At 36.4% G+C, this 144,179-nt stretch overlaps 8 protein-coding genes and 2 long non-coding RNA genes across 17 annotated transcripts; 3 read left to right on the top strand and 7 right to left on the bottom strand.

Moving 5' to 3' along the window:
• Positions 1 to 31,911: 31,911 nt before the first annotated feature.
• On the bottom strand, positions 31,912 to 33,024 carry LOC110731898. Its single transcript, XM_021911816.1, has one exon. The coding sequence runs from the start codon at positions 33,022 to 33,024 to the stop codon at positions 31,912 to 31,914; it is 1,113 nt and encodes a 370-aa protein (XP_021767508.1).
• Positions 33,025 to 36,414: 3,390 nt separating this feature from the next.
• On the top strand, positions 36,415 to 37,158 carry LOC110731896. Its single transcript, XM_021911815.1, has one exon. The coding sequence runs from the start codon at positions 36,415 to 36,417 to the stop codon at positions 37,156 to 37,158; it is 744 nt and encodes a 247-aa protein (XP_021767507.1).
• Positions 37,159 to 38,683: 1,525 nt separating this feature from the next.
• Positions 38,684 to 59,327, top strand: LOC110731813. Its single transcript, XM_021911699.1, has 12 exons — positions 38,684 to 38,957; positions 39,667 to 39,847; positions 39,933 to 40,048; positions 41,117 to 41,182; positions 41,294 to 41,433; positions 44,419 to 44,545; positions 46,374 to 46,525; positions 47,611 to 47,746; positions 48,419 to 48,503; positions 48,844 to 49,115; positions 49,236 to 49,388; positions 58,969 to 59,327. Exons 1-11 carry the CDS (start codon positions 38,757 to 38,759, stop codon positions 49,386 to 49,388), a joined length of 1,629 nt encoding a protein of 542 aa, XP_021767391.1. The 5' UTR covers positions 38,684 to 38,756; the 3' UTR covers positions 58,969 to 59,327.
• On the bottom strand, positions 41,435 to 52,054 carry LOC110731815. The gene is made up of 3 exons (XR_002513365.1): positions 51,860 to 52,054; positions 43,560 to 43,886; positions 41,435 to 41,591 (listed from the first exon to the last, which is right to left on the bottom strand). It is a non-coding gene; the product is annotated as an uncharacterized LOC110731815 (long non-coding RNA).
• On the bottom strand, positions 59,294 to 60,586 carry LOC110731814. The gene is made up of 3 exons (XM_021911700.1): positions 60,328 to 60,586; positions 60,136 to 60,197; positions 59,294 to 59,668 (listed from the first exon to the last, which is right to left on the bottom strand). The coding sequence occupies exons 1-3, from the start codon at positions 60,584 to 60,586 to the stop codon at positions 59,561 to 59,563; spliced, it is 429 nt and encodes a 142-aa protein (XP_021767392.1). The 3' UTR covers positions 59,294 to 59,560.
• A 780-nt stretch (positions 60,587 to 61,366) lies between these two features.
• On the bottom strand, positions 61,367 to 63,588 carry LOC110731812 (GDSL esterase/lipase At5g22810-like). Its single transcript, XM_021911698.1, has 5 exons — positions 63,135 to 63,588; positions 62,676 to 62,806; positions 62,319 to 62,552; positions 61,937 to 62,192; positions 61,367 to 61,720 (listed from the first exon to the last, which is right to left on the bottom strand). The coding sequence occupies exons 1-5, from the start codon at positions 63,376 to 63,378 to the stop codon at positions 61,527 to 61,529; spliced, it is 1,059 nt and encodes a 352-aa protein (XP_021767390.1). The 5' UTR covers positions 63,379 to 63,588; the 3' UTR covers positions 61,367 to 61,526.
• A 616-nt stretch (positions 63,589 to 64,204) lies between these two features.
• LOC110731811 lies at positions 64,205 to 70,567 on the top strand. Of its 4 annotated transcripts, none has more exons than XM_021911696.1 (9): positions 64,205 to 64,476; positions 66,213 to 66,345; positions 66,608 to 66,959; positions 67,078 to 68,703; positions 68,801 to 68,981; positions 69,210 to 69,332; positions 69,426 to 69,563; positions 69,652 to 69,855; positions 69,970 to 70,564. In XM_021911696.1, the coding sequence occupies exons 2-9, from the start codon at positions 66,258 to 66,260 to the stop codon at positions 70,156 to 70,158; spliced, it is 2,901 nt and encodes a 966-aa protein (XP_021767388.1). In that variant the 5' UTR covers positions 64,205 to 64,476; positions 66,213 to 66,257; the 3' UTR covers positions 70,159 to 70,564. The 4 variants fall into 4 exon arrangements, with proteins under 4 accessions (XP_021767388.1, XP_021767386.1, XP_021767389.1 ...); XM_021911694.1 differs by lacking the exon at positions 64,205 to 64,476 and having other exon boundaries at positions 65,790 to 66,345; positions 67,078 to 68,077; positions 68,210 to 68,703; positions 69,970 to 70,567; XM_021911697.1 differs by lacking the exon at positions 64,205 to 64,476 and having other exon boundaries at positions 65,790 to 66,345; positions 67,078 to 67,201; positions 67,409 to 68,703.
• Positions 70,568 to 70,700: 133 nt separating this feature from the next.
• On the bottom strand, positions 70,701 to 72,017 carry LOC110731810. The gene is made up of 2 exons (XM_021911692.1): positions 71,549 to 72,017; positions 70,701 to 71,457 (listed from the first exon to the last, which is right to left on the bottom strand). The coding sequence occupies exons 1-2, from the start codon at positions 71,993 to 71,995 to the stop codon at positions 71,440 to 71,442; spliced, it is 465 nt and encodes a 154-aa protein (XP_021767384.1). The 5' UTR covers positions 71,996 to 72,017; the 3' UTR covers positions 70,701 to 71,439.
• A 21-nt stretch (positions 72,018 to 72,038) lies between these two features.
• Positions 72,039 to 73,858, bottom strand: LOC110731895 (protein FAR1-RELATED SEQUENCE 5-like). Its single transcript, XM_021911814.1, has 2 exons — positions 72,105 to 73,858; positions 72,039 to 72,054 (listed from the first exon to the last, which is right to left on the bottom strand). The coding sequence occupies exons 1-2, from the start codon at positions 73,856 to 73,858 to the stop codon at positions 72,039 to 72,041; spliced, it is 1,770 nt and encodes a 589-aa protein (XP_021767506.1).
• A 3,189-nt stretch (positions 73,859 to 77,047) lies between these two features.
• On the bottom strand, positions 77,048 to 80,801 carry LOC110731809. Of its 5 annotated transcripts, XR_002513364.1 has the most exons (8): positions 80,565 to 80,801; positions 79,909 to 79,993; positions 79,537 to 79,617; positions 79,156 to 79,259; positions 78,234 to 78,465; positions 77,689 to 77,731; positions 77,580 to 77,626; positions 77,048 to 77,288 (listed from the first exon to the last, which is right to left on the bottom strand). It is a non-coding gene; the product is annotated as an uncharacterized LOC110731809 (long non-coding RNA). The 5 variants fall into 5 exon arrangements; XR_002513363.1 differs by having other exon boundaries at positions 77,689 to 78,465; XR_002513362.1 differs by lacking the exon at positions 77,580 to 77,626 and having other exon boundaries at positions 77,925 to 78,465.
• Between the last annotated feature and the right edge of the window lie 63,378 nt (positions 80,802 to 144,179).

Raw genomic sequence — 144,179 nt, 5'->3', positions numbered from 1 at the left:
TTTTTTTTTTTTAATATTTTGGAAGATGAACTGGGAAGTTGAGGGTTCAAGTTGAGAGCATTACTGAGAGGAAAATCGAGAAGAATATAAGAAAATTGGTAGTAGTATAAATTCAAGTATGTAGTGTGTGTAACACGCGTTGACTAAATGATACTCCGATCAAATTATTGGCTTAATTGTCGTCGGGGTGCTTTTTATTTACCAAATTGTCGCCTGATGTTTTTTTTTTACCAATTTGTCGCATAAGATGTTTTTTTTTACCAAATTGGTCAATTGGCCACCTACTGCTACTGCTGCTGCTACTACTACTGCTGCTGCTGCTACCTACTGCTACTGCTGCTGCTGCTGCTACTACTACTGCTACTGCTGCTACCTACTGCTACTGCAGCAACTACTGCTACTGCTACTGCTACTGCAGCAACTGCTACTACTACTACTACTGCTACTGCTACTGCAGCAACTGCTACTACTACTGCTACTGCAGCAACTGCTACTGCTACTGCTACTGCTACTGCTACTGCTACTGCTACTGCTACTGCTACTGCTACTGCTACTGCTACTGCTACTGCTACTGCTACTCTGCTACTACAGTTGGTATCAGAGCCGAGTGTCACGGTCCGGGAGTTTGGACCCCAAAACGTGCGGCGCGCTATAGCATTTTGGCGGCAAGAACGCTAGCCTTGAGCGGAAGAGGGGCTTGTGAGCACAAAGCAACACAAGCGGGCAATAGAATCTCAGGAGCACTCACGTCTATTTGGGCGACGGAGTGCGGGTGGTTGATGAGTGACATTTATGTTACCCTTAGGGGTAGTGTATTGGTCTCTTTTCTCCTGTTTTTCTTAGGTTTTCTACCTCTTTTCTCCTCTTATGGCTTCCTTTTCTTTTATGGATGAAAAGTATGCTTATTTGCGCTTGTTTTGATAATCTTTATGCATAATTTTATCATCCCCATGCTCTCGTGATCTTTGCTATCTTTTGCAGGTTCCATGACGGTCCTAAGCACGGTAGGAGGCCCCTTGGCCAAGTATGGAGGCATGGACAAAGACTAGAGGAGCAAAAGGGAAGAAGAGGAAGCAAGAAGAGGAAGTTCAAGAGGAGGTGTGGCCGAACCTTTAAGAGGTTCGGTCGAACCTAGGTGTGGTCAAACTTTTGAAAAGTTCGACCGAACCTCCAAGGCAGTTTCAACCAAGTTTTCAGCATGTTTACAGGAGGGGTCGAACCAGGAAAGTTCGACCAAACAAGGATCAGGGAGGTTCGACCGAACCTACCCTGAGTTCGGCCGAACCTACCCTGAGTCCGACCGAACCTACACAGAGTTCGGTCAGACCTTTTCCCGTTTCAGCTGACTTTTTGCGGAGCTTCCTAAGCAATTTTGTAAGGGGTATAAATAGATTTTTTTTGCTCATTAAAAAAAAAAAGATTTTTTTCAGTTTTTAGAATAGTTTTTAGGTTAGTTTTAGGTTTTAGAGAGAGAAAGTGAGGAGCACAATGGTTTTCATGGATTTTGGATAATCAAATGAGGAATTTGAAGATCTCCACCTTATATCAATGAGCATTTCTTACTTTCTCTTCTCTTATTGCTTTATTTAGTTGCTTTCATTATGCTTGAGTAGTTTCCCTTCTACTAGGTGTTGAGTGAGACTTTGTAATGATTGTTTGAGTTATTTGAGATAAATTTGATGATAATTGTGTGATTAAATTGATTGAATTGATGTTGGCATGTTGTTTGTTTTAGATTGGATTGATCTCCCATGATAGCACACTTAATTGCATATTGGTTTTAGTTTGACAAGGGATTGTGAATTAGAATTGATATATTTTATTGCATTTTGGGTAATTTTCTTCTATGCACCTAGTCAATGAGGGATCTAGGCTAGGAATTTGAGAGATTACTTTTGAGTGTAGTTAATTCTCATTATAATTCTTTCTTTGCATGATTGATTATCAAATGGATTCTCATTAGCTTATTAATTGTTCTAAGTGGATCTTTTCCCCTAGTAGACTTTATCATACCTTGTTCTTTATATGTGTTTTAGTGTAGTTGTAGTGTCCACTATCCATAAACCGATTTCGGCGTAGCTTAAGCATTAGATCGAGAACAATCCAACATTACCGTTCCTTGTGGTTCGACTCCGAACTTACCACTAGACTTGTTTAGGGGTTAGTTTTAGGATTTATAAATTTATTTGATTGAGTGTGGAATGTGCGACCGTTCTAACGCCCATCAAAATGGCGTCGTTGCCGGGGAACGGTGTCAATGCTTGATTGTTTTTTATTGCTTGAGTCTAGGTCTTTGTGTATACTTTTCTTTTTATTTTATTATTCTTTTTTTTAATTTTTGCTTGTTTTTGTAAAAAAAATGGCAAGTAACTCGTTTCCTCAATATGACAATGAGCCTTTTTGTGAATATTTCAATAGACTTGTGGGATATTTGGATTTTGATTGTTGTAGTCTTTGGGAGGCTTGTGAGATTTGTTATTTTGGTTTGAATGAGCAAACTAGGGATGAAGTTGAATGCATGCATAATGGTGAATTTAGAGCATTATCAATTGATGATGCTTGGGATTTTTATGTTTGGTTTGCTTGGGATGTCTATAATAAGGGTAATCATGATTCTATTATTGATATGCAATGTGTTGATACTTCTAATATTAGCATGAATTCCCATGATTTGTTACATGATCCATTAAGTGAACCTAAAACACATGATTTCAACTCTATTTTCTCTTTTGTTCATGATGATGAGGTACATGCTCAAGTTGATGCTAATGGTGTGTTTCAATATTCTTCATTATTTACCATGCCTTCTTGTGATGTGCTTCGTTCCCTTAATGATGAATCTCATTTGTTTGATTGTGCCCCCACTCCCCAATGTGATGTATATGCTCATGATCTTAATGTTGATTTTTCCAATCTTGGTTGTACTTCTTCTTCTCTTGTTGAGCCTCAACCTTCAACACCTTTTGAATCCCTTATTGCTACTTTTGAATCTCAAATTAGGTGCATTGAGCTTGATAATGAGCTTGGGCCTAGTAAGGAAATGATTCTTAATTCTATGAGAGGTCAATTAGAGATGATGAAAAAGAATGAGGAGCGTCTTGAGGAGGGAAGGAGAAGAAAAGAAGAGTTAGAAAGCCAATTGTCACCCTTGATGCTTGTTTGTGAAAAAACCCAATTTAATGTGTGTGTTGAGGATGATGATGATGATTTTGAGCAACCAAGAGAGTGTGAGGATCCCATTGGTGAGCATATGAGTGATGGTGAAGGAGTTGAGAATGAAGAGAGTGTTGATTTTGAAAATCCTAACCCTTTTTCCCATCTTGATGAGTCTCAAGTGCATGATTGTGATCCTTTTATCCATGAGTATTTGGATTCATTTAAGGTTATGTCTAATGTGTTTATTGAGTGTCAAATGAAAACCCATAGCCTTTTGAGTGAGTTCATTAAGAATGCTTCATGGGAGAAAGACCATTTTGAAATGAATTTGCATCCATTCATGCATGGCTTTGAGATTTTAGGCTTTAAGGAAGTTGAGGGAGTTGTTGTTCATGATTGTAGTGAAGGGGATTATGTAGTTCCTCTTGGAAGTTGGATGTTTGAGGGAGATCATGATCATGAGTGTTCTTCTTTTGAGGATTCTATGATTGATTTTCATGCTCAAATTGGTGATTTGAGGAATGGTGGTGAAGAAGAGACCATTTGTAAGACCATTGCTCCTATCCCCTTCTCTCATGTCCCTTTTTCAAGGAATTTCAACCATATCCCCTACACTCCTATATCCCTTCCTTCCTTTGTTAATGAGCTTATTGGGGACCCCCTTGCCTATGAAGATTTTTATGTCCCTCATTCGTCTTCAATTGAGGAAAAGGGTGATTTTGCCACCCAAAAAGATTTTTGTGAAGAAAGTTTGCAATTTTATTCTTCTTCTTATTTTCTTGAATTTTCTTTTGATTCTTCTTCTTCTTGGAAACTCCCTCTTCACCTTCTTTTGCGTGCACTAATCTTGGTGCATGCCCTTCTTATATCATTTGCTTACTTGTTATCTTATGAGATGTGTAGTAGTGCATTTGACAAGCTCTTGCGATCGTTGCAATATTATTTACTAGAGCGGTCAAGCTTGGACCTTAAGCAAGCCTTTCTCGGGAAGTAACCCGTGTTTTATTGCTTTCATTTTCTTTTCTTTTTAGAATAGTTTTTGGCCTCATGGAAATGTTTGTGTGCTTGGTGCTAGGTACATAAATTAATATACTCTTATGCATTGGTTTGGATCAAGAATCAAGGAAGTTTGACTCCACTTTTGCTAGCACATGGAAAACAAGATTCAATTTTAGAGGTAGTCGGCTTCAAGAAGGTTTAATTGGGTCATTTGCGAGTACTATACCCACCTAATATCCGGTAATATCCTTCCTTGCTCTTCCTCTAATGATTTGTGACTTGTTGGACATATGTTGGTTGGTTGGATGACTTTCTTTCTTTTCTCCTCCCATGGATTCTTTGGTTTAAAGTTTGAGCATGTTGCCTCATTCAAGCTTGGGGGAGGGTATTCTATCATGTTTGGTGGAATTTTGATTCATATATGCCATGCACATTTGTATATGCTTTTCCATTTTCTATGTCTTGAAAATCACAAAAAGATTTTTGTTTCTATCAAGGCAAATTTGCAATGTATTTTCTTTTGTTCTTGCTTTGGACATAATACTTTTGGACTTGTATTCTTGAATGCCTTTCTTCCTAAATTTTAGAGGTGTGCACGGTTTGAGAATGTGTTAGGTTGACTCTAGGATATGGTATGCTAAGGTAGTTGGCTAAGAACTTTGGGACCATGAAGCTCTAGTTCACTTGCTTGTGGTAAGATGGAGTTGCTCTCTATAGTGGATATGAAATCAAGAGTTAGTTATTTCTATCCCTAGTGATGTATAATTGTTCTAGCCTTCATCATACTTTGTTGAGCGGCATATTTGGATCCTTGGCTATTGCATTCTCATATCTAGAACTTGACTTTTAGCTCCCAAGATCGCGACCGTGCCACTTTAGGGGATGACAAAGGAATTTCTCTTTTTATAGGATAGATTTTCTATTTTTGAGTTTAGTTTATATTTGCCCCTCTTGCTAGCCCTTTTGATCCATATACCTTCTTTTCTCTAGCCACAATACAAGCCTTGAAGCCTTGGTTTCACTTTAAATCCTACCTTTAGTTTGTGAAGCAATTTTGTTTTGGAGCTTGTTTTATTGTTTATGGTGCAAGTTTAGTATTATAAGTTCATTTGCAAAGCAAGTATGTGTTGTATATAATTTTTTGCATAAAACCAAATACATTTTGAGAAAAAAGCCGTCCAAAGTTAAAAGAGGCAAGGACATTTACAAAAAAAAAAAAAAAAAAAAAAAAAAAGCTTGGAAAAAGGAATTATTGAAAAAAAAAGGGTAAAGAAGAATGTAAAGCACAAAAAAAAAAAAAAAAGGGGGGGGTTTTGTTATTGTTGTTCTCCCTGTTTTTGTTATTTTGTGTTAAATAAGCTTGGGGGAAAGTTATTTAATAAGCATACTTGGCACTTTTGTTTTGGAATCGTTTGGATCTTGTGGAAGAAGTTCCACCCGTGCTTCACATAGGTTTACCACCAATTTCAAGAGTTCTCCACACCTTTACTCTCCTAGCTTATATGTTAATACCTTGAAAGTCCTTTTGATCCTAGAGGGTTAAGTCATTCAATGATGGCGGGAAATAAGAATCAAGCCTATAGAGCGAGTTTGCATAGCCAAGATGTCGGGTAACCTTCTCAATGTTTTTAATTTCTTATTTATTTTCCGGTTTCTTCGTGGAATCATGAGAAGCTAACTTGAAAGTGGATTTGAAACTAGTAGAGAGAACGTGGTTTGATTGGTTGAAACAAAAGGTGGAATGTGTTTCCTTTAGTTCTCTATGCTTAGCATATGTTATGTTTCAATCAACCTTGGAGATCTTAGAACGTGCATACCTTTATTATTTTAGAAAGATTGACATTCATTAGTGTTTGTTCCATCATAAAAGTCCACTCTAGAACGCTTGTAACTTTTCTCTTACTTTGATTTATTTTATTTTATTTATTTATTGCCTTGCCTTGATTTTTGTCAAGAGTTATGGGTTAAACTCTTAGGACACCCTTACGAGAGCTTACTCGTCCTCTAGAGCGATCTATGGGGTTTAAAGTGCTTGATGCATGCGCTAAATGCATTCGTGATTCCTACGAAAGTGATTTAGTGTATATTCTTTCTCTTCTAGTTTTATTTTATTTTATTGTTTTTTTTTAAAAAAAAAAAATATACATCGTTTTCCGTTGTGTTTGTTTTGTTTTGCTCGAGGATGAGCAAAAGTTAAGCTTGGGGGTGTTTGATGAGTGACATTTATGTTACCCTTAGGGGTAGTGTATTGGTCTCTTTTCTCCTGTTTTTCTTAGGTTTTCTACCTCTTTTCTCCTCTTATGGCTTCCTTTTCTTTTATGGATGAAAAGTATGCTTATTTGCGCTTGTTTTGATAATCTTTATGCATAATTTTATCATCCCCATGCTCTCGTGATCTTTGCTATCTTTTGCAGGTTCCATGACGGTCCTAAGCACGGTAGGAGGCCCCTTGGCCAAGTATGGAGGCATGGACAAAGACTAGAGGAGCAAAAGGGAAGAAGAGGAAGCAAGAAGAGGAAGTTCAAGAGGAGGTGTGGCCGAACCTTTAAGAGGTTCGGTGGAACCTAGGTGTGGTCAAACTTTTGAAAAGTTCGACCGAACCTCCAAGGCAGTTTCAACCAAGTTTTCAGCATGTTTACAGGAGGGGTCGAACCAGGAAAGTTCGACCAAACAAGGATCAGGGAGGTTCGACCGAACCTACCCTGAGTTCGGCCGAACCTACCCTGAGTCCGACCGAACCTACACAGAGTTCGGTCAGACCTTTTCCCGTTTCAGCTGACTTTTTGCGGAGCTTCCTAAGCAATTTTGTAAGGGGTATAAATAGATTTTTTTTGCTCATTAAAAAAAAAAAGATTTTTTCAGTTTTTAGAATAGTTTTTAGGTTAGTTTTAGGTTTTAAAGAGAGAAAGTGAGGAGCACAATGGTTTTCATGGATTTTGGATAATCAAATGAGGAATTTGAAGATCTCCACCTTATATCAATGAGCATTTCTTACTTTCTCTTCTCTTATTGCTTTATTTAGTTGCTTTCATTATGCTTGAGTAGTTTCCCTTCTACTAGGTGTTGAGTGAGACTTTGTAATGATTGTTTGAGTTATTTGAGATAAATTTTATGATAATGGTGTGATTAAATTGATTGAATTGATGTTGGCATGTTGTTTGTTTTAGATTGGATTGATCTCCCATGATAGCACACTTAATTGCATATTGGTTTTAGTTTGACAAGGGATTGTGAATTAGAATTGATATATTTTATTGCATTTTGGGTAATTTTCTTCTATGCACCTAGTCAATGAGGGATCTAGGCTAGGTATTTGAGAGATTACTTTTGAGTGTAGTTAATTCTCATTATAATTCTTTCTTTGCATGATTGATTATCAAATGGATTCTCATTAGCTTATTAATTGTTCTAAGTGGATCTTTTCCCCTAGTAGACTTTATCATACCTTGTTCTTTATATGTGTTTTAGTGTAGTTGTAGTGTCCACTATCCATAAACCGATTTCGGCGTAGCTTAAGCATTAGATCGAGAACAATCCAACATTACCGTTCCTTGTGGTTCGACTCCGAACTTACCACTAGACTTGTTTAGGGGTTAGTTTTAGGATTTATAAATTTATTTGATTGAGTGTGGAATGTGCGACCGTTCTAACGCCCATCAGTGGTCGGGGCTTGTGACGGCCGATACTTCAAAGCGGGCACAAGCGGGTCCGAACCACGAGTCCTTAGCGCATCAAGTTGGGTTGGAGGGGAGCTAATATGCAAGTAAGACACAATATCTATAAAGGTCTAACAACAAACAAGCATAAAAGCAAGGCAACACTTGGTAGAAGGCTTTAAGATTTCATTAATCATTCTCCCTCTAAAGAGCTTTAAATGACATACAAGGAGAATCCCTAGTGAACACTGATCTGACAGTAACACAATAATGGGACCTCAAGCTAAGAAAACATAACCTAAACTCTAGGAAAGCACTTAAATGGAATCTAATACATCAAAAGGAGTTGGATTCTAACATCCTCCCCCACTTAAGCTGTTGACGACCTCGTCGACTTACAAAAGTTACAATCAAAATTAGAAAACCCTAAACTATCTCAAGTTTCGGATGCGCCGTTGGTGCGGCTATCTTCTGGAATCTTATATGACTCTTGAGCTGGATCTTCTTTGTTGACGAGGAGCTTGTCTCTGGAGTCGCTCGGCTCGAACATCTTGTTGAGAGCTTCATCTCTAAATTTCCTCCAGGGAGTGGAATTTGTTGAATTAAGGGGGACAGCTGCTTCCACCATCATCTGTTGGGGAGCTGCTTCCTTGAGACTGTGGTGGAGAGCTTCAAGTTGTGGCTGGTGCCTCTTGGTTGACCATTTTCTTTGTAATCCCTTGCACGCGCCCTGCGTTGTTTGCTCAACCACTGTTTTTCCTCCCTCTTGGGAGGTTCTTCTTTGGTGTCTCTTTGGTGGCTCAAACCTCGTCGCAAGCAACCCGTGTAGGCACCAAGGAGGGCTACACGAAGATGGAATTCGTAGAAGAAAGGCTCGCTTGGCTCGAGGAGAAGGCGGACAAATGGGCCGAGCTCCAAGTCATTGTACACGAGCAAGCCGAGCAAATTGTGAAATTGATGGCTGACAGAGATGCCCTCCGCGAACAATTGCAATTTGTTCAAGGAATAGCCGACGAAGCACTTGAGAATTGTGCTACCTTAACGCGCGTTGTGGGCAGAGACGCACTGGGTGTTGGTGCGGCAAAGATAAAGCCGCCCAAACCTCGCGACTACAGTGGCGCTAGAGATGCGAAAGAAGTTGATAACTTCCTCTTCGACATGGAGCAGTACATCCGAATATGTCAACTAAGTGACGATCAGAAGGTGGATACTGCCATCATGTACTTGTCCGAAGATGCTAAGCTGTGGTGGCGCACCAAGCACGCAGACATCGAAGCAGGAAGGATCAAGATTGATACATGGGCGGAGTTCAAAGAGGAACTCAAAGAACAATTTTACCCCGTCAACACAGCGTTTGTTGCACGGATGAAGTTGCAAGAGTGCCGCCAGAAGGGTTCTCTTCGCAACTATGTTAAGGAATACTCGGCGATAATGTTAGACATCACAAACATGAATGAGAAAGATTGTGTGTTCAACTTTGTCAACGGGCTAAAGGAATGGGCACAGCGAGAGATTTTGAGGCAGAATATTGATACCCTCGCTGCTGCTATGTGTGCTGCTGAGAGATTGATGGACTACTCAGTTGGGAAGGGTCGTCAATCCGAGAAGGATTCAAGTGGGACGTCAACACGCTCTAAGAGTCCGTCTCCAAGCTCTCCAAAGGGTACAGAGAACGGCTCACGAGTACTGCTATTGCTGCTGCTGCTGCTGCTGCTGCTACTGCTACTGCAGCAACTACTACTACTACTACTACTACTACTACTACTACTACTACTACTACTACTACTACTACTACTACTACTACTACTACTACTACTACTACTACTACTACTACTACTAATGTTCTGTTATAATAATTAATATTGTATTGATGATAATAGTTTATTAATTTAAATAATTATTAATATTAAAAATAATTATAATAATTATTAATATTAATAATAATTAATATTTATTATTCATAATAATAATTAATCATAATAATTATTAATAATAATAATTAATAATTCAAAATATTAAGAAATAATATTTAATAATTTCTAATAATTTTAACAATTCTATCAATAATAATAATAATAATAATAATAATAAAAAGTTCTATGTTTTTTTTTGAATTAAAAATAATATCAATATCTAATATTACCGAGAATAACAATAACAAACAGTTAATTTTTTTTAAGGAATAGTAATACTTAATTTTTTTTTTTTTGAAAAGCAATACTTAATATTTTATAATAATACTAAATACATAGTTTTATTTAGTAATAATGACTAAGGATTTAAAAAAATGCAAAAAATTGTGTGCTTTAAAATATGTGATAACAACGAAGACCAAGCACAATGAAGATGATAACAACAAAGATCAAAGGGACAATGAAGATGATGAAAATGACGATAATATGGAAGTAGATGGTTAATTCACCACGATGTTAAACTCTTATCTAATTATGTTCCTATTTTGATATGCGGTTGTAATAATTTGAAGATGTTAAACTCTTATCCAATGATATTCAAATCATCAACATACACCGCAATTATAACAAATTAAATCCTGGTCCAAATTTCTTTATAAAAATACATGGGCTAATAGGATTATTTTGATAACTTTCTTTTATCAAATATTCGCTTAGACGGTTATACCACATACGCCCAGATTGTTTCAATCCATAAAGAGATTTGTTCAATTTAATACAAAAATGTTCTCGAGAACTAGATTTTTGTAATACCCCGTATTTTAATATGTATTTTATAATTAATTAATTAACAATTATTTTATAAAAAGGGTATTTTAGTAAATTCATTATTTGGGGCCAAAATAATATTTGAATTTTGGCGCCAAATATAAGTATATAATCATTTGAATAATTAATTATTTTCGGATTTCTAAATTAATAATATAGGTTTAATTATCTTTTTAAGGTTGGTCCATATTTACTAACTATTTCAAGAGAAATATTTAATATACATTATGATATTATCTAAAATATTTATTTATTCAATTATTTTATTATTATTGATTGTTATCACTTTAGTTTGTTAATTATTATATTTTAAATTAACCTATAATTTTCTTCTTCATTATATCATTTTGTTCCTATCTTTCTTCTCCCAACCATATGTATATCTATTTAAATTTTCTTATCGTTTAACCCAACTATTAATCTAGACTTAATTTGATTCAAGTACCTTAACAACCCCAAAAACTTATCACATTTTCTAGTAATCATATCACACCTTAATATCTATCCTTTCTACACCCTCAACACTATAAATAGACCCTTAATTCTTTCCACTTATTCACACCAATTCTCTACTTTTCTTCTCCTCTTTTTACACAAATCATCTCGTTCATCTTTTAAGCCAATTTTCGGGAACTTCTGGTCAGTTTTGGGGTATTGACGTTTCACAAAACATTGTTCCTCGCGAAAAATCCTTGAGGTTAGGCTCAAGAATTACCCAATTCGGATTTATATTGATGGAGTTATAGCCTCTGCAAGTTCTGCCTATTCTTTCCAACGCAAATCCAATTATTCTCTTTTCCTTGGTTTCTTATATTTTCTTATTCTCTTCTCTTATTCAACTATTATTATTATTATGGGGGATTTATAAATAATTATTATGATTAGTTTTAATTATATAAAATCAAATTTTTAATAATATTTATGTTGAAAGGTTCATGTACATATAGTTGGGAGGTTTTAATTTAATTATTTGTGAACCTTATATTGATTAAGGTTATATTTATTTGTAGGGTGTGTTCAATCAAGGTTCTTGAGGTTCTTTTTGTGTGGTTTTTCTAGCAAGGATCAAGGTACGTTTAGGTGGCTAGATACCTTTGAAAGTAATTGGTTTGAGTAACATGTTTTACATGATTTGATTGGTGATTGAATTAAATTGATTTTGAAATAAATTATGTTTGAAGGTATTTATTTTAATAAAAGTATTTGAATGATTGATTTTTAAATCATGTTTTGAATGGTTTGGATTACTTATCGTGTTTAAATAATATTGGGAACTATTGGATATTAAAAGGATTTATTGAACCATTGAATTATTATTATTGTAAATGCTTTATAAGCATGTTAGTAATCCCACTATGCGGATTTGGTTTATTGATAAGGCCTTGGACTTTGTATGACCGGGTCTTTCCTCAAGAATAGCCTTGTAATATAAGGAGACTAGCTTGGGGGGTGTGCACACTTAGGTGAGGAATTGGATTAAAAGGAATTGGTTCTTGATAAAGGAATTGGTTTTATTAACTATTATTTTTAATATTGAATGATTGGAATCGGTTTTGGAATAATGAGTTTTGAATTTATTGGATTAATTATTGGAATTGGTTTTAAAAGCATGTTTGCAAATAAATTGAGTTTACACTATCTTGCACTTATCGTACTTAGCATAATTTGCTAATTCGTATTTCTTATTTGTTTTGGTTCGCCCTGTTTACCGTAATGGTAAGCAGTGTTGACTATTTTCAGGTGGAGTTATGAATGAGCATATGGGAGTCCCGGGATTTGCTTCACCTAGTTTAGGGATGTTGGTCTTGTCTTTATTTTTGAGCACTCGTAACAATGTTACTATTTTTATAAGTATTAATAAAAGAAAGTTGAGTTTCTGCTGCAAGTTTTGTTGTTGAGTTAAGTATTTTGAGTAGCCTTGCGTAATCACGCGGCGGTAATACGCCCAAGTCTATCTCTATGGTATAATTATACGTATTATACTAGTATTTCCGTAGAGGGAGATTTGGGGTGTTACAATTTTGCTGCTCCTGGCAGCTTGAATCCTTATGAGAGCTTCATGTAAATGTCATTATCCAGTGGGCCACATAAATAAGTTGTGACTTACATCCATCAAACGTAAGTCAAGTCCTTCTCTTATTATATTGCCAGACTAATTAGAATTCTAAAAGTAGTTGCATCCACCACAGGAGAGTATGTCTCCTCATAATCAATACCGGGTCTGAGTGAGAATCCTTGTGCTACATCTTACAAATTCACCCTTTTCATTTTTCTTTCGCACAAAGACCCATTTATATCTCACTGGCTTTGCACCTTCAGGTGTACGGACTACAGGTCCGAATACTTCTCTTTTTTCAAGAGATTTTAATTCTGCTTCAATTGCTTCTTTCCATTTTGGAGAATCATTTCTTTGTCTATATTCTTCAATGGATTTTGGTTCATGATCCTCATTATCATCCATAACATCTAATGCTACATTGCATGCAAAAACATCATCGACGTCGATTTAATTTCGGTTCCATGTAATTCCAGACATGATATAATTTGTTGAAATTTCTTCATTATCAGGTACCTGAATTTCTTCTTGTATCATGTCTAAATTCTCTTCTAGAGATCCTTCGGAAATTGTTTCTTTAATTTGACCATCATCAATCAATGCTCCTTTTCTTTTCCGAGGATTTTTATCTTTGGAACATATTGGTCTTTGTAACACCCCAATAATTCTCCCTTTTCCAAACCACTTACTTAATATAAAAATAGAGGAGAACCATTGGCATGTTACCGCCACGTGTTAAAACGTTAAGGCTCTATCAAAGTATTGCAGCGGAAATCCAACTTAAATCTTAAAATAATATAATTTAGAAAACCAATAAGTCAAAGCTTACAAATTAGAACCATAAAGGCCCTTATTTAAAACCAAACCAATAATCAAAGTCCCAAAACATAATTAAAATAGTAAAACATAAATAAGTTCAACACAAAGAACGAATACTCTCAAACACACCAATCCCTTGACAATGCGTATGTCAAATCCCCGAACTTCATATCATCAAGATAACCTGTGCAATACTGCTCCCCAATAATACAAGTGTAATAATTGGATCATCACAGGGTCATTGAAAGGCGAAGGCCATGACCAAAAGAAAACACACAAAAGCACGCAATCAGCAAAGCTGACCACATACAAGCTACAACGCACAAAACCTAGCATGCTCAACTAGTTAAAGTAAATAAATATGCAACTCGAATTCATTAATCAAGACTCCACACTTAAACAATTCAATCGACTCAACATATTTGCTAATCAATTCCAAACACTTGACTCTTTATATTTAATTTAATTAATTTAGTTTGGAGTAAGCAATAGACGAGGTTGTCCAATCCATCAAATCATTTTGGTCCCAAATGACCATTTAAAATAAAAGTTTAGCGCGATGCAAGAATGGGCGCGACTCCATTCTCACAAAGTTAGTCTAGGATCCCATCTAACTTTCATTATAAAATAAAAATATAAATACCAAAAGAAAAGAGGACATGTTGATCAAACAAGCCCCGGAAAGCCACAAGCTACCACCATGTACCCCAACCCATAATTGTCAATACTCTAGAAGTGCACGCTTTCTAGAGTTTTATTGCTCATCCATGTTTCACTTTACGTGATTACAATTTTAATTAATAGCCGACTCATTCACTACTACAAAAAAGGCCGAAGAGACTTGTTAAAATAGGCCGAAGAGACCTGTTAAGAGGAGGTCTGTAGCTCACAGGTCTCTTTGGTAAAGAGACTTGTTCAGTATAACAGGTCTCTTTGTGATTAATATAAGAGACCTAATAAATGAGACAACAGGTCTCCTTGAGCGTTATTATATTACTAATTTAAGAAGGGAAACAGACCAGCTATGTAACATAACAGGTCTCTTTGGAAGGTATCAAAGAGATCTGTTTTGTTACACAACGGGTCTCTTCCATATATTTTTTTTTAAAAAAAAAATAAAAATTCCCGTGACAAATTTATTAGGGGTTTTTAATTTTGAAATTTTAATTTCATTACTCTACTCTACTTGCAAAAAAAATTAAATTAAAGAAGGAATTCATTAAAGAAACTTACATGAACTTATTATTGAAAATTACAAGTATAAGATTAGTACATTAACATTTACAACTTAACAAGTACAAAAACTTGTTAAAATAATTAATAACTAATGATTTAAAGATTTTACAAGCATGTACTTTTAATACATTAATAGAATAACTTGTAGCTTCAATCACCTGTTCAATAATATAAATTATGCAAAAAGTTAGTCAATTAAATTCTAATAAACAAGTTAGGATCTGGATCTAGAAAAAAGAAGAATACAAAATAGCATTCAAAATCAATAAATTTACCAGGAAATTTATCCCAATTCATCATTAGATTTCAAGTTATGAACTGATTAATAATTTCTCAGCATATATAGTTCTTTATATCACAGATCTAAATCCATGCATTGGGGTCGAAGTCACCTGAAATCCGCAAATACAAAAAAAAAAAAAAAAAAAAAAAAAAAAAAAAAAAAAAAAACCCCGAGAATTATGATGCAAAGTCTACACCATGAACTAAAAGATGAGATAAAAAAGATGAAAACCAACATTCAATTGTAGATGATTTAGTACTAGTATTACCTCTGAATTAATTGCAGAAATTAGGATCACTTATAACTTATAACTGATGAAATTAGGGGATCGGAGAAAACTAATTTCAACCGAATAGAGCATCGTTATGGTGGCTGGCGCGATTTGTTAACGACGAATTCAAATTGCTTATGGGAATGAATTTCTAAGGGTGGTGACGACGACGGAGTTCTAGAAGAGAGAGAAAGCGACCTTTTAAAGTGCTATTGAATTCCTGATCTGATGAGCAACGATTATAGGTTGGAAATGGTGGGGCTTTTTTACTCCGCCTATGGTTGCAGCAGACTTTCATGGTGCTTAATTGCACAGAGAAAGGGGAAGGGGAAGGGGAAGAGAGAGAAAGAGGGGATAACGAAGAAAGGGGAAATAGGGTTGTTTAATTTTTATTGAGAAGAGGAGAGAGAAACAAGAGGTGAAAAAGGGACGGAGGAAAGGCGAGAGTCGGTTTAAGAGGGGTGGGCCCTTACAAACATATTAGAGACCTGTTATCAGTAATATTAGGTCTCTTATATTAAAGAGACCTGTTGTATCAACCAACAGGTCTGTAATTTTATGAGGCCTAATCTTACTATTTACCCTACACCACTCTCTCTCCTATAAATACCCCATACTTCCCTAAATTTTTCCCACACTAAAGGTTAGTCTTATTTTCTCTCCTCTTTATTTTATTTTCTTATTTTCCTTTTATTTTTATTTTTCTTTTTCCTTTTATTTTCTTTTCTTTTCCCTTTTTCTTTTCTTTTTCTTTCTTTCTTTTTTTCCTCCTCTTTACGTGAGTTTTGACTGACCACCAACTGCCACCTGCTGCCGCCTGCTGCCCGCCACCGCCCACCACCGTCGGCGACCCACCAGCGACCCAGCCGTGGCCCACCATGGCTGCCCCTCTCTCTCTCTCTCCTTTGTTTTATTTCATTTATGCTTAATGTTTGATTAATTAGTTTTGGGTTTTGATTTTATAGTATAAAGTTTATATTTTTAGTATCAAAATCATGTTTTTGATGTTTTAAACTAATAATTTCAAATTATAATTGTTGTTATAATTTTCAGATTTTATAATTTTAAAACCTAGGGTTTCAATTTATTTAAATTGGGATTTTAGGGTTTTTATGACTAATTAAATTGGGGCTTTTGTTCCTATTGGATTTCTATTGATTAATTAAGCATAAAAACATGTTTTTAACGAAGTTTAAGGAGTTTTAATCTAAATTATATTGCTGGAAATTTGGTGAAGTATTAATTTATTGTTGTTACTTGTTTTCTAGGAAGTGATTATTTCTTAGGAGACTTTTAATTGATTAAAAGTGGCACAAAGGATTGTTTATACGAGGTACGTACATGTCTACTTCGTTGTAAGTAGTATCATGTTTAGGTACCAAAGAAAAGAACTTAGTTTCATGATTAGAGAACACTTGGATGGAAATTGTTTGGTTATATATTTAATTAATTCATGTATTTATGTTTATGAGGCATGTTTTGGTGAATTAATTATTCTTGTATGGAATTATGGATGCAAGTATGTTGAATTATATTGGATTAATTGTTTGTATGGAATGTTGATACAAACATATTTTATTGGATTGGTTTGTTAACCACATTTGGATTATTAAAGGATTGGAATTAAATGGTTTAAGTGGAATGAATTTATTAATTATTCCACAAGGTTGTTATTTATTTTATTTATTACTCAATCATGACTTATTAGTATATTGAGTAAAGGTGGATTAAGCCGAAATGGCTAGGTGGGTTGACTATGTTCAACAATTTTGAATAATTTGGAAGTTTAATGAAATTAAAGGTCAACTCGTGATGTGATCACTGTTTCGGGGTTTTCTGATGTCCTGCGGGAGAGTTACAATTCCGAGACTGGAACCGGACGCCTGTACCTGCAAAACAAACGGATGCTCCGGATGATTGGAGATCCGCCTCCGACGGTCAAGTTAGTACTTGATTAAGGAGTAATTAATGCGAAAATTAAAGTGATTGGGTCTCTCTAGGTGAGAGAGTTTAATGTGTGTAATCTGCGTAATCTCCCTTAATGAGGATTAAGGGAGTTATTTATAACCTCGGGAAACGTGCCAATCTAGGTTTAGGTTAACCTTGGGCTGATTGGGCTTCCCACGGAAGTTGGGCCTAGGTGACCGGTTATCCCAGGTGTCATGGGAAGGACACGTGTCGTGTCGTAATTGGTCCATAGTGGACGGATCATTGCTTGACACGTGGCAGGCTCCTATTGGCCCATGTGACGGACACATGGCGGAACCTGATTGGTCCACTTGTCAGATGGTGATTGGTGGGGAAAAATCCCCTAATCATTTGCCCCTCACAGGTGGCACGTGACTGGTCACGTGTTACCTGTGACAGGTATCGCCCTGTAACAGGCGACGACCTGCTACAGGTGTCACTCGGCGAGAGGCCGAGAGATTCTCCCGCCAAAATTTTGAATTCTGGAAGTGACCCTTCGCCTTCTCACTTTGCCTATATAAAGGAGTGTTGACTTCGGTCATTTTCACACTTGAAAACTTCGTGAGAGAACATTCGGACCCCTGAACTTGCTCTGACATTTTGGACCCTTTCTGCCTACCGCCTGCTCTGACAAGCCGACTGCAAAGGATTTTCAGAACTTCATCAATCGTCACTCGTTCAGGTAACCGTCGGTTCTCTTACTCTTAATTTTCTCTTTACTTTATTCTTTTTTGAAATGGCACCACGGAAGCACACGACACGACCTAGGTTAGTAATCAGCCGGTCGACGGGGACGGCTGAATCTAGGACTAGGAGTGCCGCCTGCCCTTTTCCGGACCCATCTTTGCCCTTTATACAAAGTCCGACTGTATCTGTGTCTATGCAGAGCATGATGGCCAGAACAAAAAAGACTGCCAGGATCTCAAACTCAGACGGCTCCTCCCACAGGGTGCCGATTAGTGAAACATCTGACCAGGCGCCAGATGTGGAAGTGAAACAAAGCGGCTTGAAAGCCGGCAGTTCTGAGGGAGGAGTCAAAGTGACCCCTTCCCATTTTACAGTTGACAATTCTACATTCTCTCCTGCTCTTTTTAAAGGAGAGGAGGCGGGCCCCTCCGGGAGAGGGGAGGATTCGTCCTCTTCGGACTCGTCAGAGGACGATTCCGAGTCTAGCTCTTCTGGCCATGCTTCTCTGGACACAGAAGAGAAAAACAGTCGCCTGCAAGAGGCGAGGCTTTCTCACGCAGTTGAGAAGGGGGACGATTGGGCGGAGCCATCCGCCTCTCACCGAGAGCAAAATACCCCCTACTACTGCACGGTACCTCGGGGCCGGATCACAGCCATGCAAGAGAAAGTGGAGAGCTTTATCGCAAACCACACAATGGGCCCCGGCTTTTTAGTGTTCGTGCCGGATCCAGAAGACACAGTCGTCTGGCCGGCTGGTACCAGTTATGATGGCGCCTGCTTTGGCTGCTACGAGGCGGCCATCAAGGCTGGGCTGCGCTTCCCACTACATCCGGCTGTTCAGCGGATCTTGGATGGGTATGAGTTGGGGTTATGGCAGTTAGCTCCGAACTCCTGGGTCAACGTACTCGGCTATGTGGCCGGGTGCGAACTGCATGGGGTGGAGCCGAACTTCGAGGCTTTCGCCCACATGAACTACCTCAGCCGGACCCCTAAGGCAGGCGGTACCGGCTGGTATCAATTAACGAGCCACAGGGGCTACCTCATGACGAGAGGTAAAGCAAACAAATGGAAGGACTGGCGGAGCACCTTCCTTATCATTGAGAGTTCAGACACAGAGCTGAACAAGCGCTTCAACAGGTGGAACAGGAATCCACCCCTTCTTGCAGGCGGTCGCAGCATGCCGCCTGTTCCCCCCAAGGCTAAGAAAGAGATCCTAGATAAAGGACTCTTCAAAGTAGAGTCGAAGGTGAAATCTACTTCAGGGGTACGAGAGCAAGTACCCCTGCACTGCGTCCCGAGCTTCAAATGGCTCTACGACGAGTACTTTTTGGCCGCCTCTAGCCTCAGCAGTCGGTGCTCAAGAGGTAGCCGGCCTGTCGAATACTCTGTTGTTCCATGCATTTCTTGTTATGACTTTTATTAACTTTGCTATTTGTTTTTGTAGCGGACGCCATGAGAAAAATTACCGCCTCCAAGACTGCGGCGGCCATGTTGCGGGCCTCCATCATGCAACAGTCTTCAACCGACTCCCCCAACAAGGGGGCACCCTTGGTGGGCTTCGAACCTTTCACCCTCTTTTTGGAGTTGTGTTTATGCATATACTGACTCTTTTCTTCTTTTTTAGACGGGCGCTCCAAGAGCTTCTTCTTCCCAACAGCCGGACCCTAAGGCCCGGAGGACGACTGTTGCGAGCTCTCCTGGTTCTGCCAGGAAACATGTGGCGGCTGAGAAACAGCCGACCACTTCTTCTAAAACTCCAGCTGGGCCACCTAGAAGTATGAAATTATCCTTGTAAATTTTAGACTTGATCCCTTTTTTACTAGGTCTAATCCGTTTGTTTATGCTTGATGCAGCCGGCCCTCAGGAGCCTGACTTGGTCGAGGTGGCCAAGTCTATGATCAAGGCCGTTCCTCCAGCTGAAAGGGAGGCGGTCAGGGTTGTCGGCACCCTTGACCTAGAAGGGATTGCAGGGGTCCTTGCTGAGGTATACTTAGCATATTTTTGAGTATTTGAATTCCAGGACGCCTGTTTTCTTTTTTGTTTGGAAACTGACGTCTGTTCCCCTTTTTACTTAGGCCCTGCTCCGAGTGAACGGCCTTCGCAAGCCGCTTGACCGGAAGAACAAAGAGGTAAAGGCTGCAAAAGCTATGGCCGCCTCTGACTGTGATAAGGCAATGTTTCAAATTGCACAAAATGAAGTTCTGACCATTGATATTCTTTATTATCAGGCGCAAGCTACCGCCGCTATCCGGGCTCAGTTAGAGGCGGCCCAGAAGAGGAATAGCGAGCTGGAGGCGACCATCAACAACCTCAAGGCCGAGCTGAGACCTCTTCGCCAAAAGATGTTCTCATACGAAACCTTGGAGAAATCCTTGGCGAGCGTAAAGGTACGCCTGGTGACCTAGGAGAAGAGTCTTACTCAGGAGCTCTCGGAAAAGGCCGAGCAAGAAAAGAAAGAGCTGGTCCGGGAGATGATGGAAGACTCTGCTCAAATCCAGCGCATGACTTGGGGCCGCCTCTTCCCCAATGCCGACTTTGCCTCATGGGAAAAAACGTACCGCCAGTGTTCTGATAGATATAATCAAGAGATCCTGGCGGCTGCTGAGGAAGTGGCGTTGGAGGAGGAGAAGCAGCCGGTAGTGGCGCTTGTGCCGCTTGGGGGTAATGCATCAAAGAAGGATGCAGCTGAAGCCGAGTCCAGCAAGAAGAGTGCTGACCATGCGGCAGCTGCTAATATTGAAGATCTGCCCCCTTCTTAAGCTTTATGTCTTCTTTCCACGGCCTGCGTGCCGTTTGTTTGTATTTACCCGGCCAGGGGGCCGGGGCTCTGAATATTTTGCCGGTCTTTGATGACCGGCTTCTTTTTAATGAATTTTTTTTGTTTTGCTTCAAATTTGTTTAAGTATTGAATATTCTGATATCCAATTGTACACTATACCGACTGTTTTACATGGCCGATAGTTGCAAACAGGTACGGATAGTTAGTCACGCCGCCTATGCCCCTGGACGACTGGTTGTCTGTTTCCAGGCTAGACGATCAGTCGGCCATTTATCCAATCGGTATTCGAACCATTTTAAAGACTGGATCCCCTTTAGGCAGGCGGTCCTGTCATTTGTAAAATTTAACCAAGTAGGAAAGTTGTTTCCTACTTGTCATGCTTTTAGGCTAGAGACTTTAGGCCGTCTAGGCCGACTGTTTCCCGCCATATTAAATCTAGTGTGAACAGGTGCTGTATGAACACCTTTTTAGTTTCATACTAAAATTTTTAAGGAGTGACCAAGTAAACATGATTGTTACCTAGTCGCCAAGTAACTGAGTAGTAGAGGTATCAAGCGGTGGGTACCGGTTGTTCCCCTTTATTCGCCAATGTTTGTTGGCTTTTAACTCATAGGTTGTTAACCTAGCAGGAGTAGTGGTTGAGAGCCCCTGTTTGCTAAAAACAGGCGAACGACTCATACCTTTTAGGCTCCATACTAAGTTTGAGAGAGTGACTATGAGTTAACTTTGGTGTTACTCAGTCGCCGTCACTCCTGCTTGAGTAGTAAAGGTACCAGGCGGCGGAGGCCGGCTGAACCTTTTGATTCGCCAATGTTTGTTGGCTATTAACTCAAGAGGTACCCCCTGCATTTATCCCAAGTAATACAGGCGGTCATCTGACTCAGATGCCAACTGCTACCACTGGTTTGGTTAGTGATAGAGTTATCCTTGTCTCAAAAACGGCTACATGGTTGCCCTTGGGGACAGTCGTATAGGTGCCGTGTAATTAGTTTATAGAGCAATGTTCCACCCAAAAGGGAGTTGCTCTCTGCGACGAATTTCATCCGGAGGGATGCCGCCGGACGCCTGCTGTGATGTTGGGACAGGTCGTATTAGTTTAAAGATTGGATCAGTTGGCTTGGCGCCTGGACTGATCATTCGGCTTGTGGAATTGGTTAGTTCTTGGTGAACGTAGGTGCTAAGTAAGAGGAGGGTAGCCGATAAGAATAAAAATTAAACATGGAGAGTGGCCGACTGTTTGTCAGTAGGCATGCCCCTCTTAGGTAAAAATGAAAACTGAGTATGGAGAGTAGCCGACTGTTTGTTAGTAGGCGTGCCCCTCTTAGTACAAAATTGAATATTAAGTATGCAAACTTTTATTAAGTAGCCCATGACTATTTATATCATTCAAAAGAAATATTTCTTAAGATTATCTGCATTCCAAGTTCGAGGCAACGGTTGGTCGTCTGGTGTTTCCAGACGGTAGGTACCGTCCCTGACCTCTTCACAGATTCGGTAGGGTCCTTCCCAGTTGGGAGTTAGTTTGCCAGACTCATTAGCCCTTCCAACTGCTTCCATTTTTCTAAGTACAAAGTCCCCCACTTTGAGTGGACGCCTGTGTACTTTTTTGTTGTATGATCTAGTCATTCTCAGACGGTAAATTTCATGGCGCAAGACAGCATTGCCCCTCCTTTCAGGAAGTGAGTCTTATGCCAGGCGCATGACTTCCCAGTTTGCCTCTTCGTCATATAGCATTACTCGAAGAGTCGGCTCGTAGTGTTCTATTGGAAGAACAGCTTCCGCACCATAAGTTAGGAGGAATGGAGTTTCTCCAGTTGCCCCTTTTTCAGTCGTCCTAATGGCCTAGAGAACATGTGGTAATTCATCCGCCCATAGGCCGCCTGCTCGTTCAATCTTTTTCTTGAGACCGTCTGAGATGATTTTATTAAAGGCTTCTACCTGGCCGTTTGCTTGTGGACGGCCGACAGATGCAAAGTAGTGTGCAATTCCTTGGTCACCCAACCAGCTTTTGAGAACAGGCGTCTCAAATTGGGAACCATTATCAAAAACCATAGACATGGGAACCCCGAACCGAGTGATGACATTTTTCCAAATGAATGAAATTACATCCTTCGTCTTGATTCCCTTTACAGCCTCCGCCTCTACCCATTTAATGAAGTAGTCTACGGCAACAAGTATGTACCTCCTTCCGCCTGTAGCAGGCGTATATGGACCCAGAATATCCATGCCCCACTTAGCAAACGGTAGTGGGCTATGAATGGTAGTGAGGTCAGTAGCCGGACGGTGAATTAGCTTGCCAAACCTTTGGCACTTGTCACATTTTTTCACCATCTCCATTGCATCTGCTTCTAAAGTAGGCCAAAAGTAGCCCTGCCGCCTTGCCCGTTGAGCAAGCGTCCTACCGCCTATATGGGAAGCACAGTAACCAGAGTGAAGATCGTCTAGTATCTCTCGTCCCTTTTATGAAGTAACACACTTTAAGAAGGGTTGAAGGTACCCCCTTTTGTGAAGTTCTCCCTTTATTATTTCAAAACTGGTTGCTCGTTTTTTCAGGGCTGTCGCCTGTTGATGATCATCCGGCAGGGTACCCTTTGTCAGATATGCCCTGATTGGATCCATCCAGGTTGAGCTTCTGTCTAAGATTCCAATAGGTTCTTCCTCAATGCTTCTCCTCTCCATTACTTCCCAAAAAACAGTTCGAGGAGTATCACAGGAGGCGGATGATGCTAATTTTGAAAGTGCATCCGCCTGGTTGTTTTCTGATCTCGGCACTTGGGTCAGATGGAAATCCTCAAGGGAGCCGACTGCTTGTCGGACCGCCTGTAAATACTTGATCATGGCCGGATGGGTTTCTTCGTATTCGCCATTGTACTGACTCACTATCAATTGTGAATCGGAACAGGCGTCTATTTTTCTTGCTCCTGCCGCCTTGCACATGCGGATTCCGGCTAGTAAAGCTTCATATTCTGCCTCATTGTTTGAGGCCTGAAAAATGAAGCGTAAAGCATACTCGTACCTGTCGCCCTCTGGCGACTGACATATGACTCCTGCTCCACAACCATTTGAAGTAGAGCTTCCATCCACATATACCTTCCAGACTTGGTCTGTAACTTGAGAGTCAGGAGGACGAGTCATCTCAACAATAAAGTCAGCAAAGGCTTGCCCCTTCACTGCTTTTCTAGGCTCGAAAGTAACTTCGAGGCTCTGTATTTCTATGGCCCATTTGATCATTCGGCCTGACGACTCCATGATGGTCAGTGGCCGCTTGATAGGTTGGTCTGTATACACGACGACTGCATGTGCCAAAAAGTAGGGCTTCAATTTTTTAACAGCCATGAAGAGTGCAAGACCAAATTTCTCCACTAAGGGATACCTCAACTCGACATTTTTCAGTACATGACTGACAAAGTAGATCGGGAGCTGACAACCGTCTCTTTCAGCAAGGAGAACAGCGCTTAACGCATGATCAGAGACGGCCAGGTACATGTAGAGTACTTCTTTGGGCAAAGGGCTGACCAGCCTCGGCAAGGAATGCAAGTGAACTTTCAATTTCTGGAAGGCCGCCTCAGCATCCGGCCCCCATTCAAACCTTGCCTTTTTCTTAATTGCCTGGAAAAAGTATAGGCATTTGTCGCCTGATCGGCTTAGAAATCTTCCCAAGGCCGCCAGACAACCTGTTAACTTCTGAACCTCTCGGATGGTACGAGGCGACTGCATGTCGATGACCGCCTGCACCTTCTCAAGGTTCGCCTCTATTCCTCTCTGATTGATAAGGAATCCGAGAAATTTCCCAGACTCAACTCCAAAGACACATTTCTTGGGATTGAGCATGACATGGTGCCGCCTAAGTGTGGCGAAAGTTTCTCGGAGGTCCGACAGATGATCTTTCTGAAGTTTAGACTTGACAATCATATCATCAATATATGCCTCGACATTTCTCCCAATCTGATCAAAGAACACAGTGTTTATCATTCGCTGGAAAGTGGCCGGGGCATTCTTAAGACCAAACAGCATGACCGTGTAACAGTATAACCCCTGATCAGTGACGAAGGTCGTCTTCTCCTGATCTTTCTCCCATAAAGGAATTTGATGGAAACCAGAGTAGGCGTCCATAAAGCTCATCAAAGCATGGCCGGCTGTTGAGTCGACCAGGTTATCAATTTTAGGCAGAGGGTAACTGTCTTTGGGGCACGCCTTGTTTAAGTCTGTGTAGTCTACACACATTTGCCAGGTGCCATTCGGCTTTTTAACAAGCACCACATTTGCAACCCAGTCTGGGAAGTAACATTGCCGAATGAACCCTGCATCAAGTAATTTTTTAACTTCGGCGGCTGCCGCCTGACTTCTTTCTTCGCCATGGTTCCGCTTCTTCTGCCGTACCGGCTTCTTTTTCGGATCCACGGCCAGTTTATGTACCGCCAGATCAGGACTAATGCCTGGCATTTCATGGACTTCGAATGCAAAGATGTCCTTGTATTCTTTCAATAGTTTGTGCAAGTCGTCACCCAGGTCCCTTAGAGCAGTCGTCCCAACCTTGATTGTTCTGTCAGGACGCGAGTCATCTAAGATCAGGTCCGTATGCTCACCAGCTGGCTGAGGGCGGAATTCATCCGACCGCTCCTCTGCCAATGATTGCTATTTTCTGTCTTTTCTTGCGGCCCCTGTCTGGGATGCCTTTCTCTTCTTGCCGCCTGCTTCTTGAACAGGCGCACTCTCCTTGACATTGTCAAGGTCTATTTTTCCACCGCTCGACCCAGTGGCCATAACAGTGGGCTTGACATCCGAGAGATAGCACTCACGGGCCATCCTCTGATCTCCCCTTAGGGACCCGACTGTTCCATTATCCCTCTCAAACTTGAGCAACATAAGAGATGGGATTATAACAGCCTTGGAATTATTCAGGGTTGGTCGTCCCAGAATCATGTTGTAGGCCGAGAGTTCTTCTACTACAAAGAACCGGACTACCATGTGTCGTCCTTCCCCTTTTTCGCCCAGGCGGATGGGTAAATCCACTCGTCCCACTGGGTGGACGACTCCTCCTCCAAACCCTACTAAAGGGTGGGATGCCGGATGTATGCAATCAGTCTGATATTTTAGTTTCGACAGACATTTGCTACTGATGAGATCTGAGGAGCTTCCGGTATCTATGAGGATTCGGCCAACTCTCTGGTTGGCCACTTTACATTCAATAACGATAGGGTCGTCATGCGGCCCTCTTACCCCTCCTAGATCTTCTTCAGTGATGACAATATCAGGAAATGAATATTTGGAGGGTCGTTCTTGGTGAACGGAATTTACATCTAACCGTCTGATATTGTCTTTGTTGCCCCTAATAGTGGGGCCGCCTCCTGAGAAGCCGCCTGCAATGGTGTAGACGACTGCATCATCTGTATCGGAACTGTCGACCTGTTGATTCTTTTTGGCCGACTGCTTTTTCGAGGAAGTGTTCCCCGTAGATTTCTTGACATAAGTGTCAAGATCACCTTGCTCAGCCAGGCGGTCCAGATACCGCATGAGACTGATGCATTCATTGGTGTGATGACCAACATCTTCATGATAATCACAGAATTTTTCTTGGTTCTGGTTGTTTGCAGAACCCTTCATGGGGACCGGCTTCTCAATTGAGATCCGTCCCTTGATTTCCTTTAGGATAAATTGGCTATCCTTGTTAAACGCATACTTTGGGGAGTATGGTTTGAATTCTTTTTTCTTTTTCTGGGCCGGCTGTTTAGAGGAATCAGCCGCCCAGACCTCTTTTCTCTTCTCGTCTTTGTTTGACGACTGTTTCTGTCGTCCTTCTCTTTTGTTGGACCTTCTCCCGTCTGACTGTTTTACCGTACTACAAAGATCAGTCGCCTGTATAGAAGCTTCCGCTTCAATCAAGGCCTCTTGAAGAGTCGCCACCCTCTTTCGGACCAAATCAAATTTGAAGGTCGACCCGTCTTTGAGACCTCTGAAAAAGTCAGTATAGGCTACTTCATCCGGTAACCCTTGAATCTGTATTCTCATCAGGTTAAACCGCCTGATGTAAGAACGAAGCCCCTCCTTCTCGCCCTGCTGAATTGTTCCTAAATCAAGGGTCGTTTTCTTCGCAGGGATGTTCATGGCGAAGTTGGAGGTGAATAAGTAAGCAAGCGTCCTGAAGCTATTTACACAACCAGTCGGCAGGTTGCCGAACCATTGTTGTGCGATTCCTTTGAGAGTCGCTGGGAAACACTTGCACCAAGTGGGATCATCCAACCCTTGAAGGTACATCAGGTTGGTGAATGCCATCACATGGTCTTCTGGGTTAGTAGTGCCGTCATAGGCGCCTACTAGTACATTTTTCACTTTGGCCGGCTGAGCGGCTTCAGTAATTTCCTTGGAGAAGGCCGACGGCTGTTCACCAAGTCTAAGCAACCGTAGCTGCCAGTCCATAGGTTGGACGTTTTTGCTGCAGGTCCACCAAACGGAGGTGGCTGCAAAAAATACTGTTGTTGCGGCACAAATGGTAAGTTTGGTACCGCCTGGTCGCTATGAAAGCCGGACTGACGGGAGGTGCCGCCTGACTGACTCTCATGATACGACTGAGTATGCCTCATCGAGGCATTTCGCAGACTGTCTTGAAAGTTTGAAGTAGAGGCCGACTCTGACAATCGGTCACTCTTCTTCTGCTCTAGCAGTAGCCGAGCGTCTGTGTATGTTTTCCTCGACCCGTCCGCCTGAATATGACGAACAGGTTTCCTATTTCCTGGAGTAGGAAAACGGTATTTTGTGAAATCAAGGGCAGGTGGCTCCCACTTCCTAGATTTAGGATGAGGGGTCGCCTCTCGCCCTTGAACTGGCTTCCTCTTCCGTGAAGTGGAGGGTTTCTTAGCCGACTGCTCCTTGTCCAGAGCAGGCGATTTCTTGTTGATCAACTCTTGAATTTCTCCCTTGAAGTCCCTCATGAAGGTCTTGAGTTCGTTCCTTGTGATGGGAGCAGACCCATCAGTCGGCTGCTGCCGAACAGGCGGTGCGCCTGCTGGCTCGCTTCCAGTTTGAAGATGTTCCCGTTCCCTCCTTTCGGTATGATGGGTACGTCGGGCCCTTAGGGTCCCGTCTGAAGCTGTGTGAGCTTCAACTTCAAATTCATTCTCAGTATCGTGGTCCGACTGAACTAGAGGGTCGTCCAGGGGACGTCTCTCTTAAGGAGCCGGTACAAACGTGGATGCCATCTCAGAAGTACTCTCCCCACAGAAGGCGCCAAGATGTTTCGGGGTTTTCTGATGTCCTGCGGGAGAGTTACAATTCCGAGACTGGAACCAGAAGCCTGTACCTGCAAAACAAACGGATGCTCCTGATGATTGGAGATCCGCCTCCGACGGTCAAGTTAGTACTTGATTAAGGAGTAATTAATGCGGAAATTAAAGTGATTGGGTCTCTCTAGGTGAGAGAGTTTAATGTGTGTAATCTGCGTAATCTCCCTTAATGAGGATTAAGGGAGGTATTTATAACCTCGGGAAACGTGCCAATCTAGGTTTAGGTTAACCTTGGGCTGATTGGGCTTCCCACGGAAGTTGGGCCTAGGTGACCGGTTATCCCAGGTGTCATGGGAAGGACACGTGTCGTGTCGTAATTGGTCCATAGTGGACGGATCATTGCTTGACACGTGACAGGCTCCTATTGGCCCATGTGACGGACACATGGCGGAACCTGATTGGTCCACTTGTCAGATGGTGATTGGTGGGGAAAAATCCCCTAATCAATCACCATTGTCTTAAATAAGATTAAAAGTGAATTGATGTATGATTGTTATGTATGGTCTTCTTGAATCACTACTACAAAAATAGTTCGAAATGGAAGTGAGAAAGGAGAGACGGAGTGAGAGTGGGAAAGACCGGTTCAAAGGAGAGAGAAAGCAAATGGAAGAAATGAATGGTAGAGCATGAAAAGGGGAAAAAGCAAGAATGAGGGATTCAGGGTTAAAGACTGAAGTCAATCAACAAGGAAAATAAGGAAAAAAAAACAAGGGCATAACCGTCACTACACTGTAGATTTGAAATAGTAACCCATGTTCTGGGTCTTAAAAGGGAAAGGATCTATAATAATAGTAATAGTAATAATTTTGAAACACTTCCAAAGTAACTACAACATACACTAATACTATGTTTACTAAATTGAACTAGGTGATCACCGCCCATCGTTTCCAATGCAGCATATAGTTCACATTGTCCGATTGTCATTACCTATCTACTTATCAAAATGATAAGTATGGCCAAGCAAAAACAAAACAAATACGTATTAGCCAAAATGTTAAGTACATACAAATGCTACACATGTAAATCAATTTAATTCATTAAACACGCTTTCGAAGAGATTTAACTTTAATAAATCATAATTTATCCAAAACATTCATAAATAGAAATTCATGTATAAAAGCTTGTCAAAAGAACCAAATTCTAAAATAGCCAAATTTCCAAAGATAATTCCGAATAGGGTGGATCAATCCATATTTTCATAAATCGTTTTCCCATCTAAGTGTGCACACCCACCAAGCTAGTAACTCCTTTACATAGTGCTATCAAGGGGAAAGACTAGGTCATACAAAGTCCATAGTCTTCAACTTACTCCGCATAGTGGGAGTTAAAATCCAAAGATCCAAGGAATAAATCGTGTTAAGTAAACTTTCCAATATCCCATACTCGGGTTAATTTAAACAATAAAACTTTCTTTTTAAACATCTTTAATATTAGTACAAGTTGGTAATCAACCATATAAAATATTTCAACATTTGAGATCAAACACTTAAAACATGTTTCACCGAAATATATTTCGCAATCATTTAAATATGATTCGAAATCACTTAACATGTAAACAACGTTGCATATAAAAGTCACTTTATAAAAGATCTAGCCACGTGTACGTACCTTGACCTTTGCAAAACAAACACAGGGTTCCTGGTTACGAACCGGAAATTCCTCCTACAACAAACCAATAATCCTAATCAAATACTTTTTAACTCATAGACCCAATGACTTAGACTATTTACTTTACTAGTTATGCATGAACAGCTTATTATTATAACCCTTTTATAAAATTAACACTTGTATTTATGAAATAATAATAATAATAATAATAATAATAATAATAATAATAATAATAATAATAATAATAATAATAATAAGGTAGTAGTAATACTTCCTAAGTAGTAGTATATGTGAGTAGTAGTAGTCTAGCATAAAGTAGTTTAGTAGGTAGTGTAATAAGGAGTAGTAGTCTTACTACTACTACTACTACTACTACTACTACTACTACTACTACTACTACTACTACTACTACTACTACTAATAATAATAATAATAATAATAATAATAATATAGGAAGTAGTAGTAGTACAATAATAATAATATAGGAAGTAGTAGTAGTACTACTAGTACTTAATAGTAGTAGTGGTAGTAGTAGTAGTAGAAGAAGAAGTAGTATTACTAACTAGTATTAGTAGTAGTACTAGAATGAGAAATATGTGGCTTACGGTGAGCAACTCAAGGAAGGAGGGGGCTGCACTTTTGGTGGTCGGTGGCCGTCGACGGTAGGCGGCGGCAATGGCGGTAGCGTTGTGGTGGTTGAGCAGCGGTAAAGTGAAACTCCGGCCAACTCACGATCAAGAAAAAAAATGAAAGAAAGAAGCAAAATGAAAGAAAGAAAATGAAGAGGAAAGAAGGAGGAGATAGTTTGGAGGAAGAAGATGGATTCATGGCTATTTATATCCTTGAAAAATCATGTTTTGCTAATTATTTTATAAACAGAATAATCAAACCTTACAATTTAGAAATCATGTCCACGAAATGTCAAACCTTGCCCTAAAAGAAATCTCAAGAAAGTTAAAGTTGCCTTCAAACGATTAAAATATTGTGTTTTAGCCACATCACTTGCCTTTTCTAACACATTCACACTTGATTTCCTTTTCCCATCTCTTAAATTCACATACTTCTCATAAGAAACATTATGAGCACTATTATTACCCCCAAAATGCTTCTCAAATCTTTCCGGTTTATTCCATGCCTAAACCCACCATGTAGAAATGCATCACCCTCTCGCAATTGATTCAATTTCACCTTTGAACAAGTAGCATACAAAGCAAAAGGCGACATATTTCTCAATAGTCAATACTATATTCAAGCCAATCACATTTTTAAAACCAATTAACACTAAAACGACGCATTCCGGACACTTGTCTTTTAGGAAAATCATGGGTTTTTGGTTGACAAGGTTGTTTGAGAATGTAACCTCTTCTAAATGCATTTCTTTGATTAGGGGGATAATCCATAATGTTCATTTTTTTCCTGGGATCATGAGGAAGAAGTTCCACATCATATACCAATTCTCATCCTCTGGCTCTACATTACTAGCATTTGAACCACCAATTTCCATATCATCTTCTTGAGTTTGGGGAGTACTAAATGAAGGGGGTATATCTTGGAATTTCATTCTTTTAGACATAAATTGTCGAAGATTGAGTTGTGACATCCTATAAATTAGAAAAAAAGAAACTAATTACCTATATAAATTTATCAATTACCATAACTATATAAAGACAATTATTCAACCAAATAGTCAATTTTCTAACACACCAAATTTCTAACCCATACAACAATTAAACAACACAAAATTAGGGACAAAACAAAAAAAACACTATTAACTTAAAATTTCTAAAAAATCTCACATAAAAACTCAAGTATAGAGTACTCATTCAACAAATTATAAGCAACAATCAACATTCAAGAAATCAACAATAGTTTAATGGAACAAGAAAATTAAATAGACAATAACATAAACAATTAAACAACAAAAAAAATACAAAAATCTGATTTTAATAAAATTAGGGATTTTTTTTTTGACAAAGGATACAAAAAATTACATATTAATACTAAAGCAAATAGAGTGAATTGCCGCTTCTCCTGCAATCTGATGATCTTTGTGGACGCGGTGACGAGGAACCTTATGAATATTACATACCCGGAAGGACGATCCAAGTTGTAAAATTCTCCGAATAAGCCATATATAAGCAACATTAACTTGCCCCTCCTCACGAAGCAGGGAGACAAGATTATATGAATCAGTTAACAACTTGAGAAATAGAAACCCTCGGTCAAAAGCCCATTGAAGCCCATACAAGCATGCCAATGCTTCAGTATGTAAAGCTGAGGAACAAACCCCGTAGTTACTTCCACCACTGATCCGATCATCCAGGGGGCCATCATTATCCAAGCACCATCCCATTCCAGCAAGTTGAGAATCCTTAAACCATGAGCCATCTACTTGAAGAGAAAGCAAAGGGCTCCCCTGGGGGTCGGCCAAGCTGAGCCATGTAAAACCCAGGCGGAGAAGAGTCACCAGCCACTACACCCGCCTCATTAGGAGAACTAGCAGGGGCTTCCGAATTGACGAAGATTGAGTGGTTATCCATGACCTCTGCTAATAAAGAATCAAAAGGTCGAGACGCCGAAGAATCCCTAAAGATTCTAGAATTACGACTTAACCACAAGGTCCAAAGCGTACCAACAAAGGCACCCAGGCGAGTACTAGAAGGACCATCCAGACTGATAAAAAGTCGGATATAATATTGGATCCAATCTGAAAGAGAAAGGTCTCCATTAAATTCTGAGTGAATGCCAAGACATCCACCCCTCCAAACCGATCGAGCAGTAACGCACATTCTAAATAAGTGTTGTAAATCCTCTGGTTCCGAACGACAGAGGTCACAAAAAACGTCTTGAATCGGAACTCCTCTGCGATAGAGCTCCACCTTGATCGCAAGAGCACGGTGTAGCAGTTTCCATAAGAACAACTTCCATTTTGGTTGTAACGGGAGAGACCAAAGAATCTTCCAGAAAGAGTCAGTAGCAGAATGTGTGGAAGTAGAATAAAGTTGTTGTTGAAGCATAGCATAACCAGTTTTAACCGAGTACTTCCCAGAAGAAGTACCCGCCCAATAACAAAAATCCTCCTGAGCTGTATTAGGGGCCTCCAGTACCAGGATAGAGGAAGCATCCGCAGGAACAAAGGAGGCGACAACTTTAGCAGTATCCCACCCCATCGTCTGATGATTGATGAAAAAAATGACATTATGAGGAGCCAAATTTGGCAAAGAAATACCAGGTTTGAACTCCGGAATGCACCCATTGACCCACCGAGCAGAGCCAGCTGGAGTAGACAAACCATTGCCAATTTTCCAGCTGCAACCTTGTTTCAAAAGAGCGTTCGCCTTTAGTAACCCCCGAAGGCCATAAGAATAACGACCAGAATATAGGGTCCGAGTGCTGGGGTTGTTGGAAAGAAAGGACGCTCGAGCACGAAAAACTTTGGAGACTAGCAGCTGCGGGTTGGAAAAGGGTCTCCAGACCTGCTTCATTAATAACGCCTTATTTAAGGAAGACATGCAGCGAATTCCTAAGCCCCCCAGTCCGCGAGGGAGATGCATAGTATCCTTGTTAACCCAATGCATGCCTTTTTGATCGGAATGCGGGGTTATAACTGACTTTGAAATTAAATTGGGGACGTTGGGAAAGTGAAGGAACAATACGCAACAGAAGTTCGATGCTATGGTTGTCGACTCATCGGTGGTCTAGTCGCCACCCCGGTGGTCCGGTACTCCGGTTTGTTGGTCACGAACTCACGAAGGTCGATTTGCTTTTTCCCTAATTTTGGTTTTAGAACTTTTTGTTTTAGAATTTAGACTTTAGTGAATATAGTGGGGGACAAATACTCTGACAATGTTTTGTCACTTTTGTGGGTTTTTGTTTTATTTACTGACTTTACTCAAGCTTCCAAAGTCACGGTTTTCCTTTTAACGTTCAAATTTTTAATTTTTTTTATAAAAAAAAGCTGATTTTTTTTTAAAAAAAAAAAAAAATGGGGGGATAGATGTCCCCCCATGTTCCTATAGTGGCTCCGCCACTGTGTTGTAATTTGGCAGTTTGACACTAACGAATAAAAGGACCAATTATTATTATTATTATTATTATTATTATTATTATTATTTAAATGATTCTAAGAGCATGAATATTGGAGAGGATATATGTCCTCTTGAAGGTGGTTTTTGCTTACGTGGACATATCCTTTCTGATGCTAGGAATTATTGAGGATCCTAAAGGGGAGGAGGATGCTCATGAATCCTCGCTCTTCTGTTGAAGGAAATTGCACCTCGTCTATCGCGCCAAGAGGATGAATAAATGCAGCGTTTCAAGCAAACAACAAAACAAACGACGACATTTTGTTAAATAAAAAAAAGGAAACAATAAATCATCTGATACAAACATCAGAACTACAAAATGGCGAAGACCATGCAACGACAATATTTTTAAACCAACCTTCCATTGCTTGACAAGTGGCATCTTTTAATTTGTTACATTTGTTACATGATTTTACTAGCACAAAAATCTTATAACAGTAATTAATAACAAACAGTAACTTATTTTAAAAAAACTGATTTCACCAACAGCTTTATTTTTTTTTCTCTATAAAATGAACCTAATTTTAGCCATTTTTTATGCACTTCAAATTTTCATATTTTTCCTCTCTTTCCTCTATTTTTAAAATTTTCTTTTGTTATGGATCCAAATAATTCTAATTATGGAAGAAATATGAATTTCCTAACTGAATACAATGCAAATACTCCCCCTTTTGATCCAAATATATTCAATAATCCACAATTTCAAGCTGCTTTGCAATGGTTTGGTAGCCACTAAAGACTTGTAAACCCGAATTATACATCCCAAATTCCTCATCAATTTCATGGGAGTTCATCTTCACAAAATGTCCCATTATTTCCCATGTCCCAACATTTTACCCAACCCATAGATCAATCTCCAGGAGTAAATGTTAGTAGCACTGCTCTCCAATAGAAGATGTACGGGAAGCTCAACATCTAGAAGATTTCGATGATGATGTTGTTGACATTACTAGAGATGACTCCAATGATAATAAAAGCTAGTGCATGGAGTATAGCTGAAGATAAGGCGCTTGTTGCGGGCTACATCAATGCCGGTGGGAATGTTACCATAAATAAAAAATGAACTAAAGCCGGTTTATGGGCTGCAATTGGGAAGTTATACGAAGAGGCACGGGGAGAGAACCTTGAAGAGATAAGAGAACGGACCATTAAGTCCATGCAACAACGTTGAAATTTTATCAACAAATGGGTTTCAAAATGGGTTATGGCGTACGGTTATATCCTACGACACCCGAAAAGTGGAAACTCAGGCGTGGACGCTGTCCAACGTGCCCATGAGTATTATGAAAAACTTAATCATGGAAAACACTTTACTTTGATGCATTGTTTTGAAACAATGCAAAATTTTCCTAAATGGGACCCACAAATGGTCCAAGAGCTTCCTTTGGAGAGCGAGGGAAGTGGGAAACGATCTGAACCAGAATCATCAAGTGAGGGTGCTGGAAGAAAGCGGCCTCCGGGTATAAAAAAAAATCAAAGATTTTAGCTGTAGAAGGTAGTAATTCTTCTACATCGATAAACGTTGAAGCTTTCAACACAACTTTTGACGAAACTAGTGATAAGCGGCTTGATCAAGGAGAACGAATGATCGACTAGATAACTAAAAGGAGCGAAGATAGGAAAAAGCAAAAGGAGGAGGAGATGAAATTCAGCATGTTACGTTCATTGATGACAAAACCCATCCTCGATGAATTTGAAGTCGAAATGTTCAAGAAGCTTAGAGAGGAGTTTAGTAACAGGTTTTTTTAAATATATAAGTTAAGTACTTGTTATTTTTATGTATTAACTATTTCATTTTTGTATCAAGTTAAGTTCTTGTTATTGTTATGTACGTATTAACATTATGTTTAAGACTTGTTGTAGTACTTAAGATGTAATCGCACGTAGTATGTAGTAGTAATTTAAATCGTATGTATTTTTAAATGATATTAGATGTTGTAATCTTATGTGTTGGAGTAATAATATTATGTTTTTACAAAAAAAAATATAACTTTCTATTAAGTAGAGCTTGTATAAGTTTTGTCACATGAAAAATATTTTATGTTAATTACTCTTATCTATAACAAAATCTTACCTTATCTACCAAAAATCTTATCCCTCTAGTAAAAAACTTATCTTCTGTTAAAAAATCTCATTTTATCTGCCAAAAAATCTTATCTTATCTGCCATAAAATCTGATCTTATCTAACGAAATCTTGTCCACTATTAACAAAATCTTATCTTCTGTTAGAAAATTTTATCTTATGGTAATAAAATCTTATCTTACCATATTGCAAATCATATTTTGTATCTTTAATTTTATCTCAATTGTCTATAAATTGACCTATTTCACTTACAACATTTCATTATCACAACTACAACTACATATTACTAATTTTAAAATGAGTAGCAATCCAAATTCTTCCACTTCTAGTGATGAAATCTATGACTACATATTGCTTGATTTTATTGAGGATAATCGGGAACAACAAATCATAGAAGATGCATTGAAATATGTGGTTAACACCACCATGCAACAACAACAAAAAGATGTTCCACGTCAGAGAAAACAAAGGGAAGTTATACCATGTAATCGCGAAGCAACACACGATCAGTTGGTTGCTGACTATTTCAGCGAACAATCATTGTATGGTGATGATAAGTTTCGACGTAGGTTTCACATGCGAAAACCTCTATTTATGAAGATAGTGTACCAACTAAGTGAAAACTGATCGATTCTTCCAGCAACATCCAGATGCTAGTATGCGTTTGGGTGCTTCTCCAATACAAAAGTGCACAGCGGCCATAAGGATGTTAGCATATGGCTGCGTAGCTGATCAAGTTGACGAATACCTCAAGCTCGGGGCAACAACGACTAGGCATTGTATCACGCACTTCGTTGACGGAGTGATTCGTGAATTCTCAGCAGAATACTCGAGGAAACCAACCCCTGAATATATGAATCATCTTCTAAGAGAAGGAGAGGAAAGAGGTTTTCCTGAGTTGGTATGTTGGGAAGTATCGACTGCATGCATGCATTGGGAGTGGAAAAATTGTCCAACGGGGTGGAAAGGGATGTATCAAGGGCTGTCGAAAACGACGATGGTTATCTTAGAAGTTGTTGCATCTTGTGATTTGTGGATATGTCATGCCTTTTTTGGAACACCTGGATCCTGCAACGATATAAATGTCCTTCAACGTTCACCCGTTTTTGACGACATTTTAAATGGTCGTGCTCCACAAATTCAGTTCACCGTGAAAGAAAATACTTATAATCAGGGGTATTATCTCACTAATGGGATCTACCCGAAATGGGCAACATTTATAGATGCAATAACTGCACCGCAAACCCCTAAACAACGATTGTTTACCAAACAAGAGAGTATTGGAAAAGATGTAGAACGTACATTTGGAGTGTTGCAAGCTCGATTTGCCATTATAAGACATCTTGCTTTGGCATGGAGTGTCGATATGTCGTGGAAAATTGTTATGGCGCGTATTATCATGCACAATATGATCGTGAAAGATGAGCGCGAAAGTTATCTTAACTATTGAGATCCTAATGAGTTTGCTACTAAACAACCCGAGTATTTAGCAGGAACTTCAAACCGAAGAGCAACGACTTTCACCGTAACCCCGCACTACCAAAATCCTAATCTAACCACATTAATGGAAACACGGGAAAATCTCCACGATAAACAAACTCATATGTCACTTAAACAAAATTTGGTAGCTTAGAACATTTGTGGGCAAGATTTGGGCATACTAGTAATCGGTAAGGAAAAAGGAGGATATTTAATTATTTGTCTTTAATTTCTTGTATTTGTTGTACTTAAGTGTATATCAATTGGTGTTTTTACTCCTAAGTCCATGTGTTATTGTATCAAAATGTTGGTAAAGTATGGTAATTTTTATTATGCTAATTATCGAATACTAATTATTGTTATTATTATTAGATCTTATCATTAAAGAAATCAATAATAAATAATCAATAATAATATGGTGGGGCCATATTTATAGTATAAAATATATATATCAATAGGATACCCTTCGATGTGGGAAAAATAAATTAAAGAGGATGAAAGAGAGAAAAGAGATAGTGGAAAATGAGGTGGATGAAAAAGAGTATGAGGTGTCAAAATAGGGTAAGGACTAAGGAGAGAGAATGAGTGAGAGGGTAAAGCCATACTCTCCAATATTCAGGCTCTAATCAAAACAAAGTGGAGGTAATTACTCATTTACACTTACCTCAACGGGACAAAAACTATTGTATACGTGCAACAAACTAGCTAGCAATAATGTTTCCTCCGATTCCCGATAACTAAAGCGATGATGCTGATAACGTATTATAAAATAGTGTTGTCTATATTCATTCATTTTATGAGCCATCTTATATATATATACATGATGTGAATAGCGTAACCTATATGGACAATGAAGAGTCCATTCATAAAGGGGTTACAATGTGAATTAAAGACATATTGAAGGTTACAAAGGATGTTACAACCATACTAAAAATAGTCCTAAAAGAGAGAGTTACAAACTATAATGATCATCCACAATAAACATACTTTATAACATAATACTATTAATAACAATGTCGAAATCTGCTTTGCTCTGCTATCCTGATAGAAAAACTTTTGTATGCACCCGATTTATACTAATATTAGTGTACATCAAGCATTATAAAGATAACTTTTAGCTCATTTTAGGGCAACTTTTTACCCTTTTTTGGGTAACTTTAAATATAACACATTTTTTTATGTGAATAGACAACAAGAAAAGTTTTATAAACGTTACGTTCAATCACTAATAATTGATTTTTAGATATTTAAAATGTGATTCTTTACCAATAAAGCGTAGATAATTTTTATTTGTATTGAGTTACTTTAATGTATATTGAGGTAACTTTTATTCATTTCAAGGATAACTTTTGCTCATTTTAGAGTATCTTTATAACGAATGTATAATATTTTATTATAAATCCGATTTTTTTAAAAAGTTTGTCATCTTGATATCTGTTTTAATCCGCTGAAATTTAATATGTTCTGCTATGTTAACCCACTCTTTTGTCCAAAAGGTCAAAAGAAGAGGGCCTAACAATTCAAAGCAACCAAAGTAAAAAGCTTACAACAAAATTTCCACCTCTGGGAATGGCAGAAGACAGAGAAATGGCGCCGGAATCACTCTTGGAAGCATCTCATACACCAAACTCTCTTCAATGGCAGCAACACCGCCATGAAAATGGAGTTGAAGTTGACGAAGCAGAAGAAGAACATGTAGACGAAGGCCTTCAACTTCAACCTGATGATGATAATGGTCCTACTCATCATCCTTATGCTCCTCCCGACGAGGTTCTCTTCCCTATTTTCTCTCTCTTATCTCACAATATTTTCAGTTAGGGTTTTAGCTATTCCTAATTTGATTTCTACTGCTTCATAATTGAATTTTGCAGATTGGATTATTGTTTGGATTCATTCAATTTATTGCTTAATTTTGTAATTTCATGCATTTTATACTTGAAATAATTTGAAACTGAACATGTCAACATTGTGGAACTTTTGTCACGATTGCAATTTTACACAGTTATTAACAGTTGGAGATTGGAATACTTCATGATCTTGTTTGTTATTACTAAAAAATTGGTTGTTTGGGCTATGTGATTGCTATACTTCGGAGTAATCTGATAATAGTATGAGAAAGCTCCTGCCAAAAAAAATAGTTAAATACTTTAAGATATGGAGATGAACGTTATGATATTAATCTGAGTTTTAATTATGCTCTTGATTAGTGTAGTCTAGAAAGCAACGCGTTCCCCTAAGAAAAATAAAGAAAGCATCGCGTTTCATACTTTCATGCCTTGATTTTCATGTTATGTATCGTTTTCCCTAGTGTAGTAATTACTTTTGTTATAGAGTCTGAAAGTTGTATTATCAATGCTTTTTCATTGTTTCCATTTGCAGCTTCATATGAGTAGTTTAGTAATAGTTACTGTACTCCTTAGGTTTCCTTGTTAACTTGTAGAGGTTCTTGTTACCCTAATACTTGTGTGATTTTGACCAGATTTTTGACATCACAACGACCATTGATCCTAGATATATAATTTCCTTGATACGCAAGCTTTTGCCTGTTGATGAAAGACAAGGTGATGACCTTCAAGGACTTGCTGAATGGAGTAGTTCCAATCAAAGACCAGATAATGATCAAAGGGCAAATGGTGCATCCTCTCCAAAGATAGATAGTGGTCAGAACAACTTAAATGGTAATTTAGCGAGTATAGACTGTAAATTCTGAACCTGTTGATCTTGAACAACCTTCAAAACCAGCAGGGACTGATGATAATGACACCGAGCCTCGTGAAAAGACAGCTAGAGAAAAGGCTTGGGAAGAAAGTGGTTGTGTTTTGTGGGACCTCGCTGCTAGTAAGGAACATGCAGAGTTTATGGTACTCGATTGTATTCTTTTACTATGTTTGCGTGCTGCAGGTTATAGTTTATGTTTCTTTTTTCTTACAAATCTGTCAAAAGTGGATCATGTATGGAAATAACAGGTAGTGGAGCTTATAAGATGGAGAAGTGTTGAGGCCTCAAGGGGTTTGAAATTAGAGTGTTTTTCTGATACATACTCCCTCCATTCCGTTTTGCTTGCCTTATTGAGGAGAAGTCTCTTTTATAATTTTGGGGGTTGAGCGGTAGTGGTGGGACCAAATGAAGTTGGTATGAGAGTAAAGATGTGATCCCCATTGACCATTGTAGTATGGGGAAAACTTTAAGGGATGAACCAAAAAAGAAAAATGGGACAAACATCAAGGAACAAACGTAATATTTAGTAAAACATCTATAGATGTGTATGGGGGAGTCTGGTTAAAAGTATTCTTTAATGGACGAGGGATAGTGCTTGGCTCACTGTGAAAAATGTGAAGATTCTAGGGAAAGCTAATGTCCTATGTAACTATGTATGATTGGCAATAATTTCCTAGCATTAGCGGGTATAGAGCCCACTAGTTTTACAACCTATCTTAGGTACATGTTTCAATGGGTAAGAGCATCCTTATTCATTCATGAACAAAAAAAAAATTGTTCAAGTTACTATTCATTAAAAAAAATATTTTCTCACTCATATACATAAGCTAATCAAATAATTTCCAAAATCCTCCTCTTAACCATGAATTTAAAAAAAAGTGTTCATGTTAGTATTTACTTACCCCACCTCTATTTATCTTTTATTAAGAATTAAAATACATACATACATAATAATATTATAATCTCATGGATGCACAAACAATTTCCATGAATGGTTTGAAATCCAAACCATTCATACTTGTTCTTCCCACTATTTACCATCGCCTAATTTTTTTACATTATTTTATTCAAATAGTAACCCAAACAATTTTATTTATTCATGGTTAAGGTTGCTCTAAATGAAAAGCAAGTAGCAATCATATGCCACCTAGAAGTTATGTCTTCATGTTGATGATACAAAGAAGAAAAAGCTGACTACAAGTTTTCTTCAGGTTCAGAACTTTGTGCTGGAAGTCCTTTTGGCCAATCTTGTGACTTCTGACTCTGTCCGTATTACTGTAAGTGTTCCTTATGCTGGCTTTTGTAATTAATCTTGGATTTACAATTGTGATGTACAGCAAATGTTTGTCACAACAAACAAATTCAGGTGGCTACAATTTATTCTGCAGGAGATTGACCTTGGAATTATAGGCAACCTTGCCTGCCATGAAGCACTTATGGACCAGATAACCTCCAATAATAAATTGTTGGAGACAATTGTAGACCAAGTGTTCTCAGATGATGCTCCTTGCCTGTGTGAAGTCTGTCGGTAATGTCAAAATCAAAGCATATTTCTACCTTGCATCATTCCCTGCACTCTCCCAATCAATATAAGGAAATATAACTTTAAACAATCATTCTTGCTGCTCTTGGGAGAAACTTGGGCTATTGAGTTTGTTGCCTCGTATGTGACTCTCAGCGTACAAACTGTAAATTATATTTTGAAATTTTAAATTTATGTAAAATTGCAATTAAAATATGCAAATCACTTTTTGGAATTTAACTTTCAAATCTGCTTTAATAATTCACCTGTTGGGCACATGCATAACAAATTATCCTAAAGGATTTGTGTGCAAAAAGAGCTGTAATGAATCAACATAAGGTGAGGGGCATTATAGGTAGCACTTAATAAGCTTGTTAAGATTAGCTTGGAGTGGAAGCTAGCAGTGAGTTTGCTATATGAATAAGGGATAGGAGTTTATGCTGAATATTGTGAAGAGTGGAGACATTTTGGAGAGCTCCAACCTCTCGAATGTTGGTTAGGGAGAGAACAAGCCTCTCGAAAGCTTGTACTATCAAGAGATTCAAAGGGAGAGAACAAGCCTCTCTTAATCTTCAAAGAGAGAGAACAAGCCTCTCGAAAGCCTATCTTAATCTTCTTCCTTTGAAAATCAAAGACAGAAATCCAAAGGGAGAGAACAAGCCTCTCGAAAGCCTCTCTTGATAGCCTGAGGCTATTACTCTCTTAAACTTTAGGTACTACTCTCTCAACATAGTTCCTCACAATTCACATAATGCTCCTACTTCCCATACATTCTTTATATATACAACCTAAGACTGTAAAAAGGACTAAAGTCATTAATTAATATTGTCTCTTTCTACCTTGCCTTGCCTTCACCTTGTTTCCTAGTGCTAGCTGGTTTCCCTTCCTTTTGATGTGGTTGCTGGTCCCTTTTGTATGCTTCCCTTTTCGCTCCTTTGGCGTTGGAACCGGATTGGTGGCTTGCGAGGCCCAATACACAAGTCCCTTACAGAATAAGTAAATACAAGACTTTGACATACTATATGGAAAAGTAACTATAGTGACTGGGGACCTCTATGCTGTATCGATTAGGTGATTTGTGGGCGGGGACTGGAATTATTCATCTAGACTTTACCACTTTCTTTTCACTACTAGAGTGGGATAGCAAGTATCTTCTGGACGGTGCCTTGGAATTGCTTTTTGGACCTTGTTCTGATTACTTTCTTATTTTGTCCGATAAAATCCTAATCTAGCAATCTGTTTCCCTTAAGAATTTATGGCTTTCCCATCTCAATATTTACAGTATGGTTTAGTGAGTTGTGGAGAAAGGGTGGTGTGCAGAGTTCCATGTGGAAATTTTCTTTAGTTTTTTGTGTTAAAACTGAACTTTAGTGAAAGAAATTGAAAGTCTAGAACAGGATAGCTGCGTACTAGGAAAAGTGAGGTTTGAAATGACCTTCTTGTGACTGATTCCAGTACAAATTCAAAGTTTTATTTACCCTTATCCCATAGGACCGTTGTACTATGTTAAAGTTACTGATCTTTATGAGATTTGACTTAAGTTTTCTCTGAGAGGGATCAACAGGTCTGATAATAAACTATTGCTCCTTTTTGTAGCACCTATTATGGAGGGTAGACAACATTTGATTGCTGCTCTGAATCTACCATTGTAATTGGAATGGTTGAAAAGACAAAGTTGTAAATGTGTGCTTCTAGGTTAATTTCGAGAAGGCTTATGTTAAGTTTCTTTTATATGTTTTCTAAGAGCAAGGGCTTTGACTTGATGGAGGCATATTTAAAGTTAGTTTTTAAGAGCTGATTTATCTATCCTTGCTAGTGGAGCTTCTGGAAAGTTGTTCACTATCTTCTTTATTGATTTCATTGTGGTGGCTGAGACAAGGGTTGATGGTGGAGAAATTGATATTCTCATTCTCTTCTCCTTTGAGAGATGGTGTAATAAAAGTGCTACTAAAATTTGAGGCTGTGGGCTGAACTGCTGAAACTCTGAAAGTGAATATTTTGAAATGCAGCCTAGCTGGTATAACTGACCTTGCAACAGTAATGTGTTAGTGAATAATGATTTTAAGACTTCAGAGCGTAAGAATTGGTAACAACTTTTAGATGAGTGGTGATGTAATGTTATAGTCTTTTACCATGATCAGTCCCTTCCTGATCGAGATAATATCAGCTGCAGCAAGGCTTATAATGGTAGAGAGTTTCCAATTTGCCAAACAACATTCTCATTGGGTAGCACACCACATCCTCCAGCATTATCTGAAGCCAATCGTGATCCATCTGAATTTACTTTCATATATCTCTTTTAGGGAGGATCCCAAGATCTGGTTTTAGTTAAGAGAATGTTGCTGGCATGCTGCTTCCTTGTTGATCTGCTAAGAGCTGTCAGTAGCTATAAATTCTTCTTGGAAATATTGAGTAGAGGTTGAAATGGATCATTTGTCTCTCAAAAAATGGCTTTGTTCCTGGATGACCAAAAAATAGAGGTGTCATATTTCAACAGAGCAGTTGAAGCCAATATTGTGTTTGTTGTATATTAAAAGCAATCCATGTAGATGAGAAAATTAAAATCAGTAGGAGAAAATATTTGAAATAGCATATTTCAAAAACTCCGGTGCATTTCTGAAAGGTGAAAATGGTTTCTATGATTCGTATGACATTTGACACATATTGGGTTGAATTAGGGATTTTTAGAGCAAAGCCTACTTTTGATGAACTAAGTTCCAACTTCCAAAGTAGCATTTTATGTTTCTAAGAAACCTTAATTTTCCACGTCTTTTCCTAGGGATGGTTGAATTGTGCTAGGCATATATGAATGTTTATATAATGTAAGGCAGTTATACCATGATACTATGAAAGTAGTTCTTCTTACTCATGGCCTCTTGGGTTGCGGTTTTGCAACTAATAAGGTTTCTTTCATAGCTTAGCCCTTAGTATAATGCAGTATAAGCATTTTGGATTCTCTGTCACTTCATGTATTTACAAATATTTTTGTAGGTTGCTAACTTTGGGTCTTCAAGGTTGCCAACGTGTTGTGTGGGCCAGAGCACTGCAATCGGACCACATCTTGAGCCGTATCCTTTGGATTGTGGAGAATACCTTAAATCCAGTCCTCATTGAGAAGGTGACTGGTTTCTTCTTCATCTTTGCTATCCTCCCCTCACCTCCCCCCTCCTCCCTTTTTTTAGTGTCAGGCTCTCAACTGCAAGAAACAATATTGGTATTTTGTAAATTTAATATCTGTACATCTGTTACACATCAGGAATGAATAGACAGAATATGAAAAAAGTTTGTTAACCAATTTTATTATTTTTATTTTTTATTATATTTTTTTAAGAGCGAAATAAGACGTGGCATGGCCACATGGTCATGCCAAAAGCTAGAAAAACTGGGATTTTGAAGAGAGTAGGTCTGCTATTGGTGTACTTTTATGCTTCCAGTTAGAATTATAGGCGTGATTGACATGAATCTTTTACCATTTACTTCTTCAAGAGCTCCTAGATCTGACGCAACTTTTTTTTTGGTAATTTAGAAAAAAATTCCCTTAAATTGGGAAAAAGGTATCAAAAGAGTCATTTAACAGCTAGTGTGGGGAGCTGATAGAAGCATTGTAGCTTTTACTTCTTTATGTGAGTTGACAAGCAGTCTTAATCTGTTACGAAGGATTCTGTTTGTGGCAATCTATTTGATTTCTGTCGTCATTAAATTTGTTTGCTAAAGAAATGTGCTCTTGGATTTCTTATATATCATTTTTTTTTTGGAGTAATGGGGTGATTGGTGAGGAGAGCAGGGACTGGCCGGTTGTTTTTCTGTGTTGAAGAATCATGTCTATAGAGATTGTATTTGTGTTGTGTAAGCTTTTTATCATAGACTTTGCTGGAAATTGTTATATCTGTGAGATCATATTTTTAGGACTTGAGCAATTGATTCCCTTACAAATTCCTCTAACTTTTGGAGAGACTTATTTGATAGAATAATTTAAACATACTCTGGTAGAATAATTTAAATGATAGTTAAATTTTTTTAGCTGGGGGAACTAGCACCCATCCATTCACAGAAAGGATACCAGGAGAAAGGAGGCTTAGAATAGACCAACTGCCTGGTGGATTAAGTTTAATGTCAATCCTTAGAATTTAAATAAAAGAAACAGGAGAGGAATTAATAAACCTGCATTCTGTCAAATAAGCGGGCAGGGTGAATACCTTTTTGCAAATTGTGAACTGTCTTCTTCTCTAAATACACCAATGTTATTTTTCATTGCTCCTCTACTTGTTTCACTTTTCTGACAATTGCAGCCTATTTTCCATCTTGTTGCCTTTGCTAATTTGCTTTCGATCCTTTCCAACTTCCAAGCATCTGTATCTATGCATTTACTTTTAGTGTGCTAGTGATCATATAGTTGGTGCAAAATGAGCTTTTGTTTATTAGTTTACATTGCACAGAAATACTGCCATTGGCAAGAAGTTGTTTTCTTTTTTCTGGAATAATCCAAAACAAAGTACTCTCCTGCCTCTTTTTCATTGTGTGTGCTGTTGACCATCCATTTGATATCTGGATATGCTAACTTTCATGTGGAAGGCAGAGTCATTAGTCACTTTTCCTCTACAAAGTATGGTCACTGTAACTTGGAAAGACATTCAGTATAAAATCTGTAGTAAGAAATCATTCTGAGAGGTTTTGGCAAGATATTATCTGAAGCAAGTGAACTGGATGCCATTTGTTGGACTTTTGGATGATTGCAAGTTTTGCAACTCTTTTTATCTCTCTATTGAGTTTACCTAGCATTAATGCATATCCTGTGACTGTTAATATTCTTGTGATAAGAGAGAATGTATTATTTCCATTATAGTTATCTTGTGATTATTAACAATAATAAAATTATCTTAATAGTATGATGAATAATGAGATTTATTTTTTATTTTTTATTTTTTATTTTTTACTGCCTTGAACAGAGTGTTGGGTTATTTCTAGCAATTATGGAAAATCAAGAAGAAGTGGCACCTATTCTTCTTCCAACTCTCATGAACTTGGGGCTGCCAGACCTTTTAGTGAATCTCCTGTCTTTTGAAATGGGCAAATTAACAAGTGACAGAATACCTGAAAGGTAAACGTTCTGAGTTGGGGTCAATCCTCTGCATGAGAATTATTAATGTTAGGAGATTTAATTGCCCGAGTGCTTCTAGCATTGTATGCTTTATGTTGATGTATGTTATACCTTTTTACCTTTACCTTACTTTGTAATGTTCTTTGGTTTCCTTGCAAACTGAGCTAACTTGGAGTTGTAGAACCAGGTTGTAATTTGATTATTGCTTCTATAGCTCTATGGAGAGATGTCAAGGACTATATTACCTTTCTGAGTTTCTGGTTCTTGTACTCATAATTTACCTTACACTATATGTATTCTTGTTTTATCCTGATAGGATGTGTGTACTTAACATAGATCAACTTTCAGAAGTGTGATTTTTTCGTAAAACACACCATTTTTGGGATGTGCTTATTGCGTAGGAGATAATTAGCAATTAGATGGATATGTTCAGCTGTGGCACAATTAATTTAAATGTTTCTAGGTTCAAATGCTTTGGTTGTTTGTCCAAATAGGAGATACAAGTAGCAATTGGATAGAGATGTATAACTTCAGCATACTTGGCTTTAAAGTTTGCAGATCTGAATTCTTTTGTATAATCCATCATGCATTAGCAGCTAATATCTGAAATCCTGTTTTCGCAATAGTCACTGTCTGGTTTCAAACTTGATGCTTCTGATGCCTCTCAATTTTCAAAAAAGATTCCGGAATAAGTTAAATTCAGTCAAAAAAAGATAAAACAAAATTTGTTTTCTTTCCCTGACAGTTTCAAACAAAATTAAGTTTTTCAGACAGTTTCATGTACAAAAAAGTTCTTTCAGTCAAAATAAGTCGAATTGAACAAAGCCTTATTTTGATAACCAAAACTTAGTCCTCACTGTTATTAATATCTAATGGATTAGAAAAATATATATACTGTTCTGTGACTTCTGTCCATGCATGTGTTATGATGATGAGCTAGCTTTCATGTGCAGATTGACATACTTGTGTTTTAACAGACTTCCTTAAGACACTTTTCTCTTAATTTACTCCAAATAAACTTTCTAAGCTTCGGAATCTTGCTAGTAATGAGTGAATTATGGTTTTTCTTTCTGTTCTATTCTTAGGTATCCTGCACTTGATTCAATTCTTCGCGCAGTTGAAGTTCTTTCCGTCACTGATGATTATTCAGAACGGATATGTTCAAATAAGGAAGTTGTTCAGATGGCTATAGAGCTGATCAAAATCCCTGAAAAGACTGAGGTGGTTCCTATCCCTAGAAACTATCTGTACTCCCTTAGTATTCAATTTAGTTTGATCTTCAGAAAGTTTAGCCTTAAATATTCTTTGGTTATATCCAGTGCCTTAAAATATAAATTTGTGTTATTCTTGATGATGTTAGCATAAAGTATATTGCCGGAATCGCACTAGTTTCCCTCGTCTTGAGTTGGGCGTAGAAAGCTGCTTTTACTTAGTGACTGGTCTCACTTCTTCTGTTTATTATAAAAATGAGGCTTGGATAATGAGCTCCCTAGAAGAATTGACAAGAGAAGTTGATTGTAATTTATATATTAGCCAAGTCACCTCCGACCATTAACTAATTAAACACATTCTTTAATATTGAAGTACCCTCCCCCCTTTCCTGGAACCTAAGATAGTCAAGAAATCTTGTCAAGTGAGTAGGTGTTATTCCGTATTTGCTTAAAAATGGCTTTGAGTGCACATTGCCCTGTTTAGTTTTGCCTAAGAGGCTAAGACACTGGATTTTAAAGACAAAATAATTCAGCTCTTGGCATATTATTGTTATGATTGTTCATGGATTTGATTGTAATGTCACATAGTGTTGACCTCGGTAATTATTTTTTGAAGCTGCCAGGTTTTCCATCTTGCTTTCAAGTTCAGGCTTAATTGGTCTACACTTGACTTATTTTGCAGATCTCCAGCTCCTGTGTAACTTCAGCAGTTTTGCTAGCGAACATATTAACTGATGCTCCTGATCTGGCTTTCAAATTGTCAGAAGGTGAATACATCATTCTTATTACTTTTTCTTGTGTTGTCTACTTTTATTTCTTTGTATTGGGCCCCTATGTCCCCCCTCTCCCTCACTCTTTCTATAAAAGTTAAAAAAAAAAAGAAAGAAGCAATCAAATTTTCTAATCTGTGATTGTAGTTAAATGGTTTTGCCAAACTTCAGAGGACCAAACTCATGATTCTAAATTTCCTATTCTATTCTTGGGTTTGTTCAACAAAAATCATGTAAGAGACATTAAAATGGCGGCTTTTACTTGAAAGTATTTTCTTTAGTCAACTTGACCATTGTTTATGGCTCATTTGACATACTAAATGCTCTGTACATGCAGATTTCCTTTTGTTGCAGTCTCTCCTCGATTTATTTCCTTTTACTTCAGATGATTTTGAGGCAAGAAATGCATTATGGAGTGTTGTGGCCAGACTTCTGGCTCGCGTTCAAGAAGCAGAGATGAGACCTTCAAGGTTAAATCAATTTGTATTGATGTTTGTGGACAAATCAGATATGATAGAAGATACCCTCCTTGAGAGCAAGCAGGATGAATCCTCAAATTGTGATGCTCATACTATATCAGAAGCAAAGTTTGACTCTAGAACTGTGGCTGTATCCTTCGGTACCTTTATTTCATTGCTTAATATGGTGCTCTTTATTTGTTAAATACCAAACCGTTTTGTAAGTGCATTGTTACTGTCTTATAACTCTTTATTTTCTTTAACGGAAAAGATTAAATGCATTGTTAAAATTTTGGTTCACTGGAATCGGGTGAAGGATGAGGAATCTGTAGCATACGATGACGCGGACAACTTAGAGAAAAGTTGTCCCGATGAAAGAGATGTTCAGAAACTACTAGACTGTTGTCTCAAGCATGCAAGTTAGGTAAGCACCAATTCATTTTGCACATGATGCTCCATTATAGGCATTCTTCCCTGGAAATGTGTATATTTTTCACTTTATATGAGGTGAACCGTTGACAGAAGCTCCCCCCCCCCCCTCCTCCCTTTCAATAATACTTATTTGATGACTGTCTTGTTTCTTCTGCTTATGTCTTTTATTTCTGAAACTGACTTTCGTTTGAAATGTCAACTTATTAGTTTCTTTATTGTGAGAAAGAAATTGTGATCTCCTTCCTGCATAAATGGCATTTTGATTAACTAGTTCAAACTTTAAAATGGAACCACACTGAATTGCAAAACTAATGGTACGTATTACGCCTTAAGCAAGTTTTTTTTTCTTAACTCTGAATATTGATGATCTAGCTTCATTTTAAGGTGTCCATAAAACATCTTCCTATTTTCTTTTGCTGTTGTCAAAAAAAAAAAAAAAAAAAAAAAAAAAAAAAAACAGAAATCCTTCTGATTACTTGAAATAGAGAAATTTCTAACTCAATCCATGTGAAGTGGACCCCTCCCCTCGAATGATAGCCCTAATTTGCTATTAGCCCATCTCAGTACCGCCGTTACTACTACTAGACACGCCGCTTGATTACACAATCAGCCACCATGGTTTGCTCTCGGCCACATACCCACTCGATCCCCACGAGTTACAGGGTCCACCCGGCCACGAACCACCACACATTGGACCATGCCCACACGCCCTGCCAACGAATTACAGGGCAACCACCACCAATCTCAGGGCAAACTTCGAGGACACATGAAGGAACCCATCCCACACATAACGCCCGTATTGTCCTAGTCGAACCGTCGGCTCTGATACCACTTGTTAGGGCTGTCGCACACGTTCACACATCCACTAGTATGATATTGTCCGCTTTGGGCTGGCAAGCCCGCACGGATTTGTTTTTGGGCACAACCCTAAAGGCCTCATACTAGTGTAGTGAATATCTCATTAATAAGGAGCTCTCCTCCTTATTTCTTACATGTGGGACTTGGGATGCATATTCCCAACAGAGTACTATTCTTAAACTACTAGTGAAGCTAGGTTTAGGGCATCTAGTGCCAAAATGTCTTAGGTATGAAAGACTTCTCATTACGTTGAATGCAGTGTACTTGCTGAACAAAATACTTTAGAAATGGCCTTGGAAATTGTTACAAGTCAGACCTTTTGGGGACTAGCCACAACATCAAGGTGCCATAGAATTTGCTTAAATATTAGAAAAAAAAATTATTGATAACCGTAACCAGAATTTCTTATACAGACTTGAAAATTCACCAGAAACATACTTCAAAGCCTAAAAGTAATCACACTATTTTGCATCGATAATAAAACTACCAACCCAGCTTATGTGATGGTTGGATAGGTTACCCTTCATATGTAAAAGATTAATATACATACTACCAAATCAAGCAAAATACCTGAATCTAACTTGATAGCAAACCTAAAAACAAACAACAGAAGCAAACTAGCTACAACTCTTAATAAAGTGACCGAGAAACCATCAGTTTAGTGCTATTCTGTCAGGAATATCAAATCAGTAAGGCAGATCTTAGCTTATCAGAACACCTTCAAGTTTCATTCAAAAGAAGATTTCTTTGTTAATAGCTGAAAATTTTAAGATACAAGCGGTGTACTGTGCTTGGTACAGACAATAGTTATTTTGTAAAGAACATACAACTATTTTGTAAAGAACATATTGTTGTTTTGTAAAGAACATTTATTATATATATATTTTTTTAATTTTTAATTTTTTATATTATTATTTTTATTAGGAAAAATGGAAAATAAAAATCGAACCTTTACACTTTCTTCTCGTAAAAATCCAACCTTCATTTTATTTCACAAAAATCCCACTTTTATACCCCACCTTCTCCAACAGATCCATTTAACCTTAAACCTGTTAAACAAGTTATTTTTTTTATTTTTTTAAAATTCTCTCACTTTCACTTCTCACTCCTCCTCTTTCTCTCTCCTATCTCCTCAAAAACTGAAACAAAGCAGCCCATACCTCTTCGGCCGCCACCACCTCTGCCACCTTACCCCTAGGTTGCACTGATACGGATACAGGGACAAAAACGGGTACGGATACGGGGATGGGATACGACAATTTTTTTTTTTCAAAATACGGGTACGGTTCGGATACGGCAAAAAAAAAATCAGCAAAATATAAATCCATTAAAAAAAAAAATTACCAGACCCACTACCTGTATTACTACCAACATTTTGAGAGTCCATTCAACTGCACAATGTAAAAAAAAAAAATACCTACTGACATTCTCATTTAATGTCACTACAATTCACTATAATATCAACAACACATAAAAACAATTAAAAAAGAAAACAGAAGACTTACAGAAAGAAAGAAAGAATAGAGTCAGAAAGAAAGAAAGAACTCAGGAAGAGCCGTTCAAAAAAAATAAAAAATAAGAAAGAAGAGAGTCAGAAAAACTTACTGAAGCAGGAAGCCTCGCAGGTGGGTCTCCAGCGAAGAAGGTGGGTCTCCGGCGCCGCCTTGAACCAGGCGTCGGTTGTCGCAGCCTCCAGGTGAGTCTCCTGTCGCCGCCGTCAATCCAATCGCACAGGGACGGAGAAGATGAAGGAGTTCGAAGTTTTAGGGTTTGTGAGAATTGGGGGAAATCGAGTATGAGGTAAGTTTTGTTTTGATTTGGGGTTTTTTTTAAAAAAAAAAATTGGGCTGGGCTTCTTGGGTACGGCGGAATTTTGGATTTCCCGTACCCGAAACGTATCCGATCAAGACCCTAGCCGTCCCCAAAATGACGTGCCGTACCACTTTTGATGGGGACGGATCCTAGCCGTCCCCGTCGCGTACCCGTCTCCGAGACGTTTCGGGTACGGGAGACGGCAGCCCAGAGCCGTACCCGTGCATCATTGCCTTACCCCACCCTACCCAAACCCAGAACCGACCTTCTTCCTCCTCCTCCACTCTTTCTCCTTCCAAACCAACGCCCAACCACAAGTAGTCCCAAAACACCTAATGATTGCATTCGATTGTCGTAACAATGCTAAAGATCACATAAAGCTCAACAACGATTAACAATTCAATCCCAATCAACACAATGGGAACAAACACAATCGCTTATACCCAAAACTAACCTAACTCAAACCCAAAAAACCAAGAAATCAGAAATCAACCGCACTTACAAATAATTGAAAACAAACACACCCACTTATCCAAATAATCAGATTGTGTCAGCAAACCCAAAACTATATCAAATTAGTTTCCATGTCAATCGAATTTCGGAAATCGAAAACAAACACCCACAAATCCAAACAGTGAGGGAGGTTGTTAGGGGCTAGGTTTCAGGTAGGGAGGTTTTCGGGGGTTAGGGGATTCGACGGTGGGTGAGCTAGGTGGCTGGCGTGACAGAAAAGGGGAGGTGCAGTGTGGGTTGGTCGGTGGGGATGGGGTGGTCAGGGAAGGAGGGTGGGGCTGGCTTTTCCAAATTTTTTTTGTTTTTTTTAATTTTTCTTTTAAATATTGTTGTTTTTTAATAATTAAAAAAAAATTGACCCAATAATAGCTTACACGTGGCATGTAACTTACAAAAACCGGTCATCAACAGGGTAATGGATGGTAATGGATCTGTTAGAGAAGGTGAGGTATAAAGGTTGGATTTTTGAGGAATAAAATGAAGGTTGGATTTTTAGGAGAAAAAAGTACAAATGTTGGAATTTTCTTTTCCATTTTTCATTATTATTATTATTATTATTATTATTATTATTTTTCATTATTATTATTATTATTATTATTCATTATTATTATTATTATTATTATTATTATTTTTCATTATTATTATTATTATTTTCATTATTATTATTATTATTATTATTATAAAGAACATCTGTAATATTAATAAAGAACATGATAATGTTATGTAATGAACATTATTTACATGTACCCACCATAATTGACAAAATTCAAAGAACATTTCGCAATAAGCAACGAACAAAAGTATATTACACTGGCAATCAAAGAACATGGACATATGTTCTTTTCACTCTTTTTTGGTGCAAAAATGTTCTTTTTAATTTAGATATATGTTCATTACAATTTAATAGTATGTTCTTTTCACTATAGTTGTATAATCTTTAATTTACATTTGTAAAATATGATCTTTCCGCGAGAAACGCGTGTACAATGCACGGTACAGGCGCCTTTTTTGGTATCCCTGAAGCCAAAAGCAGTAGTCTCTTTGCTTGACTTAGCAACTATTTCGATTTCATCTTTAATTTGAGATATAGTCCTGTTACAATTTAACAACTGAGACACTATAACAGTTGAAGTAGAGATGAGAAGTAGATTCCCGATCAACTTCAAAGAAGTGTGCACATTCTTCAAATAGGATCACAAGTTCCATTTTTGTAAGCTTATCAGCAGTATGCAACCTTTGATGCAGCATATGCCAAGTAATAAATGGCTTTCATCCCATTCGCAGTTGTCCTAGAAACATATTTCTACCCTCTAATATCAATTTATCATCATCTAAGTGAGAGGCTGTTGAATGTTACACGAGGAACAAAATGGAGGAGTCCAATTAGCATCTTCAATTTGTATATCCTTAGGTAAGGAATTTTTGACTTCCATCTCTATGAGCACTCTGCACTCTTGGAAAGAAGTGTAAGGTGCCTCGTATTCATCCACAAATAGAGAAACCAAATAAAGGAACCTTGAAGGCTTCCTATCTTACTTTAGCTGTCTTATCTCCAACAGTTCAAAGGAAGGTTTGGAAACTTTACCCATAGAGATGTACCTTTTGAACCTCTTCATGAAAATTAATAATTAGGGATTCAAAGCTTGATAATTATAGATTTGTTAGCAAAAGAATGAAGGCCTTAAGTGAATACAAAATGATGTTTCTGTCATCTATAGAACCATAATCAACTTAGAAATATTCATTATTGAAAGAACCCTAATAAAATATAATAACCTCCCAATGCTTCTCAGAGTGACTGATCTTTATCTAAAGCACCCACAATTTGATGTACATAACCTAGAAGGCTAGAACCTCAAAATGGGGTATTCGGTTTTGCCTAGATGTTGTTTTTTATGGTTTCACTCTCCTGTATGCATACTTTTAGTTTTATAGTCTTTCATTTTTATAGTCTTAAACTTATGCTTATCCATCCTTGGTGTTAAACCTGGGCACCGTGCCGGGCCGTGCCGCCGCGGGCAGTGCCTGGCGGGCCACGGGCTGGTTCGTGCCGTGCCGGTCGTGCCGGCGGGCCCAGGATTTCGTGCCGTGCCGTGCCGGCCATTTTCACAGGCCAGCCCACGGCACGGCACGACCCTCGTGCCTGGCGGGCTCGTGCCGTGCCGGCCACGTGCCGGCCTGCGGGCTGGTGCAGTTTTCAAATAATTTTTTTTTTTTTTTTTATATAATATTATAAATTAATAAGTTTATAATGTATATAAGTTATAAAATTATAATTATAAGTTTTATAAGGTTATAACTTATAAGTTTATAAGTTATAAGTTATTAAGTTATGAATTTTATAATTATAAGTTGAATATTTATGTTTTATAATTTGTATATTCAATATTTATATTTATATATTTACTTTATACTATTACTTTAAAATTTAATGTTTATGATTTATTAGTAATTGGTATAATTTTTTTTTTTTTAATATGAATTTACAAATTGTAACAAAACGGGGAAAAAAGGCAAATTGGACTTTGGATGTGAATAATGCGTACTTTATATTATTATTACTTGAGTTGAGAAAATTGTACAATGATAACAATGATAAAAATCATACAATAATGGTATTAAACAAAAATTGGAAAATGATAAAATTGATATTTTTAAAATCGTATAATATACAATAATTGTCTATTCTTCTTCTCCTTCTTCTTGCTCGTCTTCGTCTTCGTCTTCGTCTTCGCCTTCGCCTTCAAGGTCATCGGCTAGTTGCATAGATTGGGAACTAGCCGAACCCGAACCGAAAGCGGAGGTTCCTTCTTCGTTGTCGTTGTGGTCGTAAGAACGGTCTTGTGAGCGATTTTCCGCATCCAACCAATCTTTGAAACACACGCACATTTCTAGTGTTTCGGGTTTTAGACTTATTCTTCTATCGTCTAAAACCCTTCCGGATGCGCTGAAAGCTCGTTCGGAGGCGACGGAGGAAACTTGGATAGCAAGAATGTCTCGTGCCATTGCCGCCAAAGTTGGATGTTTCGAGCTTTGTTGTTTCCACCATGCAAGGAGGTCGAGGCTGTTTATCTCATCGTCGTCCATGCCTTTGGTGAAGTCGTAACTTAGGTACATCTGCAACTCCGAGACGTCGTTTTTTGTTCTCCTGATTGATGAATCACCTGAAAACCTTGAAATCAAGTTAGTAGCTTGTGAAAATAAATGTTTGGCCTTCTTACTTACGTTTTTGGATGGTTGGGAAGGCCCTGAGCGAGGAACGGTGCCATATTTGGCTTCATAGACTCTATATAAAGCAAAAAACTGATCCTTCACATTAGTCTTATAGTTTTCTACATCATCGTCAAGAAACATGCATTGAAAGTAAATGTCAACTAACATAAATGTGTTTTCATACTTTTGCGTAGGATCTAATATGGAAGCAAAAATATAAATCAAAGGAATCTCACTATAATATTTACGCCACTTTTTTTCCATTGCTGGAAGATACTGATCATAATCACTTTGATGGCGATGATCAGCGAAAAGTTGGGCGAGTAAGCATGCATTAGAAAGAAAGTTTTGAGCACAAGGATTGTAAACAGTAGAAAAACAATACGTGATGTTATATAATAACTGTAAAAATTGCATATATCTTTCACAGTTATTCCAATCATCATCATACAAAGCATTTTGTGGAAATTTTTTGTTGTAAAATAATGTTAACGGGCCCTTGTACTCAATTGCCTTTGTTAACATGTCATAGGTGGAATTCCACCTAGTTGGGCAATCGGTTCTAATTTTTATTACCCTTATCTTTTGTTGTTTTAGAAAACTCTTCCATTCTTGGTATCTCATGTTAGAGCTATTAATAGACATAATAGCATCTCTGATTTTGCTGTAGTATGGGCCAATTGCCCGAACTCCATCCTGTACACATAAGTTAAGTACATGGCAAACACATCTAGTATGAAGAGCTTCACCGTCTAATAGTACATCGATTAAGTTTTGTTTGATAAGATTAGCTGTGTATGTCATAGAGGTTGCATTATCAAAAGTCATAGACATCATTTTATCTCGAAGGTTGTATTCGTCTATTGCTTGCATTAAATGGTGAGCAATGTTAATGCCGGTGTGTGGGTATTCCAGCATTTTGAAATGTATTATTCTTTTTTGTAACATCCATTGATCATCTACCCAATGGCAAGTCACACATAAATAGTGATATTTATAACCACTATCCCAAGAATCGGCTGTTAAAGATACTCTACAGTTAAGGTTACTCAATTCGGCTTGTAACCGGACTTTGTACTCTAGGAAATTTTTCATTGCGGCGGAACGAACGGTTTTTCTAGAGATTCTTTTATGTTGGGGTTGTAGTGCTTTGTTAATGTAGGTGTTGAATGCGTCACTTTCCGAGAAAAGAAAAGGTTGTTCAGCGTGTACTATCATTTTTCCTAGCTCATCCCTATCCCTCTCATAGTTGTATGTAAAGCCGTATGGATGGAATTGGGAAATTTTGGGCAGGGTTGGATCACTAGCTGGTTTTGCACAAGCTTTCATGTGTCTAGATAAGTGTCCCGTCCCGTTTTTGGTAACTGTCGTGAATACACTATTACATGTTTTACATTTTGCCCATTGTTCACCATTTTTACTTAGGACAAAATAACGCCATACCTCACTCCTTCGGTTTTTCAAAAGTAGCATCTCAGTTTCGGTTAACCATTCATGATGTGTGTGATGGTTAGTAGTGGGAGTGGCAGTAGAAGGGGTAGAACCGGAGGGAATTCGGGTACTTTCTTGGCTACCTTGGCTAGAACAATAGTTTTGTTGATCACCGATATAATTAGGTGGAAATTGGTATGGTGGTAGTGGAAATTGGTTTAGTGGTGGTGCTGGAAATCCCGACGTATTATATGGCTCATAGCCCGGGGGGAAGTAAATGGGGTCATTGGTTTGACTCGTAATTTGGGGGCTCGCTGTATTTGGTGGTTCCCTAGAACTACTACGGATAAGTCGGCCTTTCCCCCTAGACCTAGATGATGGGTTGTTCGATGCCATAATTAACAATTAATTTTTTAATAAAAAGTGGTTAACTATAATAATAATAATTAATAACAACAATTTTAACAATAAAAATATCAATAATAATAATTAATAACAACAACTATAACAATAACAATAACAACAAAAATAAATAATAACAACAATTGTAACAATAATAATAATTAATAACAACAATTATAACAACAACAATAACAATTAACAACAATAATAATTAAACAAGATTATTCTAATAATAACAATAAAACAATAATAAATTTAAGATTAGTTTAGATCTTACAACCGTGCTTCAACGCTCCACTAATTACGATTACGAACTTTTTAATTTTTTCCGATATTAGGAAAATAATTAGAGAATTTAAGAGAATAATTAGAGAATTTAAGAAAATAAGGATTATTAGAGATTTAGAGAATATAAGAGATAAGAAGAAGAGATTGTGATTTTGTGATTTGGGAATGAAATGGAGGTGAGTATTTATAGAATTTTTGGGGAGCAAATTGGCAACAAACTAGCCGTTTTTTAGCCGTTTTTTTGGCTTATTAAGGAGCTAGAATAAACGGTAACATTACCGTTGGCCCGCGGGCCGTTCCGGGCCGTGCCTGCGGGCCGGCACGACGGGCCAGCACGGCGGGCCATGGCTGTGCTCGTGCCGGGCCGTGCCTGGGAATTCTCAACCCTGTCCGTGGCACGGGAGTTGAACTTCGTGCCGTGCCGTGCTTGAATTCGGGTCGTGCCGGGCTGCGCCGAACGGCGGGCCGTGCCGGGCGGCTCGCGGGCCAACCCGGCCCGTGCCCAGGTTTACTTAATGCAATGTGATTGGCATGCAAACTGTAAAATTTTGGTTCACTTTAATGAAATTCCTTTTGGAGTGATGTTCCCAAAATTCGCTTTAGTGCAATCACTTGTGTGGCATAATAGTTTTTAGCTATTCTGACAATTATCACCTGGCCACCTTAAAAGTTAAAAATTAAGTTAAGTATGTCTGACATGCTATCTTGTTTGTTTTCCAAACATGGCTCTCGAATGATGGAAAACATCAAGGCCTCAAACTGTCATGTTTCTGAGTCATGTAAATCAAATTAAAACGGCCTATGTCCCTTGCTTTCATAGTCTTATTCTTGGAGCTACTTTTGAGCTTGGACTAACTAGACTGTTAGTAAGGGTTTCATGATGCATGTTCAGTCTTAACACTGAATTACACATCTTGCTGTGAAATGCTTTTAGTTAAGTTTCTGCTATCACAGATGTGCTGTATATTTTCCCATCTTAACTGAGTTATCAATTTAATTTTCTTGGATTTTCTTGTTGATATGATATTGAATTTACAGATCTTAATTCTTTGCAGGATATGGTTATACTAATCTTCTGGAAATTTGTGGCTTTTTGCAATTGCTTAATTGAGGAACTCATCTTCAGCTTCAACTTTTCATCAAGAGATTGCAAACCTCAAGAATAGTTTAGTCAGGGTAAGGTAAACATTGTCTGAAAATTTTGCTAGGATTAGGAGCATGTATACTAGGAAAAAAACTTAAATTTTCTAGCAAAGCTTTCCAGCAATTGAAGAGTTGTTTAAGCTTCAATGTGTGGCGTGGAACATTACAAAAGAGAAACAATGTAAAATGATAGTGGCTAGGATTTAAAAGGAACAGAGCAATGTAAAGTACAATGACTTTCACAAATCTAAATGTTTTAGCTTCCTTTTCACAGACCTCTGTCGTAAAGAACGAAATATCAGTAGTACACTGCAGGAGTGCAGATATTTTGACAATTCGCTATATAAACCATATGCTACTATGACAGCAAGCACTTGAATAAGCAAAAGGTGTGAAGCAAAAAGGGGCAATTGTCATTACAGAGTTACATTTTCTTAACCAGGAAATTACAGAAACATAGACTCTGGTGGCTGAAATTTGACGCCTGTAAAGTTAATCTTGTGTTCAATCTTCAATAAGAGGTTGGTAGAACAATCTGTAGGCTTCAATAACTTCAAGATACCACATCGCCTCTCTATTAGGATTTGCTGAAAGATCAACTATCTTGTGAACCTGCAAATTAGAGTATGAAAGAACAAAATACGTGAATGAAGAAATGGTTTATTTTTACAGGTTATCAACTTGTTTGTCACTGTTTATCTAAATAACTTGTTTGTTAGACTGTTAACCCAGGAAAGGGTGATGGTTGTGGTGGCAGCGCCAATACTTTACCTCATGCTGCCACCCCTGTTGCAGTGCTACTGTCTCGAAACAATTGCCCATATTTGAGGGTCACAATTAAGAATTCGAGTTCTACGCCACACCAATTTAGTACTTCCTATTTGAAAATTTCTTCTTGTTTCGACCTTTTGAAACAATAACAGTCCAAACAGGAAGAATTTTGCGAGATGATTAATTTGAAATTCGCAAAAAAGATGGTAAAGATTTTACTTTTAAAGAGTATGATACAATGAGAAAAATGATGAAGGAATTTAAACAAACATATGGTGTGCGATTCACAAGGAAGGTGAATATAGTACCTTAATCATTGGGTTTTTGCCGGCAGGAACAAGGTAAGGTCCGACTACCATCACATACATCCCTTGATCATCGAACGAAAACAGAGCACAAGAAAAGAAAACAGATGATAAAAATAATCACGAAATAAAATTCAAGAAAAGAGGTAAAATTGACGAACAAAAACAGAAAATAACAAAATAATAGCAAGGTACCAGTAACCCAATTATCTTGTTTGAGGTAGCTCTTAGAGAGAAACAATTCAATAACGCTTGTACCGTCATCAAGAAGAAAGCGACAGCGGTTATCGTCGTCATCGTCGTTGTTATTGTCGGGAACGGAGACGAGAAGGCCCTGAACCCAAGCGCGTTGGAAGAGGATGCCACCAAAAGTGAAGGAAGACTGTGAAGGAGTCTGTTTGGATTGCTTCAATTGTGCACACATTAGCTTTAGCGCTGCTAGTGTGTAATCCATCTTCTGCCTCTTCTCTCTCCTCTATGTTTCTCTCTTTAGTCTTTAAACTCGTTTGAAATTCTCAAATGAAATCTGGCGGTATTGCTTTGGCGCCAAATGTTTTTTAATTTTTATTTTGTTTAAAGAGCAACTAATTTATTCTATCTATTTTCTTAAAATAAATTATTCTGTCTATTAATCTCAATTTAGGGCATTCAACATATTTGCTTGATAATTATTTTAGAAATAATCTGATAGATTAAATATTCTTTAGGCTAGGTTCAGTTCACATGATCTGATCTGATTTGAATTTTTCTAGTCTGATCTAATTTGACATTCAAATTTGATCAAAATTTGACCATAATTAGATTTTTATAGACTTTAACCTAATTTGTACAACGCCATATTTTATTGTTTATACCTCTTACCTAAAATTCCCCTAAAAATATTTAATCATTTCTCTTTCTTTCAAAGTCCCAACATAAATTATTTAAAAAGTCATTTAGTCATTCTCACATTTGATTTCTTGCAGGATCTCATTGTACTGCTAACAAAATAGGAACTTAGGCTTAAAATGTGTTCTTTATCCTTGGAAATTTGAGAACAGTTCAAGGCCTTGAGATAAATGTAAAGGAAGTTAAAAATAGCCTGTAATCCGGTATATCCTATTAGCACCAATAATTTATCAAGATACGAAAATTGCTCAATATATAAGAATCAAAAATTTTAATATAAAACTTTATCAAACCAATCCTTTTTCAAACATCTTATACTGAGTTTAACAAAGACAAAATGTGATCAGATATGATCAAGAATCAAGATACTTCATAAAATATGGTTATTGTGCAACCAATTTCACTCTTCTGCACACTTTTATATGAAAATGTGAAATACAAATTCTGATAGTCATTGTATAGAAAAACATATCTTAAACAACTGATATGTTATTTTGAAAGAAATTCTAAGAGATCAGGGAAACGGCAGCTGCAACAAGATCATCAGACAGAATTCTGTTGGTGGCTTCTGTTGGATGAAAACCATCCCAGAATACATACTCAGACGCGTTTTTACAGGTTCCTGGCGACTTTGCATTGCATAAATATGATGTTTCTAGCAATCCTGTTCCACAACATGCCTTTCTTGCCTCAACAAACCCTGCATTTCATTTCCAATTCATCAGACCGCACCTACATGCTTTTGAAAAAATTCTATTGGCATAACATAATAGCTCAGAATTGCTGTCATACTGTAATATGATCACAGATCTACTGAATGTAATGTGATCAGCCTTATCACTTTCCTAGAGTGTACTGCGATTTTTGATTTATAAGATAGTATTGTTGAGTATGATAGAAGAGTTAAAAGTAGTACCATTGTCTTCAGGCTTAGTGACCAACTCGTAAAGTGGCTGGTAAATATCAAACACTACCAAAGTAAGATTTTTAAGCTGGGTCTGCAGCTCCTTCGCAGTAGAATTAAGCATATCATTGAACGTAATTGCGTCTTTGTTTATGTGATCTACACACTCATTACTGTCCTTTCCAAAAATGGTGATTGCAGCCGGTAGGCATCCTAGAGGTGGGAGCGACGTTACTCCTACTTTTCTTGCTCCAAGCCAATACAACTTCTGCAGTACACAAGAAAAAAAAACATAGTTTTTTTTACAGGTTAACTTCTACAGTTCAATATTTTCTTCTGGTTTACCCCTCAGCAGAAATACAAAGTAGAGCAGTTAGAATGAATGAAAACATACGCGAACAAGTTGTGCAAATTCTTGTACAAGAAGGTTAGAGAATGCCTCAGGAGAGTAAAGCTTGTAAAGAAGAGGGTTGATGTAATAGTTCTGAAGGAAATCACTGCTTCCAGCAGTAATCAGATAAATTCCCTCTGTTATTATTGATGTCGCGTTGGTTTTTCCTGCAAGGGACACTATTTTCTTCTGGTAGTCCATATAGTGTTCCAGCTGCTCGCTCAATGAAATTGTGCCCTTCAACCAACAAAATCATGTATCAAATAAAATTCTATTGTTACCAAAAACATATACTTGTATTTCTTTAGGTTAAAAAAATAAACAGATGACATAAAAGATATAGTACTTGTATAGACTTACATATATCTTGGGTGTACTGGCATGATACCCTGAAGAAGCAGAGGCGAAATTAGCTCCAATTAGAAGGTTTTTCCCTGTTGCATCTATGCTGAGGTATGCTGGTTGGTAAGACGTAAATCCTATAGTTTCAGCTGTAAAAGAAATCCAAAGCGACTGATGTTAGTTTTTATTGTTTGTTAGACTATTAGCATAAGCTTTGATATACATTGATCATATTTCCTATCATAAAATAAAACATCGCGAAAACTTATCCAGTAGGATGACTTGTTACTCTGTACGTCAAGGGCCTTGCCCAAGACCAGCTGATTATCTACAACACATTAAGATTTAAGAAGCTTGAAAAGCCTTCTTTTAGGCATAAATTTTTAACACGATTTAAAAATCTTCTTTTAGGCATGAACTTTTCACAACAAAAATCGAACGTAAAGGAAATATAAATGAATGAATATAATAACACACCAGTAAAGTCAGTAGCAAGTTTGCCATTGCAAAATCTTCCTGTAGGCTTATGGTGGGAGAAATCTCTACCATAAGGAGCAAAATTCGACTTCACAATCGTATGAAGATCGTTGTTATTACCCACATCAACTACTGAATCACCAAATATGAACAATGCTGGTACAATTGATTGTCCATTTACAGCAATACTTAGTAACACAAAAATAACAAGGCAATATGCTACAAAATTGCTCGAAATCCCCATTTTTTATTTTTTGTTTTTGGGTGAATTGTGAATATATTTCAAACTTGTGTATTATTACAGTATTTGTTTGATGGTTTGATTTGGTTTTTGATGATATGCATAGGATTTAAATAGCATTTGGAATAGAATTATTAATTGTTGGTTGGTAATTTTGTATGTACATGTCTAAGAAACTTGTGTATTTCCAGATTTTGCTAGCAAAATATTGACGAGGTGATGTTTCAACTATGTGACTATATATAATTTGGTTAGTACTTTGGTCATTTGTCACGTTATTTCATACAACAAGCAAACAATTAGTATTGTCATACTATAAGATAAGTCAAAAAAAAAAAAAAAAAACTATTTATAATGTGTTTCTGGTGACTGAATTCTATAGTTTAAGCAACCAAATTTATTACAGAATAATTTTTTTTTTTTTTTGGTGTTTAGAGAGCCACAAAGGCTGTGATGAGAATCGATCCCAAGATCTCTTGTAATCGGGAGGGGAGCTCTACCCACTTGAGCTATCCCTCACTCTCACCCTATTTCTTAAAAAGCCTAAAATATTTACGATTTAAAATACAATTTTTGCAACTTACAAAAAATGTGCCTCACTCAAAAGCCCATCCTATAAATCCAAATAATTAATTGAAATGTAGTAATAGTTGATTCATCTTTTAATGATACAACATTTATAGGTCACATTTTTATTTATGTCATCCTAAAAATTAATAATCCTTTATGTTACTTTAACTAAATGATGAATGTTTGCCTGTTTGGGATACAAAAATATAAAAAGTGAGCAATTAGGATATACTTAAAATATATATATTAGGATTAGGATCATGTAAAAACAAGTCTTAGGGTGAAAACATGAAAACAATTAATCCCAGCCGTAGATTATAATCTAGCGGATGATATTTAATGTATATATATCCTAATTTTCTCTCTCCTCCCGCGAAAACACTTTCTCTTTCCTCTGTTATTTTCTTCCTCCTCTTCCTTCTCTCTTCACTTTCTCTCTCCTAATTTCTCGACATTAGCGAACTCCTTCAGCAACACCGCTTCAATTACTTTGATTTTTAGCAATTTCTCAGCTCTACGATCTATTATCAGGTGAGTTCTTTGTGGTAATTTCGCTATTTTTGCACGATTTGAGGTTATTAGGTTTCTGAAATTTTGTTTGCTGGAATTTCATGAGTACTTTTTTGTAGATTCAACCGAAAATTTAATGTCTATTATGTTTTTCGTGTATGATTTTTGTTTAATTTTGTAATTTTGCAAGTTTTTTTATTTTATTTTTTCGATTTGATTTGATTTTTTGAATTTCAACTTAAGTTTCGTTTTAGTAGAAGTATTTTTTAAATGTATTTTGTTTAATTTTTCTTAATTTAAGTAAACTAGGTTTTTATGTGTATTTTTGCTCGAAATTCTGCTTTTGTTGTTGTTCTTCATCTTCTTAGTAACACGATTTTTGTTGAGCATAATTTTGTTTTTGTTGATTTCGAGTTTAGCTGATTTTTGTGGATTTTGATTTCGAATTAATGCCTGTTAGGAATGCGAATAGCTAAAATGCGAATTGTGTGTGTGTGTTTGTGTTTGGAGTAGTTAATTCGAATTTTGAGTAATTTGAAGTGTTTTTAGTGGATTTGTGAGTGAATTCGGGAGAGTTTGGAGTAGTTAATTCGAATTTTGAGTAATTTGAAGTGTTTTTAGTGGATTTGTGAGTGAATTCGGGAGAGTTTGGAGTAGTTAATTCGAATTTTGAGTAATTTGAAATGTTTTTAGTGGATTTGTGAGTGAATTAGTGAGAGTTTGGAGTAGTTAATTCGAATTTTGAGTAATTTGAAGTGTTTTTAGTGGATTTGTGAGTGAATTAGTGAGAGTTTGGAGACATAAATTAGCTACACTGGTTCCTGCTTCCACTTGGTGTCCAACTCGATTTGTATTTTCCCGTGTTCCGTTTGGTGTAGGCAACAGGAATGGTCATCAATCTCTTGCTAATGATGATCTGGAATTGAGACCTGACCAACATGGTGACATGTTTGGAGATGGACTAACTGCCTTGGTTGCATTGGTGTTCCTTGATGTTGTTGTGTTTCTCTCTTACAACCTGTCTTTTCTTATTTGTGATTTGAAGTGGTTTCAGCTGCATCAAATGTCATTAGGTTCCTACATGAATTATTTGCCTTTTGCACTTAGATAAATTTTCTGGTGTTTGTGATATTGATGCAAAGACTCTTTCCACATCAACCGTAGAAAGAAAGAAAGAAAGAAAGAACATAAAGTATGAAGAATGCTTCCTGGTTTAAGATACTGACTTTGATTCTATATGTCCGATTTTTGGTGTTGAGCAGACTGCTTAAGCGACTAACCCAGGAGCTACAGACATCTGGGGTGGATTTGTGATAGATTGCTTTTGATCATGCTAAATCGACATCTACATGACTTTCTTGACTGTTGAAAAGTGTACTTCTAGTCTGACATATGTGCATGGTTAATTTGACTCTGTACTGGATTTTGCTTCAAAATTTCTGAATTAGGCCTGTTTTGAACTTGAATCAAGGTAGCCAGAATTCGAGGATTTGGATACCTTAGTTTGATCTGATTTTCACTGCCCTGACCTGACCTGAATTGATTTTTTTATTCGTAAACAAATTGGTTGTCAAAAGACATAAATATGAATATGACCTGAACTTGTTCTAAACCAAACCAAAATAAACTGAATCTTTTTGGAGGGGTGTTGGACTATGTTATTTTTGAAGTTTTGTTTTAAAAAAAGGTCACTATGCCATAAAAAGAGGCAACTACTTTGGTTTCTTTTGTTTATCTTTTCGTATGTCTTGTTACAGGGTGCAACAAGGATTTTCATTCGATTTGGATTAGATTTTATTCCTATGGTGAGAACTAGAGGTGGTGCTACTTTTAAAAAAAGGAGAGGCCTTCGTAGCTCAACAGGAGGAGTTAAATTGAAAGATACAGGAGGTATGATGAATGTTTGATTTTTGGATTATTAACCTTAATATACTAGTTGCTATATTATGATAGTCTCCTAATACTATAGAATGTAGGTCCCTATATTAATATAAAAGTTACTATATTATTAGTTCCCTATGTAACTGAAAAAGGTCACTATATCAATGACAATGATTATTATTTTTAAGTTATTAGTTTGCTATATTATAATTGTTTGCTAAATGAAAATGAAGATAATTGTATATATAACTATATGCTTGCGTGTTTTTAGCATGTATCAATCTCGATCATGAAGATGAAGAGCATATTGATGGTGGAAGCAAAATGATCGATGATGATACTAACAGAGATAAAGATGCTTGTATTGAAAAAGGATTGAAAAAGAAAGCTATCACTAAGAAAAAGAAACCTTCTAACATTGAGAATGCTATACCTTTGTCAACTGTGATGGAAGGAAAGAAGGGGAATGAGTCTTCTTCTTCACATGCTATTGTTTTGCCAGCTAAGAAGAGAAAGTTGGATGAAAATGAAGGTCTTAAAGTGAAGAAAGTGAAGGCAAATAAGGATAAGAACATTGTGATTCATAGGCAAGAATCTGCAATCATAGATAGTGATGTACATATGTAAGTGAATATTTGTTTCTTTTTTTTGAAGTTTTGTTTAAAAAAAAGGTCACTATGCTATAAAAAGAGGCTACTATTTTGGTTTCTTTTGTTTATCTTTTCGTATGTCTTGTTACAGGGTGCAACGAGGATTTAAAACACGTTGCAGGCCATTTCATTTAGTAGAGATGATTAAAACTTTTTCAGATGATCAAATCAAGGCTGTTAAAGAAATTGGCTTTGGAGGTTTGTTATCTTTGAAGGTGAAACGAACTGCAACTGATATGCTATCATGGTTGGTAGATTGTTTTGATCATGGTAGCTGCATGTTTACTATTGATGGTAAAAAAGATTTTGTTGTGACTGAATTTGATGTGTATGATGTTTTTTGCCTTCCTTGCAAAACATCTAAGAAAGTTGAAGAAATTTCTCGTTGTGCTAATGTCATCAACCCTGATTATGATTTAAAGGTTAAATGGAGGTCTCATTTTGGTCTTATGGGTGAGAATGATCAGATTCCTTTGGGTTTTTTGGAATCTAAGATCCCTTTACTAGTAGATGGCGGGGAAGAATTCAGACAGCTTTTTATCATGCATGCTTTTTCAAGTTTTTTAGCACCTACGTCCAACAGAACTGTGGATTTGAGAATTGTAAAATGTTTGGTTGATGTTAATCAAATAAGAATTTATAATTGGTCAAAATATGTCTTAGATAGACTTTGTGAAGCCGTGAAGAGCTACAAAGAAGGAAATATAGAATGGTTTTGTGGTTGTGTTTTGATGTTAGAGATTATCTATTTTCATCGATTGAGGTTTAGGAATGTTGTGTTAAATTCTACAATACCTTTAATTCAACATTGGACTGATGTGGATATAAGAGATAGAATTAGAAATGAAAAGTTGTCCAAGGGTTTTGGGTGTGGAATTCTTGAGTTTGATACATATCCAGTGAGTGAGAAGTTGCAATTTGAGGATGGACAAGTTGTTTGTAATCAATTCAAGGAAGCTCCTGTGAATCAAACTTCTGGAAAAGAATCTGTTGTTTATGAAGGTGTCCGTAGCAATGTTAAGGGTGTTATTCAGTTTGAGCTACCTGCCAGTTCAATGTCTAATGAGGAAATCCGTTCAATTGCTATTGATGTAAGTATTTTACCCTTTAATTCTGTCTGTCTGTTTGGTTTTTTCTTTTTTTTTTTTTTTTTTTTTTTTTTTTTTTTTTTTTTTGTCACAAATTATTTTATTAAATCTAAGTGCTACATTTTTTTTTCACAGGAAGTTTATGAGAAGTTTTTGCTCATGAAAAGAGATTTAGAAGTGGTATCTAACTTCTACATGAATGAGTTGAAAGTGTTATTTCAGACTCGTAAATCTAATGATGCTTCAACTTCGACACCTCCAATGTCCCAAACTGATTTATTCTTTATGAATCCTCGTGTTCATGAAATTGTTGATGAGATTGTGTCTCTTGTAAATTGGGTAAGCAAAGTGCCTAATGGTTTGGATGATGATGATATTGATGATAATGGTGCACCTGCAAAAGAGATTAATGTTGTAGTTGGTGAGGTTCCAAGGATAGGTTTTGAGCATGTTTTGAGTAATGGAAAATCTAAATGCTCCCTTGCTATGGATGTTAGTCTCTTTGGTGATAAAGTTACATATGTAACTGAATATATGAAGTCAAGTAGTAAGGATATGAAGGTTTTGGATGCAGTTGTCCAGGAACTTGTTGACTACTGCATTAGTGATTATCATGGTTTCGATCTCAAGTAAGTCATGTCATTGTTTTTTTTTGTTATTTATTTTCAAATTTTAATAATAAGTGACTATGTTAATATACATGTGTCTTTTTATTTCCTTGTACAGTGAGGTGTTGGTATCTTTTGGCAAACCATTTGAGATTACAAGGAATGAATTCCTTTCATTAGGTGCACCGGCTATTGCTATATCTTCTGTTATTATTGATTGTTGGGCTATGTTGCTTAATGAAAACCAGAAGAGTAGTGCACATGGACCTCAAAAACTATATTTTGGTGTTTCTCAAAGTGTAAGTATCTTTCGGCTATTTAGTTACTACATCATTATAATGGTAGTTGTTCATTATAAAAAATTCATAAATTAATTTCACTATGTATTGAAAACAGTCACTATGATTCATAAATTAATTTCACTATGCAATGAAAACAGTCACTATGTAATGCAAGTAATTACTTTTAAGAAAAATAACTCTACCTTCTAATTTTTTTAATATTTATTAATGTTTGTTCTTTTTTAGGCTTTTTTACTGAAAGTTGCAAACACAGATAGTAACACACAAGACATTGACAAGCTATTTGACATTTGGTCAAGATGGTTGTTCATTCCTTGCAATGATTTTGATATTGCAAATGTTGAGTTGGTAATACATTGCAAATGTTGACAATCATTTTTCAACTAAGTACTTTTATATTAAGTTTTTCAAGCTTAATAGTTGTTTATTTATTTATTGCAGATATTTGTTCCTATACTCTTGAATGAGCACTTTTTCCTAATTGTTGTGAATTTGAAGGAAGAAAAGCTTCAGTTCATTGATAATATGAGTTATGATACAAAGTACATGAGTGAGGTTGAGAAGTTCTCTGATGTTCTGGTAAAAATATGATATTTTGGATTTTATTTGTATTTTTCTAGTTAGGATATGCTTCATGGAACCTAAAGTATTAATTTATTTTTCCTAGAGTGATATGCTGAGTACTTTTCTTGATCAACGCCTTCCTCAAAGTAATGACTCAGTGAAGAACATGATTGAGTATACTTTGGAGTCACCTTCTGTAAATTGGAAGTCTGGAAAACAGAAGAATAATGATAGTGGCATTTATACTATGGTCAGCATGCTTTACTTTGATGGAGCTGATGTGTTCGACTGCAATGTTTTGAAAACGGTTATCTCGTCTCATTTTTTTTATTTGGCTTTCAATTTTTATTATATTAACTATTTCCTCCATGGAATTTAACTAGCTTTTTTATTCTAATTTTTGCTTAAATTAATATATTAGGTTTCAACTAGACGGACATTGAGAGCTCAGATTGCTGCTACTCTGGTATTATCTGATATGAACATTGTCAGAGATGAAGTTCTTGAAAAGCTATCTGAATTCAGATTAATAAGGAGTCAAGTTGCAAAAGATGTTTTTGATGGGATTAAGAAGAAAACAAAGCAAGGTAAAAAGGAAAAGAAAGTATAGGCAGACTAATGAATATGTGGATGAAGTTTTTTGCTCGGAAGTATTTGTATTTTGCACAGAAGTAGGAAATCTAATGTAATGATGTAGTTTGCATCAACAAATGGATAATCTAACAAAATTGTATAAGTGTTAATATAGAACAATATGATATGATTCCAGTTCATACAAAGCTTTTGAATTGGTGGTATTGGTAGTTCTTTTGATATGTAATCTTTAATTGACATTCAAGAAGTTTAGTGAAATATATATTAGTTATAAATTTGGCGCCTATGTTATAAAAAAATGGTACCTATGTTATTTAAAAAGGTTTCTATATGATAAGGTCACTATGTATTTAAAAAGGTATCTATGTTATTTAAAAGGTTTCTATATTATAAGGTCACTATGTATTTAAAATGTTATTAGTTCAATGTGTTATATATAATTAAGTTATAATGCAAAATTATCACCATATTCATTATTATATTTTATATACATATGTGACAAGTTTTCAAAGGACCTATGATAAATATGTACCTAAAAATGTCTAACTTTTTTTTATCTCTTAAAAAAGAAAAAAAAAAACTTGAAAAAGGATATTATATTACTTTTTATAGTCATTATGTAAGTAAAATGGCATTATATGAGGTAAAAATTTCCAATTACTATGCGATGCAAAAGGATCACTATGAGATGCAAGAGCGTTACTATGTGATAAAAAAGATTTCTATAATAATCTGTCTCTATTTAAATAAAAGGTCACTATGTAAGGTAAAAGTGTCGTATTTATATTAATCTATTCTTAAGCTATTCATTTAGTATATCAATTAAAAGAACGAGCCCCTCCTTCCCTAACTTTGTATTGGCTTAATCGATGTGGATTAGAAGAATTGTTAAAATGTGAGTATTTTTTATACGGTTGTTATATCATAATAAAGGTCATTATATCACTAAAAAGGTTATCACGGAATAAGGTGTCAATACGATGAAAAAAAGTCACTATGACGTTAAAAACACATACTATAATATAAATTGAAGTTATCATATGCCAATATGTCACTACATCAAAATAACAATATAAAGGTCAATAAAAAGTTTAACAATAAAAGGTCACCCTATCAATAAAATTTTAACAATAAAAGGTCCCTGTTTAATATATGTGAAACAATAACAATCACTATATCAATAAAAAGGGCACTATAGCACTATGTTCTTTCTTTCCTCTCATCTCCTCTATTTCAGCACTAGGCTGTCAGTAGCCGATGTTGCTTCTTGTAAATATGAAGTGGTTTTGCAGCCTTTCTACTCTTCTTTGAAATCCTGAAATCATGTACACGAACATATATAAAGTGAAAATCTAGTGGGAAGTAAACATAGTACAAAATTTATTTATTTTTTTCTACAAAAATACCTCATTCAAGTTGGATTTTTTTTGCGGACAATTCCGACTATCATGGTTTGTTCTCTGACCACAAGTTCTACAAAGTCTATCTTTCCTTTGGCTTTCCTCAATAGCTATCTCTTTGTCAGATTTTTTCCTTTTTCCACTACCACTACCTTTGTTGGAAGACTTGTTTGGAGGAAGAATATCAACAACTATGTCATTAGATCCAACAAATAATTCGATGTGTTTATTTTTTGCCTCACGTTTATCAACTGGACTTATAGAATCCAAGTCTTTCATCTCATTTTCAAAAGATATTAGCTTAGACAACAATGACTCTAGGCATTCAACTTTCTCCTCACAAAGACTTACACATGAAAAAAACCTGCACCATAAATCACCAACTAGCTTTTGCTTCTTATCCTTCTCTGCCCCATCAAGCAAGTTGTTTAAGCCAAAAATTGGTTTCTTCATAGCTTCTTTAGTCCAACGATGTAAAACATATTGTCTTGGAATCTCAAATAAGAACTTTCCTTTCATGACAAAGAGAATGTGACGACATAATATTCCAACAGATTCAAACATTTTACAAGAGCATGAAGCATCATTAGAACACAAAACATATGTGACATGATAGCTTTTTTTCCTTGTGTTGTCAACAATTCTATATTGCTCAATCCCTTCTTCTTCTTTGATGGTAACATTACTTATACCACAATTGTACAAAGCATGCTTGAATTCCTTTTGGAATATGTAAAATACATTATGAGTGTAAGCAAATGCAGCATGCTTTTCCAAGTACAGGGGGGTGACAAGTTGGGGATGTGTAGTTTTTGAAGTAGCATTCAACTTGTCTTGTGTGTGCCTTTGAGCATCGATTGCAGATTCATAGCGAAACCACAACTCAACCAATAACAAATGTTGATTGGTGAAATTAGTGAAAAAGCTATTTTCACTCTCTGATCTTTGAGTTGACCTTAAAATCCCACCCATAAAAAGATCACGAAAGTAGGAAGGAATCCACATATTCCTTATATTATACATATTTTTGAACCAATCTTCATTCACTAAATCAAATTCAGACATCACAGACTGCCAACCAATTTCAAATTCTTCTGGTTCAAGGTCTCTATTCCACACAACAGAGTTTAGTTTATGAAGAAAATCAGTTTCTAAGCATAATTTGGGCCCTACCTTTTGTGGCACTTTTTTCATAATGTGCCACATACAAAACCTATGTTTTGCCTTATCAAGAACTTTTTCAATTGCCACTTTCATCGCAGGGTCTTGATCTGTCATGATACAGGTAGGCTGACAGTTATTCATTGCCTTTAAGAAAGTTTCAAATAACCATTCAAAGGATTCAATATCCTCCTTTGCAAGTAAGCCTATCCCAAAAGTCACACACTTACCATGGTGATCAACACCCGTAAATGGGGCAAAAACCATAGAGTATTTGTTGGTGTCAAATGTTGTATCAAATGTAATCATATCACAGAACAACGAATAATTTTTTCTACTAATTGCATCTGCCCAAAATACTCTTGTCAAGCGTTGATGTTCATCCATACAATGCTCAAAGAAAAAGGCACCTTCACTGTTTTCAGCTTTTTCTTTCAAATTGTTTATAAACATCGAAGCATCTTTCTCTTGTATGTAAGCTTTCAAGTCTCGATTAAAGTTCTTGAAATCATTCAATGTTGCACCTATATTATCATAGCTACCAAGATGTTCTTTCATCAACTTATAAGACTTGTTTGGACCAATGTTCAATCTAGAGTTGTCAAAAATGAATTTTTTCTGGCCAAGTTTAAGGTTTCCAACATTTGCCAAAAAATTCATTGTGTTGGGAGAAGCAAGATTGTGGCTATGAGATTCATGAAAGACATAAACCATCCATTTTCCATCTGAACGTTCTCTAAACCCAATCATTGCATTACATCCAACACGATTTATGGTTCTTTTTCTAGCTTTAGGATTTTTATCTTTGTTAGAAACTTTTGCTTTAGTTTCACCATCCTTCGTAAACCCTTGTTTATTACAATGTAAATATTTCAAGTAGACTTTATCACTATCTTTAATTCTCTTTTCAGTACCTAGTCTTACCACAAACCCACCAAATCTAGCATATTGCTTATAAAAATCAACACCTTTAAGTAAGGAATCAAAAAGCATACCAAGTGTAGGCTTTAGTTCAGGGGGACAACACGGTATAAACTCTTTTGTTCCTCTGGGAGTGTAACACACACTTGGGCCCTTTAGTGACGGTAAGTTTTCAGCAACATTGGTAGTTGTAGATGTATTTGAGCAACTACCTTCTTCTGACTCCTCTTGCATTGTCTGCATATAATATCAAATATATGGTTTAAAATGGGTACTATAATAAAATAATCCATTCCATGGTGCAACTAACTGGACACCAACAAAAACAGTCTAAAATATATGGTTATGGTATCATAAAAAAGAGTTACTATATGGTACTAAGCAAGGTGTTAGTCATTTAAGCAAATACACAAACACCTTATGTGCAACAATTTCTCCTAGTGTTTAATATCATATATCCAGGAAAAAAAAACTTTAATATAAAAAAATTATATATATATTGCAAATATTTATACAAAAACGAAAAAAGAGCATATTGTTGATGAGGATTGAAACTACAAGTTGATGAGATTGAAACTAAAAAACAGAGCACTATTATAAAAACAGTCTACAATAATCACATACAAGGAAATAACCTACCATGCGCAATCAAATAGAAATTCAAGAAATTCAGCTTATATACAAGGAAATAATCACAGTTATATCGGTATTGTAAGCCGCAATCAACTAGAAATTCAGCTAAAAACAGAAATTAAAGAATGAAGAACACTTACTAAGATTATTGAGGAAGCCCCAAATTATTGAAGAATCACGAGCCCTCAATTTTGGGAGTAAATAATCAAAGTAGCCCTAAAATTTGACGAATTGAGGAATTGACGATTTGATAATGAGATGAAAAGAGGATTTGCTGAGATTTGCTGAGATTTTGCGTTTTTCAGCAAAATTAACAGAGGATTTGCTGAGATTTGCTAAGATTTTGTGTACCTTGTATTTCAACCGTTAGATTATATCATTAATAATCTATGGCTGAGATTTGCTGTTTTTAGTTTTCACCATAAGCCCTGTTTTTAGCGGAACCCTCCCGTATATATATATATATATATATATATTATATTTTAAGAATAAAAAAAAAATTGTTTGCACGTTATTTTTTAAACAAATTTCACATTTTATGGCTTGTTTGGCATCATTTTTGTTTCATTTTTTTTTTCAAGATGGGGTATACATATATACTTTTAAAAAACAAAAAACAGAAAACCACAGCAATTTCAAACGAACCCTTACTTAAAAATTTGATTATCTATAATGATTTATACTTAAATTTTTTTCATATTATACATTTTCATAAAAAAATACTTATTATATTTTATACTAGACTTGGAAAACGAGTCGTTCGGGTCGGGTTCGGGTCAGGTCAATTCGAGCTGTGTTAATTTCGGATCGACAAATATTCGGGTTGGGTCAAGTTCGGATCGGATCAGGTCAAGTTCAAGTTGAGTCAATTTTCGGGTCGAGCCAAGTTTGTGTCGGGTCATCAAAACATATTCACTTACAAAAAATAGTTGGAAAATACAGTAAAATCGTTAAAAAAAAGTGAGTACCTATTAGTTATTTAGAAAGAAAGAAGCCCTAAATTAAGTAATTAACCATTTCACCCTATTCACTTTAGGAATCAAGTCACTTCGGGTCGGGTCGATTCAGGTTAAAATTTGGTCGGGTCACTTTGGGTCAGGTCAAGTTCAGGTTTCGGGTCAATTTCGGGTCGAGTCATTTTGGGCATCGGGTCAACTCCATTTCGGGTCGGGTTAGTTTGGGTTTAGGTCAGGTTAATTCGGGTTCGGGTCAATTTCGAGTCTCTGGTCAGGTCAGGTTAAATTTGGATTTTTTTTTAAAAAAAAATGTAACAGTTTTAAAAATTAAATTACAACAGTTTTTTTTATTGCTATTTAAAAAAAATAAAAGAAATTCGGGTACCCTATGTCCCTACCCGAATAATTTGGGTACCCGAAACCCGGATACCCGAGATATTCGGGTCGGGACATGGACGAATTAACAATTACCCGAAACTCCGGATACCTGGATTTGAACACCCCTAATTGACATATATTATAATTTTAAATGTCAATTTAAAAAGAACGGTATCATATTATTTAAGACAAAAAGTAATACTAGTACTTTCCCAAAGAAAATGTTTAGTAGTAGCTTCATTATTTCTCCTAATAATATTATTCCCTGCGTCTCCGAAAGAATGACCCTTTTGAGTTGATTTCGCGGGTATTAAAAAGTTAAATAAAAAAGAAGTAAAAGTATATTGGAAAGATAAATTTACATGGGGTTTTTATAGGAAAGTTAATTTTACACAAATATTATTGTAAATTGGTGGATATTTTAATGCAAATAGGTCGATCATTTTGAGACTAAAATTAGGCCAAAAGAGCCGAACTTTTAGTAAGGAAAGGAGTATTGTTTTGTTAAAAATGGCCCATCTTTTTGATAAATTAAGAACCGCATAATATTGCAGGTTCCGTCATTATGTGCAAGATTTTATTACCAACCAATTGTGTGTGTAATGTACTAGAATGAACTATGAAAATGTGTTTATTAACATTGGAAATGGAAAAGAAAACTTACTTATAAAGTTTAACATACTTGGTCAAAAGCTTAGTGCTTATAATAATATCTACCCCATGAATTTCAGAATATATATATACATGCAGGTTCAACTTAATTAATTAGTTTAAGTAACTTATTAAACAAGAATGAGTAGCAGTTGCTTCATAGACAAGCTTTAAGAACCCAAAATACAATTATATGTTATGTTAGGACTTAGGAGCACCATACACAACTTTTAAAAATTAAGAGAGTATTAACCTAGAGAGTATTAAGAGAATATAAGTGATTAAGGCTAAAAATGGGTACCTTATAATATTAAAATTTGGAATATTGATATCCATGGATTGTAAATAACGGGCAAAAACATCCTATCCGTAACAGGCGGCGGCCGTTACGGATAGGCAATGTTATTTGTAACGGGCAGTGTCTGTTACAAATAAGTAGTTATTCATAACGGGCAGGTGAAATATCCGTTACGAATAACCCTTTATTTGTAACGGACAATTACAATGCCCGTTACGCCTAACCACTTATTTGTAACGGACAAGTACAATGTCCGTTACAAATAACTCCTTATTTGTAACGGACAAGTACAATGCCCATTACGAATAACCCCTTATTTGTAACGGACATGTACAATTCCTGTTACGAATAACTAGTTATTTGTAACGGGCATTTATGTTGCCCGTTACAATTAATGTCTAAAAAAGGCAAAATTTTAGGGGTATTTGTAACAGGCACATTAAAGGTGCCAGTTACAAATACCCCTATCTTTATCCATTCACCATCCATAAATTAACTATAATAACATATATCAACTCCAATCTTACATATTATCAAAGACCAAATCCAATTTTACATATTATCAAGCACTAAATCCCATTTTACATCTCAATGATATTGTAAAAAAAATAGTAAATAAAGAGAAACAGCAGCATCCAAAAGGAGTAATTGCAGCGGCATCATTTACAACACCATATTGTAGCAACATTTCTTCTAGAATCACCACTCCAAGAAAATGTAACTGGGGAACCATCAGAATCTATAGGTGCTGAAGAAAATAAGCGACATTAGTTATATAGAGCAGTAAAACCTAACCTTAGTTTTTGAAGACAAACTGACAAAGTACTATAGATGATCTAGAACTTAAATTAGTAATAAGTAATGTAATGTAATTGATTTACATACTATAGATGATCTATACCTTAAATTAGTAATATGTAGGCCCCTGAAATAACTCAGGTTTCATATTCATAAAAGCTTCATTTTATGACTATTGGTGGAGTGAAAGTTTACTTTTTGAGTTAGTTCTACAATATCAAGGTTCACCATAACTTAATACCTATTGTCCCCCTCTTTATATTGTCCCCCTCATAAAGAATCGGCGGGCTGCAAAAAGCATTGTTGGTTTAGCCTTCAGCAATAGAAAATGAGAAAACAACTGTTTATACCTGACTTAGCAAACGAATTCTTTCCTGTCAACTTGAGGTCTCCCTGAAACATGAAAGATAGCATACAAAGTATAATAAATTCAGTCATGACAATTTGGAAAATCAGTCGTAAAGAAAATAAATTCTAGGAGTATGCAAATAGCATCTATGCAAAACTAAAGATGAAAAAGGGGCAGAGTAGAAAGGATTGGGTGTTCCGAAAGAACAAAAACCATATGCTTCAATCATCAACTTACCAAGAAGCTAGTCGCCTTCAAATCTGACTAGATAAAAAGAGGCAACTTGTTGCTCATGGCACAGTAAGCAAAATATTTTAGTATGTTGTATAAAATAAAAGCACAAAATCTAGTTTATATTTGCAACATAAAAGTTCTTTGTGTGTAATACACAGTTCCAAAGGAAAACACACAGAATAAATATTAGTTATGGAGCAACATCGAATTATAAACTTCTGCAAACTACTTCCCAAAACCTAGCCTTGCAATATAAATTCATAAAGATCTTGCATAACCTTCACCTAAAGGCAAAAGGATTCACAAATGTACCTTTAAGCAAGTATATAGTGCAGCAAAGGCGAACTGGCATGATAATCTTCTTTTTCTAGATCATCTAAAGGAATATAATTTTCCTCGACGACATTCCCCTCAGCAACTGTGCTAAAATACTACCCACCCTTGAAAAGAAGTGTACTCTTGCAGTCGTTTCCATCCAAGATTTTCACAATCATAATTAGTTCCGTCTGCATTGGTGCTTGAGTGGAAATGTATAGGCATTCCACTGAAAAAATCACCAAAATAAATCACGTTACATAACATAACATTCATATCAATAACAAAAGGCAAAATGGCCAACTGAACTATTCAGAATTATTCATTGTAATTCAGGCACTAGCTCAAAACTTAAGCAGAGAAAGCTACATGGTTGTTAAAAGTTGTTTGGAACTTTGATTGCAATTCATGATAGCCGAGCCTATATCCTCTTACTTTGATTACAACTTTACAAGTTAAAAACCTAAAAAGAAAGGCTAAGATACAATGACATATCGAAATTTTTTCCATCGCAAAAAGTCCAAGTTATAAAGCACAATAACATGCTTCATTCCAGCAGCAACGGCAAAATCAGCCAAATTTTGGGCAACTTGAACCATCATCCCCCACAAGACTTAAATTATCAAAATAAGGCCATGTCAAGGACAGTTGACAACCATTACTCTATTGGTAGATACTATTTGATCTCATGATACCCAAAAGTAATTGGAGAGCCGAAGAATAACTTTGTAGCATTAACTCCTTTGACATTACAAAGTAACAGGTGATCCTAATTTAGAATGAGTTAGGTTGAGAGCAAGAAGAACACCCCAATTTAATGAAACCATTTCTTCAATCTTCATCTAGCATTATTACGACACTAATGTCATGACAATTAAAACAAGCATTACTGTCTATTTACGACACACTCAAAATTTACCTTACTGCATCTTCTTTCAAGACCTTTGTTGGTTGTCCATCCAGAAGTAAATATAGCTCCCCACCAGGGAAGTAGTCAGTCATCAGACAAACGTGTGTTTTTGTCTGCAAAAATTTACCAAAAATGAATTACTAGTAGTAGATAAAATTAATCAGCATACCAGTCAAAGAAAAAAGCCACTATGAACATGGCAATGTTTTTCTATCATGGCAAACAAAAGTTTTCAGATGTAGCAAACATTCAAAAAAAATGTAGACAACAATATAGTCGGACAGGAGCCAATAGCCAACTCTTTCAGGTAATAGCCATATCTAACTCTAAATTTGTCTATCGCTTTTCAGGTAATAGCCAGATAGTGTACGTGGAACTGCTTTGCCTTACCTAAAATGAAGCATATAATGCAGGGAGAAAAGGGTGGTCCAACATGTCAAGAATTTCCCTTTCTTCAATAGCTCTGTGTACCTACAACAAAATTGGCAGACAAAGTGAGCACAGGAAAATATCAAGACACGAGCTTCAGAGTTCAGAGTCAAAAGGTCGAGTTCCTTTAAGGCTTAAGGAGTATAGCAAGCACTTCAAAATTTTGACATTAACATATATAACTAACTTATAAGTGACATCAGTAGTGCAGCATCCTATAATAAAAGGTCTATCATGGCCTTATATAATTTGCAGCAGATTGGAGATTGGACTTGAAAGACCAAATAACCAAAATAACAGAACATATAGTATACAGTACAATAATTTTGATACCTTATTATGATTGAGCATTGCATTTTTATCCATTGCCTTCATGGCGAAATATTCACCCGTTCCACATAATTCCACCAGATGCACACTGCAGACAATTGGGGAAGTTAAGAGACAGTCACTAAAGCACTACAGATTATAGTTGAATATAACAAAGGAAGTGAAAACCCAAAGAACAAGCATTACAATAGTTCATACCCGAAATCATAACATCAATTCAAACGGAAAAACTAATGACAATTAACACAACCCCCACCTCCAAAAAAATCCCAAATACCCAATTCCAGAACCAAATTCAAAAACCCAGAAATCCCATCAACTAATCTCAAGAAAATCATATCAAATAACACAACCAAAAGACAATTAAAGTGATTTGAAAGAAAAACCCAACAAGCTAAATTCCTTAAATTTTAAAAAAACAAGCGTAGATCTACAAAAATTACATAAAAACCCAGAAAAAAAAAGAAAATAGCAATTGGTTACGGGAATAAATTAAGAGTATTTAACATGATAAGTGACATCCTTATATCCATGGAAATGCAGTATCATGTGTGTTTTCATACATAAATGCCCAAAACTACCCAATGTCACCCCAAATGCCAAAAATGAATCAAATACAAATAGCATGAAGAAAAAAAATAAAGCAAATTAGAATTCACCAAGAGTTCCGTCACCGCCGGTTACACCTCCGCCCAAAAACGACGCCGCTTGGGAGCTCTTGTATGAAGCCGCCGGTCAAGTTGCTCGTCTCAAGATGAACGCAATCGCTGCTCAAGTTAACCACCAAAAGAACAGAGATCTTCTCGTTGCTCCTCGAAATGAGAGGGCTTGAGTTTGAAATGAGAGAAAGAGGTGAATGACGGGGAGGAGATGGGAGGAGAGAGAAGAGGGAGTGAGGGACTGATGAGAGAGAATGAGGTGAAACCCTAAAAAGCCAAGTATTGGGCTCCTCTCATCAGTTGGGCCAAGTTTGGGCATTTACGTGTAATATAGTATTCGTAACGGACAAAATAGTGTTCGTTATGAATACGTATTTATTTGTAACGGGCACTAATTTGTTAGTTACGAATACTTATTTATTCGTAACGGGCACTAATTTGTCCGTTACGAATACGTGTACGTATTCGTATTGGACACTATTTTGCCCGTTACGAATAAATAAGTATTCGTAACGGACATTATTTTGCCCGTTACGAATATCTTAATTGTAACGAGCAAAGCTTTGCCCGTTACAAATAGCCTGTTACGAATGAGATTTTTTCCACTAGTCATCCTAAAAATTAATAATCCTTTATGTTACTTTAACTAAATGATGAATGTTTGCCTGTTTGGGGATACAAAAATATAAAAAGTGAGCAGGATATATATATATATATATATATATATATATATATTGAAAGAATAAAAAAAAAAATTTGTTTGCACGTTATTTTTTAAACAAATTTCACATTTTACGGCTTGTTTGGCATCATTTTTGTTTTCAGTTTTTTTTTTTTTTTTTTTTTTTAATGGGGTATACATATATACTTTTAAAAAACAGAAAACCACAGCAATTCCAAACAAACCCTTACTTAAAAATTTGATTATCTATAATGATTTCTACTTAAAAAAAATTCATATTATACATTTTCATAAAAAAATACTTATTATATTTTATACTAGACTTGGCAAACGAGTCGTTCGGGTCGGGTTCGGGTCAGGTCAATTCGAGCCGTGTTAATTTCGGATCGACAAATATTCGGGTTGGGTCAAGTTCTGATCAGGTTGGGTCAAGTTCTGATCGGGTCAGGTCAAGTTCAAGTTGAGTCAATTTTTGGGTCGAGTCAATTCGGGTCGAGCCAAGTTTGTGTCGGGTCATCAAAACAGATTCACTTACAAAAAATAGTTGGAAAATACAATAAAATCGTTAAAAAAAAAGTGAGTACCTATTAGTTATTTGGAAAGAAAGAAGCCCTAAATTAAGTAATTAACCATTTCACCCTATTCACTTTAGGAATCGAGTCACTTCGGGTCGGGTCGATTCGGGTTAAAATTGGGTCGGGTCACTTTGGGTCAGGTCAAGTTCAGGTTTCGGGTCAATTTCGGGTCGAGTCATTTTGGGCATCGGGTCAACTCCATTTCGGGTCGGGTTAGTTTGGGTTTAGGTCAGGTTAATTCGGGTTCGGGTCAATTTTGAGTCTCGGGTCGGGTAATTCGGGTCAGGTTAAATCTGGAATTTTTTTTTAAAAAAATGTAGCAGTTTTAAAAATTAAATTACAGCAGTTTTTTTATTGCTATTTAAAAAAGATAAAAGAAATCCGGGTACCCTATGTCCCTACCTGAATAATTTGGGTACCCGAGATATTCGGGTCGGGACATGGACGAATTAACAATTACTCGAAACTCCGGGTACCTGGATTTGAACACCCCTAATTGACATATATTATAATTTATAAATGTCAATTTAAAAAGAACGGTATCATATTATTTAAGACAAAAAGTAATACTAGTACTTTCCCAAAGAAAATGTTTAGTAGTAGCTTCATTATTTCTCCTAATAATATTATTCCCTGCGTCTCCAAAAGAATGACCCTTTTGAGTTGATTTCGCGGATATTAAAAAGTTAAATAAAAAAGAAGTAAAAGTATATTGGAAAGATAAATTTACATGGGGTTTTTATAGGAAAGTTAATTTTACACAAATATTGTTGTAAATGAGTGGATATTTTAATGCAAATAGGTCGATTATTTTGAAACTAAAATTAGGCCAAAAGAGCCGAACTTTTAGTAAGGAAAGGAGTATTGTTTTGTTAAAAATGGCCCATCTTTTTGATAAATTAAGAACCGCATAATCTTGCAGGTTCCGTCATTATGTGCAAGATTTTATTACCAACCAATTGTGTGTGTAATGTACTAGAATGAACTATGAAAATGTGTTTATTAACATTGGAAATGGAAAAGAAAACTTACTTATAAAGTTTAACATACTTGGTCAAAAGCTTAGTGCTTATAATAATATCTACCCCATGAATTTCAGAATATATATATACATGCAGGTTCAACTTAATTAATTAGTTTAAGTAACTTATTAAACAAGAATGAGTAGTAGTTGCTCCATAGACAAGCTTTAAGAACCCAAAATACAATTATATGTTATGTTAGGACTTAGGAGCACCATACACAACTTTTAAAAATTAAGAGAGTATTAACCTAGAGAGTATTAAGAGAATATAAGTGATTAAGGCTAAAAATGGGTACCTTAAAATATTAAAATTTGGAATATTGATATCCATGGATTGTAAATAACGTGACTCTTAGGAAATGTATCAACCCCTAAGCGCATGGGCTCCTTGGATGAACTTTAGCATGCCTTTGGACTGATTTTGATGATATTGGTCATGACTTAAGGCTATTGGACTTGATGGCCCAATTGATAAATGAGACCCAAAATGGAAATCCATTTTGACACCCGATTAATATGTACAGCTATAGATTTTTATGCCTTGAAATTGAGGGATCATTCCCAGTGTCCGGATCGACGGATCCTCTAGAGTTGGAGGAAAACTCTACCATGTAGAGTTGGGCTTATCACAACCCTCCATGCATATCAACGGTTGTTATCACTCAACACTCCACTAACTTTATTAAAAAACTTTTAAAAAATCATTATTCACCCCAATTACATATGTACTCGTTATTTATTTATTTATTTTTATACTATTAAGCAATATCCGCGTCGTGGACAACCACTGACCTAAATACCTCCCGGTGCAGTAGACTAGAAGCAATAAAACATAAATTACTGATCTCTTGATGCGTGAACCAAACTGACAATAGCCGCGTCGTGGAGAACCACTGACCTAAATACCTCCCGGTGCAGTAGACTAGAAGCGGTTGCCCTCCAGGATAAGCACGGCGCCGAAGTTTTATGTGTACTCACAAACCCGACTGGAACTCAGAATACTCGCCTAGAAAACAAAACAGAAAGAATTCGTGTTTAGATATTTTTAGAGAAGAGAGAAGACTGATCGTTGTTGTGTGTTTTTGGCTAGGAAAAACCACCGAGTATTTATAGGCAGAAGATAAAAACGGGTAGCATAAAACGTGGGAAGAACTTAGCCAAAAAACTGACAAGATGAACTTGGTCAGTCAAGAGAAATAAACAAGGGAGTGAATTAGTCAGCTAAAAACAAGGGATTAATGGCTGATTAATTTCCGCAACAATCAGAAAATCCCTACAGTAAAAAACGGATACTTAGGATTATTCTGTTAACAAAGAAAAGGAAATAAAATTTGTCCAAAAAGATAACAAGGACCCATGCCCGCGCATCGCATTCCCTAAGACCCCAAGTCCTGAGGCCCGACCCGACCCGACCAGGCTCGGCTCGCGCGCGCGCGTGTGTGTGGTGTAACACATACCTCCCAGTCACCCAACTAAGTAGTGTTAAGGCACTACAATACAAAAACAAGGCAAAACCTTTCCCCACAACCAATGTGAGACTTTTCCCCATTCATTTGTTTTTCTCTCTCTCTGGATCTTCCCCAACTCTCTTGTTTTATATCTAGAACTTCCAACAATCCCCCACATGTTCGAAGATATGAAAAAAGAAAGGAAGGAAAAAATGAATTCTGGGAAAAAACAAAACAATTGCATAAGTGTCAATGTCTCGCAACTTGAATTAACACATAGTGGACATCAAGCTATGATCCCTCACCTATCAAGTGACTTTCGTCTTGAACTCAATAGGGAGTTAGGGACCCGTCACTTTGTGTAACACTTTAGAAATCCCTTTCCTTTAAATACCTATTCTTCTCATTAAAATACGATTTAGGAATATCTAAGACATTACCGCCACCGTAAAAACGATTAAGACAACTATCAAAGATACACAGCGGAAGACTTAAAATCAAAAACAGTTTAAAACAAGTCAATTCAAAAGTCATCCAAACGAAAGTAAAGTTAAAACCAAATCAAACGAAGTCAAATATAAGTCAACCTACAACTTGGAACCATTAAAGGCCCTTATTAAAAACCAAACCAAATCCAAAACTTAACGTTAGTTCCACATATAAATAATATCATAAATAAGTAAAGCATAAAACACATCGTAACTAATGAAAACTAGCATGATTCGCTCTTCACTCATGCCCCGTCATGAATATGCTTCTAGACCTGAAAAGCTTATCTCTACTTGTTTCCACTACTCTCCATTAAAAATGGGGTCACCATAGGGCCAAGATAAAGACATGGTGACAAGGGAATAAACGCGTCGTCAATTGTCTATCCCTAAATCAAATACAATTTATACAACCTAAACAAACCTAATACGAGTATAAGGCAAGCATAGGGGTCGAACCACAGAGAACGGATAAACACCACCAAATGTTATCAACAATTAAGGTAGTCCGGAATAGGAGATAAATAAACTAAAGTCTAAAGATGCTAAAACAAGAAATAAAACATTAAGGGAAATGGTTTAGGTATAGCATTCACTTGAACATAAACAAAGACATAGAAATTGAATTAATTATGAACTAAACATGCATGAATATCGAAGTAAAGGGTCCAATCTAGGCGCCTTCCGGGGTCAATTGGCTTCTCCTAACATAGCCTCTATGTTTCCACATTCACCATATACTAGGAGGTACTATTAAATAACAATCGATAGTAATGAACCTTAACTAAGTCAACTTCCGTTTCTTGTTAGCAAAGATTCACCTTTAATCAACTAACAATGTGCACTTGCAAGAAGATTAAAGAATATCAAGCATATAAAGACTTTAATCACAAATAAATCAATTCTAAACCCTAGAACATGCTCAAGATCCAACTACACCACAACCATCCCCTTAATGGGGAAATTACTCACTAATCATGCTAATAACGAGATTAATTAACAAATAATCAAGAATAAACATGATTAACAAGCAATACCAACAACTAAAATAATAATCAAAATAAAGCAAATAAAAATAGAGGAGAGAGAGTTAGAGATTCTCATTGATTGAAGATGAAAGTCTATAGAAAAGATGATCAATTTCTTCTTCAATATCCAAGTTCATCAATAGTGAAACCCTTACTTTCTCTCTCTAAAGTATCCTAATTCTAACCTAAACCTAGAGAGAGAAGCTCTCCTAAAACTAATTAGAGAGTAGAATAGATGGCTCTTCCCTTATTTAATTACCCCAAAAATGGGTATATATACTAAGCTAGGAAAAATAGAAAAATAAAAGAAAAGAAAATAAATTAATTAAAAAGGAAAAGTAAAATAAGAACTAAATACAAAAATAAAAGAAAGAAATAAGAAAAAGGGAAAAGAAAAGAAAGAAATTAAAAATAAAAGAAAAAGAAAATAAAAGTAAAATAAACCCACAAAATCCCCACCAAAAACAATCAGCCCCTATTTCTTCTTCTTCGAGTCTTTGGCTGCTTCAATTATCATCTTCACCGTTCATCAAAATCCATCATCAAGCTTCATCAAAGAATCACCACCGTTCATCCTCCTTGTTTAACATCAAGCATCATATAAAAACCGTTCGATCTTCATTAAGAGTCACGCGCGAAGCTCGTGACATGGTTCGGTTGAACCACGGGTTGGTGCGGCCGAACTACGGGGTTGGTTCGGTCGAACCATGGGTGTGATCGACCACACCTCTTCAATTTACAGAACTTTGAAAGTCTCTGACTCGTACTTCGACCGAACTCTCAACGGTTTGCTCGAACCCAATTGGAATTGCATTTTGCTCGTGCGAATTTGGTTCGATTGGTTGCTTAATTGTTGACGGTGGTGCAGGTCTGGCTGATTGCTGGTCAGGTGGTAGATTGGAGGTGGTGGTGGTTGTTACTTGGTTGAGTCGATTGGTGGCTATGGTGGTTGTTACGGATGCCGTGGTTGATTGTGCTGGGCTGATGAGTGGTTGCAGCAGGGTGTTGCGAATTGGTGCAGGGGAAATGGAGGTGAGTGGAATTGAGTGGAGATGGTGGTTTAGGTGCGCTGGTCGATGCGGGTGAATTGGTGATTGTACGGGGGTGATTGGTGGTGTTGGTTGATGTGCGTGTGAGTGGTGATGTGAGGGATGTTGCGGTGGTGCGTGAAGGTTGATGGTGGGTTTGCAGGGGAAAGGTGGCAAAGTGAATTGTGATTGGAGGCTGGTGAGGAAGTGGCTGTGGTGGAGTTGCTGTTGCTGTTGTTGGTGGTTGTGGGGTTACGCGTTGGTGTGAGAACGGGGGGGGGGGGGGGGTAGTGGTGATGTGCGTGTGAGTGGAACTTGTTGGTGGAAGGAGGCAGCAGCTGTGCGTGAAGGTGGAAGGAGGAGGTGTGAGTTGGGTGTTTGACTTGGACCTTGAAATCGAGCCTACACACAAACAAACCCGAGGATAAAAGTGTGAAACCGAGACAAATAAAATAAATAAAAGGAGATAAATAAAATAAAATAGAAAAAGAAAAGTAACACTAAACTAATAAAAATAAATAAAAGTAAAAATAGAAATAAGAGAAATAAAACTAAAACTAATAAAGACATAAAACTATACAATTAAATAAAATAAACTTAAAACTAATTAAAACTATGAAAGTAACAAAGGAAAGGAACGAAATAAAATAAATCGAAAGCAAATAAAATACGAAAATAAACTAATTCTAATAAAAACTACGAAAAGAACTAAAACACGACAAAATTACCAAATAAACAAGAAATGTTATTAAAGAGAAAACAAGAGAAAGAAAGGGAAAATAAGATAAAATAAACACGGAAATAGCTCTAAAACTACTCCCTAAGAGTGACATAAATGTCACTCATCACATGGCCAAAACACACACACACACAATCAGCAAAGCTGAGTACATAAGCGTAAATAAATAAACTAACATGCTTTCACTTATCAACACACACGTACCTCAATGCACATGTTTACAAGCACACACAACATTCAACAAGTCTTTTCAACTAGACCACTAAATAATTTATTTAGCGTTGATCACGCATCGAACGGGTTTCCAACTCTACCTCCCCCAAATAAATTGAGGTTAACTGACACGGGAGCTAACCGTGTCAGCACAAAACCACACATAGGTGGCGGAATTCCAGCGCATAATAATAATAATAATAATAATAAGGAATGTACAGCGTCCTAACTCCATTAGAAGTTATGATCCAATATAAAGTCACATAACCCCCCCCCCCATATGTTCATACTCAAGGTATATACGGTCCAAGAGTTTTGGTGCGTAATCTCTTTCACTTTACGTTATTTACATATTATTAGACTTGGTGATGACTCTCAGAGCATAATAATTCAATCAACAATAATTATTCAATCAAACAAACATATCAATTTAATTCTTGAATAATTAGTGACCACATAATATTTAATGTTGAACCTTTTTTAATTCTACCTTAGTGTTAAAGACACCTTAAACGCATAAAGCGCCACAAGTCCTATCCCTCAGTGTTAAAAACACCTTAAGTCAGTGGCGGAACCAGGATTTATAATCTCGGGGGACAAATTTCAAATGTTTAATAAAATTGACAAAAATTTTAAGAAAAAAAGATGTTCACATAAACTTCTTATATGGAAAAGATAAGGATAATTTTCCAATTACTACCGCAAGTTAATACCACTTTGTAAATTACTACAACAAATTAAAAAAGTTGTGAATTACTACCGCAAAAAATTTTAAGATGTTGCGATTACCACCAAACCCCCATTAAACCCAACCATGACGTCATTATATCCCTTTAACCCGTGTTTGACCATGGTTAAGGGCTTTAACCAGCCCCCCCCAAAAAAAAGAAAAAAGAAAATGGGTTAAAGATATAATGACGTCATGGTTAAGGGATTTAACCATGGGTTAAAGTGATATAATGACGTCATAGTTGGGTTTAATGGGGGTTTGGTAGTAATCGCAATATCTTAAAATTTTTTGTGGTAGTAATTCACAACTTTTTAAATTTGCGGTAATAATTTACAAAGTAGTATTAACTTGCGGTAGTAATTGACAAATTTTCCAAAAGATAATTATTCTTATATGGAAAAAGAGGAGTTTTTATAAATTTCATTGCATATTAACAAAATTATCAAAAAAAAAAAATTTTTTTTTTTGTTTGGTGAACCCCAATTGTAACTTATGTGATCCCTGATAATCGAAAAATACAAAATATCAAATAATAAGCATTTAAGCAATATGAAAATAGATATAAAGGGATTTGGGTTACATTCGAAAATAAATAAACACAACTTTATTTAACTAATGAAATTATTATAGTGTGTTCTGTAAAAATAAAATTAGAAATTTAGTTCCAAACACTATAAAAAAAAATTTGAATTTAAGCACACATAATTAAAGAGATAAAAAAATATGGAGATATGTATTCATTACAAATAGTTGAATAGCACATTATTAATCATTATCAAAAAGGCGGTACTTGATTAAATAATTAACTGAGAATAGTTAGAGGTTTAAAAACTTATAATACTTTAAATTTATAAATTATATATTATAAAATGAAATCCAAAACAAGTATATTAAAAAAGGAAAAAAAAAAATCCAAAAACAAGAAAAAGAAGTCAAATGACAGCACTTTGTAAAAACTATAAAATGAAATAAATATTAAGTCCAAAAAGAGGAAAAAAAAAGTATACAAAAAAATGTATGTGGGAAGAATCGAACCTAGGAACAAGAGGAGAAAAAGAAGCCTTGTTTAAGGCCCAACAACCACTAGATCATCATTTAACTTTGTGTTACATTTTGTTTAAGTGATGTATATAAACGTATTCACTGTATCTTTTTATCCCCTCATGTTCCTATAGTGCCTCCGTCACTGCCTTAAGTGCACAAAGGCACCAACATAAAATTTATTCCTCGTGTACATAAACACTTATATAGCTCCTTTCTTATGCTTAAAGCATCAATAAAAATTATATGAACCATAATAAAATTCCTTTTTAATATTCCAAGCCAAATTAAACATGTAGTTTAATTGAACATGCATTCTAACATGCCATAAATAAAAGTGTGGTCCATATCATCATGCCAAAATATAATTTTCCAATTCATAAACCATCACAAATAAATCATGCTTCACAATTGAATCACCAACACCAATAATTCACAATTTCAGGTATAGACCTTAGCATGATACTACTTGTAATTGATTCAAATCAAGCCTAGCATGATACTACATCACCAAAATATACTAAGTACGCGAACGTACCTTGAATACGATTTTAAAATCGCCACAACTAATAAAAATTGCTCACTTCAAAATCTCCTACGTTTTAAAATCATAGAAGAGTATTAAAATCCACTCTACACAAATTTTCAGCAATATATACTTTATAAAACCCTTCATAATCAATTAAAATAAACTGAAATTATATTTAAAACATCATACTTTAGTCCCAATTATGGGTAATTGAAATTTCTTAAAGAAACTTAGTTTTAAATACTCTACTAAAAATTCCAGCACTTTATTTTAATTAAAACTTGATGTAATTAAGCCTTAAAACACTTTAATCAAAGATCTAAACTATTATACATCATAATCCTTCAATTATTCATAAATCAAGAACCTAGGGTTTCAAAAATTGGGGCTTTTTAATTAAAAACATAATCTAAAAATTTATCAACATAATACTTATAACCAAACATCAAAATCACATCCAAAACTCATAATTTACAATTAGATTTAAGCATAGATTAAATTAGAACAATAAAGATTGTTTTTTATGATCGAAAAAGGGGAAGAAGTAGCACGTCAGCCACCTGCTGCCGGCTGCTGGCAGCGGCGGCCACCTGCTGTCGGTGGTCGGCAGCGGTGGAGGGGAGAAAGAGCAGCCGAAAAAAAAAGAAAGGGGAAGGGGAAAAGAAAAGGAAAGAAAAATAAGGAGAAGAGAGAGAGAAGTTTACCTTGGGTTTTCTCCACTCTGGGCAAAGTTGATTTGCCTCATAAGTGGGATATTTATACCCTTCTCTACCAACCCTTTTCCCCTAAACTTTCCTCTTTTAATTTTCCTAATCCCTTCCCTAATAAAACTTACTAAAAATCATACTTTCTTAAAATAAACCCCAACTTTTATAAAATAAATAATAAAATAAACTTTCCTTTTATAAAATATTTCCAAACTTACATAGAATAAATAATTAAAATACCATAATTAAAACATTAAAATTATTTAAATACCTTTACAAAATACATATTTTTAAAAAAATACGTATAAAAATAGGGGGTATTACACTTTGAGCCACACAATTGAACATGTATAATATTATGAAATTCTGCGAATAAAGATGACGCATTATACTGGCTATACGTCCAGCCTGGATGCTCATAGGTGCTCTAGAGTATAAGCCCACGAAATACTCATAAGAAGCGGCCACACTTCCACACCTAAGTAGGTGAACTCCATCAAGTGTGAGCTACAACACACCTCCAAAAATATGGATATGGGTTCATTAAGAGTCGTATGCTCAACCTCCTTCTCATTTGTAGCTAAGCACAAAACAAACATCTAGAGATGGACAAATAAAAATGTGCTTCTGAATTATTACATAATGTTCCCCTTTGAACTCATGGTGAGTAGGAGTTCACTATTTCACACTTATACAACGGGCTTTAGCCCCATCTCTTCCGATGTTTCCAAAACTAGTTTTTTTACATAGGCCTTTAGTTAACGGATCCACAATGTTATTTTCGGACTTAACATAGTCCAGGGATATCACCCCTTCAGACAACAAATTTCTGACAGCTTTATGCCTCCATACGGATGTGTCTCTTCTTCCCATTATAGGTATGGTTGTGTGCAATAACAATTGCAGCTTGCGAATCACAATGAAGTGCAACTGAAGGAGCTGGCTTCCCCCACAGTGGAATATCTGCAAGCATGTTCCTCAACCATTCTGCCTCATGTCCTGCCAATTCAAGAGCAATAAACTCATATTCCATAGTAGACATAGCAGTACAAGATTGCTTACAAGATTTCCAAGATATGGCTCCACCCCCAAGGGTGAAGACATAGCCACTAGTGGAATTAACTTCATCATTATCGTATACCCAATTGGCATCACAAAAACCCTCCAAAACCCCAGAAAATTTGGAGTAGTGCAAACCCCAATCCAAAGTAGCCTTAAGGTACCTAAGCAACCTCCTTAGAGCAATCCAATGATCACTGCTTGGGTTATGAGTGTACCTGCTCAACCTACTAACAGAATAAGCAATGTCAGGTCTAGTGTAGTTCATTAGAAACATAACACTACCAATAATTCTAGCATACTCAGATTGATTAACTGGATCACCATTATTTTTCTTTAGGTGGAAACTTGGGTTATATGGAGTCTTAACTGGATCGACATTAAACGAGTCAAACTTTATAAGAAGTTTTTCAACATAGTGTGACTGATTAAGACAGATGCCTTTTGGAGTCCTTTTGATTTTTACTCCTAAAATCACATCTGCCTCACCCATGTATTTCATTTAAAAATTCGAACTCAAAAATTGTTTTGTCTCATTTACTCGATCCAAGTCAATCCCAAAAATCAACATATCATCCACATAAAGACAAATAATTAACAACCATGACTATCATGCTTAAAATAAACACAAGAGTCACCTTCATTTACATGAAAACCATAAACAATCATAGTCTTATCAAATTTGTCATGCCATTGCTTTGGAGCTTGCTTAAGTCCATACGATGACTTGACTAACTTACAAACCTTGTTCTCCTGGCTTGGAACAATGAACCCTTCAGGTTGGACCATATAAATCTCCTCATCCAAATCACCATACAAAAATGCAGTTTTGACATCCATTTGATGAACAACAAGATAAAAAATGCAAGCAAGAGCAATTAAAGTTCTAATGGTTGCAATTTTAGTAACAGGGGAGTAAGTATCAAAATTATCAATGCCAACCTTTTGTGTAAAACCCCTTACCACTATTCTTGCCTTATACTTGTCTATGGATCCATCGGCCTTCAATTTTTTCCGAAACTCCGAAAGATCCATTTACAAGTAATGGGCTTACAACCTCTAGGAAGTTCAACGAATTCCCAGGTGTTATTATTGAGAATTGATTGTAATTCACTATGAATTGCTTCTTTGCAAAAAACAACATCAACTGATCTCATTGCCTCATCATAGGTCCTTGGATCATCTTCAAAAACAAATATATGCACAAAATCATCATCAATTAAGGAAGATTCAGATAAATGAGAAGTAATAAAATCAGGACCAAAACTGTTTTCTTTTTGTGCCCTTTTGCTTCTCCTTGGCTCCAAAACAGAATCATTAATAGGAGCATTAACAATAGGTACACTAACAGAAATACTATCAATTAATTCACTATCATTAGAGGGAGATATTTTTCAAGGAAAAATGTTCTCAAAGAACTCAACATCTCTAGCCTCAATGATATGGCCACCTGCATAAGAGTTGTTAGTAACTTACTTTGACAAAGAAACGATAAGCTGTACTTTGATAAGCATAGCCAATAAAAATAGCATCAACAATTTTGGGACCAATTTTATCCCTCTTGAAACTAGGTATGCCTACTTTTTCTAGGCACCCCCACACTTTCAAGTATTTCAGGTTTGGTGCTCGACCCTTCCATATTTCGTATGGAGTCTTGTCAAGCTTCTTATGAGGAACCCTGTTCAAAACATAACAAGCAGAATTAATAGCCTCCCACACATGCTATTAGGAAGCCCAGAACTAATAAGCATAGAATTCATCATATTCTTTAAAGTTCTATTTTTCCTTTCAGCTATACCGTTTTGTTCGGGTGAATAGGGAGTCGTTGTCTCATGAACAATGCCAAGTTGCTCACAAAATTCCTTAAGATTGTCAGGGATGTACTCACCGCCCCTGTCACTCCTAACCCTCTTAATCTTTTTGTCCAATTGGTTTTCTACCTCAGCTTTATATTTGAGGAACATTTCCTCAACTTCATCCTTAAACCTGAGAAGATAAACCATGCAAAAACGTGAGCAATCATCAACAAAAGTAATGTAATACTTTTTACCCCTCTACTTTCGTGATTATTAAAATCACCCAAGTCACTATGACCAAGTTCTAGTATTTAAGTCTGTCTATCTACTGATTTAAATGGCTTCTTTGTAAATTTGGCTTCAACACAAATTTGACATTTCGAAAAATCGGTGTTAGAAAAGCTTGGAATCAAATTTAAGTTTTTAAGCCTTCTAATTGAATCAATATTTGTGTGGCCTAATCTAGCATGCCATAAATCAATAGACTCAGCAATATAGGCAGAAGAAGTACTAGCATTCTTATTCATAGTGTCAATTTTAACATCAAGATTAAAAAGGCCCTTATTACAAAAGCCCTTCCCCACAAATTCCCCATTGCGAGTAAGAACTAATATATCAGAATCAAGAGAGAGCTTCAGTCCAGCTTTCATGAGTAAACTGCCAGAAATTAAATTCTTGCGCATTTTGGAACATGCAAAACATTAGTGAGAGTAAGCAATTTTCTAGAAGTGAGAGTGAGAACGATCTTCCCTTTACCTTGGATAGAAGCAAAAGCTGAGTTTCCCATGAAAACATTTTCACCTTCAACCTTGTCATAGGTAGTGAACATGTCCTTGTTGGCGCAGATGTGTCTGGTAGCTCTAGTGTCAGCAATCCACTCAGCAGCATTACCTGTAAAGTTAGCTTCTAAAACAACAACAACAATAACGTCAGAATCCTTAATAAGATTTGCTTAACTTTTCCCATTCTTCTTCTTCCTGAACCTGCAATCCTTAGCCTTGTGACCAGTCAAACCACACTCAAAACAGGTACCCTTAAACTTGTACTTCTGAACCTTCCCTTTAGGCTTAAGAGAATTGTTATTGGCTTTGGACTGGTTCTTGTGTTTGGGTTCAACAAGATTGGCTTTGGAAGAAGAAGAGGAAGGAAAAACAAAAGGGCCTTTGTCTTTAATACGGTTTTCCTCCTCAATTTTGAGGTAGGGGTGAACATGGTCTGGTTTGGTGCGGTTTAAGTCTAAACCAAACAAAACCGCAAAATACGGTTTGGTCAATTTTCCAAACCAAACCAAACCAAACCATATTAGTATTGAAACCAAACCAAATCAAACCGTAATAATGCGGTTTAGTGAGGTTTGGTTTGCGGTTTATGATGAGACGACATTTTTTCCTAAAAATTGTCTAATATTAAAAAATTTATAATAAAGTTCAAATAATTAGGCCAAAGGGATTAAATTATACTACAAAGTTTTAATCAAAATAACAACCAACTAATCAAGTGCTATCCTTTCAAAAAAAAAAAAAAACTAATTAAGTGCTATCCTTTCAAAAAAAAAAAAAAACTAATCAAGTGCTAAGTGCTAACACAATAACACATAATAAAAATTATACATAATATATACTAAATATTTGAGAATGAGTATAGAGTATAGTAGTATACTGATTGTATAGTCTTTTAATAATTTTTCATTTTATTTATTTATTTTTTTTAATAACATATAATAACTATTTTAATTTATTTAGAAATTATATAAATATTAAAATGCGGTTTACTGGTTTACGGTTTGGTTTGGTTTATAATTTTTGAAAAACCAAACCAAACCGCAAACCGTACTTCCCAAAAAATTGAAACCAAACCGTATTTTTCTAAACCGTAAACCAAACCAAACCGCTAAAATGCGGTTTGGTCTGGTTTGGTTACTGTCCACACCAAACTGTGTACAACCCTATTTTGAGGTGTCCTACAAGCTCCTCTAATAGGTCTTTCTTTTTGTGCATCAACTGGTTACGAAAATCCTTCCAAGAGGGAAGGAGTTTCTCAATCAAAACAATAGCGAGGGTAATATCACAAATAGACAGACCTTCAACAGCCATATTAATACACACATTCTCATAAGCATGAATATGATCAATAATAGGCTTATCATGAACAACTTAAAAACTCAACCACTTATTAACACAATAACGTTTAGTACCAGCATCATCAGCCCCATATTTTTTCTCTAAAGCATCCCAAATATCCTTAGCATGATTAAAACCCATATAAATATCCAACAGATTATTTGACATATAATGCAACAACATGCCCTTACAGGTTCTATCATCCTTAGCAAACTTAACATCACTTTCAGACAAATCATCCTCATCAACAGGTTCAACAATATCATCAAGAACATATGCAACATCAATTTGCTCCAAATAAAAACGCATCCTAACAACCCAACGTTTATAATTCTTTCCATCAAGAGGTTCTAACTTAGACATATCAGGAATCAGAAATTTGAAAGCCATAATCGTCTTTTATATTGTTATACTACTAAGCAATAAAACATAAATTACTTATCTCTTGATGCGTGAACCAAACTGACAATAGCCGCGTCGTGGAGAACCACTAACCTAAATACCTCTCGGTGCAGTAGACTAGAAGAGGTCGCCCTCCAGGATAAGCACGGCGGCGGAGTTTACGTGCACTCACAAACCCAACTGGAACTCAGAATACTCGCCCAGAAAACAAAACAGAAAGAATTCGTGTTTAGATATTTTTAGAGAAGAGAGAAGACTGATCGTTGTTGTGTGTTTTGGCTGGGAAAACCACCGAGTATTTATAGGCAGAAGATAAAAACGGGTAGCATAAAACGTGGGAAGAACTTAGCCAAAAAACTGACCAGATGAACTTGGTCAGTCAAGAGCAATAAACAAGGGAGTGAATTAGTCAGCTAAAAACAAGGGATTAATGGCTGATTAATTTCCGCAACAGTCAGAAAATCCCTACAATAAAAAACGGATGCTTAGGAATATTCTGTTAACAAAGAAAAGGAAATAAAATTTGTCCAAAAAAATAACAAGGACCCACGCCCGCGCATCTCATTCCCCAAGATCCCAAGTCCTGAGGCCCGAGCCCGACTCGGCTCGGCGCGCGTGTGTGTATGGAGTAACACATTCCTCCTACTCACCCAACTAAGTAGTTTTAAGGCACTAGAATATAAAAACAAGGCAAAACCTTTGCCCCAACCAATGTGGGACTTTCCCCTTTCATTTGTTTTTCTCTCTCTCTCTTGATTTTCCCCAACTCTCTTGTTTTATATCAAGAACTTCCAACATTTTTCACCTCACTCACTTCATTATATCTCATGGGTCTTCATTCTCCATTGTCTTCTAGAATCTAGATGACCAAAATTCTCAGTACCTATGGCAATTTTCGTTTATTAGAGCTTCATGGGTTTAATTTTGTTGCTCTTATTTTTTAATTAGAAAATTTGGGGAAATATTATCTTGATTATATCATGGTTAATTAGTTTATACTTGGTTTGGGACTTTGACTGATTTTGATTAGACATAATTGCATAGTACTTAAAAGAACTATTGTTGCTTTCCACCCATTTTAATTTACTTTTCAAACTGTTGAATTTTTCTCCTAATTTCTACTTCATATATTGTTGTAATTAGTGGAACTTATGTTCAAGTATATGACAAATTAAATTTCACTTATAGTATGTAGTATGACAACTACCTCTCCTACTAGAGCTTACCTACTTCGGCTACTTGAATTTGGTATGCCGGTAATGTCTAGCCTATTAGCTCAATATGGTAGAGCGTTGTGCTAAAGCAAACAATGAAGTAGGTCCAACCTACATAGGCTGCACGATAATGAAGAAATGTTTGAGTTGTGATAAAACTAATTGAGATTATAATATTATTTCAAATGAGCATATGGATAAATTCATAATGATGTATGATTACGTAGAATAAAAAAACACGACTCTTTCTTCATCAAACTTGCACTTGAGCTTCAACTTGTAAAGCAACTCAGAGAGACCTTAAGCATCACATACCTACATCCTTGTAAAAAAAAAGTCACTATGTGAACTCACACATAGCTTGTACTACCTAAGTATCACACAATTTGTAGGAATTATATAACATTTAATATAACTCGTTGGTCAACATTTGACATATTGCTAAAATAGGTCTGATGATTGAGCTCAAGACTAGAATTTGGTACTTTCATAGCATACAAAAAGTCGTTGAAAATGTATTAGTATAAGGTATTACATCAAAATTTAAACTATATTATTTACAATATACACCTGAGTTTGAGATGAGAACTTTTTAATTTCCATATGTTTAATAAGATGAAGCTTCACTTCCATAAGATTCACCCTATGTTACAAAACACAAAACTCAGTGACACATCACAACAAATAGAAAGAATTCAATTGTTTAATGATATTTACCAACAACACTTGTGTATAATTGCTCCAGGGGACTTCAAGATTATCATAATTCATCTCATGTGGCATGTTATAAATTTCTCCTTGTTGAAAAAATTCCAAAAAGAAAAAAAAAATTAATAAAAAGTTCAATTTAATGTTAAACTATTTTATGAAGTTATAATTATGCTTACCTATGGTGGTATATTTTTTGTATTTCGATGATTTGACACTTTCTTCTTATTATGTTTTGTTTGCTTTGACCTAGAGGCTTAGGTACTTGCATCATGAAATTTTTCAGTCCAACTTTTTCTTCGCTTTCCTCCTTTTTTTCCCCTCTTTTGGTTTCAAAGTAATATTGTTAGGAACACATGCTTGTAGCTGTTCACTTGAATTCACCTCAGAAGAAGCTCTACCCTTTTCGATAGCAAGGCTCATAAATATTTATCAACCTCGGAAATCAAATTAGTTAACCCAATCTCTAAAAGCGATGATGATTCTTCAAAATTAGATGCTCTCGAAGCAACTTTCACAAATTTTTGATACAATGATTTATATCTACGAGTAGCATCCAATCGAGGGTCCTCAAGAATAGCCCTTCCAGAAACATCTTCCACAACTTCACTCCTAGCTTCTTTAGTCCAACGTTTCAAAATATATATCTCAGGGACTAATTTAATTTTCATAGTATCAAGGACCTTTAATGCATGATAACATTAACCCCAATCTTTCGAACATTTTGCAACTACATTAAACAATTTTTGTTGAAATATCACCCAATACTTGATATTATTTTCAAAATTGTCATTCGAAGGGTTGGAAATTACAACTCTATATTCATTGGTAAGTTGACTTTCAACACGTGGCTTAATATAAGCTGTTGTTGACCACTCATATTCATCTTGAAATGCTTCAAAAATATTAGGAGTGTATATTTGGCTAACTTGCCTAAATAAAGGTGTTCTCTTCATCTTAATTCTTGGTAGTTTTTCTCTTGAATCAAACTCATTGTGCAACTCATTTTGACGCTTTAATCCAAGAACTCTCTCAAATTGTTTAAAAAACCGCATTATATCCATGTTGCATTTTAGATAGTCTTTTAAGTCTTTATTAAAACTTTCACTTAACTCAGTACTTCGCATCCCCAAAGAAAACACATTTATCATGTAACATTCTGCCCATTTTCTTTATTTTCAAAGCATAAATACTATCTAACCAAGTACCTTTGGTGACTTTTCCACACAATGCTTCGAATGCCTTTTCGAACTCCGCTTCTTCTTTGTAATCATACATACAGGCTTTGAATGCACGAAGAAAATCTAATCCATCACGTAATATGTGCTTGGTTGCATTTCCTATAATATGCCAATTACATAATCCATGCCACTCCTCAGGCATCACCTCTGAAACGACCTTTCCCATAGAAATATCTTGGTTAGTGAAAATATCTTTGGCTTCTTGTAACCATGTGTTTCTAACAATGTTTCGAACAACCATTTAAAGGATTCAGTTGTTTCATCGTATAAAAGAGCTGCACCAAAAACTGTTGTGTCCCTGAATGGTTAAAACCAACAAATACACCAAGTGGTATATGCTCTTTATTTGTACCAAAGGTAGTTGTAGACACCTAAAAATGTCTCCCCAAAACCAAACCCGATGATGAACAACCTTTTACCGCCATTATTGGTCAGGTTGAGTATTTAATCTTAGGAGTGCTTAAATCCATATTCTATCCAATATATTTCATGAACTAATCCATTTCCTAGCTCATTTCCCCAAACCATAACCTATTTTCCACTTTTCGTGTCCGAGAGAAACTGATTTTATGGATATAAAATTTTGATCCAATTATTATTTTTTCGATAGGCCTTTAAATAAGCTTTCCAACCATATACCATAAGCCCAATTCTGAGCTATAATAAAAAAGATATGAGCAAAACACTAAACTCGGCCCAAAACCGACACCTTTCCACTAAAATGGACATATATTAAAATACACAAATCATTTTAACCTGATTCTAATTGGGTTGGAAATTAGACTTGATGAGCTTTCCAATTATATATTATATGCCTTATTCCGAGTTATGGATCAAAAGTTATGATTATTTTAAAAACGGGTAAAAAGACTAAAATTATCGCGCAGCAGCTAAAACACCGCGACGCGGCAAATGCTGACGTGTCACGGGGCTTATTCCCATGACATGGTGCCCTTTTTGTGTAATTATTCACATTTAATCCACGTGTCACGGGTTTTTGCACCGTGTCACGGTGCCCATTCCGTGACACGGGGATATTTCGTGTAATTTTGGCGTACTTTTTACACCGTGACACGACATACTGTACTGTGCCACGGTGGACATTGCCGTGTCACGGCATGTCTTCCCGTGTCACGGTGCACATCCCGTGACACGGGATTGCTCCATGTTTACTCCGCATATTCCCTAAACGCGTTTTCACTTCCCGTAACCTAATTATTTCCCGCGTCACTCAGTTTTTCCCCGTGTCACGGGATCTTCTCCTGTCTGACGGTGCCTGGCACCGTGTCACGGTGCTCTTTGCCGTGACACGATGTTATTGTTTAGGGTTTTTATCTTTTTAGGGTTCCGCGTGTTTCCTCTGCTGATTTTCCCTATAAATAAGACCCCCATTTTTTGCAGTTCGAGGCACTAATAATCATTCTCTCTCACCTTACACCAAAAATCATTCTCTTCTCCCTCTTTAACCTAATTTCTAGCCTCCTTATTCTTCCATAATAATTCCCCTAAGCGCTCCAAGGAGTTTATACTTAACCCGATGTTCCGTCCTTAAACCAAGGCGTGAAAGGTACAAATAACTGAGGGTTTGGACCAAATCAACGCTACTTTTTATTTTATTTTATTTAATTTTCATTTACTTTATTTTTTTTATTGAAGTAACTAACAGTTTATTCATGATGTAGCAATTTAAAGGAACGTGCGGAATGTGAGTAATTGATCACCACATTGCATGTATAAAGGGAATGTGAGTAATTCATTTACTTTATTTTTTTTTCTATTGTTATTATTGATCACCACATTGCATGTATAAAGGGAATATGTAATTGTAAAACACGCCTAATAATATAATTTGGACAATTAGTTTAGGTTCCTTTTAATCTTATTGTTTAATCAAGTGATCATAATATTTTAGAATAATGTGTTTCATTAATATTAAACCAATTTAGCTTAATAATAGTTTTGAGCAAATTGAATATTTTGTTTGTATGCCTTTGAGATCGCAGGAATCACTTTTCACTATAAGAATCGAGTAGAGGCCTATACGGGCGAATGTGACTCCATGACTCACTTCGTACCATCATCCCCGATCCTCCTTTCGTGGTTCCGAACCATATGGAGTTAGTAATATCATGGATTATGAATGGGGTGTAACCTTCACGGGTCAATCGTTGTTGCCTATCGTTGTCCCTTATTCGTGGTTGCCTTTTATGATCCGTGAACGGTTTACAAGTTCCTTGAAAACTTGTTGGCGGCTCCCTACTTTCCTTGTCCCTAATCGTATATGTCAATTCCCACTTCCTATGAGTGCCAAGCATATTCACAACATGCTTTAACATAGGCGCACTTCAAACGATGCCTACAGTAGTATTAATACTATTAAAGGCAACTACATCTCCAAATAAAGCATAATCAATAAGCATTTTTGCATCAGCCCAAAATATGTTTGTTATTTTCTCTTCACAATCCAATTGAATTGAGTATTGGAATGACGAGTTCTCCACTGTTTGTAAATGAAAGTATTTTAATAAACTTCCTGCTTCCCCATACATCATATCTTTTTGGCGCTCACTTCGTAGATAATTTTTATGGTCTCGATGAGTGTAGCCAAAATTTGAATATCCACCCACATGAGCTCTTATGGACTCATGAGCTGCTCTAGGACGAATTCCAGAATCATCCGCAAGTTCAATTTCAATGGATTGTATTTCAGAAATTTTTCTCTACGACGACAACAAGTGGCTAGTTTCCGGTTAATGAAGTACATGATTGTGTTCGGATACAAAATCATGAAATATGTTATTTCCCTGTCGATCTAATTAATATAATACCAATGCGAACCTTGCATCCGGCTCTTCTTTTAGCTCGAGAATTGGTTGTCAAGTGGTCTTGCTTGTCAGGTTGACGAAAACCCTCTTTTGAACGAACAAATCTCCTAGAAGTTACCTACCCATATATCCTTGCCTCTGTTCTCATAATTCTTACGAACGTTAAATCCCATCTTCCATCCATATTGTAACAAAAAATTCTAAGCATCCTCCACCGAATCAAATTCCATGCCTACCCGAGGAACCCAATTTTCTACTTCATTGTTACTATCTTCCATTCTAAGACAAATAAATTTTATTGTTTCTATTAGTATGAATCATTAAAGATCAGCATTCAAATTATAAATAATTTAAAGTGTAAAAATAAAAAAGATATAAAAAACTGAAGTTTTTCAATTGAATATAAATTAAAATAGGGCATATATTGGAGCAATTTCATCCTATCTGAATGAAAACACAAAATCACAAATTGTATACTTCTTAATCAAATGTTGCGATTTGAATTATTGTCAATGGAAGATAATTGTTGCTTTATGTAGACACCCATTTGTATCTCCCCAAAACCAAACCCGGTGATGAGTACCTTTCACGTCAACTCATAATCGAATGAAGTGAAAGTGTGGAAAGTCTAGTGTTGCGGATAGTTTTATTTTCTTTTCTCTTCTCTTTGTTTTTGAAAACTTGTTTTAAAAAAACAGCCAATCCAGTTTGGTTGGTCCATGATATGGGTCCAATAGTAGTGTAGTTGGATGGGGATTCACAAGAGCTTTCCAACGATATATTATAAGCCCAATTCCGATGAATATTGAGGAAGTTATGGCCAATTTACTAAACTGGACCCGGTTTGAGCTTTATATACGGCCCAATGATCTAGGGGAGGGCCTAATATGATTTATCATTCCTAATGCAATTAGGAATGGTTTTAGTCTTCTAGATTCTTCTAGAAGGTTCTTTTCATTCCTAATTCAATTAGCATTGATAAATTGACTTTTTGTTGACTTTTCAGAGTTTTAATTAAAATAAAAAAGCATTTTCGAGGAAAATATACGATTTTATCCTCCTGAACGGCAAAACTTATCTGATTTTCAAAAACGCGTCAAAAATAGGCCTGGCACCTGAATCCAGGCATTGGCGCCTGGAACCAGGCTTGGCGCCTGGCGCTAGTGTTGGTGCCTGGCGCCAGTTAGCCAGGGTTGGCGCCACCTCTGTTTTACGTGCACCAAGTGCTCTGTTCTGTTAATTTATCTTTTTGGCTGATTTTCTCTATAAATAACGTATTAAAAACTCCGTTTTCATTCACTAATTCTCATCAACAATCAGTTTTCAATTCTTTAATCATTCGCTAATTCTCCTTAAGATTTCCCTAATCAATTCATTCATTAATTCCTCTTTCTCTTTCTTTCTTAAACCTTGCTTTTCAAATACAAAATTCCGCATTCGCACGATCTAGAAACACCTAGCCATATTCGAAGTTGCCTTCGCCCTAGACGTGAAAGGTTTAATTTATGAGGGTTTGGTCCCAAATCTCTCTTTCCATTATTTAATTTAATTGTTTTGATTATTATTTTCCTTGAAGTTACTAACGTGTGTATTTTGTTATTAGAAAGAGGTACGAAGCATCAAAGTAAGTAATTTAATGGTTTTATTGATGTTATGATGTAGAAATCATGTTTAAATTGTTATTATGATATTCCTAGTATCATGTCTAGGGTAATTTTAATATTAAATATGATTGCTATGATGCTTCCTATGTTCTTCCTAATGCTTATGATTGTTAGTATCATGTTAGGGTTAAAGCTTTGATTTTTATTGCTTAGTGACATGCTAGGGTTTGTTATTAATCTTGTTAGTATCATGCCTAGGATCTTGCTATCATTATGTTTTAATATTAACATGAACATGACTATGGTTATAATAATGATGATTATGAATATTATTATTATTATTATTTCGATGATGATTATTTTATTTATTATGATTATGATTTTTATAATTATTGTCATGATTATAATTATTATTATTTATGGTTATTATTATGTTGCTTGATGCTATTTATTTTTATTGCTTGATCACACCTTTTATGCATGTTTAAAGGGAATATTGGTATTTGTAATCACGCTTAATAAGATATTTAATAATCTTGTTAGGGTTAATTTGATTATAACTTCAAGTGATCGCCAATAATAGTTTATTTGTGCATTAATATTCAACCAACATAGATTAAACAGGTTTAGGATTAATCCTAATGATTGCATGTTAGTCAGAAAGCGCACATGAATACGATCAGAATAAAGTAGAGGCCTATTATTAGGGCAGGTTCAATCTCTTTTAGGTTGGATTTGTACCTTCATCCCCGAACCCTTATTTGGTTCTAGACCTTATGGAGTTGACGATCTCTTGGATCGTTAAGGGGTGTAACCTTCACCCTGTGAATGGTTTACAAGTTCCTAAAACTTGTTGGCGACTCTTTTGCTCTATCTTCTTCCCTTTTGGACGCCACCGTACTTTAGTGTATGATCACAGTGGGGTTCAAGCTAGGGGTTAACGCTTGAAATTTATTCCCTACAGTTTTTGGCGACTCCACTGGGGAGGATTTATATTTTAATTCCTGAATTTGTTTCGGCAATGATTTAGAATGAGTGGATGAGACTTGAAACGTTCTAAGTATTTCATGTGCGTAATTTTGATTAACATTATTGTCATATGCATAAAAAAAAAAGATCTCATTGGAAAGACCATCCGTAATGAGTTAAAAACATAGGATTTTACACGTAGGAAATTTGAGAAATATCTTTCACAACTAGGACCGAAATAATACCGCGCGAAACTGGAAAATTTTATCGAGCACAGAAAGCTGCTGAGGCATGTGTGAAGTAGCGCCAATGGCCAGAGCATTGGCGCCAGCATTTTAACCGTAGCGCTAGACGCCAGTATTGGCGCTAGGCGCTACAGCTAAAAGCTAGCGCCAGTCTTTGATTGCTGGCGCCAATTTTCTCCAATACCGAGCCAGAAATGTGCGTTCTAATTTCGACCGGTTTTTTCGCATTGTTTGCTCGATCCTGCTTCCTGATTGAATTTTTTCTCACTTTTCTGAAACCCATATGTGTTCTACATATGGACATAACCCTCTGGGAATTCATGCTCCATCTACCCGATTGAACGCTCCGTGCAACAAAGGGTACATCCGAGATGTTGAATTCACCAAACCATGGAAGCGAGTTTTTTCTAAAGCTCGCGGTGTCCCATCCAATCGCGCCAACCCCTCACGGTTAGGCTTCTGCGCGGTGCATCCAGACAATTAACCATGGACCCTCTTTGACTAAACCATATCCCGAACTTTAGAGAACTAGAGCCATGGTTAGGTTGCAAACTCATTGCATCATATTGTGCCTACTTGACTAATTGTGCATTATTTGTTGTGCATATGATCTATGTTTCTCTTAACCGTTTGTTTGACTTGTGTTGAGATTAAATAAATTAATGACTTAAAGAACTTTGCCTAATTAATTATATAATTAATTAATTTGAGTAAATAAAGTCTAATATTTTAATCGGAATTGACCTAGTACGACTTTAGGCATACCCCAATTGGCTAATAACACCGAAAACAGTCCCATATCGAAGCTCCAATATTGGCGCCAAGGTCTGAGCTGTAGCGCCACACTATGGAGTGTGGCGCCTGGCAAAAACTCTGTCGTCTGGCGCCAAGCTCCATAGTGCGACGCCAGTCCTGTCGTTTGGCCGACATTTCGGATTATTGGTCTAGTCATCACCTAGTGTCTAATTAATCAGTTTTCTAATTAATTCGGTTAGGTTTTGCTGTCAATAGTACTTGTTTGAGTCGGTAATCGAGTTTAGACACTAAGTCCCATGGTCTTACACAAGAGTCCAAGCATGTCACTTACACTCAACGCACACACCAATACACATACCTTGACCATGTCTAAGAGGGTCTTGTGTGCGCGTTTTTTCCGTCATTTTTTTTTGGGGGGGGGGGGTAGGTCGGATATTAATTAATCCTCCAATTTAAAAAAAAACTATACTTAGTTCCCTAAAAATATGTACATCATTTGCCAAAATGCACCATTATTTTTATTTTTATTTTTTTTTCCTCTTTAAATAAACCGTAAAGTCTATGTCGATTTGAGTCAAGTAATTAAAACGCAAAATGGTTTAAATTACAGCGCGTGGACAAGAAAGGAAGGACGGTTAATCAAAGACAACCTTTTCGTACAAGTTCAACTTTTCGACAAACCCATAGCTCGTAAGAGGAAAGCTAAGACTATAATGGCAACACAAGAAGAAGTCAACGAGCTTAGGAACCAGCTGGTTACAGTGACTGAGACACTGAAGCTCCTAGCACTCAAGATCGATGATCCCGTGAAGCAACAACAAATGGAACTCATGCAAGAGAGTCTAAGCAAGCTGTCTAGCGACTACAAGTTTCAAGGGCTTACATCACAAGGGGTCTTGGTGGACAAAGATCTTCTTCCGCAGAAGTTCAATGCCAACGACATCCCAAAATTCAGAGCAACTGATAACCCTTATTTTCATCTAAGAGCATTCGAAACAATAATGAGTATTAAGGGTATCGATAAGAAGGTTTTCCCTTCTCTGTTCTCACTATCTCTCGAGACCGTTTGCCAACAATGGTTCTTTTCTCTCGAGAAAGAAAAGACCTCTACCTGGGAGTCCATAGAAAACGTTTTCGTTGATAGGTACAAGTGCAACATTCAGGTTGAGACTGACCATAGGGAACTTGAAATCCTCAAACAGAAAGAGAATGAAGGCTTCACCTCTTTCTTTAACAAATGGAGAGAAACCTCAGCTAAGATGATTGAGGTGCCAAGCGAAAAAGAGTCTGTGAGGTTGTTCATCAAGAACCTTCAAGAAAAATATTCCAAGCATCTCAAGTATCAAAATAATCTCCATACCTTCAAGACCGTCTATGACATTGGAATCAACATTGAAGACGACCTGGCTAAGTTAAAAGCTGCCAATAATAACTCCAACAGTGGCTGTAAAGGAAAGAAGAACAACAATCCTTCTTCTTCCAAAACCACCCACTCAAACAATGTTAGCACTTTTAATTTAGGAGAAGTCCTTGCTATGAACAATCAAGGACAGAAGAAACCATTTAGGAGGAACTTTACTCCTATTGGCATGAGTTATGACACCGCATTTGATCGATTAAATGCAAAAGGTCTTATAACTCCTATTGGACCATTTGGGGACCCACCAGTCGAGAAGAGGTCGGCTAATTGGAACCCCAATGCACACTGCAAGTATCACCAAGGTAGGGGCCATCTTACCGAAAACTGTTGGAAGATTAAGGAAGCTATCCAAGACTTAATCGACAACAACAAGCTGCCGTTGCCCCCTGCCAGTAAGAAGCCAAGCATTGACAATGCACCTCTCGCTCATTCCTTGGCCATCTCTGATGAGGAAAACGAGATTGACCCTTCCTCTCTCATTAGACCTGTCGAAGAAATCTATGCCACAGAAAAGGAGGAGGAAACCTTCTTTGATGTCAAGGATAACCTTCCAGAGCCGGCAAGTAAGGAAGACATACAATTGCTCACACTGTCTATGATGGAGGTATTGCATTTACTACGTGAAGCTCTCAAGGCCATAAAGGAACCCCAAAAGAAATATGACGAGGTTCCACTTCTGAAAGATAAACCTAAAAGAGAATTCACACCCATAGGAATGACCTATGATGCTACTTTTGATCATCTCTATGATCAAGGACTAATCAAACCTATTGCTCCAACAGAGGATCCAACACCAGAAAAGCGATCCCCAAGATGGGATCCCAAATCCTACTGCAAGTACCATCAAGGAAACGGTCATACCACAAATGAATGCTACAGGTTTCAAAACCTCATCAAAGATCTTGTGAAAGCTAATAAGATCTCTTTACCTCTAGCTAGCAAGGGAACGGCTTATGAAGCAAAGCGTTTTTCCTTACAAGTCACTGAAAAACCCAAGAAGAGTAATAGAATCTACACTCCAATTGGGATCCCATATGCACAAATGTTCGAAATGCTCTCTGAGAGTGGCGAGATCAAACCTCTCGAACCGAGACCATTCGAATCGTTGAAAAGGACGGATAGATATTACTGTCAGTATCATCAATCAGGGGGGCACACTATCGAAAACTGTTTCAAATTCAAGGATTTGGTTCAGAAAATGATTGATGAAAAGAAACTAGTCCAAGTTCAACAAGAAGATGATGCAACCATCAATGGAGTATGGGACAGTGATGAAGAAGATGTCTATCTAAAAGACATAATAGGATCTCCACCTTCTGTGTCATAAGCCACAGATGACGTTTGGGCTGAAAAAGACTCATCGATAGACGTCCTCACAAGATCTGGGAGAATGCAACCTCCCGTTTCGACACAACCTATGCCAACCACACAACAAGTTCCCATACCTATCATTGAAGACAATGATATTGTTAAACAGTTTAAGAAGACAAAAGTTGAGATGAACGTATGGAAACTTTTGGCAACATCTCGAGAACATAGGTTGGCTGTAATGAATGCCTTGGATAAAATTGGGATAGATTCTGACACTACCCCTGAGGGATTAGCCAACTTCCTCACAAGTGATCTTCCTAGTCCAATTAATTTAATCACCTTTTTCTGACAAGGATTTACCCCCAGAAGGTGACAAACATTACAAGGAATTAAACCTCACAGTAGTTTGCAAGAGGATGAACGTTCCTATGACTCTTGTAGACAATGGATCGGCCATCAACGTCTGTCCACTTAGAACTGCGAGGATGCTAGGCATAAGGGACAAAGATTTAACTCCATCTACACAAGGAATAAGGGCCTATGACAACACTCGTCGTCAAGCTCTTGCCAAAATTACCTTGAATGTAACAGCGGGAGCAATAGAACATGCTACTACTTTCCAAGTAGTAGATATTAAAGCTTCGTTCAATTTGCTGTTAGGACGCCCTTGGCTCCATGACCTAAAGGTCGTCCCTTCATCTCTCCACCAACAAGTAAAAGCTATAGTTGGTGGAATCCCTATCACCATCGATGCTTCGCCTATGAGGATCAAATCTATAGAGAATCCAATCATTAATGTGGAGCACAACGAGGATGATGAAGATTTATGGGGATTTAACGAAGAAGTCTCCTTAATCCAGGAGGATGAAAGGACCCCTCTTTGCCATGACCCCCATTCCAAAATGATTGTAAATGCCATGCTGAAGAAGCAAGGACATTTTCCCGGGATGACCCTAGGAAAGAAGAAAGGAATGGCAAAACCGCTGGAGTCACCTGGCCTCCCTAAGTTAGACACTTTCGAACTTGGGTTTCGAACCAACTCGGAAAGATCTCAAGCAAGCCCAAGAAAAGTCAAAGGCACGTAGGGACACTCGCATTCAAAAGAAAGCAATCCCAATGGATCAGTACCCTCTTACGCTTAATGGTCAGTTTATAAAAGAAGGAGAGGACTATCCATGCCATGAATTTCCCGAGCCATTTGTTGTAAACGGCATAAGACAACCGGGATTCGAGATTTTCTTGGATTGCTACTTCACTGATGAAATTCCAACTCCTGTCCATAAGGAGAAAGCACCCCCATGCTTTGACTTTAACGTCATGGGATTACTGTTTGGGCGAGAAAAGAATGAGCCAACTTACAGAGAAGATAACTCCTCGCTCATTCAAGCAACCCTACAAAGCGAAAGCTTCGATCCCTTGAAGCTAATCACTCCAGCTGAAGGATCACTACAAGGATGGCTCAAGACTATCAAAGTGACTACTCTAAGTGGAAGGAAGATATCCATCACGACAGGGCAAGGGCCGATGTTTGAAGAGTCGTCTGAGTCAGAGTCTGAATCAAAGTCTTTCCTCCTAGAGTCTTCTAAGTCTTTAGTAGTAGCACCTTCCCCTCATATTTCTTCTCCTAGAATAGTTAGTGATCAAGTCCCTGAGGACATATCACTCTTTGATGTAATGATCTTAGAGTATAATAATATTTTTCCTTCTCCTTATTTCTCGTGTTCTTCTCTAACCCAAGATGATGAGCATTGCTTAACTAACAATGAAAAAGACAAAGAAATTATTAAAGCAATGGAAACACTCGAAAAGAAAACACCGGTAATTGAAGAAACTGAAACGGTTGATATCTCAAATGATTCAGCCCATAAAAGAGAAGTAAAATCGGATTAACACTGAATAAACAAGAAAGAACCGATTTAATTAACTTACTTAAAGAATTTATCGATGTATTCGCTTGGTCATATGAAGATATGCCAGGCATCAATAGGGAAATAGCTCAACACACTATACCACTAATTTCAGGAATGAAACCCGTAAAACAAAAGTTACGTCGAATGAAACCCAACGTAGCTCTTAAAATAAAAGAAGAAGTTCAAAAACAAATAACTGCAGGTTTCATCAAGGTATCCAAATACCCCGAATGGGTCGCCAATCCCAGTTCTGAAGAAAGACGGAAGGGTAAGAATGTGTGTCGACTATCGAGATCTAAATAAGGCAAGTCCAAAGGACGACTTCCCTTTGCCACACATCAATATTCTGGTAGACAACACGGCAAATCACGCGCTCCTCTCGTTCATGGATGGGTACGCAGGTTACAACCAAATTCTCATGGCAAAAAAAGACATGGAGAAAACAACTTTTATAACACCATGGGGCACATACTGCTACACGGTAATGCCATTCGGGTTGAAAAACGCGGGTGCTACTTACCAACGTGCAGCGACTGTCTTACTCCATGACATGATGCATAAAGAAGTCGAAGTATATGTCGACGACATGATTGTAAAATCAAAAGACCGTCCAGGCCATCAAGTAGCCTTAAGGAAATTTTTCGAAAGGCTAAGAAAATACAATATGAGGTTGAATCCATCTAAGTGCGCTTTTGGAGTCACCTCAGGCAAGCTTTCGGGATATGTCATAAGCTCTAGAGGAGTAGAGGTAGACCCAACCAAGATCAAAGCAATCATGTCAATGCCACCGCCCAAGACTGAGAAACAGATTCGAGGATTTATTGGCCGGTTGCAATGCATAAGTAGGTTCATATCAAAATTGACGACAATATGTGAACCAATATTCAAGAAGCTCAAGAAGAATGTACCAGTAATATGGGATGACGAGTGTCAAAAAGCCTTTGAAAAGATCAAAGCCTATCTCGCAAATCCTCCCGTATTAGCACCAACAATTCCTGGAATACCTCTTAGGTTATATTTGACAGTTACCAAAGAGACAATGGGAGCTATGCTAGCACAAGAAGTAGAAGGCAAAGAGAATGCAATCTACTACCTAAGCAAGAAGATGCTCGAGTACGAAGCACGCTATACACCACTCGAGAAGTTGTGCCTCGCCTTGGTGTGGGCCACAACCAAATTAAGACATTACATGCTAGTGCATACCGTCTTCGTAGTCTCCCGATTAGATCAACTCAAGTATTTATTCGAGAAATATACACTCAATGGACGCATATCAAGATGGATAGTCAATCTAGCCGAGTTTGATGTAAGGTTCATGCCACAAAAAGATATCAAAGGATCTGTGGTGTCAGACTTTCTAGCAGATTTTCTAATAGAAGACTCGACGCCAATACAAGTAATGAATTTCCAGATGAGGACTTAATGGTCACTGAAGATGATACTTGGACCTTATACTTCGACGGAGCCTCAAACCAAAAGGGATGTGGCGTTGGAGTACTACTAGTATCACCTAAAGAAGAGCATGTTCCAATCTCCATAAAGCTCGATTTCGACGTTACCAACAATGCTGCTGAATATGAAGCATGCATGGTAGGCCTTGATCATCAATCAAATATCTAAAAGGTGGAAAGTAAGGAGCGAAAGTCTATCCCCTTACCAAACCTATCTGGAAACTCTTACCAATCAGTTAGAGAAGGTAGAATACATATATCTACCTAGAGAGGAAAATCAATTTGCTGATGCCTTGGCAAGACTAGCCTCAATGGTTAGGATTCCCACGGAAATCGAGCAAATGCCTCTAACCATAGAAAAAAGGCACAAACCGGCATACATCCAGGCTATAGAAGACGACGAAGTAGTCCAAGGCGAAGAAGAAGAAGAAGAAGAAGAAGAAACGTGGTACACGGACATACTCAATTATGTCACCAAAGGAGAATACCCTCCTCATGCTGAAAAAAGAGCAAAACGAGCATTAAAGATTTTGGCTTCCCAATATGTACTCATAAACAACGAGCTACATAAAAGGGTACCTAAGGGTCGAGCTCTCTTATGTATAGGAAAGAAGGATGCACAAAGACCAATGAGGATAGTCCACGAAGGAATATGTGGCACTCATATAAATGGTAAAATGCTAGTCCAAAAAATAATGCAAGAAGGATATTATTTGACTACAATGAATAGGGATTGCCATCAGTATGTAAAAAGATGCCCCAAGTGCCAAATTTACGCCAATTTACAACATGTTCCTCCATCCTTGCTCTACACCTACACATCGCCATGGCCATTCTCTACAGGGGAATCGACATCATCGGCAAAATCACTCCCCCAGGAACAGGAGGCCACGAATATATCTTAGTAGCGATTGATTACTTCACAAAGTGGGTCGAAGCGCAATCATACGCTAAACTCACAGTAAAACATGTAGCACTCTTTATTGAAAGAAATATTATTTGTCGATACGGAGTCCCACATGAAATGATAAGTGACAATGGAACTCACTTTCAAGCCGAATGTGAAGAATTGCTACAAAGATACGGCATTCAACATCATCATTCTTCCCCTTATAGGCCTCAAGAAAATGGAGCAGTCGAGGCAGCTAACAAAAATTTAAAGACTATCATCGAGAAAATGACAGAAAATTACAAGGATTGGCATGACAAACTTCACTTCGCATTGTGGGGTTACCGCACGTCAATTCGCACATCAACAGGAAATACACCATTTTCCTTGGTATATGGAATGGATGTCGTATAACCTGTCGAACTAGAGATACCATCTCTACGCATTGCGTTAGAGAGTAAACTCGATGAAGTTGAATGGACTAGGGCAAGATATAAAGAATTAATTCTACTCGATGAGAAACGACTAGAAGCTCTGCATCACACTCAGTGTTATCAAACTCGTATGGCTTGGAATTTTAATAAGAAGGTCAAGACAAGAAACATCAAAATAAGAGACTTGGTGTTAAAAGCACTAAGGAAAAATGTGTTAGATCCAAGGGAAAAATTTAGACCTATTTGGTCTGGACCCTACATTGTCAAAACAATCCTGTCAGGAGGTGCAGAAAAACTAACTGATATGGATGGCAATGAATTCTCAAACATGACAAATCTTGACCAAATTAAGAAATACTATCCATAATTACTTGAGTAGGATACTCAAGAGAGCTACGTTTGGCCTGATTCCTTAAGAAAGGATACGTAGGCAACCCTTTACGGGTGCGGCCACTTTTTTTTTCGACATTCTCGCGTCCCAGAATTAATTAAAAATTCGACAAAAGATCGGCGAAGTATCGGCGTCACAGAGAAGAATCTGGCAGGCGCCAATTTGCAGATAAATTCTGGGCGAATTTCGGTGTTTTTCGGAAAATTTTCGACTTCCGTACTCGAAGAATTTCTGGAAAATTATTATTTTTTCGGTTTTCATTGCTTTAATAAAATAAATTTAAAGTAAATAATTTAATTAAAAGCTAAAATTTCATTAATAGAATAAAATTACATTATTGATGGAATTTTAATAAAGCTAAAATAAATTAACTTTAAATAAAAAATATAAACTAAGTCTAATAAATTGAAGTTAAGCAATGCTCCTAATCTTTCTTTTCTTTCCTAGCCCTTTTCCAATTTTTGTCTGCTTCCTCCTCGTCATCCATAACCTTAGCTAGTAGGCATCCTTTAGAGGACCTACATTCAATATTAGAGTAGAAAGTCTCCCCTTCAGCTAGGACTCCATGCTTCTTTTCTACCCAAGCTTTTTTCTCTGTGGTGTCAGCTTTCCTTTTCCCTTTATCTTTGGTAGTAATTTTCTTCCTAGGCATTGTAGGTGTTCTGAATTCAACTCTTGCACCTAAGCGCTCCTTGGCAGGAATCACCCTGTCACCTAGACGACTCCTCACATCAGTTTTACCCTGATCTTTCTTCGAATCCTTCGAAGGTTTCTTCAGCAACCACTTCTTCACATCATTGGGCAAAGAAGGAGGAACCTTTTGGGTAATCACTTCCCATAAAGGTCTAGCACTCCAGTAAGCATCAAATCTGTCTACTTCTTGGGAAACAGGGTATTCATAAGGAGGACGAAGATCCCCGGAAGGAATATTCTGAAGCAAGCCGTATTGTCTTTTTACCCTGCAGGGATAGTAATAAGTCATACGAGACAAACTTGGAAGACGGCATAAAGGTTGCTTGTTCACACCAACCATCCTTTCTATTTTCCACCATGGGACGACCCACTTGATAGCAAAATTGCGAGATTCGAAGACCTTTCTCCACCCATGGCGCCCAATTTTAGGGAAGCGTTTCTTCCTCTTCACGAAGCAATTGGGAGTGTACTTCTCAATATTGTCCGAAGGACTAATTAATTCTAGTCTTTCCATTAGCTATATCTGTAAAAAATTGCAGTGCAAATAAATTATTATTACAATACAAAAATATATTTTTTTGATTTCTGTAATTAAAAATGTTATTTTTCTACCTGTAATAAAATTGGAGAGCCGCGAAAAGGTGCTTTCGGGTTCCTTTTCAATTCATCAAGACTAATCACAGTCTCTCCAACTATCAATGGCATTGGATTTCTCCCTGATTCAATTTGTTCTAGTACGGTGGTTATAATTGATTGACCTTCATTATTTTTACCACTACTAAGAAAAAATTGATTAAGCATGAAAAATAAGAAAGCCCTTCTTCTATATATATGAAAAGATTCAGAAAGAGGTTTATCAAAATAATGGCGTGCAAATTCTTCCAAATTAACTATGTTGCCGTCTACTATTTTTGATAAATCCCTTTCTTTCAAATTAAAGAAGCGCTCAAAATCCTAATAATAATATTCATCTACTCTAGGGATTACTATGAGGTCTATTGCAGGGAAGCCTAAAATAGCACCAAATTCTTCTGGCAAAGGGCTAATCTCATCATACCCTATTCTAAAGCAATGAGTATCAACATTCCAAAATTCTAGAGCGGTATGTATGAAATCTAAGTCAAGTTCTACCCCTTTGATACCATAAATTCCCCCCAAGTGAAACAAATCTAATTCTTTTCCGTCTTTAGCATTAAGAGATCGACACCATTCATGAGTGTATTGGGTGAAAGTTTTGGTGAATAGAGACATGGTATTATTTTCCTAAGGCAAAGAATTATTTTATTTGTTGGAATTATGAGAAGAATCGGCTGGACAAGGGGCTATTTATACACAAATTGCGAGCAGTTTTAATCAGAATGAAATACGGATTCAGCGTCAATTGGCGTCAGACTTCGTAATTGGCGCCAGCCGCCAGCGCTTGGCGCAATACGCCAAGTGTAGAGCCTGGCGCTACACACCATTGCGTGGCACCAGCTGGCGCCAAGTTGCCACGTCAGGCGCGATTGCTTAAATTGCGTTTTTTTACCTTAAACTCGAGTCGGCTAATGACTTTACGGCTCCGATTATTCTTTTTTGGATTTTATATAGATTAATTTCCAAGTTTTTATACACACAAGCTTTTAGTTGATTTTTCTTTTTTTTTTTTCATTTTCCTTTTTTGGGGGAGAGAGTCGGATACCCTCCATCAATAATAAAAATGACGGAATTTTTGCGCAAAATTGTTTGTCACACTTATCTTGCACACACAAACATGCACATAATAATAATAGCAAACATGATAAACTCATATGTCTAAAAATGAGTTTTAACTAAAAGGCAAAGTTCTATACAAAGTCAAATAAATAATAAGCACAGGTACAAATTACCTCGCGCGAGAGTTGTCAAAGAACCCATATAATGGATAGACATATGGGATGGCACGAACTCAGCAGCATCATTCGGACAAAGCAAAACCAAGTCAGTGGAGTATTACTTGGGGGCTACTTAACGAAAGATAAGAGCTGAAAAGGCATACCGCTACATCCGCAGCCGGTACAGGAATTGGAGCTAACAACGGCAGTAGCTCCTCTTCATAGCAGCACCTAGGGATCGCGCAAGATCACCAAGGGGGATTAGTTCCCTTCTGACATACTCGACAATTTCGCGGCGCCCGGACACTCAACCACTCAGTCGGGTTGTTCTATCTTTTTGCAATATATTTTGGGTTCCTTGGTACGCCAGTTATCCCCTCTAAGCAATTTGACATGATTTTTAGTAATCGGCTTGATTACGTAAAGTGATCGACCTGGTGAAAGATCATCTCACTTAGCTTAAAGCGCCTAAGCATTGGCTCATTGACAAAAGGCACCGACATAGTGGTTCGCTCGCAAAAAGCACCGACATACAGGTTTAAAAGCAGCAAAGGCACCGACGTACAGGTTCAAAGCAACGGAAGCGCCGACGTACGGGCATAGCAGGAGCAAAGTTCAGGCGAGCTTTTAAGATCGACAAGCGGAGATCTTCGGTAATTTCCTTTGGAAAATTATCGCATCAGATGAGGATGGCTTTAAGCTAGGATATCTTCGACAACATTCCCTAGCTTGCGGAGAGTTGTCACAAACAACTGAAGGTAATTTCAGGCGAAGTTGTCTTCGACCGTGTTCCCTTAGGCATGGAAGATGGTCATAATGCGGAAGGAGATTGTTTCAAGAGAAATAATCTTCGATAGTATTCCCTTGGACGCGGAATATTATCAATGCGGATGAGGATTGTTTCAAGAGAAATAATCTTCGATGGTATTCCCATTGGACGTGGAATATTATCAAAGCGGAGGAGGATAGTTTCAGGCAAAGCAATCTTCTATATTGGAAGCAGTTACGGGCGTAGCGGTTTTCAAGCGGGATGGCGTTCTCTAGCTTGCAGGAGGTCATCAAAATAGTGAAGCGGCAACAATCAGTTACTTTCAGAGACGTGTGCTCAACGGTGCAAGATACGCATTTCTTAACTCTTTTATCTGTTTAACTAACGCTAGTTTTGCAGGTATCGGCGTTACAAGAGTGATTTAGGATCGTAGAACGTTCTGAATCATTCTCTGTCCCTGTCAATACTTTGACTTTTGTTTTCGAAACTTGCGTTTCTCCAAACTCAGTCAAAGTGGGGGCTTCTGTAGACACCCATTTGTGTCTCCCCAAAACCAAACCCGGTGATGAGTACCTTTCACGTCAAATCATAATCGAATGAAGTGAAAGTGTGGAAAGTCTAGTGTTGCGGATAGTTTTAATTTCTTTTCTCTTCTCTTTGTTTTTGAAAACTTATTTTAAGAAAACAGCCAATCCAGTTTGGTTGGTCCATGATATGGGTCCAATAGTAGTCTAGTTGGATGGGGCTTCACAAGAGCTTTCCAACGATAGATTATAAGCCCAATTCCGATGAATATTGAGGAAGTTATGGCCAATTTACTAAACTGGGACCGGTTTGAGCTTTATATACGGCCCAATGATCTAGGGGAGGGCCTAATATGATTTATCATTCCTAATGCAATTAGGAATGGTTTTAGTCTGCTAGATTCTTCTAGAAGGTTCTTTTCATTCCTAATTCAATTAGCATTGATAAATTGACTTTTTGTTGACTTTTCAGAGTTTTAATTAAAATCAAAAAGCATTTTCGAGGAAAATATACAATTTTATCCTCCTGAACGGAAAAACTTATCTGATTTTCGAAAACGCGTCAAAAACAGGTCTGGCGCCTGACTCCAGGCATTGGCGCCTGGAACCAAGCTTGGCGCCTGGCGCTAGTGTTGGTGCCTGGCGCCAGTTAGCCAGGGTTGGCGCCACCTCTGTTTTACGTGTGCCAAGTGCTCTGTTATGTTAATTTATCTTTTTGGCTGATTTTCTCTATAAATAACGTATTAAAAACTCCGTTTTCATTCACTAATTCTCATCAACAATCAGTTTTCAATTCTTTAATCATTCGCTAATTCTCCTTAAGATTTCCCTAATCAATTCATTCATTAATTCCTCTTTCTCTTTCTTTCTTAAACCTTGCATTTCAAATACAAAATTCCGCATTCGCACGATCTAGAAAAACCTAGCCATATTCGAAGTTGCCTTCGCCCTAGACGTGAAAGGTTTAATTTATGAGGGTTTGGTCCCAAATCTCTCTTTCCATTATTTAATTTAATTGTTTTGATTATTATTTTCCTTGAAGTTACTAACGTGTGTATTTTGTTATTAGAAAGAGGTACGAAGCATCAAAGTAAGTAATTTAATGGTTTTATTGATGTTATGATGTAGAAATCATGTTTAAATTGTTATTATGATATTCCTAGTATCATGTCTAGGGTAATTTTAATATTAATATGATTGCTATGATGCTTCCTATGTTCTTCCTAATGCTTATGATTGTTAGTATCATGTTAGGGTTAAAGCTTTGATTTTTATTGCTTAGTGACATGCTAGGGTTTGTTATTAATCTTGTTAGTATCATGCCTAGGATCTTGCTATCATTATGCTTTAATATTAACATGAACATGACTATGATTATAATAATGATGATTATGAATATTATTATTATTATTATTTCGATGATGATTATTTTATTTATTATGATTATGATTTTTATAATTATTGTCATGATTATAATTATTATTATTTATGGTTATTATTATGTTGCTTGATGCTATTTATTTTTATTGCTTGATCACACCTTTTATGCATGTTTAAAGGGAATATTGGTATTTGTAATCACGCTTAATAAGATATTTAATAATCTTGTTAGGGTTAATTTGATTATAACTTCAAGTGATCGCCAATAATAGTTTATTTGTGCATTAATATTCAACCAACATAGATTAAACAGGTTCAGGGTTAATCCTAATGATTGCATGTTAGTCAGAAAGCGCACATGAATACGATCAGAAATAAAGTAGAGGCCTATTATTAGGGCAGGTTCAATCTCTTTTAGGTTGGATTTGTACCTTTATCCCCGAACCCTTATTTGGTTCTAGACCTTATGGAGTTGACGATCTCTTGGATCGTTAAGGGGTGTAACCTTCACCCTGTGAATGGTTTACAAGTTCCTAAAACTTGTTGGCGACTCTTTTGCTCTATCTTCTTCCCTTTTGGACGCCACCGTACTTTAGTGTATGATCACAGTGGGGTTCAAGCTAGGGGTTAACGCTTGAAATTTATTCCCTACACTTTAATTTTTTAATGGGTATATTTGTAGGTTTAAAAGCTGAGGATGCAAATAAAAAAAAATAATTTGCTTAACAATGGTGGAGATATAGGCTCGTAGTATTATGGATCAAAGTAGTGAAGATTTTGGTGGGAAAATAAATACTCCTAGTGCTGAAAATTTGGTGGGAAAAGAAGCTAAGCAATTTAATTAGGCGCCTACTTCGGTAACTGCTAATTGTTTTTTTTTTTGGGAGTAAAAGGAGGGTTAAGTGATAACAACCGTTGATATGCATGGAGGGCTGTGATAAGCCCAACTTTACATGGTAGAGTGTTCCTCCAACTCTAGAGGATCCGGAAGCTCATTCCCACCCTGCCTCTGAGGCTCTTTAAACACCCAAACAAAAAAAAGATTTTTGTGCCTTAAAATGACTTGTAGGACGCCTAGCTGTAGTTGGTTAAATTAGTTCAAGTGTTCGAACATAGATATTTAGTAATCATGTATATGATCGTTCATTGATTTAAGATACATTCAATTTTGCTCAAATTAAGTCGGGTTTTTGATAATCTTCCCAGGAAAACTCACTTGGAGACATATACCTCTTGATCATAAGACTATCGATATCAAAATCCCCCAAATGGATTATTGTAACAATATGATTGTATGACACACACATCCGTCTGATGGACTACTAGAGTTTGAGTTAGAGACTTGACAGTGCTACGTTTTCCATTGTAATAATATACTGTAATAGTTGTAGTCTCTGGACTTGATAGTTGTATATGGTGCCCATTTATCCACCTCTTCTTGATCACGTCCTACGAAAATACCATGCAGCTAGTATGAGTATTGACCATTAAAGATAACAATAATATTGTGTCGTAGACTCGTAGTCTACTTGTTTACATGTACTATTATATACATGAACAAATAAAAAGGGGATAATTATCGGAAACCATATTTTAGAACAACTTCTTTTACTATCTCCGTTAACATTTATTTGCAACTTTTACTATATTTGGTTGCTTCCTATTAGTTGCAACCATTCCAAATATTTCCACTTATATTAAGTACTTTAAGTGAAAATGTTAATATTACCCTTACTTAATGATAGGTTATCGTACACCTGTCAAAAATAAATTCCTAACAAAACCAACTAACAATGTAGTAGGGTAAGTAGGGTCGAATCCACAAAGAGATGGCTATTCAATCTAGCTTTCAAGGTATGGAGAAACTAAACTATGTCGCGAAATTAGGATGAAAAAATAGTCTAAATTAAAAGAGGGAAAAAAATAATTAATAAAAAGACCTAGGGTTATGGTTCACCATGTTTATAGTTCTAAATCTATCAAATATCAATAACAATTCAATCAATCAATTATCTAGAGCAATTGCTAAGCCTACGGTCGGGTCTTAACGCTCTCAATTCAACATATGTAGTTCGGTCGCTAACATAATCAGAATTGCTAATTGTAGGTAAGCCTCTAAAAGTAAGATCTTTCGATTCAAACTCTTATTAACAATAATTAATCAAACAATTGATTAGGTTGCAAGATTAATAAGAAAAAAACACTATCAATTAGAGATATCAATAATCAAATCATAAATAATATCAATATATAAACAATTAAAGTATAAACATGGATTCCCAAACCCTAGAAATTAAACTATTCAAACATGAAAGAAATAATTAAAGCTAAATCTAATAAAGAAATCATAATTAAAATAAAGAAATAAAATTACCTCGATGAATAAAATTAATAAACTCAAGAACAATCCATGGAGAATCCATGGAGTTGCCCATGAGAAAACTAGGGCTAAGAAAACGAACGTAAAAACGGCCTAAGGGAAAAATAATAATCTCTTCTAAGTATTTATAAACTTTCTAAATTCTAATCTAAAAATAAATAAAGAAAAGAAATAAGAAAATAAAGATTACATAAGTTGAATTATTATTGGATGATAGAAGATGACGTGGCCCGAAGACTTGTGACGATGTGGAATGAAAAAGCTACTCGAGAATTCAAGGCTGCTCGACCAGACCTGTGGGCGCAGGCTGATGGCCGCGGGCTGGCAGTAGCAACATCCCACGGGTGGCTGGCTGCATTTCTTGAATTCAAACGCCTATAACTTCCGTTCTAGAAATCTTCTTGAGGCGTGTACCAATCATTGGAAATCTTTTCAATTCTAGTTTCCAACGCAATTTGAATCGCTTAAATCCGATCCGTAGAACTCAAGTTATGATCAAAAGAGTGATCAAAGGTCTGTTTTGCCACTTTACAAACCTTCGTTTTTCTTCGTTTCTAACTCAAATTCATTTCCGTAAAGTACATAACGACCCTTGTGAATTCTATATTCATGTCTCATGAACATATTAATCAAAATCAACATCCAAAAACATGGGATCTCCAATTAATAAACTCAATTCATCGGCTTCCATCCAAATATCATCCGAATCAACTCCATACACTACGAAAGCGTCCAAATGTCTATCAAATCACCTGAAACATTAAGAAAAACACAAACGGAGCGTAATAGTGTACAAAACAAACAACTTATGTATTTACGACCTAAAAAGCGACTAAAAGACCTAAAAAGAAACAATAAACTTAGCATAAACGTGCCTATAAATCCTATATAAATGTGATTCATCAAATTCCCCCAAGCTAAACCATTGCTTGTCCCCAAGCAACACTAGACTCAAGACGGAGAAACAAGACCAATAAGACTTTCAGGGAACCAGAATAAGACCGACCTGACTCTCGAGCAAACAATCAAACCAAAGTTATTAAGACCAAAATTTAGTTCGGATACAAATAAAACCACTTAACATCACGATCCACAACTGAAACCAAACTTGGCCACAAACGATTTCCCAATCAAGCTAGTCTTCACCGCATACCTGTAGAATATAAATATTTGATGCAACAAAGGGTAACTTAACGATAGCAAGAGATAACGTTCACTCAATCACAAAACACACATGCCGATCAAAAGGACTTTATAAGCTTGTAATGGGGCTAAGGTAAAGGGGTAGGATAATATTTAGGAAAATGTGAGTAAAGAGCCAACTTGGGGAGCAAAAACATAAACGCGATCAAATAATGATCTAACTCCAATTGACATCACCAAATTTCTCCAAACATAATTAAAAAACCAAGATTGAAATCAACTATACATCGTCATGAATAATTTTTTCTTTCTTTTTCCTTTTTCTTTGCCTTTTTCTTTCATTTCTTTGGCTTTTTCAATGAAGTACACATAAACAAGATTTTTATTCTTTTATTTTTCCCTTCTTTTTTCAAGTAACACTTCTCAACTATAGAAACAATTTTTTTTTTGCAATATATATTCCACCATATTTTGCATAAATTAAAGCTTGACACTCAAACAACAACACTACATCAATAAGCTCCCCAAGCTAGCTAGACTTGGGAATAGTAACCAATGGGGCTAAAGTGGCTTGTAATGTAGCTATATATCAATAAATGGACAAGGAAACAACATGGGTGAGCAAAGGGAACAAATGTATCTAAATATCATCTGAAGGTTACCTAAAGAACATGGCCTTTATCATGTGCGGCATGCGTGAATCATAATCAAATTACTAATAAATCTCAAGCCAAAGTCATTGAAATAACAAATTGCATCAATCACACAAACACAAAGTAAGGTGACCTAGCAAGAGAATTGGCTAGCTATACTTGATATGGGACAACCAATCTTTCCACAAACCATTCAATTGATTCACATAATGTCAAGTAGTTAGCAATGTATAGAACAAACCGACTGAATTTTAGAATTATAACTGAGATCAAAAGAAGCTCAAGAGAGTCAAACCAAATCCGCACACGGTTCGAAGTCAAAAATATGAAAAATAGACACAAGTATGCACTATCAAAACAACTAAAAAAACTAAGAAAGTAATACATTGTTTTTCGTTGTATGTAAACTCCCACTCCTAATGAATGGTACAAACCATACAACACCTAAAAAGCAATAAAAAAAAAAAACTAAACACAACTAACATGCACAAAGTGATGATTATAATCATCCTCCCCCAAGCTAAACATCACATTGTCCTCAATGTGAATAAAGAGGAACTAAAGCATAAATAAGGGAAAGACACAACTCACAAAGGGGCGGGTAAGCGAAGGGAGCGTCAAAGGTATAGACACCTCCACCACAATTGGTAATTGTAGTTGGGTAGCCGACGTAGCCAAGGAACTTAGCTATGTTTGTACCTAGCAAAAGACGTCATCACTAGAACACACATTAACATTATTATTTAAATAGCGAAAAAAAAATTGAAATAAAAAAAAACAAAGAAATTGGGTTGCCTCCCAATTAGCGCTGGTTTTTAAGGTCCCGCACGACCTTACTCAGTTCGTCAATCGGAAGAATCCAATGCCTTGAGTAACTTATCATACGCCCCTGCAAACATATCATTGAGCAACACATATGGATTGACTACAAGCACACAAAACTTGAAATACAGGGGGTTAGAAAAAATAAAAGAAAAATAATCGGAAAAAGAAAAGTTAAAGTAATAGGAAAAAGGAGAGTATATACAACTTACCTTTGCTTGATCTTTAGGCAATGTAGACCTTTTTGAATAAACATTAAGGTCTACATGGCCAAATGTATCATGACATGTGGACATTTTAAGAAAGTATGGAGGATTTGACATAGTGAATGAAGGAACTAGATCAAGCCTATGGGAAAACGGGATATCGAGGGGAGATGGGTTAGGCTTAACATAAATGTTTTTACCTTCAACTTCATCCTCATGAATAAGCTTGTCAACAAAATCTTCGACTACCAAAAGATCCAAAACCATTGGTTTCTCAACCAATGACATCACGATAATTGGTTGTTCTTCCTTCTCCACTACCCCTATATCGTCACTCCAAAAATTTTCACCATCAGAATCATAAATAGATGGGAAATTATTCTCCTCTATTGTACTTTCATTTGATGGGGAGTAAATATCATGAGTCAAATTAGCGCTTTCCTCCACTGAAATACAATCCTCAAAACCAATATCATTGTCATCATGTATCACCTGTTGGTTAGTGTAGACACCTAAAAATGTCTCCCAAAAACCAAACCCGATGATGAACAACCTTTCACCGCCATTATTGGTCGGGTTGAGTATTTAATCTTGGAGTGCTTAAATCCATATTTCCATTTCATAAACCAACCCAATTCCTAGCTCATTTCCCCAAACCATAACTTATTTTCCTCTTTTCGTGCCTTTAAACCCAAAATAATACATTTCGTGTCCTTTAAAATAATTCATTTCGTGTCCTTTTTATAAAAATATTTAATCTAGTTTATTTTGGTCCATAATTTGGGTCCAATGATTTAATAATTGGATGGGGTTTGAAAATATCTTTCCAACGATATATTATAAGCCTAAATCCGAGTTATAACGAATAAGTTATGGCCAAAATATTAAACTGAGCCCAAACCGAACCTAAGCCCACCTTACCTACGACCCAATGATCATGTGGAGGGTCCAAATTATTTAATACAATTCCTAAACCAATTAGGATTAATTAGAAACTTCTATTGGTTTCTAAAAGATCCTAATTATCCTTTTTGAAAAGATAAGATAAAAGAGTTTGAAATTGAATAAAACTCCTTTTTTGAACGTCCTAATTTTATTCGAATTGAAAGACATTCAAAGATAGACAGATATTATTTTCGTGCCTCATAGTTTTTATGAAAATTTTATATGGTTGGTTACCCCTTGAAATTATCTTTCCAATGATATATTATAATTTCAATTCCGAGCTATAACGGAAAAGATATGAATAAAATGTCAAACTATATCCAAAACTGACACCGTTTCACTATTTCGGCTATATATTTTGTTATAAAAAATATTTTAATCTGATTCTAATTGGGTTAGAAATTAGACTTCAAGAGCTTTCTAACGATATCTTATTCATCTTATTCTAATTTCTGGATCAAAAGATATGATAAAAACAAAAACCGCATAAACTGATGTCTATCACAAGAGTTTTAATTCGATTCGAACTCGATCTTTTCTTGATTCTTTGACCCTCTTTTTTCCCTATAAATAGAGGTCTTATCACCCCTTTTTAAATCATCAACAACTTGATCATCAAATCATTCTCTCTTCCTCTCTTTTACACCAAAAATTATTCTATTCTCTCTCCCATATTCTAAGCCTTAAACCTATATTCCTAATTACACTATTCTTCCCTTAAGCACTCCAAGGAGTCCATACTAAACCCGAGGTTCCGTCCTTAAAACAAGGCATGAAAGGTATAAATAACTGAGGGTTTGGATCAAATCAAATCTATATTTATTTAATTTAATTTTCATTTGTTTTATATTTTTATTGAAGTTACTAACAATTTATTCATGATGTAGCAATTTAAAGGAACGCGCGGAATGTGAGAAATTAATTAATTTAATTACTCTTATTTTATTTTATATTGCTAGTATCATGATTAGGTTATTTTATATTTGATTTGACTAACTTTATTATGGTTAGATTGCTTCCAATATTAATGTTTATTCTATTATATTTATTGATCACCATATTACATGTTTAAAGGGAATATGTAATTGAAAAGCACGACTAATAAGATAATTTGGACAACCGGTTTAGGTTCCTTTTTAATCTTGTTATTAATCAAGTGATCACTAATATTTTAGAATTATATGTTGCATAAATATTCAACCAATTTAGCTTAATAATAGTTTGGAGCAAATTGAATCTTTGTTTGTATGCCTTTGAGATCGCATGAATCACTTTTCACTATAAGAATTGAGTAGAGGCCAATACGGGCGAATGTGACTCCATGACTCACTTCGTACCATCATCCCCGATCCTCCTTTCGTGGTTCCGAACCATATGGAGTTAGTAATCTCATGGATTATGAATGGGGTGTAACCTTCACGGGTCAATCGTTGTTGCCTTCGTTGTCCCTTATTCAGTGGTTGCCTTAAATGATCCGTGAACGGTTTACAAGTTCCTTAAAAACTTGTTGGCGGCTCCCAACTTTATTTGTCCCTAATCGTATACGTCAATTCCCACTTCCTAAGAGTGTCAAGCATATTCACAACATGCTTTAACGTAGTCGCACTTCGAGCGACGCCTACAGTTAGTATATTGTTGCACAGCAAATAATGCAATAGATTTTGAAATACGTTGACAATCATGCATCAATTCATTAATCTCTTCATGCTGATAAACAATAAACTCATTCATCATATTAAAACGTTCCCTACACTCCGATGAATTGGGTTGAGAATAATTATCCACTTGAGGTTGGTAAGAGGAATTAAAATCAGGCATATAAGACTCACTAGGGTAATAAGAAATTTCACAGGAATTCATGCAATTATTATGTGAATTTTGATAATCATATGATGTATCAAACATAGAAATATTAGCATTACAATTCCCTAAATTATTTGCCCCTGATAATTAAAATCATTCATCTCATACGAATTATAATCATACAACTCCATGATGACAAAATCAGAGTTAAACAAAATGGAAGTATATACAAAATAAATAATAAAAATATATACAAGTTTAGTTCAACCAAAAATAAAAGTCAAATCAAATTAAGCCGTCTCCTCGGTAACGGCGCCAAAATTTGATAGGTTGTCGTACACCTGTCAAATATAAATTCCTAACAAAACCAACTAACAATGTAGTAGGGTAAGTAGGGTCGAATCCACAAGGAGATGGTATTCAATCTAACCTCTATGAAATTGGAGAAACTAAACTATGTCACGAAATTGAGATAGGAAAGTAGTCTAAATTAAAATAGGAATAAAACAATTGATAAAAAGACTTAGGGTTATGGTTCACCATGTTTATAGCTCTAAATCTATCAAATATCTATAAAAATTCAATCAATCAATTATCTAGAGCAATTGCTAAGCCTACGGTCGGGTCTTAACGCTCTCAATTTAACATATGCAGTACGATCGCTAACATAATCAGAATTGCTAATTGTAGAGAAGCCTCTAAAAGTAAGATCTTTCGATTCAAACTCTTATTAACATGAATTAATCAAACAATTGATCAAGTTCCAAGATTAACAATAAAACACTATCAATTAGAGAAATCAATAATCAAAATAGCAAAATTATCAATCAAGATTAATAATATAAATATGGATTCCCAAACCCTAGAAATAAACTACTCTAGCATGAAATAAATAATTAAAACTAAATCTAAGGAATAAAACATAATTAAAAACAAGAAATAGAAATAAAATACCTCAATGAGTTGAAATAATAAACCCAAGAATCGTCCATGGAGATGCCATGAGAAACTAGGGTTCGAGAGAAAACTAAAAAGAGCGTAAAATAATAAAATATATAAAAGGCATAAGGGAAAAATAACATCCCTTGGAGTATTTTATATTATCCTAAAACTAATCTAAAAATAATTATAGAAAAGAAATAAGAAAATAATAAATACATAAGTTGCATTACTATTGGGCAATAGATGATGACGTGGCACGAAGATGATCGATGCAATCAAAGAACGAGTGAAGATGTGCAGCCGCCAAGCCTCGTGGACTGCTTTGTCTGCTCGGCAAAACCTGCGGCCGCAGGTTGGTGGCCGCGCCCTGGCAGTAGCAGCAGGGAGAATCGAGTGGGCGCGGGGTTTGGTCGCAGGGTACATAGCTCAGATTAAAACAGCCATAACTTTTGTTTTAGAAATTTTCTCGGGGCATTTGACATATCATTGGAAAGCTCTTCAAGTCTAGTTTTCAAAGCAATTTGAATTGCTTCAATCCGATCTGTAGAACTCAAGTTATGATCAAAAGAGTGATCAAAGGTCTGTTTTGCCACTTTACAAACCTTCGTTTTTCTTCGTTTCTAACTCAAATTCATTTCCGTAAAGTACATAACGACCCTTGTGAATGCTATATTCATGTCTCATGCACATATTAATCAAAATCAATATCCACAAACATGGTATCTCCAATTAATAAACTCAATTCACCGGCTTCCATCCAAATATCATCCGAATCAACTCCAAACACTATGAAAGCGTCCAAATGACTATAAAATCACCTGAAACATTAAGAAAAACACAAACGGAGTGTAATAGAGCACAAAACAAACAACTTATGCTTTTTCATCCTAAAAAGCAACAAAAAGACCTAAAAATCTACTACAAACTTAGCATAAACGTGCCTATGAATCCTATATGAATGTGATTTATCACTTAAAAAATTAAACATTCACTATTAATTAAATCACATTAGAATCCTAATTTGATTTCCCTAATTTAACAACTCCCACCAAAAAATTAAATCATTCTCCTGCCTACCAAATTAAATGCCTTTGATTAAATCAAGAATTCATCAGATTTGATGAATTGAAAGCCTAGTTCTTGAAGTTTTTTCATCTTTTTCAACCGGGTCTTTCTCTCTCCTCTCTTCCTCCTTGAAAAATCGGCCCCTGCTCTCATTCTCTCCCCTCTATTCCACTTTCTCTATCCTCTTGAATGGATCTTGCCTCCTTTCTCCTTTCTTCCTCCTTCTTGAATGGATCTATCTCCACTACACCAAGCCCTTTTTGCGACTAACGATGAAATTGGGCAGGGTTTCATAACGGCTCTCATTGAAGCTTTTAAACAACGGGCTTCCTGGCCTAATTTGTTCTTTATGTCGGGCAAAGGTGGCGAAATTTTCAACCAACAAACCTTCGCTGCGATTGGTAAAGTACTTAGATCTATTGAAGATGAGGAAGCCGCTCAGAAATTAATTGTTGTTGCCTCGAATGTTGGGGAAGGGGAGGTGAAACCCGAACCTGTTAAGGTTGCCGGAATGTCAGGGTCGGGTTGTTCTTCATAGCAACTCACTTCTTTTTCTAAGAAAAATGGTGGTCCGAGTTCGGATGGTTCAAAAATTGTTGGATCGGTTTCTGAGATAGGGGCAAAAACGGGGTTGGGTCGTGCTAAAAAACCCAAATCATAGTCCCTTACCAGACCCAGATCTAACTACTATCCTAAGATGATTTCTAGGGTCTCTGCTGCACAAATAAGAAGAATGTATGAGATTGGTGCTAAGATAATACCAATTTATGATGATGATGAAAAACATGAGTCCCCCCTGCTGTTGGTGAATCTGATGTTGCGCCTGAGAGTAAGGGAATGAAATTTGGTCTTCCTACTAATTGACCTACTTTCGGTAACAGTTTCTAATTCATAAATTCCCGTATTCATTTATTTATTTATTAATTTTGTATTGGGTTGATTGGTGAAGTGTTGTTTGTGTGAATGGCAATGGATGCCATCAACTATTATTGCTGGCTAGGGTGGTAAATTATGTTGTTGTTGCTGTTATGATGGGATTAAGCTGATGTTGCTATTGTTAGTTGATTTTGTTGATGTTGGTAGGTTTTATTGATGTTGCCTTTGTTGGTAGTAGTTTATGTTGATGTTTCCTTTGTTGTTAAATGATGCTAATGAACGAGTCCCTTCTAGTTGGTTGCATGTTTACTATTCTTTTTTGTAAATTTGCTTGCTCTTGAATGCATGTTGCGTAGTGTTCAATGCATGATCAATGTTGCCTCATGCCTAATGCCTTGCATATAAGGGACTATTATTGATGAATAATGTGTATGAGCAAAATTTACATCTTGGTCTCGATGACAATAAGTGAGAGAACACTCTGCCAAAAAGTTAGTATGCAGTGCATTGAGTCCTTCCCCTGTTCATATTCAGTCCCTCCTTGTTGCCAATTCAGTCCCATTTTTTAGTAATTGTCCCTAGTGGAATGAGTCCCTAATTCAGATAGTTATGCTCATTAGTAATCCATATGATGAAGGGATTCAATTGATTAAAAGTGGTCCAAACTATGGGTTGCTTTAGTTTTAGTGTTGTGCACTTACTGTTGAGGTAACATGGTTTGAGCTTCTTTCTTTGAGAAAAAATGAAAAATGACACCCTCTGATGGATTATCCACCCTTTGTTAAATGTGATTTGCAAGTAATGTATCAAAGTTTGTAAATGTGCACAAAAAAGGTGAATTTCATACAACATACTACTAAGAAGACTTCTTAGCATTTTAAAAGTAGGTACACATTGAGTCCCTTCACAAAATGTCTTCTAACATGACTGCCTTAGATAAAAAAATTGCAACATACAAAAGTAAACATAACCAAAGTTAATTAAAATAACTTACAAACCCATTATATCAACAAAATGTTGGTTATGTGTGGCAGTCCCTGTTTGCTACTGTCAGATAGACCTTCTCTAATATGCATTTACTTCTAGTTGAGTTACTTGTTGGATTTGAGTTCTTTCCTAGTTCTGATCTGTGTTGATGAAAATGGTTTTGAGGTAGCTGAGTGTTTGGTTTATGAGGGCTTAGTCAACCCAAGTCTTTGTAGTTTATCCTTCCCCATATGTGGAATCTTGTATTTGTTCCTTCTTTCATGTTGGAGTATTTCAAACATACATGTTTGCAATGTTATCAAAGTATTTCAACCATACATGTTTGCAATGTTATCCAAGTGTACTTGTTATCCAACCATACATAGCCAAAGATTGGTATTCTAGGGATTGAATAACTCTGAACAAACCCAAATCAAGCACATTTAGGTCAGGAGATTGTGCTGGTTGGAATACAATTCTGATATTGAACCCCCCTTGAGTAGTGGCTGCAATGAATTCTTTATCATGTGGCACTTGATGTGGCCTGGCATTATCTCATTGGATTATCACATCCTTTGGTATGTTTGCAGGCCACTTGCTTACAATGGCTGGTATCACATTGTTCAACAACATTTCCCTAATTGCTTCTCTGTTTATTTTCTGAATTTCCTTTGTTTCAATTGTTCTAGCTTCTCTGTTTTTACTTTTTCTTTCTTTGCCCTTTGTTGAAAAACAAAGGGAAACATTCCATATTTCCTATCATGAATCAAAAGGCCTTGTGCATCATACAAGGGCTTTCCAATCATGCCCATGAACATGACTTTTATCTTGAACCTTCTTGATTGTTGACATCTGTATGGATCTTCTTCCTTGGGTAGAAGATAAAATCTTCTAGTTTCCAAGTTTATGTAAAACCACTTTTCATTAATATGAATCACATTGCTCATGTCTTCAAAGGTTGTATTTGTAGTGGTTGTTGCTGGTTGTATGTGTGACAAAACCCACCTAAGCCTTGCTATTTTGTGATCTAATGTCAGTCTTGGCTTGTTTGTACCTGTATGCATGTGTTATGAGAATTCCCTTTTTTTCAATTTGTGGAGGGTGACATGAGAAATTCTAAGTGCACCAGCATAACTTCTTTCAATTGTTTTGAGGTATAATGGTACTGATTGTAACCATTCCTCTTTGTATTGCCTTGCTTTTTTGCCACATCTGCCTAATTTTTTGCTCCTGACATCAATAACAACCCCTTCACCCAATTGCTTGCATATTTCTTGAAATAATCTTGTTTTTGTTGACTTGTGAATCCCAAAGTATCTTGCAAATCTTGCTAAAGCACCCCTTGGTAATGTGCCATTATGCATAAGTGTTAGCATTTCATCTACAATATGTCTTTTCTTTGCAATTCAAAGTTCATACCTTTTTTTTTTCGAACAATAGGCTCATGTTGGCCTTGTGCCATAAACGCTAACTCCGCATAAGAATCTGAATATTGTTGCATTTCTTCATTTAGTAGTTGTTCCGCGATCCATGCTAAAAACCCGTCATCAATTTCCTCTGCCATATCTGGTTTTTTTTTCTCTACATAATACAGGTGTAGAAGAAAGGGGTTTTTTTTTGGTGATTTTCTATACTTGAAGAATGCTGCCAAAGCTTAGATGGAGTAATGAAGGCCTTTTTTTAGTAGGTGAAAAATATGGGTCTGTAATAATCTGGTAACTTAAATTGGTCAAGAAACATGGTCTGTAAATTTTTTGTGAAGACTTGAAAGAAGAAGAGGGGAAAAAACTGAAATGGGTGGTTGTATATATATGGCCCTTTGTTGTTGTACCCATGCTTTTTTAATGGAGGGAAACTTAAACTCCCAAAATTTGATAAAATTTTGAAAACTTTAAAGGTGGCCAAAATTTAAAAAGTGGCCAAAATTTGAGAAGGGAAAGTTAACCCCACCAAAAAAAAACCGGGACTCACTCCCTTCTTTTTTAGGGGTTAAGCTGGTCCCCCCACTTTCTCTCTCCACATTAGCACATGCATAAACATTTACTAAATACAATTTGAAAATTTTTCCTTGGGGTCCATGTTCGCCCCCAAAGTTGCAAGTAAATTTTAACGGAGGTAGTTTTTTGTTTTTTTGTTTTTTTTTGTTTTGTTTTTTTTTTTTTAAGAAAATCATCTTATAATTTTTTTTTGTAAGAACACACCTTAGGGCCTGTTCTAATAGACTGAAATCAGCTGAACTGAATTGAGCTGAGCTGGGCTGAACTAAACTGAACTGAACTGAAATGAACTGAAATGAATATTTTATAAGAGAAGGAAATTAGGAGCTGAGCTGAACTGAACTGAACCGAACTGAAAAGAAACGTATGAAAACAGGCCCTAATCTAATTTTTTTTTTCCTTGCAACACCATAGCATTGACCTTGTTTTTCAGCGATTACCACTTCACATGAGGATCACATGCTATCTCAAAACAACCTCCTTCTAATCCACCCCCCTCTTTTTCCTTTCTATCTCTCCTCATTCTTCCAAATAACCCACGAATTCTCTCAATTAAAGAGACATTTCCAATGTTTTGTTCGAATTGATGAAAAAAAAACTTTCATTATAGTTACTAAGGGTTTTTTTTTTTTTTTTTTACAAAATATAAGTTACTAATAAGGGCCTGTTCTCATTGACTGAACTCAGCTGAACTGGACTAAATTGAAATGAATATTTTATAAGAGAAGGAAATTAGGAGCTGAACTGAATTGAACTGAACTGAACTGAGCTGAACTAAATTGAATTGAACTGAAAATAAACGTATGAGATTAGGCCCTAAGTTAGCATGTGCTAATTAACATCAAACTAAAAACAAGCAAATAGATATTACTTCAGCTTAGCTTAGTTAACAATAACTAATGTCGACTCTTTTTTTTCCTTTTGACAAGGATGTCCATCCACTCTTTTGTTGCTAATAATATTTTATAGCAAAAGTAAAGTAATATAATTAATTACTTGGTGAAAAAAATACGTCAATTATGAATTATATAATCATTAAAACATTATGGTAGTCATATTTCAGACTACCAATGTAGAATTTTCACGAGAGAATCCATTAGTTTTTACTACCTTGTTATACCTCTTACGATCTTACCCTATAAAATGTACTCCCTTCGTTCTAGTTTTATCTTATGATTTGTGTTTTACATATGTTTTTTTTTTATTCAAATGAGGCAAGCTAAAGAAAAGCAAACGAACTACAAAAAAACAAAGGAAAAGAAAAAACAAAGAAAAGCAACTACGGAGGGACTAAGCAAGGGAAAGCTACCCCCTAGCATCCTCCTCTAAAATACTACCAAGTCCTAACGGAATAAAATTAAGAATGTCTAAATCTGTGTCTTGAGAGACTCCGCGGTTGGCCAACCAATCCGCCGCGTGATTGCCTTCACGAAAGATATTTGTCACCTTCGTTTCCCACCCATCATTAGCTAGCATTGAAATGCATCGTGTAAGTTCATGTATGCTTTCCCCTGTAGTGGCACGACCTTGCTTTAAGACTTGCACACAAGCAAGATTTTCAAGCTGAATTTCAAGTTTGTCAATTTGTAGATTTTTAGCTAACTCTAAGCCACGAGTTAGTGCTAAAACCTCTGCTCAAAAATCCAAACATCTACCAAAATTTGCAGAGAACCCGGAGATGAAATTGCCTTGCTTGTCCCTTATAATAGCTCCTCCTCCTGCTGGACCAGGACAGCCCTTGGCTGCACCATCACTGTTGAGCACATACCAGCCAAAATCAGGGGGGTTCCAAGCAATCAATCGTTCCTTCTTTAGTGATTTTTGCTGCTCACTCATGCTATTCAAGCTACGAAATGCTTCATCAATTCTAATACGAAGGAAGGCTCCCATGTCCACAGGAATTTCATTACCTTGATTGAAGACATAGCAATTTCTCCAACGCCAGACCCACCACACAACGATGCCAAAAAGAGTAGGCCAGCCTTGGTCATCTTCGTTTCCAGAATCTTTAAGGTTGTGAGTCAACCATTCCTTCAAAGATCCTTGAAAGAAATTCTGAAAAAGAGAAGGAGTTAACACTATGCGCCACACTTGCTTAGCTGCTGGACAGTCACGCAATATATGGAGGTTGCTCTCTTCACTACACCCACATAGAAAACACTTAGGATCATCAGTGAGTTGCCTTTTAAAAAGATTTAAATTCCCAAGAAGTCGATCATGACAAGCCAACCATAAAAAAGTCCGAATGCGCTGTTGAACCGGTGCTTTCCAAACTAATTCCCAACACTCTTCATCTAGGCAATCAGTTTCATTCCTCATTATACTAAGAGTAGACATCAAAGAAAATTTGCCCTTATTCTTCTTTCTAGTACAGTAAGTCACCAACACTGGGATCGGCTCGAACAGCATGGTGTTGAATTAATTTGAGAGTATCCGAGTCTAAATATGGAGCAAAAACATTCTATTTCCATCCTTGATCCTCCTCCCACATTTCTTCAACAGTAGCGCCTGCTATCTCCAACAGAACAGAAGATGTAACAATTTCACTTAGAGGCTTATCAGTGGCCCACAAGTGATCCCAAAAAAAAGTTTGAGTTCCATTACCTATGGCAGAACGCGCACCTTTACACAGAAATTTTGAGTTCTCTGTTATGCCGCTCCACACATTAAACATTCCTTGCTTAGCTTCAAACATATCTATGTCACAATGCTCCTTGCAATATTTGGCTCTAAGTACACGAGACCAAAGAGCGTTGGGTTCGGTCAAAACTCTCCATCCAAGCTTTGTAAGAAATGCGGCATTCACTTGTTTAGCAGAAGTTATACTTAAACCCCCAAGTTCCTTCGGTTTTTGTAACATTTTCCATGAAATCAAATGCACCTTCTTTTTGTCTTCATTTCCACCCCAAATGAACCTTCTAGTTTTCCTGTCAATATCTTCACAAATAGATCGTGGAATTTTAGCCGATTTCATGGAGTAGAAAGACATTGTGGACAAGGTAGATTTTGCTAGTGTAATTCGGCCTGCCAACGAAAAGTATTTGGATTTCCACCCACTAAGAAATTGGTCGATTTTATCACAAAGATGGCTATATGTTGCCTTGGTAACTCTACTTGTCAAAGTAGGCATACCAAGATATAACCCCAAATCATCAGTACACTCCATGCGCAAGGCCTCACAAATTTTAGTTTTGGCAGATTGTGAGACATTATTCGAGAAGTAGACCCTCTATTTAGGCAAACTCACCTTTTTCCCCGATGCAGAGCAAAACCGGGCTAAACAAGAGTGGATCAGATTTGCTTGGTCAGTGGAAGCCTCGGCAAATAGGACTATGTCATCAGCAAAGAACAAATTCGAAAGAACGGGACCATCACGACTTGGTTTCCAAAGATTGTGTGTTATGGCTTCTTCAATTATTTGATAAAACGCTCCATACACATAACAAAAAGATAAGGTGATAGGGGATCGCCTTGTCTAATTCCCCTACTCGGTTTGAAGCTTTCCGAAGGCTCACCATTCCATAGAACACGAAGAGAGGCCGTGGATATGCACTCCATAATTAGATCTACCATTTTGATTGGTAAACACATATCAAGAAGAGTGTCCCGGATGAAGGACCAACGAAGACGATCATAGGCTTTTTCGAAGTCAATTTTAATCGCCATAAACCCTTTTTCACCTTGCTTTCTCCTCATAGTGTGTAACACCTCTTGCATGATGACAATATGATCAGTAATTTGCCTCCCAGGAACAAAACTCGCTTGAGTGTTCGAGATCAAGAAAGGCAAAACAGGTTTCAAACGATTGATAATCACCTTTGTTACAATTTTATAGGCTACATTACAAAGCCCAATTGGTCTAAATTGTGAAGCTAACTCAGGTTTATCAATTTTTGGTAGGAAAGCAATAAATGTTTCATTAAAATCCGGTGGGATACCTTTGCCCTCAAGAATGGGAAGAAGAGTTTTATAGACAGTAGGGGCTACCAAATCCCAATTCTTCTGATAAAATAGAGCTTGAAATCCATCCGGTCCTGGAGCTTTCAACGCCCCCATCTCCTTGATTACTTCATCAATTTCATGTCTCGAATAGGCTCTTGTGAGAAAATTCCAATCTCGAGGAAGGATTTCAGGGAAGACATCTTGCAGCACATCAAAGACTTCTGGCTCTCCCTCTTTTGTGAATAGATTTTTGAAATAATTCACAATTTGATTTTGGATAGCACATTTATCATGCAGCCAAACTCCCTCTGCGTTCTTAATGGCGAGTATCTTATTTTTCCATCTCTTTACAATTGTGCTTAACTGAAAGAATGTTGTATTTCTATCACCATTCTTAAGCCATTCAATGCGAGATTTTTGATACCATAAAGTCTCCTCTCTATCAAGAATTTCATCAAGTTCCTTTCTAAGACGAGACTCCAATTTTAATAATCCTCTGTCCACCTTGATAGCAAGTGATTTTTGAATTCCACCCAATCTAGCTATGAGAGCCCTTTTTTGCTTGAAGATGTTGTCGAAGACATCTCTATTCCAAAGTTGCAAGTTCTTTGAAAGTTTATTGAGAGCAGGCATAAGAGGACCGTCAGCATCCCAATGATCAGCGACAAAGTTCTGGAAATTTTCATGGGAAAGCCATGTTGCTTGAAATCTGAACGGGCGATGAAGTGAATAATGGATAGGAGTGAAACCATTCGGAGAAATAAAAAGCGGGCAGTGATCATAATGTATAGCCGTGAGGTGCTTCATTGAAGCTTTCTCAAACCTCAAAGCCCATTTTTCATTGCAAAGGGCTCTGTCTAATCTCCCACTCTATCGAGTTTCTGGAGAAAGTCCCCTAGCCCATGTGTGGGTCGAGCCAGAGAACTCCACATCAATAAGATCCATGTCTTCCACCCAAGAGTTAAATAACTGATCTTCGAGTGGTTTCATTACAGGAGCTACTGCGCTCAGAAGGAAATCGGGTATCGTTAAAGTCACCTGCCATGGTTCATTGTGCGTGGCAGCAAACTTTTTCAATTCTTCCCATAAATATTTTCTTTAAGTCGGGTCGGGACTAGCGTAGACAGCAGTAAAATACCAAGGCACTGCACCCATCCTTGAAATATTCATAGTAATGTGCTGTTTATGCTAAAGAACAGGCTCCACATTCACAATATCCGGTTTCCAGTAAATCCATATACCACCACTGAAACCAATAGCATCTACTCGAGTATGCCCATTGTAGCCAATAATTGAGGAAATTCGAAGGGCTTGATCACCCCCCATGTGAGTTTCAACTAATGCGAGAACATTAGGCTGATTTGTATGCACCAAATCTTTCAACGAAGAAATAAAATTTTTGCTTCCCGCACCTTGTACATTCCAGACCATACAAGAGATCGGTAAAGAGTCCGGAGCTAAATTAGGTATGCATTCTTCCATAGAAACAGGGATAGAAGATAACGATGACATGTAAGCTTGACTAATGAATTTCAACAAACGTTGAAATTCATTGGGAATTTTCAATGTTGCCACCAAGTCCGGGGGAGTCGAGATTGGTGGTAGCATAGATTCTAATTGCACTTCCATAACATGGATCAAGGGAGTCATTCTCACAAGGTAAACTTGGTCTAAAGGCTGTCCCACGCACAAAGTCTTCTCCGGGGGAATCCTTAGAGATATTAGGGAAGGTGTTAGGGACATGGCTAACAGTTGCACTCGGTTCAATTTCCTCCAGTGACAGCTTCTGAACAGCTTGTGATTGCTCGTTAGTGGCTTGGTGAGTGGCTTCTTTGTTAGCTTGAAAGGAAAATTCCAATTTTTCTTTTCCTTGCGTGGAGGTCGGCTTATTTCTAGAAAGAATATGCAAGGAATTATTATCAATTTCCTTAAGTGGGATTGTCGAAGGCTGAGAAGAAATTTTTTCCTTAGCTTGATAAGATTTGGAAGAATTCTTATTAGCTTTTGATTGATTTTTAGGAAAAGATATATTTTTTCCTTTCGAGAAAGATAGGGGCTTATCTTTAGGAAGTAAATGTTGCAACATATCACCTAAATTGGTGGTAGAAAAACAACTTCCATCATTATCCTTGAACAAAATTGGAGAATCTTCAATTTCCATATCCTGCTCCTTCAAATGCTCGGATTCTTCCCTATCTTGACCCTCCAGAATAGCAAATCTAGATCCCTCTCCTTGATTTTTGGTAACAGAATTATTTTTCAAATTTTTTCCAATTTCAGGCTCCTTTCGTCCAGCCCCTGTTGCAGCTCTGTTCACCACCGGTGCACCATTGTGTGTGTTCCTAACTGGTTCTCGAAAAGGTTTTTCCACCCTTGTATTTTTTTTTTCCGACCAGGCTTTTTAACAAGCATCCAGGAGCCGAAGTTCTCTGTCTCTTCAGGTTTAGGACCTTGATTATGCAGAGGATTTTCATGAACTCTGACATTATCATGCCCTGAAGAATCGCTTATAGGAACATTGATAGGAACACAATCATCCGCAACATAATTGTAATCCGCCTGATTGGTAAACCTCGCAATATAGTAATCACAGCCAATGTCAGTGAGGGCAAGTTCACCTTTGATATTCCATTTCTTCTTCAGTCTTCGCATGAGGCCCATGTAGCCCATCTTTCCACTGAACATCTTGATTATCAGAGAAGTTAACCATGGTTTCCTCAAACGTATTTTCTCCTCCTTCGAAAGAGTAATGACAGGGCAACGTTCATCTTGAAGAATTTCCTCTGGAATCTCCTCTTCATCATCTGAGACCAAGTCAACAAAATCCTCATCCAGATTCACTATCGATTGCATAGCAGACTTTGGACCTTGGTCACTTTGTACCTTATCTCTGAAAGAAAAAAATCCTCCATTCAAAATCGGTGGAGGAGGATGCGCACCTTGCGTATTTAGGTTGTTAGCAGGAATGGTCATTTTCTGGCCATTTAAGAGAATATTTTCAACCTCCATAGGTTGATCTGAGTCTTCAGCGATATTCCCAAAGATTTCCTGAGTAATTTTTCGTTTAGGTTTTTTTTTTGATCTGATCAATTGATCAGCTAATTCAGAGGGGTTAGGATCGGGTTGGGAAGCGGCCATTGAGAGAATTCGATCTTTCTTTCGTATTTTGTGTTTTACATATCTGGTCTTCAATATATACAACTTTGACCATTGATATCTCTGAATTATTAACTCAATTACCTTACATACACAATCTCATTATAATAAAGGCAATTAAATAACTAAAACAATGTATCAGTCAAAAGTATTACGAGTATAATTTAATATATTTAGTACCTTATTTTTGCATATATATTTGGTTTGGTCTATTTTTATTTTATTTTTTTATCTACTCTAATTGTCTAATTTGACTAAACTTTGACTTTTTATGTATGTTCATGTTTCATGAAAAAATGCATTAAATGAGATCTTATTAGATTTGTTTTAATGAGTATTCTCCAAGTATGAATTTTATAACAAAATTCATTTTGGAATTAATATATTTAGCGATAATAAGCTAAGATAGAAAACACACATAAACGATAAAGGAGGTTCAAAAGTTATATGCTATGTTTTCTGATTTGATCTGATAAGGTTCTAAACTAATGTGAACTAATTAATAAACCTACCCAAATGTTAAGATCAAATATAAATGGAGATATTATACAGTATTATTTAATTGATTAGGTTAGGCATATGAATGAAAGTTTGTGATCGAATAAAAAAAGATGCATGTTAGCATGTATGTTAATTTTGGAAATGAGTTTGTCATAATATGCGTGGAATTTGTCAGTGAATTTGCATGTTTATAGTGAGTACTCGTACAAGCTTTGGGCTTTGCATGAAATTTGTCGGGCAAAGCTTTATACTATGGTGATGTTTTTTATGCGATTAAGATATCAATGCTTTATTAATTATTAGTTGTAGTTTTAATCTGCAAGTAAATTCTTTTACAAAAATCTGCAAGTATATTTATTTGTCTAAATTTCTGCTAAGTTATTACGGATAAGTAGTAGATATTAACCGCATTGACGAGTGTAAAATGAAAAATGTTACAAGTCAAAAGAAGTACAACAAAATTACAATATATTACTTCTTATATTACTCCGTACTTTAGTAAATTAGGGATGGCAACGGGTCGGACTCAAAGCGGATTATGCTAAATTCGACTCCGACCCGACAGGAAGTCGGATGTTAAATCCGACTCTGACTCCGACTCCGACTTCGACTTCAATATTCGGCCTCCGACTCCGACTCCGATCCGACTCGACTCCGAGCTTTTTTTTTTATTATTATTCAATATATTTTGAGATGTTCAGCTATTTGGGTCTTTACAACCCACATTCAATGCCACCATGACCCACACTAAAATCCACTATATATCTATTGGAGTCAAAGTCGGATAATCCGTTACAGTCGGACATTTGTCGGAGTCGGATTTTTTTCTCGGATTTTTTGTAGGATCCGACTCCGATCCTCCTCCGACTCGGAGTCGGATTATTTTAACAGAGTCGAACTCGGATTACTTTTTTCTCGGACTCGGAGCGGATATTTTACCTCGAATCGGAGCGGAATGGGGTGGGATCCAGGCTAGATTACCATCCCTAGTAAACATATCTAAACATATCCATTTGTAAGCCGTACTTTCTCCACTTGTTCATGCAAAATCTCAATCAATAATACTACAAACTCAATTGTATGGCCAACTGTCGAGAATTTTCTAACGATAATAACGTTATTTAAAGCATCAACAAATGTTGAATATATTCTAACATAAAAACAAGCCTAACTAATTACGAAGTATATTTATATAGTCAGAGGTCCAAATTCCAAACAATAAAGACAAAGAGTTAAAATGCACTCAAAAACAACAACACTACCAACAAAACTAATTGCGAATAGCGGAATATATATTTTATTATGGGCCAAAACTAGGTAATAGACTAATGGTACCTTCAAGGCTTCAATATCGCATTCATAATAAATTGATCAAAGATTTAAAGCTATTATTCACCATATATTCTACCTAAAAATTGAGCACATAAATATGGTCATTGTATCGCAATTTATAGCACGGAGTATGAATAGTTGCTTCAAATTTTGTAGCACATGTTTTCTGCTATATGTCATTTGACTTTGTAAAGCAATGTTTGTGGTATTGACGAACGGCCAATGAGGCGATGGCTATAAGGTTGTTGGATCAAACGGTAGAATAATGTGCAACGTTACACAAGGTTGTGACTTGATGAACGACGATTAAGAGTTTTGCATCTGATGGTGAAAAAATAGGTGAGTTGGACTCACAATGAACCCAATATATCTGACAATAATAATAATTTAATATATGATAATAATATTATAATATATGGCATTAATATTCTGAAATCTGACATTAGGATCCTCTTCACTTCACCTTATAAAAATAATGTCCAGTAAAATTAATTTTTGTTCAACAAAAATAATTTCAATTCAGTAAATGCAATTTCAGTTCAGTAAAAATAAGTTCAGTTCATTAAAAAATAAGTTCATTTCAGTAAAAATAAGTTCAATTCAGTAAAAATCAGTACCTTTAAGAAGAAAATATAACAGAGAATCAGTAAAAATAATTTAGTTCAGCAAAATTAATTTCAGTTCAGTAAAAGTAATTAGTTCAGCAAACATAATTTCAGCTCAGTAAAAATAATTTCAATTCAACAAAAATAATTAAGGTGAAGTAAACGACGCCTAATAAAGTAAATATTTGACATTAATAATCTAAGCTAATATCAAACTTTAGTTTATTATTGTTAGATATTAGAATATTATTGTCAGATATTAGAATATTATTGTCATATATTAGAATATTAATGTCATATATTAGAATATTATCTTCAGCTATTAGAATATTATTGTCATATATTATCTTCAGCTATTAGAATATTATTGTCAAATATATTAGACTCGCGATGAGTCCGATTTCACGCAAAAACTTCTCTTATTTTATTTTTAGGTATTGAATTGAATCGGTTGCTTTGGTGTAGGAAGAGTTATATGTAAATGGTTTATTTGATTAGCATTTATATATTGCGAGAATGCTAGAGAGTTTTTGTGTAAATTTGTAGGTCCATATACATTATTTTTCACACAATTTAAGTTTTATTGTTTCGAAAATCATAAATATTTGTTAGGACTTTATACAATAACGATGATGATAATCTATTAACTATTACTAAAACAAAACATGCTGACATCATTAAAGGACACTGGTCAATTTCTTGTGAAATTTTTTTCCCGCCAAAACTATTTCTAATATCATCATTTTTCTCTATTTTTTTTCTCCTAAGTTCTAAAACTAAACAATTACAATATTTCATTCAAAATTAATAAATAAGATTATGATTATACTTTTTCAAATAAATAATATTGACAAATTATGATTAGGATTGTACAATAAGTACAACGTGAAAAAAAAAAACCCTAGCCTCCTTTTCTCTCTTCTCTCTCCTATACCTAGTCTCCATTGTCAATTTAAAGGGGCTTCCATCGGATTTCGCCGGTGAAAAGCCCTAATCTTTATTTTCTTTGAAGCCTTTTGTTTTAGGTTACAATAATGTCTCCCTCGAAAGAAAGGGTTTATCTCCTTCGAAAGACAAGGTTTTTTCGATCTCCTTCGAAAGACAAGTTTTTTCGTACTCCTTCGAAAGACAAGGTTTTATTTGTGCTTAATTTGGTCTCCGGTTGTGCAGGGCTACTATTGATTGTGGCTTGGATTTAGGTTACGGAATCAGCACAAGAATTTACTTTCTCACAAAATTGCGAAGCGACGACGGATCCACTCAAAAAGTTGTATGAGACAACAAATCGAGAATATGCCGAATTGTTATATTTATGTATTTGGATTCTTAGCCCTTCCCCGATTAATTCTTGTTTGATTTTGTTAAATTCGTTTTCATTATCGTTCATTGTCAATTGTAGATGTTGTATGGCTTATATTAATGAAATTTAGTGTCCTTTAGGACTTTTTTCAAAAAAAAAAAAAAGAATATTGACAATAATTTTAAACAAATAAAATCTATTTAAACCGTGCAACGCATGGGATTAATCTAGTTTTGAATATTAATACTACAAATATCCTCAAACTTATGTTTTTCTTCATATATTTCCATTTTCACTTTATACAGCAATAGTGCATTGTAAGTTATATGGTAATGATTTCTGTAAATAAAAAAATACAATAAAAAGTTATATGGGATATTTTATAAAGAAATTGGGGTATGTAGTAGATCGATTTCATGACATAACTCTTTCTTCACAAAATTCACTCACAAATTCACTATCAAACTCACGATACTTACCAAAAAATAGAGTATTGGTATAAACAGAGAATTAGGCCATTTTCACTCCACCTTAAAAAAAATAATATTAAGTAAAAATAATTTCATTTCATTAAAAATAAGTTCAGTTCAGTAAAATTAATTTCAGTTCAGTAAAAATAATTTCACTTCAATTAAGTAAAATTCAGTTTTCACAAAGAAGAATTATGATAGAAAATCAGTAAAAATAATTTCATTTTAGCAAAATAATTCCAGTTTAATAAAATTAATTTAAGTTCAGTAAAAATAATTTTAGTTCGGCAAATATAATTTTGTTTCAGTAAAAAT

This window comes from Chenopodium quinoa, unplaced genomic scaffold, assembly GCF_001683475.1.
Source record: "Chenopodium quinoa cultivar QQ74 unplaced genomic scaffold, ASM168347v1, whole genome shotgun sequence".
Classification (NCBI taxonomy): domain Eukaryota; kingdom Viridiplantae; phylum Streptophyta; class Magnoliopsida; order Caryophyllales; family Amaranthaceae; genus Chenopodium; species Chenopodium quinoa.
This window is presented reverse-complemented; position numbering and strand designations above follow the sequence as displayed.

What these genes read in the sequence shown, in the direction of transcription:
- LOC110731898 (XM_021911816.1), bottom strand. Translation starts at nt 33,024, where the DNA reads ATGAAGCAGGTCTGGAGACCCTTTTCCAACCCGCAGCTGCTAGTCTCC.
- LOC110731896 (XM_021911815.1), top strand. Translation starts at nt 36,415, where the DNA reads ATGTTAGCATATGGCTGCGTAGCTGATCAAGTTGACGAATACCTCAAG.
- LOC110731813 (XM_021911699.1), top strand. Translation starts at nt 38,757, where the DNA reads ATGGCAGAAGACAGAGAAATGGCGCCGGAATCACTCTTGGAAGCATCT. An exon ending in CTCTCCAAAGATAGATAGTG is followed by an intron (nt 39,848 to 39,932) that starts GTCAGAACAACT and finishes CAAAACCAGCAG; the next exon opens with GGACTGATGATAATGACACC. An exon ending in AAATCCCTGAAAAGACTGAG is followed by an intron (nt 47,747 to 48,418) that starts GTGGTTCCTATC and finishes CTTATTTTGCAG; the next exon opens with ATCTCCAGCTCCTGTGTAAC.
- LOC110731814 (XM_021911700.1), bottom strand. Translation starts at nt 60,586, where the DNA reads ATGGATTACACACTAGCAGCGCTAAAGCTAATGTGTGCACAATTGAAG. An exon ending in ACAAGATAATTGGGTTACTG is followed by an intron (nt 60,198 to 60,327) that starts GTACCTTGCTAT and finishes TCGATGATCAAG; the next exon opens with GGATGTATGTGATGGTAGTC. An exon ending in GCAAAAACCCAATGATTAAG is followed by an intron (nt 59,669 to 60,135) that starts GTACTATATTCA and finishes TCTAATTTGCAG; the next exon opens with GTTCACAAGATAGTTGATCT.
- LOC110731812 (XM_021911698.1), bottom strand. Translation starts at nt 63,378, where the DNA reads ATGGGGATTTCGAGCAATTTTGTAGCATATTGCCTTGTTATTTTTGTG. An exon ending in CCAGTACACCCAAGATATAT is followed by an intron (nt 62,553 to 62,675) that starts GTAAGTCTATAC and finishes TGTTGGTTGAAG; the next exon opens with GGCACAATTTCATTGAGCGA. An exon ending in CACTAAGCCTGAAGACAATG is followed by an intron (nt 61,721 to 61,936) that starts GTACTACTTTTA and finishes AATGAAATGCAG; the next exon opens with GGTTTGTTGAGGCAAGAAAG.
- LOC110731811 (XM_021911693.1), top strand. Translation starts at nt 66,111, where the DNA reads ATGTTATTTTTGAAGTTTTGTTTTAAAAAAAGGTCACTATGCCATAAA. An exon ending in TAAATTGAAAGATACAGGAG is followed by an intron (nt 66,346 to 66,607) that starts GTATGATGAATG and finishes GCGTGTTTTTAG; the next exon opens with CATGTATCAATCTCGATCAT. An exon ending in ACTGCAATGTTTTGAAAACG is followed by an intron (nt 69,856 to 69,969) that starts GTTATCTCGTCT and finishes TTAATATATTAG; the next exon opens with GTTTCAACTAGACGGACATT.
- LOC110731810 (XM_021911692.1), bottom strand. Translation starts at nt 71,995, where the DNA reads ATGAAGAAACCAATTTTTGGCTTAAACAACTTGCTTGATGGGGCAGAG.
- LOC110731895 (XM_021911814.1), bottom strand. Translation starts at nt 73,858, where the DNA reads ATGCAAGAGGAGTCAGAAGAAGGTAGTTGCTCAAATACATCTACAACT.